Genomic DNA, 144,179 nt, shown 5'->3' with positions numbered 1-144,179 from the left:
TCTGGTAGGATTAGTAATCGTCCTGAGAGATATGGGTTTCTCATGGATGGTTGCTATGTGGTTGATTTGGATGAACCAACAAACTACCAAGATGATTTATCAAGGATTGATAAGGATAAATGGCAGGAAGCCATGAACGCTGAGATGCAATCCATGTATGACAACCAAGTTTGGGAACTTGTTGTACAACCTACTGGCTCAAGGCTAGTTGATTGTAAATGGCTTTTCAAAATGAAAACCGACATACATGGAAACTTGGATACATATAAAGCTAGACTTGTAGCAAAAGGTTTCACTCAAACTCAAGGGGTTGACTATGATGAAACTTTTTCACCTGTGGCAATGCTAAAGTCTGTTAGGATATTACTTGCCATTGCTGCTCATTATGATTATGAAATATGGCAAATGGATGTCAAGACCGCTTTCCTAAATGGACATCTTGAGGAAGATGTTTATATGGTTCAGCCTAAAGGTTTTGTTGATCCGAAATATCCTAAAAAGGTATGCAAGTTAAAGAAGTCAATCTACGGATTGAAACAAGCATTTAGAATGTGGAATCATCGTTTTAATGAGGAAGCCAAGAAATTTGGCTTCATTAAAAATGGTGATGAAGCTTGTGTATACAAGAAAGCTAGTGGGAGCACTATCATGTTCCTTGTATTATATGTGGATGATATATTATTATTTGGGAACGATATTCCGGCAATGCAAGGTGTTAAAACTTGGTTAAGTAAATGCTTCTCCATTAAGGATCTTGGAGAAGCATAATACATTTTGGGGATTGGGATCTACAGGGATAGATCCAAGAAACTGATAGGTTTGAATCAAAGTGCATACATTGAAAAGATCTTAAAAAGGTTCAAGATGGAGAACTCTAAGAGTGGTTTGGTACCTATTCAAAGAGGAACGCTTCTCAGTTCATCTCAGTGCCCTACCACGAAAGATGAACAAGAGAGAATGAAGAGAGTCCCGTACGCATCTGCTATTGGGTCAATCATGTATGCAATGATATGCACTAGACCTGATGTGTCATGCGCTCTAAGCTTGACAAGTAGATACCAGAATAACCTAGGAAACAGTCATTGGATTGCGGTTAAAAGTATATTGAAATACCTTAGGAGGACTAAGGATTTGTTTCTAATATATGGATCTGGTGAGGAGGAACTCGCTGTAAAAGGTTACGTGGACGCGAGTTTCCAAATTGATCGAGATGATTCTCGATCACAATCCAGTTATGTCTTCACGTTAAATGGAGGTGCGGTCTCTCGGAAGAGTTCAAAACAGGATGTTGTTGCCTTATCCACTACAGAGTCAGAGTACATTGCTGCCTCATTGGCAGCTCAGGAAGCTGCATGGATGAAGAAATTCATTGACGACTTAGGAGTAGTCCCTTCCATTCAGGACCCTCTTGAGATCTTTTGTGACAACGAGGGTGCGATTGCTCAAATCAAGGAACCTCGTGCTCACCAAAAGACCCGTCACATTGAGCGAAGATTCAACTACATAAGGGATGAAGTTGAAAAGGGAAAGATATGTATTCGCAAAGTTCACACAGATCTTAATATAGCGGATTCTCTCACGAAGCTCTTACATGGAGCAAAACATACTGGACATGTTTGTGCATTATGGCTTCGATATTCTAGTGATTGGTCATGATCTATTTTAGGTATTATAACGGAACGAAGTTGTTCAAACTCATTAATATAATTATGGTATTAATTTATTTTGAGTCATGTTCCTATTTTGCATATTTTATCCATGAATAAGTAATTATTCTAAATTCCGTAGTCGATTACATTTGTGGGAACAAGTGTAAGGTTTAGACTATTATGAACTTGGATTGGTATACATTCACGGACTGAATGTGGGGCAAGGTTGCTACTAAGGTTCATAGATATTTGTGGGATACAAATATTGGAAGACCCGCTCTCAAGATTTACTGAATGGAGCCTTCGTGGTTGATCACATGTAATCTTGAGTAAAGGCGAATATCAATATATCCTCTGACCTGAGATACATATAGGGTTCAGGTATTTACCAAGTATCATGCCTTGATTCTTTCCTTCGCTATTCTGAAATATGGTAGTTCACAAGAAAGAGCTCAGGCAAAATGCAAAGTATATATCTAGGACGTATGTAGTCAAGATGGAATTTATCCCTCTTATTCGTTGAGAGTCAGATGTCTAAGGCCTGATAAAGTTAAATCTATAAGAGAGTGATCACTCTGTATCTCTTGGATTTAACATGACATCTAGGATGAAAGGATAAAATGAAAATATTCACCTATTCATATTCGAGATGGGAACTCGAAAGGGATGATGTTATTGAATGGCACTAAGTCATAACATATTGGGGGTGATGGATGGTCGTTAGGTGGTATCCGTCACTTGCATTAATTTCTTATGTTTCTCGTACAAGTGGAAGATTGAAGGTATTTCGTATGTCCGAGAGACATATTAAATTAATGTGGCTAGTATGTTATGATCCAAGTTGGGTCATACCCAATAACAAGCTTACTGACACCTTAAACGTATTTAATCTTAATGATTGGATCATTAAATGAATACGCGACACTTGGATTTTAGAAAATCGGTTTTCTAAAATATTATTACTTGAGATAAATTATTTGAATAATTTATATATATATTAAGGATTTAATTATTTATTGGTTTAAATAATTATGTTGTGTTATGTTTTATAAATTGGTTTATAAAAATGCAAGTAACAAAAATACATGACAAATACATGGTCTTTTATTACAAGTTTTTTTTAAAAAACAAATCTTTTTAAAACCATGTGGGGGAGACGGTTTTGGCAGCCCCAAGGCCTCACCCCATGCCTTATTTTGTTACTTTTAAAATCACAACTCCTAATGTATGCATGCTTAACACTTATACCAAGTATTGACTCAAGATACACATGTTACAAGTTTGAAAAACACTCTTACTTCCTTTGTTGTGCTGCTGGCTGAATTATACAAGGGAGAAAGAGAGGTTCTTTACTTGCTAATTAATTCCATCAAGTGTCCTAAAATCCTAACCAAATAATAGAAGGTGTTGGTGATTGAAAGCTTGGGGTATTACTTGCTTGAGACTTCAAGTTAGAAGCTTATTTTCATCATCTTTTTCCATCATCTTGCTCATCAAATTCAGCCCTCAATTTATCATTGAGGAGGTATAATCTTCTTCCTTTGTTGTTATATGTAAGCATTATTTCATAACTTGATAACTATATGGGATTCATCTAAAATGGTTTAACATACGAACTTGTTTTATTAATCATCATGCTTCCGCTTGCTTTACTATCATAAAATGGATTTGTTATTATGTTTACATTATAAACATGTTGTTATGTTGAATTCCATCACAGGTGCCTTCTATTTCAAAAACGAAAAACCATGGAGCATGCAGACTTAACCAAATGTAAGTAGTGAAACAAGGGAAACTACAGTGTTGGGATCCCAACTACAAAGCAGCACACTTGCACACATTTCGCACTAGCCATGGCGTACCGAGGAGAACAAAGATTGCACCATTTCATTCATGTGCATACGGTGATCTCAACCGATTCCTGAGCGATATAACACGTTATATAAAAACGAGATAGGGCATGATATCCATTTATCCCACTCAAGGTTAAGAAACTTGCATCTATTAGATATTCATTCGTAACTTTTAAGCTGAATTTCTTTAAAGATCATATTACTGGTGAGTTTAAGTCTTGAAAAAATAAAAATTTTTCTATTTTTCCAAATCATGTAACCCGTGATCCATTCATTTGCTTGCCAAAATTGTTTGATTTCCGGGAGGGAAAACATATGGCCGGAACCACTATGTCCTAGAAAAATGTCCGCCAAGTTGCTAGAAGGTATCAGGTTAATGCCCCACCAATTTAACACAAGTGCCCAAACATCAAAGGCCACTTTGCAAGAAATGATCGCGTGTTCCACCGTCTCAAGACCATCGTCGCAAATTGGACAACGAATTGTTCCCATATCAAGATCGCGTTTATCTAGTTCCACTTTATTTGGGATTCCCTTATGCCTAGCACGCCACACAAACAATTCAATTTTTAGTGAAACTAGGCGATTACGAATTGTTTCAATAGCATGTGGTGTGTTGACCAATGCAGCCTGCGTGAGAAGATCCGTGAGCTTTTTTACCCAAAAAACACCATTGGGGCTTAGCGACCAGTACGAATATTCGATACCTGAGCTGCAAGGAACAAAACTCGCTGACACGTTAGTAAGATTGGTGACGTCCCCTAGAAATCTCCCCGAGATGCTACGAGACCAACACCAATGAGTATGGGCGTGATTGTCAACCCAATGAACATGATCGCTGATGGTGGCGTTTTGGTTTGAATCGAGTCAAAAAATTCGGTTAAATTTATCTTTAAGCAAAAAATCCCCAAGCCAAGGTTCGTCCCATAATCTAGTTTGTGTACCGTTGATAACACGTTTTTTAAGGGAGAATGCAAATGAGGAATCAAGATTATTTATGTTTCTACCCACATCCAAAATGGATGCCCAAGTAGAGGCATTTCGGCCCACAGGAAGGGAGAATGTAGGACTATGTCCGCCGTCCTCCCCATAGATACGTTTGATTATTTTGACTCATAAAGAATTATGTTCAATTTTGAAACGCCAACACCATTTGCCAAGGAGAGCCCGATTCTTCGTTGCTAAAGAACCAATATTAAGCCCCCCTTTATCATAAAGTAAAAGACACATATCCCATTTTACCCATGACATTTTCGAACCGTCACTAGAACCGCCCCGGAAAAAATGACGTCTCAACCCTTCAAGTTTATTTATGACACAAGATGGGACCTTAAAAAGAGAAAAAAAGTAAAGGGGTAGACCAGATAATATCGATTTTATATGGGTAAGTAGACCGCCAAATGAAAGAGATTTGGTGTTCCAATCCGCTAGCCTTTTGCCAAACTTTTCAAAACTAGATCCCAATCTTTTGACTTTTTCATGGACGAACCAATCGGCAAGCCAAGGTAAGTGATAGGTAGAGATCCTGAGTCACAACCAAGCCATTCGGCCATTTCATCCACCTCCACTTTCGAGACACCAATACCGTATACGCAACTTTTACAATAATTTATTTTAAGGCCCAATGTTGCTTAAAAAAATTTGAGGATTTTTAGTAGGTTCCGTGCATTCCTCCTATTCCATTCATTAAAAAACAAAGTGTCATCCGCGTATTATAAATGAGTTAAACAGACATTTTCCCGTCCGATTTTGATCCCACTAAAATGATTGTCTAGACCCGCGAGTTTGGTGATATGATTTAAACCTTCGGCCACCATGATAAAAAAGATACGGAGATAATGGATCCCCTTGTCGGACACCCCTTCTAAGATTAAATTATTTTGTAGGCGCACCGTTTACTAAGATCGAGATCGAAGCCGAGGTTATACAAGCTTTAATCCAAGTTCTCCATCTTGTACCAAAACCCATTAGGTCCATAATTTCCATCAAAAAATCCCAATTAATACTATCAAAAGTGTTTTCGAAATTGACCTTGAAAAGAAATCCCTTACGTTTTGTTACTTTAATATCGTGGAGAGCCTCATTTGCGACCAAAATCCCATCTAAAGTATATCGGTTTTTAATGAAAACACATTGTTCGTATCCAATAACCGACGAGATAACACGTTGTAGCCGCTTTGTTAATACCTTCGATAAAATTTTGTAGAAGCTACCTATTAGACTTATATGGCGGTAATCGCAAAAACCTTGTGGATCATTCTTCTTAGGTAATAAAGCGATGAATGAGGAGTTACAACCCTTGGAAATTTCACCCACTTCCCAAAAATGAGTGAAAGCCGCAAAGAGATCATCTTTAATAAGGCCTCAATATTTAATAAAGAATTTCATGTTATAGCCATTGGGGCCCGGGACTTTATCACTCCCACAATCTTTCACTGCATTAAATATCTCGTCAACCGAAAAAGTTCCTCAAGATACTCGGACTCAGCATATGAAAATCTCTTATTAAGTGGGCCACGCAATTTGAAGGTTCTCACTCCAGGATCACTGAATCTTGCTTGAAAGTGTTTAAAAGATTCATTCACTACAAGAAAAAGGGACTTATAGGACCAATATTTATTTGGTCAAAAATGCGAAGGTCCTAAAAAACTATATATTAGGACCATTATTTCAGGGTCCTAACATGGTCATGGAAAGGGTCCTAACAGACTACCTTTTAGGACCTTTTAGTAATTGTGTCTTACATGTTGATTGACGGAATTTATTTAGGGTCCTAAAAGGTATAACTAATAGGACACTTTTTCAAAAGTCTTATCATAACCTGTGACCTTTTTAAAAAGGGTCTTATAATGGGATTAAATAGGACCTTTATTAATGGTGTCCTATATGTTGATTGACAAAATTTATTTAGGGTCCTAAAAGGTATAACTAAAAGGACACTTTTTCAAATGTCCTATCATAACTTGTGACATTTTTAAAAAGGGTCCTATAATGGGATTAAATATGACCTTTTATTAATGGTGTCCTATATGTTGATTGACGAAATTAATTTAGGGTCCCAAAAGGTATAACTAATAGGACACTTTTTAAAGGTCCTATCATAACTTGTGACCTTTTTAAAAAGGGTCCTATAATTTAAATAGGACCTTTTAGTAATGGTGTCCTATATGTTGATTGACGAAATTTATTTAGGGTCCTAAAAGGTATAACTGATAGGACACTTTTTAAAAGTCCTATCATAACTTGTGACCTTTTTTAAAAAGGGTCCTATAATGGGATTAAATAGGACCTTTTAGTAATGATGTCCTATATGTTGATTGACGGAATTTATTTAGGGTCCTAAAAGGTATAATTAATAGGACACTTTTTAAAGGACCTATCATAACTTGTGACCTTTTTATAAAGGGTCATATAATGAGATTAAATAGGACCTTTTAGTAATAGTGTCCTATATGTTGATTGACGGAATTTATTTAGGGTCCTAAAAGGTATAACTAATAGGACACCTTTTAAAAGTCCTATCATAACTTGTGGCCTTTTTAAAAAGGGTCTTATAATGGGATTAAATAGGACCTTATAGTAATAGTGTCCTATATGTTGATTGACGAAAATTATTTAGGGTCCTAAAAGGTGTAACTAATAGGACATTTTTTAAAAGGTCCAATAATAACTTATGACCTTTTTAAAAAGGGTCTTATAATGAGATTAAATAGGACCTTTTAGTCCTATTAACTCCAACATCATGAACTAGTAATAAACAATCAAGTGTTTTACAAAAAGTAAAACAATCAAAGTGGAGCAGGGACTCGAACCCACGACATCCCCTTTACATACCAATATGACAACCATTTGACCCATTGTGTTAACCTGAAAGGTTTTTCTCTCTTTTTTTTTATTTTTTTTTTTATTTTTTTTTCATAAAACCGCTAAGGTATAACTAATAGGACACTTTTTTAAAGGTTCTATGATAACTTGTGATCTTTTTAAAAAGGATCCTATAATGAGAAGATTCAATGACTTAATAGAACAATTTTGTAATCTCAAATTCAAACAACCAAAAGCAAATAACATAAATTTGTTCAAAGTTAATATTACAAAGTTGTAACTAGTAATAGATTAATGAAACATGTTTGGTACCAATCAAAAACCATAACCAAAAGGACGATTACATTGTTTCAAGTTGCAAAGATGCACTAACAACTTACAAACATAACATGACTTAAAATGTTTCAACCTGACAGAATTACTTAGTTTTCACCGGCCATAAATACAAAGATGCAATTAAAAACTAGCCAACCATAAATTGTTTCAAACAGCCCAAATATAACAGTTTTATAAAACAAGTTTCTTTGATATCAAAGTTCAATTAAAGTGCTTCAATCTTGATCATTAGCTGCTTGAGGAGTACCATCACTTCTGTCACCATCTGAAACCGTTCGCGGGGGTGAAGGAAATGAATATCCTAGTTGCTTAATCAAAAAGCTGAGTGCATCATTTGACCATTTAACCTGTACAGCTAGTGTGGCATGTGTTGTAGATTCACTATGTGAATTGGTTGCCGTTTTCATAGTAGGATCGACAAAACGCAATGGATCGTCCTTCTCTACTATTTCTAGCTTTCTTAATAGTTGTTCATCAAAAAATTTAGTATTTCCCACAACTTCCATGCCATTCAAAGCCTCCTGAGTGACAACCCCTAACCCAATTGCTAACTGGGTGACATATGCTACTCCACACACGGCACTATTAACACACTTCCCCGAGCCCTTATACAGAAACTTTGCAAGACACCTTGCCACATTACAAGACTTGTTCTCAACAATACGATACATGTAAAATAGGTTATCCTGAGTGACAAGGTTAGTGCAAGTGCCTCGCTGATTAATAGTTTCAGCTACAGCTCGATGGAGGATCCTGTAGGAAGGGATATGGATGTGTGTGGCTGAAGTGTTTTTTTCGTATTCCCCAGTACCAATGGATTTCCAAAATTCTCCAGCCAACACATCAGATGGCCAACCAGTTAAACCATACTTAAAGTCATCACCCGCCACTTCCTCATCAGTATATAGTTTCATATAAAGAGCAAAATCAGAAAATGACAGATTGTAGTTCTTACCACCTAAAGTGAAGGACATGGCTGACTTTGACTTCACATCATCTGTGTGTTGGTTGAATCGGTAGGTGCTTTAGAACTCAAGGACGAGTGGTTTATACACATTTTGGCTTGTGTCAAATAACATTTTCCAGGCCGGAGTACACCATTTTTTGAAAACAGCAGCCACATTAAGTTTTTCAAGAGTTGGCCACCACAAAGTTCGAGGTCCCACAAACCTGACCTTATTTTGTAGTTGTTCCAACGTCGCTGCAGGTTTAATTGAAAGTGGAATTGCAGACGCTTCAATTGTTGATGTAGTCTTCTTTGGTCTTCCTCTTTTCTGTAATTATAATCGAAAATAAATCAACATAAATAAGTAAACACGTGTATAGATTTAGTACATATATACCAAACATTAGGAAGTATATAAGGTAGTTGTAAACATTACCCTTTTAGGAACTTCAAGGTTCTGATCATCTTTTCGACTGGATGGCTCCTTATCAGCATTAAACATAACTTCATTTTCAGAATCAGATGGCGGCATATACTCTCCATCTGGATCAGACCTATCAACCTCCTTCTCTTTACCTTTCCTCGATTTACATCCATTTCCCATATCCCTTAAACATTTGGCAATATGTTTCAGTCCCAAAGATTCCACTTTGTATTTGTTTTCTTTAATCCTTTGTTGTCTCAAAGCTTCATAATTAGTTGAACCACGGGTTTGCCGTTTAGGTTTTTCCTGCATTAAAAATATAATTAAGTAAAATAAATTAGTGTCAACGTTTTGCAATACTAGTGTGCACATTATCAACCTAACTGATTGTAATTAATGAACTGTGAAAATATACATCACCGATCATGCTATGCCTATACATAATAATACATTTTTTTTGTATTTTTTATTATTTTTTATATTTTTTTGTACTCTACTAATATTATTACCATAGTTAGATACAGTACTATTTTACCTAGGGCTCAAGTGGAGCGTCACTGGGTGGTTGTGTCACAGATTGAGTTGTATCCTTTTGTGCATTGGTTTGTGGCTTTTTAGTGTTACCAACAAAACGCAAAGGAGCATCCTTCTCCACTATTTCCAGCTTTCTTAAGTAATCTTCCTCAATCAACTAAGTATAGGCTATCACTTTCAGCCGCTTCAAATCTTCCTCATTCACCACCCGTAAACCAATAGCTAACCGGGTTATAAACGCACCTCCACACATTTTACTACTTTCACTCCTCCACATGTAGTTATACAAGAACTTTCCAAGACACTTAGCCAAATTACAAGGCTTGTTATGAACAATAAAGTATATGTAAAATAGGTCCTCATAATTAACAAGGTTAGTGCAACTGCCTCGCTGATTAATTGTTTCAGCCACAACGCGATGCAGGATCATATAGACGGGGCTAAGGATATGATTGTCTGAAATGTTGTTTGTGAACTTCCCAGAACCAAAACATGACCAAAATTCTCCAGATGACTCATCAGCGGGCCAATCAGTTATTCCAGACTTAAATGATTCACTTTCCACTTCCTCAGCCGTTAGCAACACCAAACTCAGAAAACGAAAGATTGAACTTCTTACCACATAAACTGAAAGACATGGCTGACTTTGACGTCACGTCCTCCGTGTTTAAGTTTAACCGATAAGTGCTAAAGAACTCATAGACGAGTTCTTCATACACATTGTGCGATATATAAAAAATCGATCCCAAGCAGGAGAACACCATTTGCTGAATATAGAACCCACATTAAAACCACCCATAGTAAGACGACACGGAGTTGGCCAATACAATCTACGATGGCCCACAAACTTTTTGATCTTTTTAAGCTATTCCAAAGTCACTGCTGAAATGTCCCGTTCATATTGATTATAAATGTTCCATATTAATTGATTTCGTTGCGAGGTTTTGACCTCTATATGAGACATTTTTCAAAGACTACATTCATTTTTAAAACAATCATAACCTTTATTTTATCAATAAAGGTTTAAAAAAAAACATTACTTAGATTATCAAATAATGATAATCTAAAATATACTGATTACACACGACCATTACATAATGGTTTACAATAGAAATATATTACATCGACATATGTTTCTTGAAAGCAGTTTTTACACAATATCATACAAACATGGACTTCAAATCTTGTCCTTATTTTAGTATGCAACAGCGGAAGCTCTTAATATTTACCTGAGAATAAACATGCTTTAAACGTCAACAAAAATGTTGGTGAGTTATAGGTTTAACCTATATATATCAAATCGTAACAATAGACAACAAGATTTCATATTTCAATACACATCCCATACATAGAGATAAAAATCTTTCATATGGTGAACACCTGGTAACAGACATTAACAAGATGCATATGTAAGAATATCCCCATCATTCCGGGACACCCTTCAGATATGATATAAATTTCGAAGTACTAAAGCATCCGGTACTTTGGATGGGGTTTGTTAGGCTCAATAGATCTATCTTTAGGATTCACGTCAATTAGGGTGTCTGTTCCCTAATTCTTAGATTACCAGACTTAATAAAAAGGGGCATATTCGATTTCGATAATTCAACCATAGAATGTAGTTTCACGTACTTGTGTCTATTTTGTAAATCATTTATAAAACCTGCATGTATTCTCATCCCAAAAATATTAGATTTTAAAAGTAGGACTATAACTCACTTTCACAGATTTTTACTTCGTCGGGAAGTAAGACTTGGCCACTGGTCGATTCACGAACCTATAACAAATATGTACATATATATCGAAGTATGTTCAAAATATATTTACAACACTTTTAATACATTTTGATGTTTTAAGTTTATTAAGTCAGCTATCCTCGTTAGTAACCTACAACTAGTTGTCCACAGTTAGATGTACAGAAATAAATCGATATATATTATCTTGAATCAATCCACGACCCAGTGTATACACGTCTCAGGCTAGATCACAACTCAAAGTATATATATTTTTGGAATCAACCTCAACCCTGTATAGCTAACTCTAACATTACTGCATATAGAGTGTCTATGGTTGTTCCAAATAATATATATACATGGGTCGATATGATATGTCAAAACATTTGCATACGTGTCTATGGTATTCCAAGATTACATAATATATTAGAATACATGTATAATACAATATAAGTTAGCTAGGATATGATTTGTATAGAATTGTTAATATTTCCCGTAGCTACAAAAATCAAAAAATATCCAATCTTGTTTTACCCATAACTTCTTCATTTTAAATCCGTTTTGAGTGAATCAAATTGCTATGGTTTAATATTGAACTCTATTTTATGAATCTAAATAGAAAAAGTATAAGTTTATAGTTGGAAATATAAGTTATAAGTCATTTTTGTAAGAGGTAGTCATTTCAGTCGAAAGAACGACGTCTTGATGACCATTTTGAAAAACATACTTCCACTTTGAGTTTAACCATAATTTTTGGATATAGTTTCATGTTCATAAGAAAAATAATTTTCCCAGAAGAACAACTTTTAAATCAAAATTTATCATAGTTTTTAATTATCAAACCCAAAACAGCCCGCGGTGTTACTACGACGGCGTATGTCCAGTTTTACGGTGTTTTTCGTGTTTCCAGGTTTTAAATCATTAAGTTAGCATATCATATAGATATAGAACATGTGTTTAGTTGATTTTAAAAGTCAAGTTAGAAGGATTAACTTTTGTTTGCGAACAAGTTTAGAATTAACTAAACTATGTTCTAGTGATTTCAAGTTTAAACCTTCGAATAAGATAGTTTTATATGTATGAATCGAATGATGTTATGAACATCATTACTACCTCAATTTTTGTGGATAAACCTACTGGAAAAGAGACAAATAGATCTAGCTTCAAAGGATCTTGGATGGCTTGAAAGTTCTTGAAGTAGAATCATGACACGAAAACAAGTTCAAGTAAAATTTCCACTCGAAATAAGATTGTTATAGTTATAGAAATTGAATCAAAGTTTGAATATGAGTATTACCTTATATTAGAAAAATATCTTACTGTAAATAAGAAAGATTTCTTGAGGTTGGATGATCACTCTACAAGATTGGAAGTAAGCTAGCAAACTTGGAAGTATTCTTGATTTTATGAAACTAGAACTTGTAGAATTTATGAAGAACACTTAGAACTTGAAGATAGAACCTGAGAGAGATCAATTAGATGAAGAAAATTGAAGAATGAAAGTGTTTGTAGGTGTTTTTGGTCGTTGGTGTATGGATTAGATATAAAGGATATGTAATTTTGTTTTCATGTAAATAAGTCATGAATGATTACTCATATTTTTGTAATTTTATGAGATATTTCATGCTAGTTGCCAAATGATGGTTCCCACATGTGTTAGGTGACTCACATGTGTTGCTAAGAGCTGATCATTGGAGTGTATATACCAATAGTACATACATATAAAAGCTTTGTATTGTACGAGTACGAATACGGGTGCATACGAGTAGAATTGTTGATGAAACTGAACGAGGATGTAATTGTAAGCATTTTTATTAAGTAGAAGTATTTTGATAAGTGTCTTGAAGTCTTTAAAAAGTGTATGAATACATATTAAAACACTACATGTATATACATTTTAACTGAGTCGTTAAGTCATCGTTAGTCGTTACATGTAAGTGTTGTTTTGAAACCTTTAGGTTAACGATCTTGTTAAATGTTGTTACCCAATGTTTATAATATCAAATGAGATTTTAAATTATTATATTATCATGATATTATGATGCATGAATATCTCTTAATATGATATATATACATTAAATGTCGTTACAACGATAATCGTTACATATATGTCTCGTTTCAAAATCATTAAGTTAGTAGTCTTGCTTTTACATATGTAGTTCATTGTTAATATACTTCATGATATGTTTACTTATCATAATATCATGTTAACTATATATATATATCCATATATATGTCATCATATAGTTTTTACAAATTTTAACGTTCGTGAATCACCGGTCAATTTGGGTGGTCAATTGTCTATATGAAACCTATTTCAATTAATCAAGTCTTAACAAGTTTGATTGCTTAACATGTTGGAAACACTTAATCATGTAAATAACAATTTCATTTATTATATATATAAACATGGAAAAGTTCGGGTCACTACAGTACCTACCCATTAAATAAATTTCGTCCCGAAATTTTAAGTAGTTGGAGGTGTTGACGTATCTTTTGGAAATAAATGCGGGTATTTCTTCTTCATCTGATCTTCTCGGTCCCAGGTGAACTCGGGTCCTCTACGAGCATTCCATCGAACCTTAACAATTGGTATCTTGTTTTGCTTAAGTCTTTTAACCTCACGATCCATTATTTCGACGGGTTCTTCGATGAATTGAAGTTTTTTGTTGATTTGGATTTCATCTAAAGCAATAGTGAGATCTTCTTTAGCAAAACATTTCTTCAAATTCGATACGTGGAAAGTGTTATGTACAGCCGCGAGTTGTTGAGGTAACTCAGGTCGGCAAGCTACTGGTCCGACACGATCAATAATCTTGAATGGTCCAATATACCTTGGATTTAATTTCCCTCGTTTACCAAATCGAACAACGCCTTTCCAAGGTGCAACTTTAAGCATGATCATCTCTCCAATTTCAAATTCTATATCTTTTCTTTTAATGTCAGCGTAGCTCTTTTGTCGACTTTGGGCGGTTTTCAACCGTTGTTGAATTTGGATGATCTTCTCGGTAGTTTCTTGTATTATCTCCGGACTCGTAATCTGCCTATCCCCCACTTCACTCCAAAAAATAGGAGACCTGCACTTTCTACTATAAAGTGCTTCAAACGGCGCCATCTCAATGCTTGAATGGTAGCCGTTGTTGTAGGAAAATTCTGCTAACGGTAGATGTCGATCCCAACTGTTTCCGAAATCAATAACACATGCTCGTAGCATGTCTTCAAGCGTTTGTATCGTCCTTTCGCTCTTCCCATCAGTTTGTGGATGATAGGCAGTACTCATGTCTAGACGAGTTCCTAATGCTTGCTGTAATGTCTGCCGAAATCTTTAAATAAATCTGCCATCCCTATCAGAGATAACAGAGATTGGTATTCCATGTCTGGAGATGACTTCCTTCAAATACAGTCGTGCTAACTTCTCCATCTTGTCATCTTCCCTTATTGGCAGGAAGTGTGCTGATTTGGTGAGACGATCAACTATTACCCAAATGGTATCAAAACCACTTGCAGTCCTTGACAATTTAGTGATGAAATCCATGGTAATGTTTTCCCATTTCCATTCCGGGATTTCGGGTTGTTGATGTAGACCTGATGGTTTCTGATGCTCCGCTTTGACCTTAGAACACGTCAAACATTCTCCTACGTATTTAGCAATATTGCCTTTCATACCCGGCCACCAAAAATGTTTCTTGAGATCCGTGTACATCTTCCCCGTTCCAGGATGTATTGAGTATCTGGTTTTATGAGCTTCTCTAAGTACCATTTCTCTCATATCTCCAAATTTTGGTACCCAAATCCTTTCAGCCCTATACCGGGTTCCGTCTTCCCGAATATTAAGATGCTTCTCCGATCCTTTGGGTATTTCATCCTTTAAATTTCCTTCTCTTAAAACTCCTTGTTGCGCCTCCTTTATTTGAGTAGTAAGGTTATTGTTAATCATTATATTCATAGATTTTACTCGAATGGGTTCTCTGTCCTTCCTGCTTAAGGCGTCGGCTACCACATTTTCCTTCCCCGGGTGGTAACGAATCTCAAAGTCATAATCATTCAACAATTCAATCCACCTACGCTGCCTCATATTCAGTTGTTTCTGATTAAATATGTGTTGAAGACTTTTGTGGTCGGTATATATAATACTTTTGACCCCATATAAGTAGTGCCTCCAAGTCTTTAATGAAAAAACAATCGCGCCTAATTCCAAATCATGCGTCGTATAATTTTGTTCGTGAATCTTCAATTGTCTAGACGCATAAGCAATTACTTTCGTTTGTTGCATTAATACACAACCGAGACCTTGCTTTGAGGCGTCACAATATATCACAAAATCATCATTCCCTTCAGGTAATGACAATATAGGTGCCGTAGTTAACTTTTTCTTCAATAACTGAAACGCTTTCTCTTGTTCATCCTTCCATTCAAATTTCTTCCCTTTATGCGTTAATGCAGTCAAGGGTTTTGCTATTCTGGAAAAGTCTTGGATGAACCTTCTGTAGTAACTAGCTAGTCCTAAAAACTGGCGTATGTGTTTCGGAGTTTTCGGGGTTTCCCGCTTTTCAACAGTTTCTATCTTTGCCGGATCCACCTTAATACCTTCTTTGTTCACTATGTGACCGAGGAATTGAACTTCTTCCAACCAAAACACACACTTTGAAAACTTAGCGTACAATTCTTCCTTCCTCAATACTTCTAACACCTTTCTCAAATGTTCACTGTGTTCTTGGTCATTCTTTGAGTAAATAAGTATGTCATCAATGAAAACAATGACAAACTTGTCAAGGTATGGTCCACACACTCGGTTCATAAGGTCCATGAACATAGCTGGTGCATTAGTTAAACCAAACGGCATGACCATAAACGCATAATGACCGTAACGTGTTCTAAAAGCAGTCTTTGGAATATCATCTTCTTTCACCCGCATTTGATGATACCCGGAACGTAAGTCAATCTTTCAATAAACAGACGAGCCTTGTAGTTGATCAAATAAGTCATCGATTCTCGGTAGTGGGTAGCGGTTCTTGATGGTAAGTTTGTTCAACTCTCCGTAGTCGATACACAACCTGAATGTACCATCTTTCTTCTTGACAAACAAAACAGGAGCTCCTCACGGTGATGTGCTTGGTCGAATGAAACCACGCTCTGAAAGTTCTTGTAATTGGCTCTGAAGTTCCTTCATTTCGCTAGGCGCGAGTCTGTATGGAGCACGAGCTATTGGTGCAGCTCCCGGTAAAAGGTCTATTTGAAATTCAACGGATCGGTGTGGAGGTAGTCCCTGTAATTCTTTCGAAAATACATCAAGAAATTCTTTTGCGACGGGAATATCATTGATGTTCTTTTCTTCGAAATTCACTTTCTCGACGTGTGCTAGCACAGCATAGCAACCTTTTCTTATTAGTTTTTGTGCCTTCAGGTTACTAATAAGATTTAACTTCGCGTTGTTCTTTTCTCCGTACACCATTAAGGGTTTTCCTTTTTCTCGTATAATGCGAATTGCATTTTTGTAACAAATGATCTCTGCTTTTACTTCTTTCAACCAGTCCATACTGATTATCACATCAAAACTCCCTAACTCTACTGGTATCAAGTCAATCTTAAATGTTTCGCTAACCAGTTTAATTTCTCGATTCCGACATATATTATCTGCTGAAATTAATTTACCATTTGCTAATTCGAGTAAAAATTTACTATCCAAAGGCGTCAATGGGCAACTTAATTTAGCACAAAATTCTCTACTCATATAGCTTCTATCCGCACCCGAATCAAATAAAACATAAGCAGATTTATCGTCAATAAGAAATGTACTCGTAACAAGCTCCGGGTCTTCCTGTGCCTCTGCCGTATTAATATTGAAAACTCTTCCGCGGCCTTGTCCATTCGTGTTCTCCTGGTTCGGGCAATTTCTAATAATGTGGCCCGTTTTTCCACATTTATAACAAACTACATTGGCATAACTTGCTCCGACACTACTTGCTCCACCATTACTCGTTCTGACACCATTTGTTCCTTTCGTTCTGTTAACCCCTGGTCCGTAGACCTCACACTTCGTCGCACTATGACCATTTCTTTTGCACTTGTTGCAAAATTTGGTGCAGAACCCCGAGTGATACTTTTCACACATTTGGCATAGCTGCTTCTGATTGTTGTTGTTGTTGCGGTTGTTATTGTTGTTGGGATGATTGTTGTAGTTGTTGTTGCTGTTGTGCCGTTTGTTGTAGTTGCGATTGATGTTGCGATTGTTGGGATAGTTGTTGTTTTTTTGGTGACTCTTATCACCGTTTTCCTCCCACTTTCTTTTGACTAACTTCACGTTGGCCTCTTCGGCCGCCTGTTCTTTAATTCTTCCCTCAATCTAGTTCACTAGTTTGTGAGCCATTCTACATGCTTTTTGTATGGAGGCAGGCTCGTGTGAACTTAAATCTTCTTTGATTCTCTCCGGTAACCCTTTCACAAACGCGTCGATCTTCTCTTCCTCATCTTCGAACGCTCTCGGACACAATAGGCATAATTTTGTGAATCGTCTTTCGTACGAAGTAATATCGAATCCCTGTGTTCGTAACCCTCTAAGTTCTAACTTGAGCTTATTGACCTCGGTTCTGGGACGGTACTTCTCGTTCATCAAGTGCTTGAATGCTGACCATGGTAGCGCGTAAGCAGCATCTTGTCCCACTTGCTCTAGATAGGTATTTCACCATGTTAACGCACTACCTGTGAAGGTATGCGTAGCGTACTTCACTTTGTCTCCTTCAGCACAATTACTTATGGAAAACACCGATTCAACTTTCTCGGTCCACCGTTTCAATTCGATTGGTCCTTCGGTCCCATCAAATTCTGAAGGTTTGCAGGTAGTGAATTCCTTGTAGGAGCATCCTACACGATTTCTTGCGCCGTTAGCTGTATTGCTAGATTCAGAGTTATTGTTGGTATGTAGCGCGGCCTGTACTGCGGCTATGTTTGAAGCAAGAAAGGCACGAAATTCCTCTTCGCTCATATTCAAGGTGTGTCGAGTAGTCGGTGCCATTTCCTTCAAAATAGTCAAATGAAACAATTTAATCATACAGAATATTAAGAGTAGTCAATAGTATCTCGTAGCATAATATGAACTCATTTATAAAAGCTTTTTCTTCATATTAGCGTTTTATAAGTTTAAATTCGGGTACTACCTACCCGTTAAGTTCATACTTAGTAGCTAATATACAATTCAACTACTACAATTCCATATGAAAAACTGATTATAATAATATATCACATACAAATATTCTTTAAACTTATAACTTCGCTATATTACATATAACATGAAATATAGTACACTATGATACATGATAGTTTTGAAGATAAATCTAGTTAATACGCAAGTTGTTCAGCAAAGGAAATAAAGACACGTAATTCATAAGTCCAGAAACAAGTCATGCATTCTGGTTTTACTAAGACGACTTCCCATTAGCTAGGCAGCATGTTGTAATGTCGTCAAAAGGACGAGGGTTTCGTAATGACCAACAGTCTCGTAATAACCTAAAAACCTCATTTCTTACCCCAATTACCGACTCTGTCACTTGTAGGAATGTTTTATTTAATAGTTGTAGCCCGATGTTCTTGTTCTCACTTTGGTGAGAAGCGAACATTACTAACCCGTAAGCATAACATGCTTCTTTATGTTGCATGTTAGCTGCTTTTTCTAAATCACGAAGTCCTATATTCGGATATATTGAGTCAAAATAATTTCTTAACCCATTGTGTAAAATAGCATTTGGGTTCCCCGCAATATATGCGTCAAAGTAAACACATCGTAACTTATGGATTTCCCAATGTGATATCCCCCATCTTTCGAACGAAAGCCTTTTATAAACCAAGGCATTCTTGGAACGTTCTTCGAATGTCTTACAAACTGATCTCGCCTTAAATAGTTATGCCGAGGAATTCTGACCGACTCTAGACAAGATTTCATCAATCATGTCTCCGGGTAGGTCTCTTAAAATATTGGGTTGTCTATCCATTTTGTGTGTTTATACTGTAAAATAGACAAGAGTTAGATTCATAAAAAAAATACTTATTAATACAAGCAATTTTTACATATATCATAAAGCATAAGCACACTATATTACATATATTACACCACACGAATACAACTATCTTATTCCGACTCGCACGTTTCTTCTTCTTCGGTTTTGGTTCATTTTGCCAAGTTTCTAGGGATATATGATGTTCCCCTAATACGAGCCATCGTTTTCCACATTGGTTTAGAAAAACCTGGTGGTTTAGAGTTTCCCGGGTTTTTGTCACAACTTAAGAAATACGAGTGTTGACGATACATATAAAGTTCATCGGGTTTGGAATCAAATTTCTCTTTTATGCCCTTTCGCTTATTGTTCTCTTTTGCCTTATTAAATTGTGTTGGGGTAATTTCTATAACATCATCGGAATCCTTGTCGGGATCCAATTCATCGGAGAAATGGTAATCCTCCCAATAATTTGCTTCCTTGGCGGAAACACCATTGACCATAATTAACTTTGGTCGGTTGGTTGAGGATTTTCTTCTACTTAACCGTTTTATTATTTCCCCCACTGGTTCTATTTCTTCTTCCGGTTCCGATTCTTCTTCCGGTTCCGATTCTTCTTCCGATTCCTCTTCGGGAACTTATGAATCAGTCCACGAATCATTCCAATTTACATTTAACTCTTCATTATTATTAGGTGAGTCAATGGGACTTGTTCTAGAGGTAGACATCTATCATATAATATCAAACACGTTAAGAGATTAATATATCACATAATATTCACATGTTAAAAATATATAGTTTCCAACAAAATTTGTTAAGCAATCATTTTTCAAGTAAACACAGTCGAAGTCCAGACTCACTAATGCGTCCTAACAAACTCGATAAGACACACTAATGCAAAATTCTGGTTCTCTAAGACCAATGATCGGATACCAACTGAAATGTCCCGTTCATATTGATTATAAACGTTCCATATTAATTGATTTCGTTGCGAGGTTTTGACCTCTATATGAGACATTTTTCAAAGACTGCATTTATTTTTAAAACAACCATAACCTTTATTTTATCAATAAAGGTTTTAAAAAAAACATTACGTAGATTATCAAATAATGATAATCTAAAATATACCGATTACACACGAACATTACATAATGGTTTACAATAGAAATATATTACATCAACATATGTTTCTTGAATGCAGTTTTTACACAATATCATACAAACATGGACTTCAAATCTTGTCCTTATTTTAGTATGCAACAGCTGAAGCTCTTAATATTCACCTGAGAATAAACATGCTTTAAACGTCAACAAAAATGTTGGTGAGTTATAGGTTTAACCTATATATATCAAATCGTAACAATAGACCACAAGATTTCATATTTCAATACACATCCCATACATAGAGATAAAAATCATTCATATGGTGAACACCTGGTAACCGACATTAACAAGATGCATATGTAAGAATATCCCCATCATTCCGGGACACCCTTCGGATATGATATAAATTTCGAAGTACTAAAGCATCCGGTACTTTGGATGGGGTTTGTTAGGCCCAATAGATCTATCTTTAGGATTCGCGTCAATTAGGGTGTCTGTTCCCTAATTCTTAGATTACCAGACTTAATAAAAAGGGGCATATTCGATTTCGATAATTCAACCATAGAATGTAGTTTCACGTACTTGTGTCTATTTTGTAAATCATTTATAAAACCTGCATGTATTCTTATCCCAAAAATATTAGATTTTAAAAGTGGGACTATAACTCACTTTCACAGATTTTTACTTTGTCGGGAAGTAAGACTTGGCCACTGGTCGATTCACGAACCTATAACAAATATTGTAGTGACCCGAACTTTTCCATGTTTATATATATTAATTGAGATTGATATTTACATGATTAAATGTTTCCAACATGTTAAGCAATCAAACTTGTTAAGACTTGATTAATTGAAATATGTTTCATATAGACAATTGACCACCCAAGTTGACCGGTGATTCACGAACGTTAAAACTTGTAAAAACTATATGATGACATATATATGGATATATATATAGTTAACATGATACTATGATAAGTAAACATATCATTAAGTATATTAACAATGAACTACATATGTAAAAACAAGACTACTAACTTAATGATTTTTAAACGAGACATATATGTAACGATTATCGTTGTAACGACATTTAATGTATATATATCATATTAAGAGATATTCGTACATCATAATATCATGATAATATAATAATTTAAAATCTCATTTGATATTATAAACATTGGGTTAACAACATTTAACAAGATCGTTAACCTAAAGGTTTCAAAACAACACTTACATGTAACGGCTAACGATGACTTAACGACTCAGTTAAAATGTATATACATGTAGTGTTTTAATATGTATTCATACACTTTTGAAAGACTTTAAGACACTTATCAAAATACTTCTACTTAACAAAAATGCTTACAATTACATCCTCGTTCAGTTTCATCAACAATTCTACTCGTATGCATCCGTATTCGTACTCGTACAATACACAGCTTTTAGATGTTTGTACTATTGGTATATACACTCCAATGATCAGCTCTTAGCAGCCCATGTGAGTCACCTAACACATGTGGGAACCATCATTTGGCAAATAGCATGAAATATCTCATAAAATTACAAAAATATGAGTAATCATTCATGACTTATTTACATGAAAACAAAATTACATATCCTTTATATCTAATCCATACACCAACGACCAAAAACACCTACAAACACTTTCATTCTTCAATTTTCTTCATCTAATTGATCTCTCTCAAGTTCTATCTTCAAGTTCTAAGTGTTCTTCATAAATTCCAAAAGTTCTAGTTTCATAAAATCAAGAATACTTTCAAGTTTGCTAGCTCACTTCCAATCTTGTAAGGTGATCATCCAACCTCAAGAAATCTTTGTTTCTTACAGTAGGTTATCATTCTAATACAAGGTAATAATCATATTCAAACTTTGGTTCAATTTCTATAACTATAATAATCTTATTTCAAGTGATGATCTTACTTGAACTTGTTTTCGTGTCATGATTCTGCTTCAAGAACTTCGAGCCATCCAAGGATCCGTTGAAGCTAGATCCATTTTTATCTTTTCCAGTAGGTTTATCCAAGGAACTTAAGGTAGTAATGATGTTCATAACATCATTCGATTCATACATATAAAGCTATCTTATTCGAAGGTTTAAACTTGTAATCACTAGAACATAGTTTAGTTAATTCTAAACTTGTTCGCAAACAAAAGTTAATCCTTCTAACTTGACTTTTAAAATCAACTAAACACATGTTCTATATCTATATGATATGCTAACTTAATGATTTAAAACCTGGAAACACGAAAAACACCGTAAAACCGGATTTACGCCGTCGTAGTAACACCGCGGGCTGTTTTGGGTTAGTTAATTAAAAACTATGATAAACTTTGATTTAAAAGTTGTTATTCTGAGAAAATGATTTTTATTATGAACATGAAACTATATCCAAAAATTATGGTTAAACTCAAAGTGGAAGTATGTTTTCTAAAATGGTCATCTAGACGTCGTTCTTTCGACTGAAATGACTACCTTTACAAAAACGACTTGTAACTTATTTTTCCGACTATAAACCTATACTTTTTCTGTTTAGATTCATAAAATAGAGTTTAATATGAAACCATAGCAATTTGATTCACTCAAAACGGATTTAAAATGAAGAAGTTATGGGTAAAACAAGATTGGATAATTTTTCTCATTTTAGCTACGTGAAAATTGGTAACAAATCTATTCCAACCATAACTTAATCAACTTGTATTGTATATTATGTAATCTTGAGATACCATAGACACGTATACAATGTTTCGACCTATCATGTCGACACATCTATATATATTTCGGAACAACCATAGACACTCTATATGTGAATGTTGGAGTTAGCTATACAGGGTTGAGGTTGATTCCAAAATATATATAGTTTGAGTTATGATCAATACTGAGATACGTATACACTGGGTCGTGGATTGATTCAAGATAATATTTATCTATTTATTTCTGTACATCTAACTGTGGACAACTAGTTGTAGGTTACTAACGAGGACAGCTGACTTAATAAACTTAAAACATCAAAATATATTAAAAGTGTTGTAAATATATTTTGAACATACTTTGATATATATGTATATATTGTTATAGGTTCGTGAATCAACCAGTGGCCAAGTCTTACTTCACGACGAAGTAAAAATCTGTGAAAGTGAGTTATAGTCCCACTTTTAAAATCTAATATTTTTGAGATGAGAATACATGCAGGTTTTATAAACGATTTACAAAATAGACACAAGTATGTGAAACTACATTCTATGGTTGAATTATCGAAATCGAATATGCCCCTTTTTATTAAGTCTGGTAATCTAAGAATTAGGGAACAGACACCCTAATTGACGCGAATCCTAAAGATAGATCTATTGGGCCTAACAAACCCCATCCAAAGTACCGGATGCTTTAGTACTTCGAAATTTATATCATATCCGAAGGGTGTCCCAGAATGATGGGGATATTCTTATATATGCATCTTGTTAATGTCGGTTACCAGGTGTTCACCATATGAATGATTTTTATCTCTATGTATGGGATGTGTATTGAAATATGAAATCTTGTGGTCTATTATTATGATTTGATATATATATAGGTTAAACCTATAACTCACCAACATTTTTGTTGACGTTTTAAGCATGTTTATTCTCAGGTAATTATTAAGAGCTTCCGCTGTCGCATACTTAAATAAGGACGAGATTTGGAGTCCATGCTTGTATGATATTGTGTAAAAACTGCATTCAAGAAACTTATTTTGTTGTAACATATTTGTATTGTAAACCATTATGTAATGGTCGTGTGTAAACAGGATATTTTAGATTATCATTATTTGATAATCTACGTAAAGCTTTTTAAACCTTTATTGATGAAATAAAGGTTATGGTTTGTTTTAAAATGAATGCAGTCTTTGAAAAACGTCTCATATAGAGGTCAAAACCTCGCAACGAAATCAATTAATATGGAACGTTTTTAATCAATAAGAACGGGACATTTCAGTTGGTATCCGAGCGTTGGTCTTAGAGAACCAGAATTTTGCATTAGTGTGTCTTATTGAGTTTGTTAGGATGCATTAGTGAGTCTGGACTTCGACCGTGTTTACTTGAAAAATGATTGCTTAACAAATTTTGTTGGAAACTATATATTTTTAACATGTGAATATTATGTGATATATTAATCTCTTAATGCGTTTGATATTATGTGATAGATGTCTACCTCTAGAACAAGTCCCATTGACTCACCTAATAATAATGAAGAGTCAAATGTAAATTGGAATGATTCGTGGACTGATTCACAAGTTCCCGAAGAGGAACCGGAAGAAGAGTCGGAACCGGAAGAAGAATCGGAACCGGAAGAAGAATCGGAACCGGATGAAGAAATAGAACCGGTGGGGGAAATAATAAAACGGTTAAGTAAAAGAAAATCCTCAACCAACCGACCAAGGTTAATTATGGTCAATGGTGTTTCCGCCAAGGAAGCAAAATATTGGGAGGATTACCAATTCTCCGATGAATCGGATTCCGACGAGAATTCCGATGATGTTATAGAAATTACCCCAACTGAATTTAAAAAGGCAAAAGAAAATAATAAGGGAAAGGGCATAAATATAGAGAAATCTAATTCCAACCCCGATGAACTTTATATGTATCGTCAACCCCCGAAGTCCTTAAGTTGTAACAATGACCCGGGAACCTCTAAACCACCAGGTTTTTCTAAACCAATGTGGATAACGACGGCTAGTATTAGGGGAACATCATATATCCCTAGAAACTTGGCAAAACGAACCAAAACCGAAGAAGAAGAAACAAGCGAGTCGGAATAAGATAGTTGTATTCGTGTGGTGTAATATAAGTAATATAGTGTGCTTATGCTTTATGATATATGTAAAAATTGCTTGTATTAATAAGTATTTTTTTTATGAATCTAACTCTTGTCTATTTTACAGTATAAAAACACAAAATGGATAGACAACCCAATATTTTAAGAGACCTACCCGGAGACATGATTGATGAAATCTTGTCTAGAGTCGGTCAGAATTCTTCGGCACAACTATTTAAGGCGAGATCAGTTTGTAAGACATTCGAAGAACGTTCCAAGAATGCCTTGGTTTATAAAAGGCTTTCGTTCGAAAGATGGGGGATATCACATTGGGAAATCCATAAGTTACGATGTGTTTACTTTGACGCATATATTGCGGGAAACCCAAATGCTATTTTACGCAATGGGTTAAGAAATTATTTTGACTCAATATATCCGAATATTGGACTTCGTGATTTAGAAAAAGTGGCTAACCTGCAACATAAAGAAGCATGTTATGTTTACGGATTAGTAATGTTCGCTTCTCACCAAAGTGAGAACAAGAACATCGGCCTACAACTATTAAACAAAACGTTCTCACAAGTGACGGAGTCGGTAATTGGGGTAAGAAATGAGGTTTTTAGATTGTTACGGGACTGTTGGACATTACGTAACCCTCGTCCCTTTGACGACGTTACAACACGCTGTCTTATCAACGGCCATAACGGTTATGTTCCACAAGACCAAGGATGGGAAGTAATCCTAGTAAAACGAGAATGCATGACTTGTTTCTGGACGTATGAATTACGTGTCTTTATTGCCTTTGCTGAACGACTTGTGTACTAGCTAGAATTATCTTCACAACCATCTTGTATCAAATTTATTGTGTGCTATATTTCATGCTATATGTAAAATAAGCGGTATTGTAAGTTTGTAAAATATTGTGTAAAAGTTTGAACGCGAAATATCATTATAATCAGTTTTTCATATAGAATTGTAGTAGTTGAATTGTATATTAGCTATTAAGTATGAACTTAACGGGTAGGTACTACCCGAATTTAAACTTATAAAACGCTAATATGAAGAAAAAGCTTTTATAAATGAGTTCATATTATGCTATGAAATACTATTAACTACTCTTAATATTCTGTATGATTAACTTGTTCCATTTGACTATTTTGAAGGAAATGGCACCGACTACTCGACACACCGTGAATATGAATCAAGAGGAATTCCGTACTTTTCTAGCTTCAAATATAGCCGCAGTACAGGCTGCGCTACATACCAACAATAACCTTGGATCTAGCAGTACAGGAAATCGTGTAGGATGCACCTACAAAGAATTCACTGCCTGCAAATCTTTAGAATTTGATGGAACCGAAGGACCGATCGGATTGAAACGGTGGACCGAGAAGGTCGAATCGGTGTTTGCCATAAGTAAGTGTACTGAAGAGGACAAAGTAAAGTACGCTACGCATACCTTCACAGGTTCTGCGTTAACATGGTGGAATACCTATCTAGAGCAAGTGGGACAAGACGATGCGTACGCACTACCGTGGTCAGCATTCAAGCACTTGATGAACGAGAAGTACCGTCCCAGAACCGAGGTCAATAAGCTCAAGACAGAACTTAGAGGGTTACGAACCCAAGGATTTGATATTACCACGTACGAAAGACGATTCACAGAATTGTGCCTATTGTGTTCAGGAGCATTCGAAGATGAGGAAGAGAAGATCGACGCGTTTGTGAAAGGATTACCGGAAAGAATCCAAGAAGATATAAGTTCACACGAGCCCGCCTCCATATGACAGGCATGTAGAATGGCTCACAAACTAGTGAACCAGATTGAAGAAAGGATTAAAGAACAGACTGCTGAAGAGGCCAATGTGAAGCAAGTCAAAAGAAAGTGGGAGGAAAACGGTGATAAGAATCACCAATACAACAACAACAGCAATTACAACAATAATCGCAACAATTATCCCAACAATCGCAACTACAACAAACGGCCCAACAACAACAACAACAACAACAACAACAGCAGCAACTACAACAACCATCCCAACAACAATAATAACCGCAACAACAACAATAATCAGAAGCAGCTATGCCAAAGGTGTGAAAAGTATCACTCGGGGTTCTGCACCAAATTTTGAAATAAGTGTAAAAGAAATGGTCATAGCGCGGCGAAGTGTGAGGTCTAAGGACCAGGGGTTAATAGAACGAAAGGAACAAATGGTGTCGGAACGAGTAATGGCGGAGCAAGTAGTGTCGGAGCAAGTTATGCCAATGTAGTTTGTTATAAATGTGGAAAACCGGGCCACATTATTAGAAATTGCCCGAACCAGGAGAACACGAATGGACAAGGCCGCGGAAGAGTTTTCAATATTAATGCGGCAGAGGCACAGGAAGACCCGGAGCTTGTTACGGGTACGTTTCTTATTGACAATAAATCTGCTTACGTTTTATTTGATTCGGGTGCGGATAGAAGCTATATGAGTAGAGATTTTTGTGCTAAATTAAGTTGTCCATTGACGCCTTTGGATAGTAAATTTTTACTCGAATTAGCAAATGGTAAATTAATTTCAGCAGATAATATATGTCGGAATCGAGAAATTAAACTGGTTAGCGAAACATTTAAGATTGATTTGATACCAGTAGAGTTAGGGAGTTTTGATGTGATAATCGGTATGGAATGGTTGAAAGAAGTGAAAGCAGAGATCGTTTGTTACAAAAATGCAATTCGCATTATACGAGAAAAAGGAAAACCCTTAATGGTGTACGGAGAAAAGGGCAACACGAAGCTACATCTTATTAGTAATTTGAAGGCACAAAAACTAATAAGAAAAGATTGCTATGCTGTTCTAGCACACGTCGAGAAAGTACAAACTGAAGAAAAGAGCATCAATGATGTTCCCGTCGCAAAAGAATTTCCCGATGTATTTCCGAAAGAATTACCGGGATTACCCCCACATCGATCCGTTGAATTTCAAATAGATCTTGTACCAGGAGCTGCACCAATAGCTCGTGCTCCTTACAGACTCGCACCCAGCGAGATGAAAGAACTGCAAAGCCAATTACAAGAACTTTTAGAGCGTGGTTTCATTCGACCAAGCACATCACCGTGGGGAGCTCCTGTTTTGTTTGTCAAGAAGAAAGATGGTACATTCAGGTTGTGTATCGACTACCGAGAGTTGAACAAACTTACCATCAAGAACCGCTACCCACTACCGAGAATCGACGACTTATTTGATCAACTACAAGGCTCGTCTGTTTATTCAAATATTGACTTACGTTCCGGGTATCATCAAATGCGGGTGAAAGAAGATGATATTCCAAAGACTGCTTTCAGAACACGTTACGGTCATTACGAGTTTATGGTCATGCCGTTTGGTTTAACTAATGCACCAGCTGTGTTCATGGACCTTATGAACCGAGTGTGTGGACCATACCTTGACAAGTTTGTCATTGTTTTCATTGATGACATACTTATTTACTCAAAGAATGACCAAGAACACGGTGAACATTTGAGAAAGGTGTTAGAAGTATTGAGGAAGGAAGAATTGTACGCTAAGTTTTCAAAGTGTGCATTTTGGTTGGAAGAAGTTCAATTCCTCGGTCACATAGTGAACAAAGAAGGTATTAAGGTGGATCCGGCAAAGATAGAAACTGTTGAAAAGTGGGAAACCCCGAAAACTCCGAAACACATACGCCAGTTTTTAGGACTAGCCGGTTACTACAGAAGGTTCATCTAAGACTTTTCCAGAATAGCAAAACCCTTGACTGCATTAACGCATAAAGGGAAGAAATTTGAATGGAATGATGAAAAAGAGAAAGCGTTTCAGTTATTGAAGAAAAAGCTAACTACGGCACCTATATTGTCATTGCCTGAAGGGAATGATGATTTTGTAATTTATTGTGACGCATCAAAGCAAGGTCTCGGTTGTGTATTAATGCAACGAACGAAGGTGATTGCTTATGCGTCTAGACAATTGAAGATTCACGAACAAAATTATATGATGCATGATTTGGAATTAGGCGCGGTTGTTTTTGCATTAAAGACTTGGAGGCACTACTTATATGGGGTCAAAAGTATTATATATACCGACCACAAAAGTCTTCAACACATATTTAATCAGAAACAACTGAATATGAGGCAGCGTAGGTGGATTGAATTGTTGAATGATTATGACTTTGAGATTCGTTACCACCCGGGGAAGGCAAATGTGGTAGCCGATGCCTTGAGCAGGAAGGACAGAGAACCCATTCGAGTAAAATCTATGAATATAATGATTCATAATAACCTTACTACTCAAATAAAGGAGGCGCAACAAGGAGTTTTAAAAGAGGGAAATTTAAAGGATGAAATACCCAAAGGATCGGAGAAGCATCTTAATATTCGGGAAGACGGAACCCGGTATAGGGCTGAAAGGATTTGGGTACCAAAATTTGGAGATATGAGAGAAATGGTACTTAGAGAAGCTCATAAAACCAGATACTCAATACATCCTGGAATGGGGAAGATGTACAAGGATCTCAAGAAACATTTTTGGTGGCCGGGTATGAAAGCCGATGTTGCTAAATACGTAGGAGAATGTTTGACGTGTTCTAAGGTCAAAGCTGAGCATCAGAAACCATCAGGTCTACTTCAACAACCCGAAATCCCGGAATGGAAATGGGAAAACATTACCATGGATTTCATCAATAAATTGCCAAGGACTGCAAGTGGTTTTGATACTATTTGGGTAATAGTTGATCGTCTCACCAAATCAGCACACTTCTTGCCAATAAGAGAAGATGACAAGATGGAGAAGTTAGCACGACTGTATTTGAAGGAAGTCGTCTCTAGACATGGAATACCAATCTCTATTATCTCTGATAGGGATGGCAGATTTATTTCAAGATTCTGGCAGACATTACAGCAAGCATTAGGAACTCGTCTAGACATGAGTACTGCCTATCATCCACAAACTGATGGGCAGAGTGAAAGGACGATACAAACGCTTGAAGACATGCTACGAGCATGTGTTATTGCTTTCGGAAATAGTTGGGATCGACATCTACCGTTAACAGAATTTTCCTACAACAACAGCTACCATTCAAGCATTGAGATGGCGCCATTTGAAGCACTTTATGGTAGAAAGTGCAGGTCTCCGATTTGTTGGAGTGAAGTGGGGGATAGACAGATTACGGGTCCGGAGATTATACAAGAAACTACCGAGAAGATCATCCAAATTCAACAACGATTGAAAACCGCCCAAAGTCGACAAAAGAGCTACGGTGACATTAAAAGAAAAGATATAGAATTTGAAATTGGAGAGATGGTCATGCTTAAAGTTGCACCTTGGAAAGGCGTTGTTCGATTTGGTAAACGAGGGAAATTAAATCCAAGGTATATTGGACCATTCAAGATTATTGATCGTGTCGGACCAGTAGCTTACCGACTTGAGTTACCTCAACAACTCGCGGCTGTACATAACACTTTCCACGTCTCGAATTTGAAGAAATGTTTTGCTAAAGAAGATCTCACTATTCCGTTAGATGAAATCCAAATCAACGAAAAACTTCAATTCATCCAAGAACCCGTCGAAATAATGGATCGTGAGGTTAAAAGACTTAAGCAAAACAAGATACCAATTGTTAAGGTTCGATGGAATGCTCGTAGAGGACCCGAGTTCACCTGGGAGCGTGAAGATCAGATGAAGAAGAAATACCCACATCTATTTCCAGAAGATTCGTCAACACCTTCAAAAGCTTAAAATTTCGGGACGAAATTTATTTAACGGGTAGGTACTGTAGTGACCCGAACTTTTCCATGTTTATATATATTAATTGAGATTGATATTTACATGATTAAATGTTTCCAACATGTTAAGCAATCAAACTTGTTAAGACTTGATTAATTGAAATATGTTTCATATAGACAATTGACCACCCAAGTTGACCGGTGATTCACGAACGTTAAAACTTGTAAAAACTATATGATGACATATATATGGATATATATATAGTTAACATGATACTATGATAAGTAAACATATCATTAAGTATATTAACAATGAACTACATATGTAAAAACAAGACTACTAACTTAATGATTTTTAAACGAGACATATATGTAACGATTATCGTTGTAACGACATTTAATGTATATATATCATATTAAGAGATATTCGTACATCATAATATCATGATAATATAATAATTTAAAATCTCATTTGATATTATAAACATTGGGTTAACAACATTTAACAAGATCGTTAACCTAAAGGTTTCAAAACAACACTTACATGTAACGGCTAACGATGACTTAACGACTCAGTTAAAATGTATATACATGTAGTGTTTTAATATGTATTCATACACTTTTGAAAGACTTCAAGACACTTATCAAAATACTTCTACTTAACAAAAATGCTTACAATTACATCCTCGTTCAGTTTCATCAACAATTCTACTCGTATGCATCCGTATTCGTACTCGTACAATACACAGCTTTTAGATGTATGTACTATTGGTATATACACTCCAATGATCAGCTCTTAGCAGCCCATGTGAGTCACCTAACACATGTGGGAACCATCATTTGGCAAATAGCATGAAATATCTCATAAAATTACAAAAATATGAGTAATCATTCATGACTTATTTACATGAAAACAAAATTACATATCCTTTATATCTAATCCATACACCAACGACCAAAAACACCTACAAACACTTTCATTCTTCAATTTTCTTCATCTAATTGATCTCTCTCAAGTTCTATCTTCAAGTTCTAAGTGTTCTTCATAAATTCCAAAAGTTCTAGTTTCATAAAATCAAGAATACTTTCAAGTTTGCTAGCTCACTTCCAATCTTGTAAGGTGATCATCCAACCTCAAGAAATCTTTGTTTCTAACAGTAGGTTATCATTCTAATACAAGGTAATAATCATATTCAAACTTTGGTTCAATTTCTATAACTATAATAATCTTATTTCAAGTGATGATCTTACTTGAACTTGTTTTCGTGTCATGATTCTGCTTCAAGAACTTCGAGCCATCCAAGGATCCGTTGAAGCTAGATCCATTTTTCTCTTTTCCAGTAGGTTTATCCAAGGAACTTAAGTTAGTAATGATGTTCATAACATCATTCGATTCATACATATAAAGCTATCTTATTCGAAGGTTTAAACTTGTAATCACTAGAACATAGTTTAGTTAATTCTAAACTTGTTCGCAAACAAAAGTTAATCCTTCTAACTAGACTTTTAAAATCAAATAAACACATGTTCTATATCTATATGATATGCTAACTTAATGATTTAAAACCTGGAAACACGAAAAACACCGTAAAACCGGATTTACGCCGTCGTAGTAACACCGCGGGCTGTTTTGGGTTAGTTAATTAAAAACTATGATAAACTTTGATTTAAAAGTTGTTATTCTGAGAAAATGATTTTTATTATGAACATGAAACTATATCCAAAAATTATGGTTAAACTCAAAGTGGAAGTATGTTTTTTAAAATGGTCATCTAGACGTCGTTCTTTCGACTGAAATGACTACCTTTACAAAAACGACTTGTAACTTATTTTTCCGACTATAAATCTATACTTTTTCTGTTTAGATTCATAAAATAGAGTTCAATATGAAACCATAGCAATTTGATTCACTCAAAACGGATTTAAAATGAAGAAGTTATGGGTAAAACAAGATTGGATAATTTTTCTCATTTTAGCTACGTGAAAATTGGTAACAAATCTATTCCAACCATAACTTAATCAACTTGTATTGTATATTATGTAATCTTGAGATACCATAGACACGTATACAATGTTTCGACCTATCATGTCGACACATCTATATATATTTCGGAACAACCATAGACACTCTATATGTGAATGTTGGAGTTAGCTATACAGGGTTGAGGTTGATTCCAAAATATATATAGTTTGAGTTGTGATCAATACTGAGATACGTATACACTGGGTCGTGGATTGATTCAAGATAATATTTATCTATTTATTTCTGTACATCTAACTGTGGACAACTAGTTGTAGGTTACTAACGAGGACAGCTGACTTAATAAACTTAAAACATCAAAATATATTAAAAGTGTTGTAAATATATTTTGAACATACTTTGATATATATGTATATATTGTTATAGGTTCGTGAATCAACCAGTGGCCAAGTCTTACTTCCCGACGAAGTAAAAATCTGTGAAAGTGAGTTATAGTCCCACTTTTAAAATCTAATATTTTTGGGATGAGAATACATGCAGGTTTTATAAACGATTTACAAAATAGACACAAGTATGTGAAACTACATTCTATGGTTGAATTATCGAAATCGAATATGCCCCTTTTTATTAAGTCTGGTAATCTAAGAATTAGGGAACAGACACCCTAATTGACGCGAATCCTAAAGATAGATCTATTGGGCCTAACAAACCCCATCCAAAGTACCGGATGCTTTAGTACTTCGAAATTTATATCATATCCGAAGGGTGTCCCGGAATGATGGGGATATTCTTATATATGTATCTTGTTAATGTCGGTTACTAGGTGTTCACCATATGAATGATTTTTATCTCTATGTATGGGATGTGTATTGAAATATGAAATCTTGTGGTCTATTATTATGATTTGATATATATAGGTTAAACCTATAACTCACCAACATTTTTGTTGACGTTTTAAGCATGTTTATTCTCAGGTAATTATTAAGAGCTTCCGCTGTCGCATACTTAAATAAGGACGAGATTTGGAGTCCATGCTTGTATGATATTGTGTAAAAACTGCATTCAAGAAACTTATTTTGTTGTAACATATTTGTATTGTAAACCATTATGTAATGGTCGTGTGTAAACAGGATATTTTAGATTATCATTATTTGATAATCTACGTAAAGCTTTTAAACCTCTATTGATGAAATAAAGGTTATGGTTTGTTTTAAAATGAATGCAGTCTTTGAAAAACGTCTCATATAGAGGTCAAAACCTCGCAACGAAATCAATTAATATGGAACGTTTTTAATCAATAAGAACGGGACATTTCAAATATGTACATATATATGAAAGTATGTTCAAAATATATTTACAACACTTTTAATTGTAACACCCCGTTTTTCCCGTACGTATCGAAAGGTACATACTTAATCATTTGTACGTTTGAAACTCTCTAGTTTATGCGTAATTGTATAGATATATGTTTATATATATATATATATATATATACTTGATAATGTGTGCGCATACAAGTTTATGCATGGGCCTTGATAGCGTTAAGTCTTATGAGACTATTATTGAAGGTTAGGCGAATGTAGGAGGCGGGATTTAAGTGTACGAATTAAATAAAATCAAATTTTGTTTAAGGTTGTCGAAGTGTCCAGGTGACGGGCAATGCCGTGCTGCGACAAGCTGGGCCGCGCCGCGGCATATAAAGCAAATCCAGATCAGAATGTGGGTTAAGAGAGGTTGTTTTTCCTTCGTAATGTCGCGCCGCGACATATAGCGCCACGCCGCAGCATCTCTGCTTTTCTGACTCCGATGTTTACTCTATTTAAAAGGGTTTTAGGGGTAATTTGGTCTTTTCGCGTGTAGATCAGATTTGAGCATTTAATCACAACCACTTGTTCATTTAATGTAATTTCTTTTCTCTTTTCTTCCCAATTTCTCTCCCAAAACTTAAAACCCATTTGGATTAAAAGTGAGGTTTGGAGTTGGAGAATTGTGAATCAAACCTTGGAGCAAGATTTAATGTTGCTCCTTGTATCTCTAGCTACGCGTTGATAGTCTCGGTAAGTTCTAACTCTAAGTTTTGAGTTTTAATTGATTAATGACTAGGGTTTGGTTACTAGAGACTTGTATGACCCATTTGGGGGTAAAATGTGATGACCCGGGAATTTCCGACCAAATTTAAACTTAATCGTTATATGTTTCCGACACGATAAGCAAAGTCTGTAAAGTTGAGTCTCGAAAATTTTGGAACTATGTTCATATATTTAATTACCCTTCGACTGTTTCCGACGATTCACGAACAAGTTATTTGTAAATAAATATGTAATTAAATATATTATATATATATATATATATATATATATATATATATATATATATATATATAAGTATGTATAATAAAGCAAAAAGATAAAATACAAGAGATCATTAAGATTATGTATGTAAAAATAAGATACAAGATAATAATTGGTTATTAAAACGAAGCTACATATAAATGTGTATGAATCCTATAAATAATTATTATGATTGGATTATATATAAAAAGTATAAATATTGTATGTTATTATATATATAAATATCATATATATAAAATTCGATATGCGTAAATGATTATATTATTAATACAATTAATATTATTATTATCATTAATAATATTAATATAATTATAACTAATAGGATCATTGTTATTTTTATTATAATTATCGCTATTCTTATTATTTTAGTATTATTTTATTTCAATTATTATTATTATTATTTCCATTAATAATTTTATTATTAATATATTAATTAATTATATAAAAAGAAATGATAAATGATATAGGAATCAGATATTTACGCCTGAGATTAAGTCACCAGCATCTTTAATTGATTTATTTCTTTTGTTTCAAACTACTCGTGATCTTTTTTTTTCTTCCTCTGCCTCACTACAAAACACAGACACATATATAATAAAATAGGAAAAGCTTTTCGTTTATATCATATCCGTGTTTACTTTATGAAGGTTTGTTACACATCTTCTTTCAACTTTTAATTTTCCCTTTTACTTTATGAATTATTTCACCAACCGAACCTTCATCTATCTATCACTACCTTCTATCAACTATCATATATATATATATATATATATATATATATATATATATATATATATATATATATATATATATATATATATATATATATATATATATATATATATAACTTATACAAACACTTAGGAAGATCATTACAAACACACCACTTTCTAACACTCACTATTATTTTCTTATTAATGTTTTCTGTTTCTCCTAAAACTACTATACTCGATCGATCACCAAGAACCATGGCTACCATCGAAACCCAACCTACCTTGTGCTTCTTCTTCTTTACCTTCCACCACCGAACACCATCACGATCATGGTCACGACCACCCTTGCTGCATTTTCTGCTTGTTTTTCCCAACCCCGTCACCACAATAAAACTATCAACCATCACTTTAAACCATTAAACACTAACCTTCAAAAACTGACCTGCAACAGTCTCCTCTTCCTTCCTTTCTTTTTCTTCTTTTATCTTGAATCATGACTGCTGTTATTTATCGATATATACACACCACCAAAACATGCAAGCTGTTATTTCTGTTCCTTACGTTTCTGTTCGACAAAGGTAATAACCGAATAAAAATTAAATGCAGTGTTTTTTCTGTTCGTTGATGTTATTATTATCGCTGCTCACCAACGAAGCCATCCACAACTTGTCACTTACGTTTGTTTATGTTTATGCTTCACCGAGCCCATCGCTTGAATTTTTTTTTGTTGTTTGCTACTTTTGGCGAAGACCCACTAGTATATTTTATGATGATCAATTGTCAAAAAGAAAAAGGGGAGACATACTTTCATAAAAAGAAGATGCACCACTTATTGTGTGGGTTTGTCAACTTGATTAATTCATACATCAAATTATCAAATTCCAGGCAATTGATTTTTACATGTGGGACAACTTACAAGCTTAATGGACAACAATTGGTATAGAAAAGAAATATTGAACTTGCAAGATTCCGTCTTCTGTTTTATGCTCAAACCGAAATCCATTTAATTTTTTATTTGGGCCATGTTCTTTATTTTATGTCTGTTGGACCGAAGTATATATGGGTTAAATTATAATGATGGACTACTACAACTGAATTGGATTACTGTTGTTCCAATCTCTGCTGCTGCTCTATTTTTTTTTCTGTTTAATTAACGAGGTCTAAAAAGATGAATAGCATTGATGATAATACATGATACATGGTCATGTTATGATGATGGTAGGATAAATGATGTCGTGATGATGAATGATGATTATGAGGATGATATCGTAAGAAGAAGATGATGACTTATGATTATGATTATGATCGAGTAATGAAGTTGATGATGGTGACATGAAATGATGTAGTAATATTGATGATGGAGATAGTTAAAGATAAAGAATGATGATGATCATCGTGATTTATGGTATTGAGAGTGATGATCGTTATCATCATGGTGAGTGAAGATGATGAATGATCGAGAAGACAGTGAATGATATAATGCTTTGATGATGATGTTGTAGTGATGATATGTCATGATTCGATGACAATAGAGAATGATGATAATAGTATGATGAATAAGATGAACAGTTTCTTCACATATAAAATAATAAATTGTACGAGTTTGAACAAAAACATAATAATGGTGGAATGGTTGAGGTTGTTATTGGATTAGCGGGAGGTTGCGGGTTCGAGTCCGGACAGGGACATTATTTTTTTAAAGACCTTTTCTTGTAAGGTAGTTTTTTTATTATTATTATTATCGTTATTATTGTTGTTGTTATTATTATTATTATTATTATTATTATTATTATTATTATTATTATTATTATTATTATTATTATTATTATTATTATTAGAATTATCATGCTTTTTATCGTAATTAGTATTATTGTTATATAACAAATTATTGGTTTACAAAATAATGCTATATATATATATATATATATATATATATATATATATATATTTGTATATATGGAATAAAATAACTATATGTATATATAAATCTTAATATACAAAATAAATAAATAAATATATATATATATATATATATATATATATATATATATATATATATATATAACCTTTAAAATAACAAATATATTACTAAATTAAATAAATAATATATATATAAACTGGTTTGATTAATATTACATGTTAATTATATGTTTTAACATATATAACTGATATAGGTTCGTGAATCTGAGGCCAAACCTACTTTTGTTCAATACCGTCATATGTATTTTTACTACAAAATACATTAGGTGAGTTTCATTAATCCCTTTTTAAATGCTTTTGCAATATATATTTTTGGGACTGAGAATACATGCGCTGTTTTTATAACTGTTTTACGAAATAGACACAAGTAATCGAAACTACATTATATGGTTGAATTATCGAAATCGAATATGCCCTTCTTATTAAGTCTGGTAATCTAAGAATTAGGGAACATACACCCTAATTAACGCGAACTCTAAAGATAGATCTATCGGGCCCAACAAGCCCCATCCAAAGTACCGAATGCTTTAGTACTTCGAAATTTATATCATGTCCGATGGAGGATCCCGGAATGATGGGGATATTCTTATATATATATTGTGAATGTCGGTTACCAGGTGTTCAATCCATATGAATGATATTTTTGTCTCTATGTATGGGACGTATGTTTATGAGAAATGAAAATCTTGTGGTCTATTAAAATGATGAAAATGATTATTTATGTTAAACTAATGAACTCACCAACCTTTTGGTTGACACTTTAAAGCATGTTTATTCTCAGGTATGAAAGAAATCTTTCGCTGTGCATTTGCTCACTTTAAAGATATTACTTGTAGTCATTCATGACATATTTCAAAAGACGTTGCATTCGAGTCGTCGAGTTCATCAAGAATATTATTAAGATAATTATAATTAGATATATTATGAAATGGTATGCATATCGTCAATTTTCGATGTAAGGAAGTTGGTCTTTTCAAAATGAATTTAATGTTTGTAAAATGTATCATATAGAGGTCAAGTACCTCGCGATGTAACCAACTAATGTGAATCGTTTGTAATCGATGTGGACTTTGTCCGGATGGATTAGGACGGGTCCTTTCATAAAATGGGTGAAATTGGGTTATGTTGTTGTTATGGAACCCTAATAACCATAATCTAGGGTTTGGTTTAATGAAATGGAGTTTGTAGGTGTTAATGGTATTGTCAAGCATTAAACACTTGTTAAAATGTTGTTGAAATGGTAAATAGGTCATGTTTGACAAGTTTGGTAGTGAAAGTGTTAAATGGGTCCAAAATGGGCTAGTTTGGGGGAAATGGGTATAAATTACCCTAAGTTTGTGTTAATTGAAGTTAGTAGACTTTAATGCACTAGCTTTAGTGGTTAAAGTCGGGTCTTGGCCATTTAAGGGCGGTATTGGTGTGATTGGGTCATTAAATGCTCAAGTAAGTGTAATGTGGTTAATTCCACTAGTTGGTGTATTGATTGTGTACTTAATGAATTAGGTACATTGTCTTGAAGTTCGGACGTGCATAATCATCATCCTTGTGTCAAGGTGAGTGGATTAAGTATACATGTATGTATATAATGTATTTATTTGTAGAAATGGATATGTGTTGTCCAAGTTAGTGATATATGCGTTGCACGCTAATGGTTTTAAGAACGGATATATGTTGTCCAATTTAGTGTTATATGTGTTATACACTAATGATTTATGAGTGGATATGTGTTGTCCGAATTAGTGTTATATGTGTTGTACACTAACGATTTTATAAACAGATATGTGTTGTCCAAGAGTTAGTGATATATGTGTTGTGCACTAACGGTTGTTATGAACACCAATGGGAAATTAGAGTACCATTCCTCTTACGATTGGTTAACCATGGTTGTATGAATTGTGCATTAGCATACTTAAATATGAACTATATGCTTTTGTTATTGCTAGCTCAATGTGAATTGCGGTCATTAGTATATGCATAATGTTTTGCATGGTTGTCGAATTACTAGCTTGGGTACGGTATTGTGTAAGTGTTTGCAAGTAGATATATTATATATGTGTATGTATAATTATTGCATTCACTAAGCATTAGCTTACCCCTCTCGTTGTTTTACTTTTTAGATGCAGGTGTGGACAAGGGCAAGGGGGTTTTTGGGCACTAGGTGTCCTTGTTGATGTTATGATGAAGCTTTTGGAAGTTGACCTACGTTTTGGGTAGTTTAGTTCCAAACCATGCTTAAGGGGTCGTTTGGATTATAAACTATCATTTGTAGTTGGTCAAACTTGTATCATATTCGTTAATGGCCTTCGTGCCTTTTTGTAAACATTAAACTCATAGTATGTTTTTAATGAAGCGTGTGAAATGGTTTACATATTTAATTGGCACGTAAATGTGTATCATTTTAAAAAAAAATTTATCGTACGGAGTACGGGTTGGGTTGTTTCAAGTGGTATCAGAGCATGGTCTAAGGGATTTAGGCGACTTGAGATAGGTGCCTACACTTAGACTTTATTGTGTATGCGCTTTTATACGGGACTTGTAGGACTTTGGGTCAATTCGGGAATTGTTAGTACTTTGGTTTATGTGAACTAACCTTGTGCTAATTGAATTATGTTGTGTTTAGCAATCATCAAGCGAGATGGACGTTGTACTAGCGAGTTAATTCGACGTGTTCGTGTAACAATGATTAGCTACCATTGTTACGGGTGCAAATCGTGTCAAACAAGTAATGTACGACGATTGTTGAGTAAGATGGAGTAGTGTGGGGTATACGTATATGCATACGTGTTATGTCCTTTTGTTTCGTTCGTTGTTTAATCTTTTCCATTTTATAGAATGAAGATGAGAAACGGACACGACAATGTAAATGGGGGTACGAGTGAGGACGTTGAGTTTACGGCCAAAGTTGAGGCCATCTTTAAATGTCAAAAGGTGGAGTTCCTCGAGGATGTTAAGAAAATGTTTCTAGATACGATTGACGAGCAATTAGTCAATGTAGTCAAGGAGCAAGTGAAGGCCGTTCATCAAGAGGATAATGTGGGGAGACGGGACTTCTTTTATAAGAATTTTAAGGATTCTCAACCTCCCACCTTTGAAGGTGAACGAGACCCTCTCAAGAGTGCTCGATGGATCTCCGATATGAAGGGGGCTTTCCGTACTTGTGAATGTGCTCTTGATAAGAAGACATGGTATGGTTGTAGCATGTTAAGGGGTGACGCTAAGCTATGGTGGGATGCGAAAATCCAAGTTTATGGTGAAGAACAATGCATGGATTTTACTTGGGATGAATTCAAGGTAGAGTTTTTCAATGAGTACCGAACTTCGGCCGATCTAACTAGGCTTAAGGATAAGTTACGTTCCTTGAGGCAAGGGTCGATGGATTTGAACACACTCAAATCCGTGTTTTTGTCCAAAACCCAATTTTTCCCGGAGTATGTCGGGAATGATAAAATGTTGAAAGAAGATTTCTATCGAATCTTGAATGATAACTATCAAGAGAAAATTAGTGTGAATGTGGTGAAGAGCTTTGATGAATTGTTCAATATGGTGAAGGGTTTTGAGGCCCTTGTGTTGAGAAAGAGTAGTTTTACTTTTAGTAAGAGGAAGTTCGAGAATTCGAATCAATCGAGCTTTTCCAACAAAAAGAACAAGAAGGGCTCCAAAAGTGTAAACAGTGTGAAGAAAGGTGGCTCCGGTGGTTATGTACCCACTTGCTATACTTGTGGGCAAAAAGGTCACATCTCTCGTGATTGCCCCAACTCACCTTCCACACCCAAATTTACTTGTTTCAATTGTGGTAAAGAAGGGCACAAGAGGCTCGAGTGTCCCGAGTTGCGCAATGATAATGTTAAGCGGTTAGAAAAGGCGGCGGGTATGGCTAGGGGTCGAAATTATTTGATGACCAATGATGAAGCCAAACAATCGAACGAAGTTGTCTCAGGTAGTTTCATGGTTAACTCTAATCCGGCAAGGATTCTATTTGATAGTGGTGCCAATTTGTCTTTTGTGTCACCTCGATTTGTACCTAAACTTAATAAGCTACTAGCTAAATTAAGTCGTCCGGTAGAAGTCGAAATAGCGGACGGCAAGACGGTGCTAGTGGTTGATGTGTGTAAAAATTGTGATGTTGTGTTTGGTGCCGAAAACTTTAAAATTGATCTCATCCCTATGACTTTGGGCGATTTTGATATCATTGTTGGTATGGATTGGCTCGATCGAAATAGAGCCGATATCGCATGCCACGAAAAATCTGTTTGAGTGAAGACCCCAAGTAGGGAAGAGTTAGTTATTCACGGTGATAAGCGTAGGAGACTTGTGCCGATATGCACTTTTGTACGGGCACGTCGTTCTCTTGTTAGTGGTGGCATGGCTTTTCTTGCCCATGTTGTTGATACTCGTGATGAGCCACCACCTATACGTGAAATTCCGGTGGTTAGTGAGTTCGAAGATGTTTTTCCGGATGAGTTACCGGGTGTTCCGGCGGAAAGACAAGTAGAATTTCGCATTGAGTTAGTTCCGGGAGCTACTCCCATTGCTAAAACTCCTTATTGTTTAGCGTCGATGGAAATGCAAGAGTTGTTAAATCAAACCCAAGAGTTGCTTGAGAAGGGTTTCATTCGACCGAGCTCCTCGCCATGGGGTGCTCCGGTTTTGTTTGTGAAAAAGAAAGATGGAAGTATGCGGATGTGCATCGATTATAGGGAGTTGAATAAAGTGACGATCAAGAATCGTTATCCATTACCTCAGATTGACGATTTGTTTGACCAACTCCAAGGTGCAACGTATTTTTCTAAGATTGACTTGCGGTCCGGCTATCATCAAGTGCGGGTCCGTGAGGAAGACATAGAGAAAACGGCTTTTCGAACGCGTTACGAGCATTTTGAATTTGTAGTTATGCCTTTTGGTCTTACGAATGCACCGGTGGCATTCATGGATCTTATGAACCAAGTGTGCCAACCTATGTTGGACAAGTCAGTAATTGTGTTCATCGACGACATACTTGTTTATTCTAAGAGTATGAAGGAACATGAGCACCATTTGTGTGAAGTGTTGAAGACATTGCGGAGGGAGACGTTGTATGCAAAATTCTCCAAATGTGAATTTTGGGTAAGGGAAGTTCAATTCCTTGGCCATATTGTGAATCAAGAAGGAATTCAAGTAGACCCGGGGAAGATAGAAACGGTGAAGAGTTGGGGACAACCGACTACGCCTACGAAAATCCGAAGCTTTCTCGGATTGGCCGGTTATTATCGTCGGTTCATCCAAGACTTTTCCAAGATTGCTTCTCCTTTGACTAAATTGACGAGGAAGAACGTAAGATTCAATTGGGAGAACGAGCAAGAAATCGCTTTTCAACTGTTAAAATAGAAGTTGTGTCAAGCTCCGGTGTTAGTTTTGCCAGAAGGGGTGGAAGATATGACGGTTTATTGTGATGCGTCGTTAAATGGGCTCGGGTGTGTTCTAATGCAAAGAGGTAAAGTCATCGCTTATGCCTCTCGACAATTAAAGGAACACGAGACGAGATATCCGACTCATGATCTTGAGTTGGCGGCGGTTGTGCATGCGTTGAAAATTTGGTGCCATTACTTGTATGGTGTCAAGTGTACAATTTATTCGGATCATAAGAGTTTGAAACACCTCTTTAATCAACGAGATTTGAATTATCGTCAACGTAGGTGGATGGATGTGGTGAAAGATTATGATTGTGAAATACTTTATCATCCGGGCAAGGCGAATGTGGTCGCGGATGTGTTAAGTCGAAAGAGTCATCACCCGGCGTTACGATTGGGATTGTTACGTATGATTATTACTAACGATTTTCTTGAAAAACTCGGTGTGATTCAAATAGAGGCTTACGTTCACAACAAGCATGCAGAGCGAATTATGAGACAATCGGAGTTCATTACTATGGGCTCGCGTGGTTTGTTGTCTTTTCAAGGAAGAGTGTGGGTGCCTAAGATGGGTGATTTCCGACAAGTGCTACTCGATGAAGCACATAAGTCAAAGTATTCCATTCATCCGGGCGCGACAAAAATGTATCTTGATTTAAGGAAAGATTATTGGTGGCCGAGCATGAAATGTGATGTTGTGAAGTATGTTGAGCAATGCGTCACGTGTTTGCAAGTTAAAGCCGAGCACCAAAAGCCGTATGGTAAGTTACAACTGTTAGAAATCTCGAAATGGAAATGGGAGTACATTACCATGGACTTCATCACAAAGTTACCTAAAACGGCGAGAACCCAATTTGATTCGATTTGGGTTATAGTTGATTGACTGACGAAGAGTGCTTTGTTTCTTCCCATTAAGGAAGCGATATCGTCGGAGACCTTGGCTAAGTTGTTTATCAAGGAAGTCATCTCTCGACACGGCGTTCCTATATCGATTGTTTCAGATCAAGATACTCGTTTTTCGTCTCGATTTTGGGAAAAGTTTCATGAGGATATGGGTACACAATTGAAATTGAGCACGGCGTATCATCCTCAAACGGACGGTCAAACCGAACGTACGAATGAAACTTTGAAAGATATGTTACGTGCGTGCATTATCGATTTTGGTGGTATTTGGGACGAGCACTTACCTTTGGTGGAATTCTCGTACAATAATAGTTATCATACTAGTATTGGGATGCTATCTTATGAGATGCTTTATGGGCGTAGGTGTTGAACCCCGATTTGTTGGGGTGAAGTGGGACAAAAGGAAATCGGGAGTACCGATTTGGTTTTAGAAACGAATAGCAAGATTGACGTGATTCGAGAGCATTTGAAAAAGGCTCAAGATAGGCAAAAGTCGTATGCCGACAAACGTAGACGAACGATCGAATTTCAATAAGGTGACATGGTGATGCTTAAGGTTTCGCCATGGAAGGGTATTATTCGATTTCGAAAACGAGGAAAGTTAGCTCCTCGGTTTATTGGACCATTTAAAGTTTTAGCTCGTGTTGGTGAAGTCGCGTATCGTTTGGAATTACCTGAAGAGCTTGCGGGGATACATAATATATTTCATGTTTCCCATCTCCGTAAGTGTCTCGCAGATGATTCATCTTGGGTGCCATTAGACGAGATCGAGCTAAACAACAAGTTAGAGTATATTGAGGAGCCGATTGCTATACTCGATGAGAAGGTCAAAAGGTTGAGACATAAAGAGGTAAGGACTTTTAAAGTCCAATGGCGTCGTAGTAAAGGTTCCGAGTTTACTTGGGAGCCCGAAGAATTCGTGTTGGTTTATCTTCCTTCTTGTCATGCGGCTTGGATCGCGAGGATGCGCTCCGATTCAAGTGGGGGAGAGTTGTAACACCCCGTTTTTCCTGTACGTATCGAAAGGTACATACTTAATCATTTGTACGTTTGAAACTCGCTAGTTTATGCATAATTGTATAGATATATGTGTATATATATATATATATATACTTGATAATGTGTGCGCATACAAGTTTATGCATAGGCCTTGATAGCGTTAAGTCTTATGAGACTATTATTGAAGGTTAGGCGAATGTAGGAGGCGGGATTTAAGTGTACGAATTAAATAAAATCAAATTTTGTTTAAGGTTGTCGAAGTGTCCAGGTGACGGCCAATGCCGCGCCGCGACAAACTGGACTGCGCCGCGGCATATAAAGCAAATCCAGATTAGAATGTGGGTTAAGAGAGGTTGTTTTTCCTTCGTAATGTCGCGCCGCAACATATAGCGCCGCGCCGCGGCATCTCTGCTTTTCTGACTCCGATGTTTACTCTATTTAAAAGGGTTTTAGGGGTAATTTGGTCTTTTCGCGTGTAGATCAGATTTGAGCATTTAATCACAACCACTTGTTCATTTAATGTAATTTCTTTTCTCTTTTCTTCCCAATTTCTCTCCCAAAACTTAAAACCCATTTGGATTAAAAGTGAGATTTGGAGTTGGAGAATTGTGAATCAAACCTTGGAGCAAGATTTAACGTTGTTCCTTGTATCTCTAGCTACGCGTTGATAGTCTCGGTAAGTTCTAACTCTAAGTTTTGAGTTTTAATTGATTAATGACTAGGGTTTGGTTACTAGAGACTTGTATGACCCATCTGGGGGTAAAATGGGTGAAATTGGGTTATGTTGTTGTTATGGAACCCTAATAACCATAATCAAGGGTTTGGTTTAATGAAATGGAGTTTGTAGGTGTTAATGGTATTGTCAAGCATTAAACACTTGTTAAAATGTTGTTGAAATGGTAAATAGGTCATGTTTGACAAGTTTGGCAGTGAAAGTGTTAAATGGGTCCAAAATGGGCTAGTTGACCTAGTTTGGGCAAAATGGGTATAAATTACCCTAAGTTTGTGTTAATTGAAGTTAGTAGACTTTAATGCACTAGCTTTAGTGGTTAAAGTCGGGTCTTGGCCATTTAAGGGCGGTATTGGTGTGATTAGGTCATTAAATGCTCAAGTAAGTGTAATGTGGTTAATTCCACTAGTTGGTGTATTGATTGTGTACTTAATGAATTAGGTACATTGTCTTGAAGTTCGGACGTGCATAATCATCATCCTTGTGTCAAAGGGAGTGGAATAAGTATACATGTATGTATATAATGTATTTATTTGTAGAAATGGATATGTGTTGTCCAAGTTAGTGATATATGCGTTGTACGCTAACGGTTTTAAGAACGGATATATGTTGTCCAATTTAGTGTTATATGTGTTGTACATTAATGATTTATGAGTGGATATGTGTTGTCCAATTTAGTATTATATGTGTTGTACACTAACGATTTTATAAACGGATATGTGTTGTCTAAGGGTTAGTGATATATGTGTTGTGCACTAACGGTTGTTATGAACACCAATGGGAAATTAGAGTACCATTCCTCTTACGATTGGTTAACCATGGTTGTATGAATTGTGCATTAGCATACTTAAATATGAACTATATGCTTTTGTTATTGCTAGCTCAATGTGAATTGCGGTCATTGGTATATGCATAATGTTTTGCATGGTTGTCGAATTGCTAGCTTGGGTACGGTATTGTGTAAGTGTTTGCAAGTAGATATATTATATATGTGTATGTATAATTATTGCATTCACTAAGCGTTAGCTTACCCCTCTCGTTGTTTTATCTTTTTAGATGCAGGTGTGGACAAGGGCAAGGGGGTTATTGGGCACTAGGTCTCCTTGTTGATGTTATGATGAAGCTTTTGGAAGTTGACCTACATTTTGGGTAGTTTAGTCCCAAACCATGCTCAAGGGGTCGTTTGGATTATAAACTATCATTTGTAGTTGGTCAAACTTGTATCATATTCGTTAATGGCCTTCGTGCCTTTTTGTAAACATTAAACTCGTAGTATGTTTTTAATGAAGCGTGTGAAATGGTTCACATATTTAATTGGTGCGTAAATGTGTATCATTTTAAAAAAAAAATTATCGTACGGAGTACGGGTTGGGTTGTTTCATTAATACATTTTGATGTTTTAAGTTTATTAAGTCAGCTGTCCTCGTTAGTAACCTACAACTAGTTGTCCACAGTTAGATGTACAGAAATAAATCGATATATATTATCTTGAATCAATCCATGACCCAGTGTATACACGTCTCAGGCTAGATCACAACTCAAAGTATATATATTTTTGGAATCAACCTCAACCCTGTATAGCTAACTCCAACATTACTGCATATAGAGTGTCTATGGTTGTTCCAAATAATATATATACATGGGTCGATAAGATATGTCAAAACATTTGCATACGTGTCTATGGTATCCCAAGATTACATAATATATTAGAATACATGAATAATACAACATAAGTTAGCTAGGATATGATTTGTATAGAATTGTTAATATTTCCCGTAGCTACAAAAATAAAAAAATATCCAATCTTGTTTTACCCATAACTTCTTCATTTTAAATCCGTTTTGAGTGAATCAAATTGCTATGGTTTCATATTGAACTCTATTTTATGAATCTAAACAGAAAAAGTATAGGTTTATAGTCGGAAATATAAGTTACAAGTCGTTTTTGTAAGAGGTAGTCATTTCAGTCGAAAGAACGACGTCTTGATGATCATTTTGAAAAACATACTTCCACTTTGAGTTTAATCATGATTTTTGGATATAGTTTCATGTTCATAATAAAAATCATTTTCCCAGAAGAACAACTTTTAAATCAAAGTTTATCATAGTTTTTAATTATCAAACCCAAAACAGCCCGCAGTGTTACTACGACGGCGTATGTCCAGTTTTAAGGTGTTTTTCGTGTTTTCAGGTTTTAAATCATTAAGTTAGCATATCATATAGATATAGAACATATGTTTAGTTGATTTTAAAATTCAAGTTAGAAGGATTAACTTTTGTTTGCGAACAAGTTTAGAATTAACTAAACTATGTTCTAGTGATTTCAGGTTTAAACCTTCGAATAAGATAGCTTTATATGTATGAATCGAATGATGTTATGAACATCATTACTACCTCAAGTTTTGTGTATAAACCTACTGGAAAATAGACAAATGGATCTAGCTTCAAAGGATCTTGGATGGCTTGAAAGTTCTTGAAGTAGAATCATGACACGAAAACAAGTTCAAGTAAAATTTCCACTCGAAATAAGATTGTTATAGTTATAGAAATTGAATCAAAGTTTGAATATGAGTATTACCTTATATTAGAAAGATATCTTACTGTAAATAAGAAAGATTTCTTGAGATTGGATGATCACTCTACAAGATTGGAAGTAAGCTAGCAAACTTGGAAGTATTCTTGATTTTATGAAACTAGAACTTGTAGAATTTATGAAGAACACTTAGAACCTGAAGATAGAACTTGAGAGAGATCAATTAGATGAAGAAAATTGAGGAATGAAAGTGTTTGTAGGTGTTTTTGGTCGTTGGTGTATGAATTAGATATAAAGGATATGTAATTTTGTTTTCATGTAAATAAGTCATGAATGATTACTCATATTTTTGTAATTTTATGAGATATTTCATGCTAGTTGCCAAATGATGGTTCCCACATGTGTTAGGTGACTCACATGGGCTGCTAAGAGCTGATCATTGGAGTGTATATACCAATAGTACATACATCTAAAAGCTGTGTATTGTACGAGTACGAATACGGGTGCATACGAGTAGAATTGTTGATGAAACTGAACGAGGATGTAATTGTAAGCATTTTTGTTAAGTAGAAGTATTTTGATAAGTGTCTTGAAGTCTTTCAAAAGTGTATGAATACATATTAAAACAATACATGTATATACATTTTAACTGAGTCGTTAAGTCATCGTTAGTCGTTACATGTAAGTGTTGTTTTGAAACCTTTAGGTTAACGATCTTGTTAAATGTTGTTACCCAATGTTTATAATATCAAATGAGATTTTAAATTATTATATTATCATGATATTATGATGTATTAATATCTCTTAATATGATATATATACATTAAATGTCGTTACAACGATAATCGTTACATATATGTCTCGTTTCAAAATCATTAAGTTAGTAGTCTTGCTTTTACATATGTAGTTCATTGTTAATATACTTAATGATATGTTTACTTATCATAATATCATGTTAACTATATATATATATATATCCATATATATGTCATCATATAGTTTTTACAAGTTTTAACGTTCGTGAATCACCGGTCAACTTGGGTGGTCAATTGTCTATATGAAACTTATTTCAATTAATCAAGTCTTAACAAGTTTGATTGCTTAACATGTTGGAAACACTTAATCATGTAAATAACAATTTCATTTATTATATATATAAACATGGAAAAGTTCGGGTCACTACAGCGGCAGGTGGAATTGAAATTGGTACAGCAGGCGTATGGGTTGGTTCTATAGTCTTCTTTGATTTTCCCCTTTGCTGGAACTATAAAAAAAGTTAATAAACATAAATAAGTTAGCATGTGTATAGATTTTGCTCATACCGAACATTATGGAATACATATAATAATTAGTAAATGTCACTTATGTAACCTTAAAAGGTATTATATGATGTATGTAGTATTTAGTTACTCAATTGTATGATACAACAACCATCATGCTATTTTTATTTAAAATATTACGAGACATATAAGCGTTACCTTTTTAGGGTCGTTAGCATCAGCGCTATCATCAGAATCGCTCAGAAATAGAACTTGTGGCTCTTCTTGGCTGATCGTTTTTCCATTATAATCTTTTGTAGGTTTGTCGTTGTTCCAAATTCTCACTGATCTGCGTTTTTTGACTTCGGGTTCTTGTACAGAAGTTGCTTGGTTTGTGTATGTTTGTTTTCTTTTTTGTCCATGTGTTCTTTTTGTCATTGTCTTTTACCTACCCATTTGCTGCAAACAAAAAATTAAATTAGTTAATTAATCATGAAAAAGTAAGTAAATAGTTAATCAAATGTTGACAGAAAGTGAAAAGGTATTATGTATTAGTATGTCACAACAAACCCAACTTATAAACAACATACGCATACACATACACATACACATACACATGAAAATTGACATACCATTGTAACTAATGACAATCTTAATGTACATAAATTATCAGTAACTATAAAAAGGGTAAAGTTGATGTTAATATAATGCATGTAATGTTTTGTGAATAAAACCCAACCGATTCTACATTACATTAACATCACAACTGACCATTAATTACTGGTAGATGTTTTATTTTATACATAATCGACTCACAAATCAGCCCTAATTAAGTCAGAATTATCCATTTAACGGGCTATTAGTGCATATTAGTTGTAATATATTGACTGATTATACATAATCAAGTTAACCCTCATAATTAAAACATGAATGTGATCACAGCCCAGTTGTTAAATCTTCAAAACTGAGAAAAGGAAGTAGAGAATATGGTTCGGAAAGTTAACATACCTGTCGATTTCTTAAACGGTTTGAGATGTCGATGAATGAGGATGGTAGGTCGGATTTGATGGAGATAGTGTTGACGGAAGTTTAGGATAAAAAAACAACCCCAATTCTATAAAGCCCGTTCAATAAACTTGGAACACATGGAAGTTTAATTTTTTAAAATTTTAGAATATTAGATTTTTATACATATATTTTAACATATATTTTTTTATTCTATTTCTGTTCTATTTTATGATAATTGTATGTGATGACGCTGGGCACCCAAACTACAAACAAAAACAATTTTTAGTGTGGTAAAATTACCATCAATGCGATTACGATGGTTATTGACTACACATGTAATGCTAATTTTATGCAATTACGATAGTTATTTAATGGAGATCGTATTAAAATGAAAAAACAATGTATTTTGTAAAAGTTATAGATTGTCGACTATTAATTTTATAACGAACACATTTTCCAATAGAAAACGTATTCAACCAAAAGTACAATAAAGAAACCAGAAGTGGCTCGAACCCTATAAACTTAACATTTAGAAAAGTTCACATACAGAATTTACAATACTTCAAGGCCATGTATGGATAATGATAACAAACAAGAAGGTGGGTCACACGCTTCGCGGCTAAGAAACTTTTGGAAGTGTTTCATTGCGTATTCATTAGGAATTAAGTTGATATTGGCAAAATATCCTACGCTTCAAAAACTAAGACCATAAGCTGCATTGTTAAATATTTCATAACCAACACTGTTGTAGAATTTACAGATCAAATTGTTTAACAAATACAACCCTACATTCCAAAAGACAATATAGCTGCCTATATGCGATATTTTACATGGTAGACGGTTGTTCGATTTAAACTTACAAGTATGTGGTTAGTGCATTACAAAAGAGGAAGCTGCTACATAGATACATAAACTACCACTTGTCCTCAAAAGAAAGGTTAACTTGTAGCATCAAAAAGTTGTTGACCCGAAACTATCTTCTATACTGGGTGCTTTCCGTCTAGAATTAAGAAAAAAGTATTTAGCCTTCGTGAGAAACCGATCAAACACTTATCACCTACAGCAGGTCTATTTTCATTATTTTTTTCCCTTTTTCGCGAATCTCTCATTGGGATACCGAAGAAAGAATTTATCAAGCCAAAAAAATATAAGTCTATAGAAACGTAACAACAACTCAACACACTGAAACACATACTATCGAAGGCAACACCACAACCAGCAATATCTTACATTATTCATAAGCAACACCATAAAACATAGTTCATAATATCTTAAATAATCCATAAGCAACAACATAAAACATAGTAAAACCTAGCATAATAATAGTCACAACGCAAACACTAATCAAAAACTGCTTATTTAGACAAAAAAAATTAGTACCATTGGAACAATAAACATGTTTGTTTGATAACAAAAGTGCAAACAGCCTTAGAAGTTCCTTGAACCGTGCCCTCAATATGTTATTTATGAGCGGATTGAGTAGCGGTACCATAAGTTCTCTAATTAGCAGCAAGCATATGCGGTGGTGGATCAAATGAATATCCTTTTTTTAATCAAAAAGTAAACAGCTTTATTAAGCCATTGTAACTCACCCATAATGGAAGTGTCACGGGTATCTAAAGAAGCTACAATGGGGGGTGCATATGGTTCATTTTGTTTCTCACTGCTGCTGGTGCTGACTTCTTTTTAGGGCCAACCCTTTTCTGTCATTAAAGAAATTTAATGACTACAAATAAATAAGTAGAACATGTAAATATAAAAGAATAAGTTTAGGTTAATTAGGTAACCATATTAGCATATTTGTGAACAATACCTTTGTCGGAACTTCAACAATTGTAGTTTCATCATGAGTAGCCGACTCCTTATCACCATATAACACAGCTTCAGATTCAGACAGAGGAACATATTCGCCATCTGAATCAGACATGTCAATCTCTTTCTCGTTTTCCTTCTTTTTTTCCCCACCATGCATCGTATGCTTGAACGACTTAGCAATCTCTGGGAGTCTTAAAGCATTGTACTTCTTCTTATTCTCGCGAATCCTCTCTAATCTTGAAACTTCAGCACCAACAACCACATCATCAGAATGAGAGTTACAATAAGTATCTGGTACATTTTCTTCGCTGATGTTTTCCCTATTCAATCCTTTAGATGGTGTGGTACGGTCTGTGGGTTTGGGCAAAGATGATGTGATATCATGTGATAGAGGGGTATTTGTTGCTCGTTCGTGCTTATTAGTCGAAGCAGCGTTTTTTGGTGATGGCAAATGCTTTGTTGTATTCTGTGTCTCCAATGTTTTCTTATTTTTTGTTTGTTTGATTTGTGGGGCATCATCAGAATCAGAGTCACTATTGAATATTTCATTAGATTTTTGTTGGCTAATCTTTATACCATCCAACTTATTAGTACGTTTAGCGGCATTAGCAATTCTACAAGATCTTCGATTTTTTACTTCAGGTGCTTCTGCAGAACTTGGTGGTTTAGGAAGGGTGGATGGGGCTCCTTCTAGTGTGTTATGTCGTAATGGGATTGCTGGTTTAAAGAAGTCAACGATATGTGATCTATTTTGTTTTTTGGAATTTGCGGATTTATTTTTTTGATTTTGTGTTTGAGCAATTGATTGGTTACTTTTTCTTTTTGCCATTGTCTTTAATCTTCACAAATTCTGCTAACACAACAATAGTGTATTGATAATGAAAAAATAAGTAAAAAGTTAATCAAAACTTTAAAGCTAATTAAAATGTATTATTATTAGTAAATCCTGTGTAAAAAACGGAACATATTAACAAAATACACAAACAACAGATAATTGACATACCATGGGTAGTGTTATTTATTCATGTCAATCTTAATAATATACATAAAGTACTAGAGTTAAAGGAAAAGAATGAATATACATAAAGTAGCAGCAACTATACAAAGGTTAATTTTTAAGGCTACATCAATGATAATACACTAATTTTAGAGATGTATCTAAAATAGATAATGAATATACCCATTCTTAGTATGAACTCATAAACATAAATAAATTAAGTGCATCCAATGGTTTATGGATTTTACACCAATTGTAAAATCCTAAGTCATCAGATCTCATCAACACACTGAAATAGAAATTTGGCTAAGGATAGTTCGAATAACCCATAAGAAATTGTACTCAGCCATTAAAATGATGCATGCAATGTTTAATAAATGAAACCTAATGTACCTAATCAGATGACTGATTATACCTAATCAATTTAGCCTTCATATTTAAAAACCAAATGTAATCACAAACTCATTGTTAAATAATCATACCTGAAAAAAGATGTGCAAAAGATGGATTCGAAAGCTTTCATACCTTTCGGTTTCTTGAAGACAGTCGTACTTGGAGGAGGTTTAGGTTTGATTTGATGGAGATAATTTGGAAGGATATTGAGGAAATTGTAACCGTGATTCTTGGAGTTAAATTGGCGGGATTGTAGGAGTCATTTTTTAATTTTGGATATTATACTCTGTGTAAATACATCTTTTATTGTTAATTATTAATTGTTTGTTTTAATTATTTTATGTAAAATTATCACGTAACAAAAATAAATTTTAATTAGCTAATATATGTAGTATACAAAAAAAAAGTTGTAAACCATACTCACATGTAATATACTCCGTAATACTAATCTGTATCTTTTTTTCCTTTTAATTATTTTAATGATTAATGATCGATGGTGTTTCCAAGAGATTATTGAGCCAAACAAAACTAAAAAATGGCGGCTTAAATATGATTGCGCTATATACTTACTTGATAAATATAAAAATATAAACACATAATCTCCTCAACTCTTCATCTACTCTCCATTTGTAAAATATTAGTCACTTGCCAGGACACATTTGCTTTCTAATTCTTCTTAACTATATCATCGTCCATGGCGAATTCAGGTTAGTGTTTTTTCAGGAATAAACTTTAATTTAGTTTACATTTAACAAAAATCAACATATTCTAAACAAGGATTTTTGTTGTTTATCTTCATTTGTAATTATGTAGTGTATATGTAAGGTTGATCGAGCAAGGGTTAGTCTAATTTCATCTAATGTTTGTTGTTATTGATATTATAGGCTTGTGATGCTTTGTAATCGTTGAGGTTTAATTTAATAATAATATTGATCTTTCAACAAAAAAAGCAGTGGGAAAACCTGATTAATTTTATTTAGGGGTTATCATCACATATTATAATAAAAAAAATTAAAATCAAACTATGGATCTTTACTTTATATTGAGTTAGGTGCTTTATTTACACATAAATCGGTTTAATCTCAAAAAAGTTATGTTTAATTAAAAGCTGTGTTTTGCTTCACATATACATACATGAATTTTTTGTTATTTGTTTGAATATTAAGCAAAATTGGATTGTCACAGATACACACAATGCTAAAGTATTTTGGATTGTCGATTGTATGAATTGTGTGTAATTTTACAATTATTTGGTTTGTTTATGTTGTTATCAATTGAGTATTCAATTCTGCTTAACTTTACATATTGGGTAATGCTTTAAAGATTATTATGAAGTTTACTTTAAATAACACTTAATAATAAATAGTATTACTGTATGCAAGTGCTAGCAGTTATCTCACTGACTAGCAATTATCTTACTGACAGGGAGAAACGTGAAATTGCCAACCACCAGCTCAATGTGTTGGAAAGCCACAACCATTTGTGCACTGATGATATAGCATATGTCATCGTGACTATACCACGAGGAAATTTTTGGGTGACCTATTTAAATTTTAAATTATAAAATTGATTACCATTTAATTATATTTATTATTAAGAAATCATTAACAAATTTTTGACTGATATATTTCAATTGTTATTTAGGAGCTGCCTGAGGAGTTGAATCAACTAGAAGAGCTGACACCCGATTGTAAGTATGATTGCTTCGATCTGGATGGGTGAACCCATAAATTTGGTTTGAAACAAGCAAGAGGTGTAACAAATAGGAAGCTGGTAGTGTATTCAGGCTGGGTGACTTTTAAAGGGGCGAATCGGTATCTTATTGGTGAAAAATGTTTGATTGGGTTCTCTCGTATGTTAGAAAAGTTTTTTTATTGTCCTTGACGTACATCACCCTTTAGGGTATTAATGTAAAACTTGTTTTATGTTTGAATGGTATAAATTAATCGTTTGTTGTTGTTTAAATCATATAGTTGCAATACTTCTCATTTGACTGCCAATTAAGTATAAATCACTTAAGTTGCACCTGCAGTATTTATTCTATACAATCATGGCCATTACTATATCATGATAACGAATATCTTGCATGTACAAAATTACAACACAAAATTTGTTTTAACAAAGTCTATCAAAATAACAACTAATAGAGAAGTATTTATTCTGGATAATCATGCCCAATACGAATCAGTTAAAATAGCATGTATGAGTAAATACATGTAATATTCTACCATATAGAAAATTACAACATAAAATCTATTTTAACCAACCTACACAATGTGAAAAACAATACAGACGACAGTCCATATCATGAAGCCTCATCAGCAACATCTTCATCAAGTGTTTCACTTTGTAAGGTAGTATTTTCAACAACAGTTCCCTCTAAATCTCTTCTAACCATTTCAATATCCACATCCACATCTTTATCAGGACCCGTAGACGACGCACTTTGTAAAAGCATTTTGACATCAACATTTGTTTGCTCATCCATGTCATATGAATCCCTAGGCGTTGTATTGATAACGACCTTCCATCCCTCGTGAACACGATCTTTGACATAAAACACATGTTGTGCTTGACTTGCTAATATGTAGGGCTCTTTATCAGGCTTCACACCTACAAAATTGAGTAGAGTAAATCCATTCTCATTAACTTTTTCCTTGAACCATTAGAAATCCAATCACAGCGGAACAAAACTATTTTATTCTCAACAGAATACTGCATCTCAATTATCTCTTTTATAACCCCGTAGTATGTTACATCTCCAGTGATATGACGACCCAAAAATTTCTGACCAAATTTAAACTTAATTTTTATATGGTTTCGAAATGATAAGCAAAGTCTATTAAATTGAATTTCAAAATTTTTGAACTATTTTATGAAATCATTTGACCTTCGACCAGTTCCGACGATTCACGAACAATTAATTGTAGCTTGATATGTGTGTGTGTGTGTGTGTGTGTGTATATATATATATATATATATATATATATATATATATATATATATATATATATATATATATATAATTGGAAATATAATTTTAAATATTGTATGTTGTTGTTACTAAAATTTATTTATGTAAAGTAAAATAAAAATAGGATATTATAATAATTATTATTTACAATATATCTATATATATAAATAAGGTATATTAAAAAAATAAATATTAAATGATTGTAATACTAGTTTGATGTTCCGATTGATATTAAGCAAGTTAAATTCAAACTTATGTAATTTTAAAATAAATGGGATACGATATAATACTCCACGAAAACTGTCGGTAATTAGAATCCAAAATCATAGGCTCCTAACTGTTCTTTTAAATTGAATGATTGGCATTTTAAATTGATTGATTAGCACCGTGTTCCTTTTGATTCAATCATCAATCATCAACTACATATTATAATATTATATATAACACCACTTGCACCTTAAATCCAACACACTTAAGTGATCCGTGAATTAAAAAGGTAATGTTACTGTTTAAATGTTGAATTCATTGCATATTACTGTGTTCATTTTTGTACCATTCCAACTTTACGACATATACACATTGCAAATGGTATTTTATTTATGTTCCTTTTGCTTGATCGATATATCATCATCATTATCAAATAACAAACCTGCATACCTTTTTCTATTTTTCTTTTTGAGTAACAATAAACAAATCTCTTGATCATATTAATAATATTCGACTACCAAATATGTTTGTCTACTGCGGTGTTCGTTCCTGCCCAAGATCACCACCCTACAATCTTTAAAAATCCCCAACCATATTACCACCTCCTCCGCCACCTTATAACTTCCGGGCACCATCACCATCCAAAGCTTCATCCTTACTACTGCACCCTCACTTATCTCTCACTCTCTCCTCATCTCTGTCTCTCTCATCATTCAGTACAAACATACGGGAATCATTTAAGCCACCTCCGGCCATCATGAAAACATCAAACGACCATCAAATCCAAACACCCATTTATTTTATTTTTTGCTGCTACGCTGCTAAAATGTTGTCTGCTATTTTTTTTTCAAGCACCCCTAAATCAACACGCCACCCATTTAACCTGCAATATCCTCGTGAACTGCTGCTCCTCTTGTTTCCTGTCCGATTCGATCAACCATAACACGCCACCATCAATAATCACTAACGAACTACTACCTCTCTCACTTTATATCTCTCTCTCCTCTTTTTCCCTTCTTCTTTGATCGTGAACACAAAACCAAACACCGAAGGTTCTTTTTGCATAAGATAACGTGACTGCTTTTGTATATATTTTTCTTGTGCATTTGGCCGACATCTATCTAGTGGGATTACCCCACTTATCAATTCCTTTTCGATAATGGGTGCAATTATAAGTATTAAAGTTAAACTCATTTCGCGATTTAATCATTTCTTTCATTTCTTTAGTACCCCACCGTTTTGATTAAGAAATGAAAGTATATAGAATCGATTGTTTTTTTTTATATAGTGGACTAGCATGAAGAGGGGGGGCAAAATGGTATCCAATGATACATTTTTTCCTATCATTCTATTTGTTTTTAAACTTCCAAATAGTAATAGTATAGCAAAAAGGAACGGATCCTCTATTGTTTAATCAATTTGGGCCGATATGTATGTCATGTGGGGCGTGTACTTGTTAAATGGGTTGAGATTCCTTGCAAGTTTTCTGTTGGACCAATAGATGATTAAGGATGATTATAATGATCATGATGAATGACGTGAGATTAAGAAGAAATAAATAATGATACGATAACAATAATGATACGTGATTTTATGATGATTAGATTTAACGAATGAAGATATGGCGATGCATGATGTTTGATGACTCAGTATAAGATAGTAGTTAGGACGATTGGGTTTTGAGTTTAATAAGGAAATTGAAACTGAATTAAAGTGGGTTAAAAATAATTAGGATACATATAAAATCAGAAAAGTAAGGCAGAAGGAACGGTTAAGGATATTATCGGGTTAGCGGGACGTCGCGGGTTTAAACCCGAACTTGGGCATTTTAAGGACTACTTCTTTGAGGTAGTTTACTTATTACTCAATTTTATTATTATTATTATTATTATTATTATTATTATTATTATTATTATTATTATTATTATTATTATTATTATTATTATTATTATTATTATTATTATTATTATTATTATTATTATTATTATTATTATTATTATTATTATTATTATTATTTTTATTATTATTATTATTATTATTATTATTATTATTATTATTATTATTATTGTTATTATTATTATTAATTATTAATTATTAATTATTATTATTATTATTATTATTATTATTATTATTATTATTATTATTATTATTATTATTATGATTAATGATTAAAATTACAATTAAGTTACAATTTAATGAATTACTAATATTATTATTATCATTACTATATTAATATTATAATAACAAATAAATATTTTTTTTATAAATAACTATATTTATACATATATCATATCTATAATAATACTAAAATACTATTTTTAAATAAAAGGTTATTATTATATAATATTGATTAAGTTATATATAATATATATTTTCATATAATCACATATATATAAGTATAAATTTTAATACATTATATGATAATTTTTGAACATTAATATATAATAATTATCATAAATGACATACATTATATTAAACACTTTAAAATAAATCTAATATATAAATATTATGTAGTTATTTAAAATATATAAAATAAATATAATTAAATTATTTATTAATATAACATGTAAATTAATTGTTTAAATATTATTAAATGTTTTAATATATATAACTGATATAGGTTCGTGAATCTGAGGTCAACCCTGCATTGTTCAGTTCCGTCGTATGCTTATTTTTACTACAAAATATCGTATTATAAGTTTCATTTGCCTCCCTTTTTAAATGCTTTTGCAATATATATTTTTGGGATTGAGAATACATGCGATGCTTTTATAAATGTTTTACGAAATAGACACAAGTAATCGAAACTACATTCTATGGTTGAATTGTTATACCGGATATCGCCCTTGTTGAACTTGGTAGCCTAAGAATTGGTGTTTATTATAATTGCCACCAATTGACACGAATCCTAAAGATAGATCTATGGGCTTTGACACGCCCCAGTCAGAGAATTTGAACTGCTTTAGTACTTCGATGTTTATATGTTTGGGGATATTCTAGATGCATTTTATTAATGTCGGTTACCAGGTGTTCAATCCATATGAATGAACTTTAAACACTTGCGAGTGTATGATTATTGAATAAATGAAATCTTGTGGTCTATTAAAATTATGGAAATGATTGATTACGATAAACTAATGAACTCACCAACCTTTTGGTTGACACTTGAAAGCATGTTTATTCTCAGGTATTAAAGAAATCTTCCGCTGTGCATTAGCTCATTTTAAGGATATTACTTGGAGTCATTTATGGCATATTTCGAAAGATGTTGCATTCGAGTCGTTGAGTTCATCAAGATTATTATTAAGGCAATTATAGTTGGTTGTAATATGAAATGGTATGCATGCCGTCAATTTTTGATGTAAAGAAAGTTTGTTTTCTAAAAACGAATGCAGTGTTTGTAAAATGTATCATATAGAGGTCAAATACCTCGCGATGTAACCATATGTTATTGTATTCGTCCCTATGGATTAGGACTGGTCGCTTCATGTGGTATCAGAGTGGTGGTCTTAGCGAATCAGGTCTTGCATTTGTGTGACTAACTGATAGTTGTTTAGATGCATTAGTGAGTCTGGACTTCGACCATGTCTGCATGTCAAAAGTTTTGCTTATCATTTCGTGTCAAAAATTACCTGCTTATCATTCTTAGGGAATCACTTGCTTATCATTCTTAATCTAGACATATCTTACTGCCTGGATTGCATGAATAGTGTATAGACAAAATTCATATCTTAGCGTATCTGTTACTGTAACTTTGCCTGACATATTCCGTAAACTCCTCCGTAATCTACAAAATCTTTTATTATATATATATATATATATATATATATATATATATATATATATTCTATGTAATTAGAATACCATCCAATAGCCGAAAATCATTTCATATCGAAAAATCCTTTACTCAATCGTACGAAATGGAACTCGTCACTAGTTCAAGTTCTTCAGAACCCGACAGCTATTCCAACATGGATGTTCACCTAAGCTCCAGAAGCAACATCACCAGAATGAATCAGCCAATCAGCCATCCCCAATTCATCTGATGGGTTCGTAGTCTACTTAATCATTGGAGACAAGAAGAAGGCGATCCCTTTCATCCACCACATTTCCCTCTTGGTGAAGAACCTGAAGCACTTACCGGTGAACCTATCCGAAACATTATTTTCTCTCTCATTTCCAGAGTATCTCATCATGATTATAGGCTATCTCAAATCCTAGATCTTATTCATCCGCTCGTCCGAACCGACAATCATCCCGGTGTAATAGAAGAAGTCAACGAGCTTCGCGCTCGGAATTTGGTGCAAAGGTTATGTGATGGCCCCGTCAAAACACTTAACGGCTCCGTCACTTGGTCCCACAGCTTGATCGGACTTAAATGAATTAAATAAACAACATTGCATTCTTTTATTTAAACAGTTTCCCAAAAAGGAAATTTAACAAAATATGTAGTTTAACAAATCCAACATATTAAATATCCAAAGTTGACATAAAACATTGTCAACAAAACACCCACAAGTTTAATTATTCAAAAAGAGAATGCAAGTTTAATGTTTCATGATTGTTTAACAAAAAATCTGCCCAAATGCATGCAGACTATTCTAACACAGCGGAAGCAACCAAATAACTCAAGTATATGTGAAAACATGCGAGTAAACTGTCAACAAAAATGTTGAGTAAATTATAGGTTTAAATAAACGTATAAGCTTAAGACCACAAGATTTAAAATGTTAGAAAATATGAGGACCCCGTCCTAATCCATCCGGACGAAGTCCATATCGATTATAAACGATTCACAACAGTTGATTACATCGCGAGGTACTTGACCTCTATATGATACATTTTACAAACATTGCATTCGTTTTTGAAAAGACAATCTTTCGTAATATCGAAAGTTGGCGACATGCATACCATTTTATAATATATCTAACTATAATTGACTTAATAATAATCTTGATGAACTCAACGACTCGAATGCAACATCTTTTGAAATATGTCATGAATGACTCCAAGTAATATCTTTAAAAATGAGCAATTGCACAGTGGAAGATTTCTTTAACACCTGAGAATAAACATGCTTTAAAGTGTCAACCAAAAGGTTGGTGAGTTCATTAGTTTAACATAAATAATCATTTCCTAATTTTAATAGACCACAAGATTTCATATTTCCATTTCTCATAAACATACGTCCCATGCATAGAGACAAAAATATCATTCATATGGATTGAATACCTGGTAACCGACATTCACAATATGCATATAAGAATATCCCCATCATTCCGGGATCCTCCTTCGGACATGATATAAATTTTGAAGTACTAAAGCATCCGGTACTTTAGATGGGGCTTGTTGGGCCCGATAGATCTATCTTTAGAGTTCGCGTCAATTAGGGTGTCTGTTCCCTAATTCTTAGATTACCAGACTTAATAAAAAGGGGCATATTTGATTTTGATAATTCAACCATAGAATGTAGTTTCACGTACTTGTGTCTATTTCGTAAAACAATTATAAAAGCAGCGCATGTATTCTCAGTCCCAAAAATATATATTGCAAAAGCATTTAAAAAGGGATTAATGAAACTCACCATACTGTATTTTGTAGTAAAAATACATATAACATTATTGAACAAGTGAACAATGCAGGGTTGGCCTCGGATTCACGAACCTATATCATTTGTATATATATTAAAACATATAATGGAAATCACATAATGGAAATCACATAATTTTAGTTTATTAATATATATTATTTATCTATTTGTAGTAATATAGGATTTATACTAAATTCCATTTAAAAAGATATACTTATATTATATTTTATATTACATGTTATATATATATATATTTTATATATATTTATATTTAAAATGATTAATATATATTCATTTAGTTATATTAGTATATATATTCATATAGTGATATGTATGATTAATATTTTTTTTTTTTTTTAAAATCAGTAGTTTGTTATACGAAAGTATTTATAAGAAAAATAATAATACGTTTGATATATGGTTATATGAAATGTTAATATAATTATGGCATATATAATCTGTTTACTTTATGTACATAATAATTATATAAAAAAATAGTTTTGATAATAATGGTTTACTAATAATAACAATAGTAATAGTTTTATTAATAATGATAATACTAATAATAATTATAATTCTAATACCTAATGATAATAATAATAATAATAAAAATCCTAATATTCCTAACATTTAATAATAATAACAATAATGATAATAATAATAATAATAATAAAGAAAAAGGAAACTACCTCACAAGAGTTCTAAAAAAAATATTTGCCCACGCCCGGGCTCAAACCCGTGACCTCTCGCTCAACACCCACACCCTTAATCCACTCGTCCGTCCCATTTTATTTGATAAATATTCAGACACAATTTATTTAACCCGAAATTCGAATTCTATGTCACCATCGGCCCAACTGACAGCTGCCCAATACATCCTTGGCAGCCCAATATTCAGTTTAATCTCGGCCCAAGAGGTATACGGCCCAACAGTAACAAAAGCCCAACAACTTCTCTTGAAAATAAAAATGTATCTGTTAAACACCTTCTGCTCAACCATCTCAAGACCAAACAACTTCTCTTGAATTTTTCCTGGGTTCGATCTCAAGACCTCTTGGTTAAACACCACACGCCCAACCATCCTTCTGCTATCTCTTTTCTGTGTTAAACCTGAGTTATAAATTATATATTTTATGACGTCTGCTCTTCTTCTTCATCCTTAACATCGTTATTATCATTATCATTTCGCATCATCTCGTATCAATCTTGTATCAATCTTGTATCATCGTTATTAACATGATTTTTTTGTAACAATACGCATCATCATCACCTTAATACTTCATTATGCTCGTTTTCGTTAATCACCATCATCTTCCTCCTTCTTCTAACATCATCGACGGGAACATCATCAATATTATTTACCTCGTCATTCTCATCATACTAAATCACCATTAACGTACATGTATCATCTTCATATCTTTTGCAGATGGGAGTTTTCGAAAAAGAAAGAAAGAAAAAAAAATATGGAAACAGGAACAGATGACGAATATAGTAGCAAGGTTAAACAGTATCTGTAACAACACGAGATACTAGTGGCGGTCTGTTTTAGTAGTTGTAGTTGAACAAAGGGGTGGTTTATGGTGGCGTTTGGTGACGGCATAATAAAATAGTATGCAGCAGCTGTAGCGGCACACAGCAGTGCAACAGTCCTCACGGTGGTGGTGGTGGTGGTGGTTATTTACGGTGTTGTGAGGTGGCGGATGATGGTTGCAGGTGTTTTGAGAAACAACACAGGAAAGAGAGAGATAGATGTAAAGACAAGGTGTTTGATGGTGACAACTAGAAACAAAACGGCGATGGTGATCGTTGATGACTAAGGTGGTTTGTGGTGACTGTGGTGGTTGTTATGGCCGTCAGTGGTGGATGTGAGTTGGGTGAAAGTTTTGGTAGTGTGTTTTCTCTTCTTCCCCTTTCATGATACGTAATATAGATAAATATATTATATAATATATATAATATTTAATATTAATAATAATTATAATAATTAATCTTCAATTAGGTGAATGATTGAAAACAGTAACCAATACATGTGATCTTTCTTATGCCGACACTTCTTCACGGACGGGGTATCGTGCACTATTTGGAATTAGTGGCGGATAAAAGTCTTCGTAAAAAACAAATTCCAGATTTTTAAATTAAATATATTTATTTATTTAGGTCATTATGGTATAAAATTCGAGCTTTAACTTGTTAAATAAATAAAAAAAATTACCTCAACTGTCCCTCTCATTTATGGGTGAAAAATAAAAAAAAATGTTAAAGTTTAATAACTAGATCCTAAATATAATTTTAGTAAGCCTAAAATTTATAGAACTCATTTTCGTATCACCGATTATTTTAAAATTACAATAGTTTGAATTTAGCTTGCTTAATATCAATCGAATGACAATTGAGTGTTCTTGTCGTTTTACTAAATAGATTCGAAATCACAAAAATATATATTTAACATACTTTATTTATATAGATGTGTTTTAAATAATAATTATCATAATATCATATTTTTATTTTTATTTTACCTAGTTAATTAAAGCATACAATATTTTAAATTATAATTCAAATACATACAATCTATATAAATAATAAATATATATATATATATATATATATATATATATATATATATATATATATATATATATATATATATATATATATATATATATATATATATATATATATATATATATATATATCTATTACAAATAGTTGTTCGTGAATCGTCGAAAATGGTCGAAGGTCAATTGAATATATAAAACAGTTCAAAATTTTTGAGACTCAACCTAACAGGCTTTTCTTATCGTGTCGGAATCATATAAAGATTAAGTTTAAATTTGGTCGGAAATCTCCGGGTCGTCACAGTACCTACCCGTTAAAGAAATTTCGTCCCGAAATTTGAGTGGGATGATCATAGATGATAATAAGTATGTTTTCTTGACATATATGAGCTGATAAATAGAGTTTTATTACTATTAAGTAATAATGATAAAATATTTCGCTTACTCGAGGAGTACTAGTAATGCTATCATTAAATAGTGAGATGGGAAAGACAAGTTTTATCATAACTTTTGACTAGTCATGGTGAATTCAGAAAATAAGGTGTGTCTTAACTTTTGACGTTGTCTTGGTTGAATTCCGGAATTTAAGGAATTTAAAGAAAATCTTCGAAATCTAAAAGATTTGATTCTTCGGCGAATTAAGATCTCTATAATTAAATACGGTGATCTGCCTCGATTACTCTGTCTGGTATCTCCACTATAAATTCTACCTTTTCCGTTCCATTAGTTTTCACCATTCCAATACTTTCTTTCTTAGTTCATACATCCAAAAGATTATAATAATGCTTAATCCGGTTCTAATTCTTGTTCTTATTCTGACTATCATAATGATCGTTCTTCTTTTCCAACTCCCACCGGAAGAATCTGTTTATTTCTACTATGCTCTAAGGATTATTGTATGTATAATCCTTACGTGTCTTTTTATTGCTATACGCACTGATCTCCACGGTTTGTAATTTCAGTGTTATCATTGGGATTTATATTTTCCCTTATATTTCAATGTCACTGCTTCTGTCTCCTATAATTATTGTCATCCACAGTTAATGCGCTCTCTTATTTATTGCGATTTATACCCCCTTTCTATTTTGGAGCTTCATGCTTTTGTTTACTTTTCGCAAGTAACGGTCCAGAATTCATAGGTATGGAGTTTCGAATTATCATAATATACAAGGTAGAAAGGAAAGATAGTAGCATGATTTGTTTTGTCAAATTACCTAAATCACTGAGAATAGAACTACCAAGAATATATTTTCTTGATATGTTCAGAAGTTAAGCAGAATGAAAGAGTTATGTAACATGACACATGATGACGTTATAATCTGTGAATCATCATGTTCCATTTAGAAACTCAGCATGACTTACTATAATATAATCACGTTGATCAAGTGTCATTATATTATACTAACTCATGCATCAGTTCCCAACATTACTTCGATAACATTCATATTTAAGCTCGAAGGTTTATAGAATATAGAAACTAACAGTTTCTATATGATGTAACACTGATAGCACTAAGAGATCTATGATTTCAGATAAGAATAGTTATGAAAATATCTTCAGAAATATGGAGGATATTTATAATGAAAAATATGATAATATTTTAGAATATCTAAGATCAGAGGATGATGAAGACTATTGTCTACAAGGGTTTAAAGTAAGGAGTAAGATATTCGCTAAAGACTTCAGCGTGCATTGAATCATTTGGATTCTTTGAAGTCAGACTTATTCTTTGTGATTTGTCCACGGCTTCTTTCATAGTTTCGCATAATCCGCTTTTCGGTACTAGATTTTCTATCAAGCGTTCCTAACACTCCATTCTTTATCATCAAACTTCTAACAGTTAAGGTCGTTTACGGTTGTCTACAGTTTCTGCTGCTTCATTCAGCTTTTTCAACAATCAGAGTATTGAGTTGTAGACTGGGTGCTTTTTAGAATTTCAGAATGGAAGATCATAATTCTAAGAGATAAATGTTATATGTTTACATATAGCTGTTGATGTAGACATGCTGCGAGATTTCAAAATACTGATTGCTGATTCTCGGTATTTGGTACGGCAGTTCTTGTCATCAGATGCAGATGAGTAGATGATGAGATTTCAATAGATAAATATAGTGATTTGTCGGAGGGATTTAAACCAAGGAGCGATGAGGTTACTGGTACGTCTACTGGTAATATGATGGAATATAAAAGGTTCCCCGGTAACAATAAAAGAGCACGCATATATATCAAGGTTATAATAAGGTTGATTTTGAATGAAAAGTCGAAGTTGACTTGCTGGAGCTGTGACAAAATTGGCTAATTTAGAAAGAGATTGCAAAGTTATTTTCTGTAATAATAACGCTAAAAGAATTAGCACAGCTACGCGTTAAACGTTTACTCAGTTTCCGAGAGCTTTTCAGATGTAGTACTATATGCATAAATCTTTCCTTTCGTAGATGAAGTGAGGTTAGTTCATCCTCCTGATGGAGGTGTTTTCAAGAATTATGAAAGGTTTGAACGCAGATTGTAATCGTCAAAATACCAATGAGATTTAAGATGAAATCAAGTGGCAAACTTGAAGAATTGTTTAGTTTCATATGTTATAATCAATATTTTAATTCATTTTTAATTGTCCAATCTTGATAGTCCACAGTCGATAGTCCACAGTTAACAGTCCAATAATTCATATATAGTTTAATATATAATATTCAAATTAATTAATACGTATCGTGACCCGTGTACATGTCTCAGACTCGATCACAACTCAAAGTATATATATTATTATAGAATCAACCTCAACCCTGTATAGAGAACTCGATCATTACTGCATATAGAGTGTCTATGGTTATTCCAAATAATATATATATATATATATATATATATATATATATATATATATATATATATATATATATATATATATATATATATATGCGTCTATATGATATGTCAAAACCTTGTATACGTGTCTCGATATTTAAAGTGCGTAAAATAAATACAGAAATTAAATGACGATAAATAAAATTGCGAGAATTAAAATTGCGATAATTAAATTGCGATAATTAAATTGCGATAAATAAATGTAATATGGAATTAACAGTTAGCTAGGAACAGTTAGCTAGGATTTTGTTAGCGTGAATTCTTAACAAAATTTCTCATAGTTAATTTGTCTGTTTCTAACAAATTTTATTTTGTCAAATATTTTCTTCATTATGCCACTTGTTGAATTCTGATAGATCAAAATCCAAATATGAAATTAAATGAAAATGGTTATTTTGCTGTGAATGGATACGTATATCGGTGGTTGTAAATAGGATTGTAATTGACTGTTGAATTAGATTTGAAATAATGTACAGTGTACTTATTAATGTGAAATCTAAATATTCCTCGGGTATTACCTACCCGTTAAAATATTTTCACCATTAACAGTTTGTACAAAAGAATTTTTAATTACAATCTTTATGAAAATATACTTACATATATATTTTCTTCAGATGTAATATAGATTTAATGAGTTAATATGATATTAATCTCATTTGGTTTACTGTCAAAATTAGAATACATAATCTCTATAACATTAAAGATTACATAATCGCCATGAAGAACGAAGATAATTGATGTAGAACGATACGTAGAATGATGATTATACTTGAGGTACAGAATGAGATATTGAGGTGTGTGATGTTGAAACTTGGGTTGTTGGTGGTACTGGTACCGTTGGTGCTGAGTCTGGTGATGTTACTGGCGTTGGTGATACTGCTGGTGCTTGCAAATTGTGTACCGTGCTCTCTAAAGTTAACACTCGAGCTCGGAGTTCTTTAACTTCTCCTACTAACCCTGGTTGGTTATCAATGTGACGTAGAGATCGGATATTTTCTCTAGTTCTGTTAATGGTAGTCTCAAGACGAAAAATTCTAGAAAAAAGGGTATAAACGGTGTTGCGAACAGGTTCGCCGGTAAGCGGGTCAAGTACTCCAAGGTTAGGTGGTAGATTCGGTTCATGATATGGAGTACCTTCTTCCTTTCTCCATAGGGTGAGTATGTCGCGAACCCACCCCCATTTTCTCCAGTAATCACGGTAGTTGATTGGTTGGTGTGCTCCCATCACACTGTCTTCGGAGTCAGAGGAACTTGGTCGATTCGTAGAAGCCATCTTACGCGATTACAGAAAATATGTTTGATATGAAAAGTTTAGTGACATCAATTGCTAGTTGGATGGTATTCCCAATGCATAACATGCATAGATATATATAGTACCAGGATTCCTTAAATTACAGAGGGATTTACCGAAGATATCAGGCAAAGTTTACCGTAATAGATACGCTAAGATATGAATTAGCAGATACGCTAAGATATGAGTTTTGTCTATACACTATTCATGCAATCAATGCAGTAAGATGTGTCTAGACTAAAGATGATAAGCAGATAATTTTTGACACGAATGATAAGCAAAACTTTTGACATGCGGACCAGGTTCAAGTCCAGACTCATTAACATAACCTAAAAACTACTAGGTCGAAGTCCAGACTCATTAATGCATCCTAACAACTCCTAGTTAGACACACTAATGCAAGACCTGGTTCGCTACGACCACCGCTCTGATACCAACTATGAGGACCCCGTCCTAATCCATCCGGACGAAGTCCATATCGATTATAAACGATTCACAACAGTTGATTACATCGCGAGGTACTTGACCTCTATATGATACATTTTACAAACATTGCATTCGTTTTTGAAAAGACAATCTTTCGTTACATCGAAAGTTGGCGACATGCATACCATTTTATAATATATCTAACTATAATTGACTTAATAATAATCTTGATGAACTCAACGACTCGAATGCAACGTCTTTTGAAATATATCATGAATGACTCCAAGTAATATCTTTAAAAATGAGCAATTGCACAGCGGAAGATTTCTTTAACACCTGAGAATAAACATGCTTTAAAGTGTCAACCAAAAGGTTGGTGAGTTCATTAGTTTAACATAAATAATCATTTTCTAATTTTAATAGACCACAAGATTTCATATTTCCATTTCTCATAAACATACGTCCCATGCATAGAGACAAAAATATCATTCATATGGATTGAACACCTGGTAACCGACATTCACAATATGCATATAAGAATATCCCCATCATTCCGGGATCCTCCTTCGGACATGATATAAATTTCGAAGTACTAAAGCATCCGGTACTTTGGATGGGGCTTGTTGGGCCCGATAGATCTATCTTTAGAGTTCGCGTCAATTAGGGTGTCTGTTCCCTAATTCTTAGATTACCAGACTTAATAAAAAGGGGCATATTCGATTTCGATAATTCAACCATAGAATGTAGTTTCACGTACTTGTGTCTATTTCGTAAAACAATTATAAAAGCAGCGCATGTATTCTCAGTCCCAAAAATATATATTGCAAAAGCATTTAAAAAGGGATTAATGAAACTCACCATACTGTATTTTGTAGTAAAAATACACATAACATTATTGAACAAGTGAACAATGCAGGGTTGGCCTCGGATTCACGAACCTATATCATTTGTATATATATTAAAACATATAATGGAAATCACATAATGGAAATCACATAATTTTCATTTATTAATATATATTATTTATCTATTTGTGGTAATATAGGATTTATACTAAATTCCATTTAAAAAGATATACTTATATTATATTTTATATTACATGTTATATATATTTATTTTATATATATTTATATTTAAAATGATTAATATCTATTCATTTAGTTATATTAGTATATATATTCAAATAGTGATATGTATGATTAATATTATTATTTTTTTTTTAAATTAGTAGTTTGTTATACGAAAGTATTTATAAGAAAAATAATACTATGTTTGATATATGGTTATATGAAATGTTAATATAATTATGGCATATAATCTGTTTACTTTTTGTACATAATAATTATATAAAAAAATAGTTTTGATAATAATGGTTTACTAATAATAACAATAGTAATAGTTTTATTAATAATGATAATACTAATAATAATTATAATTCTAATACCTAATGATAATAATAATAATAATAAAAATCCTAATATTCCTAACATTTAATAATAATAACAATAATGATAATAATAATAATAATAATAATAATAATAATAATAATAATAATAATAATAATAATAATAATAATAATAATAAAGAAAAAGGAAACTACGTCGCAAGAGTTCTAAAAAAAATAGTTGCCCACGCCCGGGCACAAACCCGTGACCTCTCGCTCAACACCCACACCCTTAATCCACTCGTCCGTCCCATTTTATTTGATAAATATTTAGACACAATTTATTTAACCCAAAATTCGAATTCTATGTCACCATCGGCCCAGCTGACAGCTGCCCAATACATCCTTGGCAGCCCAATATTCAGTTTAATCTCGACCCAAGAGGTATACGACCCAACAGTAACAAAAGCCCAACAACTTCTCTTGAAAATAAAAATGTATCTGTTAAACACCTTCTGCTCAACCATCTCAAGACCAAACAACTTCTCTTGAATTTTGCCTGGGTTCGATCTCAAGACCTCTTGGTTAAACACCACACGCCCAACCATCCTTCTGCTATCTCTTTTCTGTGTTAAACCCGAGTTATAAATTATATATTTTATGACGTCTGCTCTTCTTCTTCATCCTTAACATCGTTATTATCATTATCATTTCGCATCATCTCGTATCAATCTTGTATCAATCTTGCATCATCGTTATTAACATGATTTTTATGTAACAATACGCATCATCATCACCTTAATACTTCATTATGCTCGTTTTCGTTAATCACCGTCATCTTCCTCCTTCTTCTAACATCATCAATGGGAACATCATCAATATTATTTACCTCGTCATTCTCATCATACTAAATCACCATTAACGTACATGTATCATCTTCATATCTTTTGCAGATGTGAGTTTTCAAAAAAGAAAGAAAGAAAAAAAAATATGGAAACAGGAACAGATGACGAATATAGTAGCAAGGTTAAACAGTATCTGTAGCAACATGAGATACTAGTGGCGGTCTGTTTTATTAGTTGTAGTTGAACAAAGGGGTGGTTTATGGTGGTGTTTGGTGACGGCATAATAAAATAGTATGCAGCAGCTGCAGCGGCACACAGCAGTGCAACAGTCCTCACGGTGGTGGTGGTTGTTTACGGTGTTGTGAGGTGGCGGATGATGGTTGCAGGTGTTTTGAGAAACAACACAGGAAAGAGAGAGATAGATGTAAAGACAAGGTGTTTGATGGTGACAACCAGAAACAAAACGGTGATGGTAATCGTTGATGACTAAGGTGGTTTGTGGTGACTATGGTGGTTGTTATGGCCGTCGGTGGTGGATGTGAGTTGGGTGAAAGTTTTGGTAGTGTGTTTTCTCTTCTTCCCCTTTCATGATACGTAATATAGATAAATATATTATATAATATATATAATATTTAATATTAATAATAATTATAATAATTAATCTTCAATTAGGTGAATGATTGAAAACAGTAACCAGTACATGTGATCTTTCTTATGCCGACACTTCTTCACGGACGGGGTATCGTGCACTATTTGGAATTAGTGGCGGATAAAAGTCTTCGTAAAAAACAAATCCCAGATTTTTAAATTAAATATATATATTTATTTAGGTCATTATGGTATAAAATTCGAGCTTTAACTTGTTAAATAAATAAAAAAAATTACCTCAACTGTCCCTCTCATTTATGGGTGAAAAAAAAAAATATGTTAAAGTTTAGTAACTAGATCCTAAATATAATTTTAGTAAGCCTAAAATTTATAGAACTCATTTTCGTATCACCGATTATTTTAAAATTACAATAGTTTGAATTTAGCTTGCTTAATATCAATCGAATGACAATTGAGTGTTCTTGTCGTTTTACTAAATAGATTCGAAATCACAAAAATATATATTTAACATACTTTATTTATATAGATGTGTTTTAAATAATAATTATCATAATATCATATTTTTATTTTTATTTTACCTAGTTAATTAAAGCATACAATATTTTAAATTATAATTCAAATACATACAATCTATATAAATAATAAATATATATATATATATATATATATATATATATATATATATATATATATATATATATATATATATATATATATATATATATATATATATATATATATATATATATATATATATATATATATATATATATATATATATATAGTTGTTCGTGAATCTTCGGAAATGGTCGAAGGTCAATTGAATATATAAAACAGTTCAAAATTTTTGAGACTCAACCTAACAGGCTTTTCTTATCGTGTCGGAATCATATAAAGATTAAGTTTAAATTTGGTCGGAAATCTCTGGGTCGTCACAGAAAACATAAAACATTATTCCATTATCAATGAGCCACCTGGTAACCACTTAACCCTTTATTTACCCTTGCCAAATACAATAATAATATACACTGAACAAGTGTATCTACAACAAAATACGAAGTACTAAACATTCTGATTATAAATTGTTAGCGCGACTAGCTCGAAATGGGGTTGTCAAACCCGATAGATCTATCCGTAGGATTCGTGTTCACCAGTAGAAACCAGTGATTACAGTTACCATACTAGGGAATATTTTTGTTCAACTCATAACGAATAATTCAATTTAATTGCCACTTGTGTCTAAAAGTAAAATAAAATGCATGTAATCACATCCCAAAAATATACTTTGAAAAGTATGTAAAAACGGGACTATAGCTCACCTTAATTGCAAACGAAGTAACCACACAAATATGCGAACAACAAAAGAAGTAAAGTGATCAGGAATGACCACAACGCCAACCTATAAATAAAGCAGGTCGATATAAATAACTAACTTAGGTCAAGTCTTAGTATGATAGCTATTGTACATGTTGCAAGTAGACATAGAATAATACTCAACATACATCGGTTTGATCGGAACAGCGTACGGACACACACTTTCTATTTTTAGAAAGTTTCTATTTTTAGCAGGTTTCCATTTTTGGAAAGTTTCTATTTTAGGAAAATTTCTATTTTTGGAAAGTTTCTATTTTTGGAAAGTTTCTATTTTTGAAAAGTTTATAAGTTAGGTGAGTTTCCTTAATTAAAAAGTCAACAAAAGTCAACTGAAAGTCAAAGTCAACCGAAAGTCAACTCAAAAGTCAACCTTGGTCAAACATAGTCAACGTTAATTTTAAAAGTATAAGTTATAATAATAATATAGGTTATAACGTTAATTAAAGTCATATATATATAATTATGTCATAACATAAGTTTAATTAAATTAAATTGAATTATTAAAGTTAACATAAGTTTAAATGATATAATTAATGTAACATAAGTATTTAATTTATTAATTAAATATTAATCATAATATAAGTATTATTAATTAATAATAAATTTTAAATCATATCATAAGTATTATTAATTAATAATGAATTATTAATTATATCATAAGTTTCTAATTATAATCATTAAATCATAAGTACTTAATAATTAAATTATAATTAAATAATAACCAAGCCTTATAATAATTAAATAATTAATTAATACTTATTATAAGTCTTATTATAATAATCTCATAATATAAGTTTAATACTTACCATAAGTATTTTTTATTAATAATAAAAGTATTATTAATCATAAGTTTAATTAAATGTTTAATTAAATCATAATTAATTAATAAATGATATAATAAATATATATATCATAAGTCTTAAATTAAATTAATTGCTTTTTATATCATAAGTAATTTATTAATAATGAAATTCATTATTTATATCATAAGTCAAATGTTATAATCATAACTATTAATTAAAAGTTCATCGGGTAATAACTTAAGCCCCGAGAATCAGTTTTCGGCCAGCCTTTTATATATATCTTCGCCTAACCAACCCACCCGATTCCTTAGTGTGCTCAAGAACATCCCAAGAACAGTCACCAAGTCGTGACTTACAGCTCTGAATCAGTTTGGACCTTTAATACGTTCAAATACAAGTTTTAGTCATAATGGGTGATCCGTGGCTCGGATTTCGATGATCCGAACATGAAAGTTCATCCCATCATCAATCCTAACACACTAGTACACCCTAAAGACTCTAAAAATGGTCACAAAGTCAGACCACACCTGGTTCAATTCGTTTTTATATTTTAATCTCAATATAACACCATTTTAATCATAACTAGAGCTCCGGGAATCGAAATGATATGAATCCGGAGTCTAAAATTAATGTTTTGATGAGAGGAACTCATATAAACAATTTAATTTCACTTTTATAACAGTTACATAACCAGAAATGAACGAAAATGCTGCTGTCCCAAATTAATCAAACCGAAAACATATATAATCGAGCAATTCTACGCATACAATCATCAATACAATAACATGTAAGCATCATACTATCAGTATAACATCAAAATACAGAAAATATAAGAAAAATTGAAAATCTAGGGTTAGGGTTTATACCCTAATCGAGAATCAAGAGATGTTATCGCTTAGAGGAGATCGAGAGGAACGCGTTGATGTAGATTATATGATGATCCAAGCAATAATTGTTGAAGATGATGATGTTTGGTGGTGATGGGTGCGACTACCAAAAGAGAAGAAAAGAGGGAGAAGAGAGAAAATATTTAGAATTAGGTTTAGTTATAATTTTGTGAAATGAATAATGAAAATGCAAAATGGAAAAACAAGGGAGTATACTCCCTCCCCTTTGGTGATTCGGCTGAATGGGTCATGGGGTGGGCTCCTCATGGCCCAAATTTGTTAAATGACAATTTCCTTGTGGCCCAAATGCCCGAACGAAACCCGAAAAGCGAAAACACGCTTACGCGATTAAAATTTCGGAGAGATAACAAATACGCGACGAAAAATATATATAAATACTATATATAACTATATGACATTAAAATATCATATTAAAAATAATTAGGACTTAAAAATCCCAAAAGCTCGACCGTTGGTTTGAAAACCGAAAAGATTCGCCGGATAGAAATCCGCGATTCGTATAAACGTACAATTTAAAATATGAATACAAATATTCATTTAACACATAATAATTAATATGTTATTACTAAAATAATAATATAGGTCATAGAAATGATGTGGCATGAATAACAGTTAACAGTCTTTAAATAATTAACGGTAAAAGATAACGAAAAAAGTAGGGTCGTTACAGTACCTTCCCGGTACGGAAATTTCGTCCCGAAATTTAAGCAGGTGCAGAGGTTGATTCAGCATCTGGGAACAAATGCGGGTACTTCTGCTTCATCTGATATTCACGCTCCCAAGTGAACTCGGGACCGCGTCTGGCGTTCCATCTAACCCGAACAATAGGAATTCTACTCTGCTTAAGAGTCTTAACCTCTCGGTCCATAATTTCAACAGGTTCCTCAATAAAATATAGTTGCTTATCAACATGAAGTTCCTCCAGAGGAATAGTCTCATTGGCTTCGGCCAAACACTTCTTTAAATTCGATACATGAAAAACATCATGAACAGCACTGAGTTCTTGTGGCAATTTCAAACGATAAGTGTGACGACCCGGAAATTTCCGACCAAATTTAAACTTAATCTTATTGTGTTTCTACATGATAAGCAAAGTCTGTAATATTGAAATCTCATAAACTTTGAACTATATTCATGTATACAGTTGACCTTTGACTATTCCCGACGATTCACGAAAAATTATGTGTAAATATATATGTAAATATATATATATATATATATATATATATATATATATATATATATATATATATATATATATATATATATATATATATATATATATATATATATATATATATATATATATATATATATATATATATATAAATTCCATACATAAGAAATGTTAAATATATTGTAAATAATAAATATTAAAGATCCAATATATTATAATTACTAAAAATGGTAAAATTTATAAATTTTATTATATTAAATATAATTACAAGTAAAACATAAATATTATATTATTAATGTTATATTTACTTCTATTATATTTATTAACATTAATATTAATATTACTACTTGCTAAATTATTATCTTCAAAATACATTATATAGATATGAAGGTTAATACATGTAAGATGTTATAATTACTAATATTATCATTATCATTATTAATATCATTATTATTAGAATTAATAGTAAGATCTTAATTAACATTATGATTATTATTTTTAAATAACACAAGTAGTGTTATTATCATGGATAAAAATTATTATTATCAATGTTATATAGTTAATATCATTATTATTTATTAATGACATAGATACTATAAAAATAATTATTATTAGTATCATTATTATAATTACCATTAATAATATTATTATTATCAATTACAATAAAAATTATTATTGTTATGATTTTGCTAATTACTAATACTATTATTATTAATATTATTATTATTAATTGTATTTAGATTATTGATGATATAAATAAAATTATTAATTATTAATAATAAAAACATACGCATATATCCAAAATCAGTTATATACATCCATCCATCAAAACTGTATTTGGATGTTGTTTTTGTCACTAAACTAGAATCAAATCTAATCAGATCATAGATGAGGTTAAAATTGGTTAGCAATCAACATCTTCATTTTTATTTTTATTTTTATTATATTTTCTATCTGAGGTTATACAGGTCGATTCAATTTAGTATAAAACAAATGTTTTAGTTCATGCCTTTGTTAATCATTCACTCCTTCCTCAATAATAACTGATATTAACAAATTTTAATTATTGAATTAAATCAATATTTTTTTTTTTGAAACCTCTGTACGTGCTTCTATATTTCTTCATAAGCCAATTCAAATCAATTTAAAAAAAAAAAAAAATTTAAATGTAGTCTTGTTAGGATTGTTACACTCAAATTTTCTGCAAAATACCAAGTCCCAATTCGTATTATCAAGCTTCAATTCTTGAGTCAAAGTTTTATTCTTAAAAAGTCAACTAATGTTCTTGAGCCAAATTCGAATTCGTATAAATGTTTTAAGTTAAATTGACGATTCCAAATGATTCTAAGATTGATTTGCAAAGTATTTCGTTTTATAACCATTGTCAAATACTTACTTAGGAGTGCAAACAATTTTTTTTTTGTTACCTGAACAGCGACGGCAACAGGGGATGATTCCTCCATTTTTTTCTTTAAAAACCGAGCAATATTCAACTTCTTTATCTTTTTCCTGGGTCGATTATCATTTAACCAAGTTATAATTTGATGTTGGGCTTCGGTTTCACTCTTGGGCCGTAATTAAAATGTTGTTTGGGCCGTGAACACACTTTTGTTATTGGGCTTTGTGTTAGTTTTAAAGAAAATGGGGAAAAACTGAAAACGAGTTACATAAAAATAAAAATCCTATTTAGAGTAGAAAAGATTGGACTGCGGAATGGTTAATGAGTGTTGTGTATGAACGAGAGGTCTTGGGTTCGAGACTAGGCGAAGGCAATTTATTTTCTTTTTGGAAGCTTTTTCCTTTAAAGGTAGTTCTATGATCATTAGTTTTATTATTAATATTATTATTATTATTATTATTATTAGTATTATCATTATAATTGTTATTACTAGTATCATCATTATTATTACTAATTATTATTATTATTATTATTATTATCATCATTAGTAATAAGTTGTTATCATTATTATTATTATTACTATTATTATTATCATTTATTATTATTAAAAGTATTAAAAATATCATTTTAATAAGATTTCTTTTTTTGTTACAAACTATCATTATTATTATCATACTTATTCTTATAAGTATTATTACAAATAGATATTTTAAATACTTTACAATACTATTAATATTACATATCACTATATTTTTATTATTAAAATAATATCAATTAAGTTATATATATATATAAAATATATCAAGTATTATATAAATTAAATATATTAAAATAACATATAATATCACTAGTATATTACTAATAATAATATATGACTTGTTCGATTACTATTATATGTTTATAATATTATTTGTTATATATAAATGATATAGGTTCATGAATCTGAGGTCAAATCCTATACTTGTTCAAATGTCGTCATATGTATTTTTACTACAAAATACAGTATGGTGAGTTTCATTTGCTCCCTTTTTAATTGCTTTTGCAATATATATTTTTGGGCTGAGAATACATGCGCTGCTTTTATAAATGTTTACGATATAGACGCAAGTATTTAAAATATATTCTACGTTGAGTTGTACCACCCTGCATATCTTCCCTATAGACGCGAATCCTGTTGATAGATCTATCGGGCCTGACAACCCCAACCGGACTGGACGACCAGTATTCAATGGTTGCACAGTACTTCGTTTTGTAGGCTACACTTGGTACAGTGTAGTGAGATTTCATAATAAAGAGAATATGCGACGTTGATTAAATGTTAAGTATGGTTACCAAGTGCTCAACCACCAAGAATACTTTTTCATACACTTGCGAGTGTATTATGTTTATGATAACGGAAATCTTGTGGTCTATTAATATATTGAGATGATTGTTATGATAAATCTATGAACTCACCAACCTTTTGGTTGACACTTTTAAGCATGTTTATTCTCAGGTATGAATTAAGACTTCCGCTGTGCATTTGCTCATTTTAAGGACATTACTTGGAGTCGATCATCGTAATGGAACCAAATGTTGATGACTTCATCCAGGAGGATTAGGACGGGTCATCACAGGTAGTATCAGAGCGTTGGTCCTAGCGAACCAGGTCTTGCATTAGTGTGTCTAACTGATAGTTGTTAGGATGCATTAGCGAGTCTGGACTTCGACCTTAGCTGCATATTATAAGTATTGTTTATCATTTCTAGTGGAAAACTACCTGCTTATCATTCCTAAGTCTAGACACGACTTCATGCACTTATTTGATAGATAGTGTATAGATAAATTCATATCTTAGCATATCTGCTAATTCATATCTTAGCGTATCTGTTACAGTAGACTTTATCTGACACATTTCCTTAAATCCCTTCATAATCTACGGGATCTTCTGTACTATGTATAGGTATTCTATATAATTAAAATACCATCTGATATCCGAAAATCATTTCATATCGAAAAATCCTTTATTCAATCGTACGCAATGGAACTCACCATTAGATCAAGTCTCTCGGATTCCGATATGGAGTCCCACTCCAGCTCCAGAAGCAGCGTCACCAGAATGAATCAATCAATCAGCCATCCCCAATTTAGCTGATGGGTTCGTAGTCAACTTAACCAATGAAGACAAGAAGAAGGCGATCTTTTCCAACCACCAACCTGCACCCTCGGCGAAGAACCTGAAGCACTTACCGGTGAACCTATCCGAAACACCATTTTTAGCCTCATCTCCAGGGTAGCTCGTCACGATTATCTTCTATCAAAAATTCTAAACTTTATTCATCCGTTCGTTCCAACCGTCAACCATCCCGCGGTAATGGAAGAAGTCAACGAACTTCGCGCTCGAGTTGTAGTTTTGGAAAATATATTGCAAAACTTACGAGCACCAGCAGCATCACCGTCAATAACAATACCACCGACACCAACAACCCAAGTTTCAACGTCACACGCCTCAATATCTCATTCTGTACCTCGAGCATAATCATCGTTCTACGCATCGTTCTATCTACTTTATCTTCATTCTACATATCATTCTACATCGATTATCTTCGCTCGACATGGCGATTATGTAATTTCTAAAGTTTTAGAGATTATGTAATCTAGTATTAACGATAAATCAAATGAGTTTAATATCTTATTGACTCATTAAATCCATGATTACATCTGAAGAAAATATATATGTAAGTATATTTTCATAAAGATTGTAATTAAAAATTCTTTTGTACTAATTGTTAATGGTGAAAATATTTTAACGGGTAGGTAATACCCGAGGAATATTTAGATCTCACATTAATAAGTTACACTGTACATTCTTCAAATCTGATTCAACGATTATTTACTATCCTGTTTACATCCACAGATATACGAATCCGTTTACCACAGAATAACCATTTTTATTCAATTATATATCTGGATTTTGATATTTCAGAATTTAACAAGTGGCATAATGAAGAAAACATTGAATAAAATAAAATTTGTTAGAAACAAACGAATTAACTAATTGAAATATTGTTAAGAATCCAGCTAACTGTTCCTAGCCAACTGTTCCTAGCTAATTGATTACATTTTATTTATTCCAATTTATTTATCGCAATTTACATTCTCGCAATTTTATTTATCGTCATTTAATTTCTGTTATTTACTTTACGCACTTTATTTATCATCATTTAATTTTTGTTATTTATTTTTACGCACTTTAAATATCGGGACGCGTATACAAGGTTTTGACATATCATATCGACGCATCTATATATATTATTTGGAATAACCATAGACACTCTATATGCAGTAATGCGGGAGTTAGCTATACAGGGTTGAGGTTGATTCTACAATAATATATATAGTTTGAGTTGTGATCGAGTCTGAGACGTATACGGGTCACGAAACGTATTAATTAATTCAAATATTATATATTAAACTATATATGATTTATTGGACTGTTAACTGTGGACTATCGACTGTGGACTAATAATATTGGACAATTAAAATGAATTAAAATATTGATTATAACATATGAAACTAAACATTTCTTCAAGTTTGCCACTTGATTTCATCTTAAACCTCATATGTACCTTGACGATTGCATTCTGCGTTCAAACCTTTCATGATTCTTGAAAACACCTCAATTGAGAGGATGAACCAACCACACTTCATCTACGAAAGGAAAAGATTGATGCATATAGTTATGCACCTGAAAATACTTGGAACCGAGTAAACATTTAACACGTAGCTGTGCTAATTCCTTTAGTGTTATTATTACCCAAAATAACTTTCCAGTTCTTTTTCAAAATAGCCAATTTTGTCACAGCTCCATCAAGACAACTTCAACTTTTCGTTCGAAACAACCTTATTATAATCTTGATATATCTGCGTGCTCTTTTATTGTTACAGGGGAACCTTTTACCATCAGCGTTTAATCATCTAAAAACACAATTCTCCTGAAAACACCTCGATTTGATAACCAATGATCCAGATCCGTTAACTTTGAAAATGCTGACGAAACAGCATGTAGTAAATGGTCTTAATGGCCAAAGGTGATGATAAAAGAATGGAGTGTTGGAAACGCTCGATAGAAAATATTTGGTACTGAAAAACAGATTGAGCTAACCCTAAAGGAAATCAAGGAGAAATACAAGTAACATACCCTAAATTCATAGAACCCAGATAAATCTGGATCCGATGAAATCTTTAGAGAATATCTTGTTCCAAAGTCATATTAAAATCTTGCGGAAAATTTTTCTTCATCAACCTTCGAACTTAGAAATTCTAAAATATCATCATAAATATCTTCAATATTTCTGAGGATATTTTCATAAATACTCTTGTCCGAAAATATCTACCTCTTCGTGTTTTCAGTATTCCATTATATTGGAAACTTCTATAAAATCTAAATATAAATTATGAATGTATTGTAGAGAAGTGTTGGGAATTGAAGCATGAGTTAGTATAATATAATGACGCTTGGCCAACGCGATTATATTACAGTAAGTCATGCTGAGTTTCTAATGAAACGTGATGATTCACAGAACATAACGTCATCATGTGCCATGTTACGTAACTCTGTCATTCTGCTTAACTTCTGAACATATCAAGAAAGCATATTCTTGATAGTTCTATCCGCAGTGATTTTGATAAATTTGAAAATCAAATTGTGCTATCACGTTCCTTCCTGCTTAGAACATTATAATCATTCGAAACTCTATATCTACAAATTCTGGACCATTATTAGCTTGACTTGAAGTCGGGAAAAGAAAACACAAGCATAGAGCTTCGAAATATAAGGGAAAATATAAAGCCCGATAACAACACATAAATTACAAACCGTGTATGTCAATGTTTATCGTAACATACAGACACGGGAGGATTAAAAATACTATAACCCCAAGGGCGAAGTAGAAGAAAGCAGATTCCTCTGGTGGAAGTTAGAAAAGGAGAATGAATGTTGCGATAGTAAGGATGAGGACAAGGATCAGAAATGGATTAAGCATTTTCACAATCGTTTGAAAGAATGGATCGAGAAAGAAAGAATTGGAGTGGTGAAAATAATGGAACAGAAGAAGTTCATTTATAGTAAAACTACCAGACAAATCAATCGAGACAGATAATCGCATTTAATTATAGAGATCTTAAATTTCCTTACTCGCCGAAGAATCAAATCTTTTAGATTTCGAAGATTTTCTTTAAATCCCTTGAATTCCAGAATTCAACCATGACTAGTCAAAAGTTATGATAAAACATGTCTTTCCCATATCACTATTTAGTGATAGCTTCACTCGTACTTTTCGAGTAATTGAATTGTTTTATTCACATTGCTCAATGATGATAAAACTCTATTTATCAATTTATATTCATCAGGAAAACATTCTTATTGTTAGTTATGACGACCCCACTCAAATTTCTGGACGAAATTTCTCTAACGGGTAGGTACTGTGACGACCCGGAAATTTCCGACCAAATTTAAACTTAATCTTATTGTGTTTCTACACGATAAGCAAAGTCTGTAATATTGAAATCTCATAAACTTTGACCTATATTCATGTATACAGTTGACCTTTGACTATTCCCGACGATTCACGAAAAATTATGTGTAAATATATATGTAAATATATATATATATATATATATATATATATATATATATATATATATATATATATATATATATATATATATATATATATAAATTCCATACATAAGAAATGTTAAATATATTGTAAATAATAAATATTAAAGATCCAATACATTATAATTACTAAAAATGGTAAAATTTATAAATTTTATTATATTAAATATAATTACAAGTAAAACATAAATATTATATTATTAATGTTATATTTACTTCTATTATATTTATTAACATTAATATTAATATTACTACTTGCTAAATTATTATCTTCAAAATACATTATATAGATATGAAGGTTAATACATGTAAGATGTTATAATTACTAATATTATCATTATCATTATTAATATCATTATTATTAGAATTAATAGTAAGATCTTAATTAACATTATGATTATTATTTTTAAATAACACAAGTAGTGTTATTATCATGGATAAAAATTATTATTATCAATGTTATATAGTTAATATCATTATTATTTATTAATGACATAGATACTATAAAAATAATTATTATTAGTATCATTATAATAATTACCATTAATAATATTATTATTATCAATTACAATAAAAATTATTATTATTATGATTTTGCTAATTACTAATACTATTATTATTAATATTATTATTATTAATTGTATTTAGATTATTGATGATATAAATAAAATTATTAATTATTAATAATTAAAACATACGCATATATCCAAAATCAGTTATATATATCCATCCATCAAAACTGTATTTGGATGTTGTTTTTGTCACTAAACTAGAATCAAATCTAATCAGATCATAGATGAGGTTAAAATTGGTTAGCAATCAACATCTTCATTTTTATTTTTATTTTTATTATATTTTCTATCTGAGGTTATACAGGTCGATTCAATTCAGTATAAAACAAATGTTTTAGTTCATGCCTTTGTTAATCATTCACTCCTTCCTCAATAATAACTGATATTAACAAATTTTAATTATTGAATTAAATCAATATTTGTTTTTGAAACCTTTGTACGTGCTTCTATATTTCTTCATAAGCCAATTCAAATCAATTTCAAAAAAAAAAAAAAATTTAAATGTAGTCTTGTTAGGATTGTTACACTCAAATTTTCTGCAAAATACCAAGTCCCAATTCGTATTATCAAGCTTCAATTCTTGAGTCAAAGTTTTATTCTTAAAAAGTCAACTAATGTTCTTGAGCCAAATTCGAATTCGTATAAATGTTTTAAGTTAAATTGACGATTCCAAATGATTCTAAGATTGATTTGCAAAGTATTTCGTTTTATAACCATTGTTAAATACTTACTTAGGAGTGTAAACAATTTTTTTTGTTACCTGAACAGCGACGGCAACAGGGGAGGATTCCTCCATTTTTTTTCTTTAAAAACCGAGCAATATTCAACTTCTTTATCTTTTTCCTGGGTCGATTATCATTTAATCAAGTTATAATTTGATGTTGGGCTTCGGTTTCACTCTTGGGCCGTAATTAAAATGTTGTTTGGGCCGTGAACACACTTTTGTTATTGGGCTTTGTGTTAGTTTTAAAGAAAATGGGGAAAAACTGAAAACGAGTTACATAAAAATAAAAATCCTATTTAGAGTAGAAAAGATTGGACAGCGGAATGGTTAATGAGTGTTGTGTATGAACGGGAGGTCTTTGGTTCTAGACTAGGCGAAGGCAATTTATTTTCTTTTTGGAAGCTTTTTCCTTTAAAGGTAGTTCTAGGATCATTAGTTTTATTATTAATATTATTATTATTATTAGTATTATCATTATAATTGTTATTACTAGTATCATCATTATTATTACTAATTATTATTAAAAATTATTATTATTATTATCATCATTAGTAATAAGTTGTTATCATTATTATTATTATTACTATTATTATTATCATTTATTATTATTAAAAGTATTAAAAATATCATTTTAATAAGATTTCTTTTTTTGTTACAAACTATCATTATTATTATCATACTTATCCTTATAAGTATTATTACAAATAGATATTTTAAATACATTACAATACTATTAATATTACATATCACTATATTTTTATTATTAAAATAATATCAATTAAGTTATATATATATATAAAATATATCAAGTATTATATAAATTAAATATATTAAAATAACATATAATATCACCAGTATATTACTAATAATAATATATAACTTGTTCGATTACAATTATATGTTTATAATATTATTTGTTATATATAAATGATATAGGTTCATGAATCTGAGGTCAAATCCTATACTTGTTCAAATGTCGTCATATGTATTTTTACTACAAAATACAGTATGGTGAGTTTCATTTGCTCCATTTTTAATTGCTTTTGCAATATATATTTTTGGGCTGAGAATACATGCGCTGCTTTTATAAATGTTTACGATATAGACACAAGTATTTAAAATATATTCTACGTTGAGTTGTACCACCCTGCATATCTTCCCTAATAGCTTGGTAACTAATATTTACGTGTGGTATTGTAAACGCGAATCCTGTTGATAGATCTATCGGGCCTGACAACCTCAACCGGACTGGACGACCAGTATTCAACAGTTGCACAGTACTTCGTTTTGTAGGCTACACTTGGTACAGTGTAGTGAGATTTCATAATAAAGGGAATATGCGACGTTGATTAAATGTTAAGTATGGTTACCAAGTGCTCAACCACTTAGAATACTTTTTCATACACTTGCGAGTGTATTATGTTTATGATAACGGAAATCTTGTGGTCTATTAATATATTGAGATGATTGTTATGATAAATCTATGAACTCACCAACATTTTGGTTGACACTTTTAAGCATGTTTATTCTCAGGTATGAATTAAGACTTCCGCTGTGCATTTGCTCATTTTAAGGACATTACTTGGAGTCGATCATCGTAATGGAACCAAATGTTGATGACTTCGTCCAGGAGGATTAGGACGGGTCATCACAATAAGCCACGGGTCCGACTCTCTCAATAATCTCAAAAGGTCCATCAAAACGAGGACTCAACTTTCCCCTTTTACCAAAACGTATCACACCTTTCTAAGGTGATACCTTCAACATAACACAATCACCGGCCTGAAATTCAATATCGTTCCTTCTCTTATTAGCATAACTCTTTTTCCTACTTCTGGCGGTTCTCAATCTTTCCTTAATATGTACGATCTTCTCGGTAGTCTCATGAATAATTTCTGGACCTGTGGGTTGAGCATCCCCAACCTCATTCCAACAGACAGGAGACCTACACTTCCTACCATACAGCGCTTCAAATGGTGCGGCTTTAATACTTGCATGATAACTGTTGTTATAAGAAAATTCAGCTAGCGGCAAATATCTATCCCACCCATTACCAAAATCAATAACACACGCTCGTAACATATCTTCTAATGTTTGAATGGTCCTTTCACTCTGACCATCCGTCTGAGGATGATAAGCAGTGCTCATATTCAACTTAGTTCTTAAAGCTTCCTGTAAGGATCGCTAAAACCTCGATATAAATCGACTGTCTCGGTCTGAAATGATTGACACAGGAACACCATGTCTAGAAACAATCTCCTTCAAATACAAACGAGTAAGCTTCTCCATCGAATCTGTTTCCTTAATCGGCAAAAAGTGAGCTGACTTAGTGAGTCTATCTACAATTACCCAAATGGTATCATAGCCACCCGCAACTCTCGGTAATTTCATAATAAAATCCATCGTATTACCTTCCCACTTCCACTCGGGAATCTCAGGTTGCACCAAAAGTCCTGACGGTTTTTGATGATCAGCTTTAACCTTAGCACATGTCAAACACTTAGCCATATAAGTAGCCACATCAGCTTTCAAATTAGGCCACCAATATAGCTCCTTAAGATCATGATATATCTTTCCTGAACCAGGATGAATAGAGTATCTCGACTTATGAGCTTCTTCTAAAACAAGTTGTCGCAGGTCACCAAACTTCGGAACCCAAAGACATCCCGCAAAATATCTAGTTCCATCTGCTCGTACCTCAAACTTCTTAGCCATGCCTCTGACATTCTCGTTCACAAAATTCTCCTCCTTTAAGGCTTCTTGTTGTGCCTCAAGAATCTGCCTTGCGAGGTTAGTCCGAATCGTCATATTTAAAGCTCTAAATCTGCGGAGTTCCACCCTTTCTTTACGACTTAACGCATCAGCCACAACATTGGCTTTTCCCGGATGATATAAAAGTTCACAATCGTAATCATTCAACATCTCAACCCATCTACGCTGCCTCATATTCAACTGTTTTTGGTCAAGGATATGTTGAAGACTTTTGTGATCCGTGTACACTGTACTCTTGACCCCATAAAGATAATGTCTCCAATTCTTAAGCGCAAACACAACAGCTCCCAACTCTAAATCATGGGTTGTATAATTCTGTTCGTGGATCTTCAATTGACGTGACGCGTACGCAATAATGTTCTTTTATTGCATCAAAACATAACCAAAGCCCTGACGTGAAGTATCACAATAAACAGCAAAATCGTCATTACCCTCAGGCAGTGACAATATCGGAGCGGTAGTCAACTTCTTCTTCAAAGTTTGAAAAGCAGTCTCTTGTTCATCCTTCCACTCATACTTCTTCCCCTTGTGCGTTAAAGTAGTCAGAGGTTTCGCTATACGAGAGAAATCTTGAATGAACCTTCGATAATAACCTGCCAACCCTAGAAACTGACGAGCCTGAGTAGGAGTCTTCGGGATTTCCCACTTCTCAATTGCCTCAATCTTGGCAGGATCAACTTGTATTCCCTGTTTACTAACAATATGTCCAAGGAATTGAACTTCTCTTAACCAGAAAGCACACTTATAGAACTTAGCGTACAACTCTTCTTTTCTCAACAAATCAAGTACCAACTTCAAATGTTCTTCGTGCTCTTCATCACTCTTAGAATAAATAAGGATGTCGTCGATGAATACAATAACAAATTTATCCAGATAGGGTCTGCACACACGATTCATAAGGTCCATGAACATAGCAGGTGCATTTGTCAAACCGAACGGCATAACAAGGAATTCGTAGTGACCGTAATGGGTGCGAAAAGCAGTTTTCAGAACATCAGATTCTTTAACACGCAGTTGATGATAACAGGAACGAAGATCGATTTTAGAATAAACAGACGAACCTTGAAGCTGATCGAACAGATCATCAATTCTTGGAAGAGGATAACGGTTTTTAATTGTAAGCTTGTTCAATTCACGATAATCAATGCACAAATGAAACGAACCATCTTTCTTCTTAACAAACAGAACAGGAGCTCCCCAAGGGGACGAACTGGGATGAATAAAACCTTTGTCAAACAACTCACGGAGTTGACTCGGCAATTCTTGAAGTTCGGAAGGCGCAAGTCGATAAGGAGCACGTGCTACAGGAGCAGCACCGGGAACAAGATTGATTTGAAATTCTACCGCGCGTTGCGGTGGAAGGCCAGGTAAATCTTCGGGAAATACCTCGGGAAAATCTCTAACCATATGAACATCGCCAACACTCTTCTCTTCTCTATCAGAATCAATAACATGGGCTAGAATAGCATGACAGCCTTTGCGAAGATGTTTATGAACTTTCAAATAGCTAATAAGGTTCAAATGTCTGCATTTCTTATCCCCAAAAACCATCAGCGGCTCTTCAACCACATTAATAATACGAATAGCTTTCTCATAACACACAATCTCAGCACGATTCGCAGACAACCAATCCATACCAATAACAATGTCGAAACTGCCTAGGTCAATTGGTATCAAATCTATCTCAAAATCTTTACCAGCTAAATTAATGTTACATTTACGATACACAGTCTTAGCAGTAAGCACTTTACCATTAGCTATCTCTACAACATAAGTATTGTCTAGAGGAGTTAACGGTGTTTTGATTTTTGGACTTAATTTAATTGACACAAAACTCAAATCAGCCCCTGAATCAAATAGTACATAAACCGATAAATCGTTGACCGAGAACGTACCCGTAACAAGTTTAGGATCTTCCTCAGCATCCCTGGCATTAATGTTGAATGCTCTCCCACGTGCATTCTCAGTAGTCTTCTTGTTAGGGCAGTCATCACGGAAATGCCCAGGCTTACCGCATTCATAACAAACCCTCTGATTACCACCATTTCTTGGCTTCCCATTACCATTACCACCATTATTACCAGCATTATTACTGCCACCTGCAGCAAGAGTAGCATAACCCAGCATACGCACCGTACAATCTTTAGCAATGTGTCCCTGCTTGGAACACCTCTTACAAGAAACCGTACAGTAACCATCATGAGCCTTATAGCATCGAGGACACACACGCTGATTACGGTTATTCGAACCAGAAGTATCTTGTTTCTTCTGCTGAGCTTGGTTTTGGTTGCGGTTATTATCACACTTCCTCTTCCCACTATCAGCCTTCTTAACAACTTTCTCACTAGCATCAGTCACAGCAGCCTTACTTCTCCTCAAAATCTTATCATTAAGCTTGTGCGCCATAGACATAGCAGATTCAATAGTCTGGGCTCACTAGACTCAACCTCATGCTCAATTTTCTCAGATAACCCATCAATATAAGCTTCAATCTTAAGATTCTCATCAGCATAAACATTAGGAAACAACAAAGTCAACTCGAAGAACCTTTGCTCATAAGCATCTAATTCAGTGCCCTTCATTTTCAAGTTCTTAAGTTCAGCTTCTAACTTCTTAAGTTCACCCCTAGGATGGTAATGGGTGATCATTCTCTCTTTAAAGTTGTTCCAAGTTAAACCATACACCACATCATTACCCAAACTACTAACCAAGTTGTTCCACCAAGTTAATGCACTATCCTTAAGAGTGCAGCTTGTAAAACTAACCTTGTCCTCATCACGGACTCGGCTAACCCTAAAAATAGACTCAATCTTCTCAAACCAAAGAGTAAGTCCGATAGGTCCTTCAGTGCCACTAAATTCATGTGGTCGACTGGCCATGAAATTTTTGTGGGAGCATCTCACCTGATTGTTGTTATTATCATTAGCATTAGCATTAGCTGCCATAGCAGCTGCTATTCCTTCGAAGATTAATCGTTGCATACGAGCTTCGTTGGACTCACGGGGAGGGATGATCTTCAAAACAGAATAACACAACCGTTAGTATTAAGAGTAATACTAGTGTTATAAAGGAATAGATCGAACAAAAAAATATTAACCATTAAAATAATAGTCAATAAACACTATGAGTAATAACATGACAGTTATGATAGTTATAGAAATAGCCACCACATGCATACATACTTTATGATAGAAATCATACAACATACATAGCACCTAACATACATGAACTATATTACGCATAATATAACATGCCAAGTGTCACAACATCAGAAATAAAATATGATAATGATAATAGATGTTATAAGGAAATAACCATCCATACATAATGAAAAATATCCCATAACAAAATCCTTAATAAAATCCTCGGCAAAACGCCGTATATAACCCAAAAATGTATGTATAAAGGACATTAAGTCTTATGAAATAACTAATCAATCATGAATCATCATATTACATCTGCTTGGAGCGGGTGTGATAAGCTGGGCCCGTATGAGGCTCGGCAGGAGTCTCATACTTCTTCAACTTTCCTTTCACCTTCTCCAACTCTGCCTTCAGACCACGAACAATGCTCTCAAGAGCCTCGAACTTAGGGTCCACCTCACGGTTACGCTTCCTATTCTCGAACTCAACATTATGCTTGAAACTGATAAACGAATCCATCCTAGCTCTAATGTCATTCATCACCTCGTTATGCTGCAAGGCACGCATACAGTCGCTAAGAGCATCAATACGAGTCTCATTCGTATATGCCCTGGTCATGTGACCGATGGTGGCTATGTAAAAGTCAACTGGGTCATCGATTAACGGCTGACGTGCACGGTGTCTATCCTCCGATGTCGGAGCAGGAACAGGAACATAATTGGTGCTCGAAGTCGACATCTACAAACACTAAAACCACATACCACATACAACATAGAAGCAACATAAGTAATAACTTATAATTATTCCTCATATGAAATTGAAATGCATAATAATGCTATATCAAGAAAGGTCGGGCTGTAGACTAGACTCTAATGCACTCTAAGAACCACGGGTTGACCACATTAAGATCGTCTAGTTCCCTACAACCAGAGCTCTGATACCAACTGTGATGGCCCCGTCAAAACACTTAACAGCTCCGTCACTTGGTCCCACAGCTTGATCGGACTTAAATGAATTAAATAAACCACATTGCATTCTTTTATTTAAAAAGTTTCCCAAAAAGAAAATTTATCAAAATATGTAGTTTAACAAACCTAACATATTAAATATCCAAAGTTGACATAAAACATTGTCAACAAAACACCCACAAGTTTAATTATTCAAAAAGAGAATGCAAGTTTAATTTTTCATGATTTTTTAACAAAAATCTGTCCAAATGCATGCAGACTCTTCTAACACAGCGGAAGCAACCAAATAACTCAAGTACCTGTGAAAACATGCGAGTAAACTGTCAATAAAAATGTTGAGTGAATTATAGATTTAAATAAAAGTATAAGCTTTAGACCACAAGATTTAAAATGTTAGAAAACATAAAACATTATTCCATTATCAATGAGCCACCTGGTAACCACTTAACCCTTTATTTACCCTTGCCAAACATAATAATAATATACACTGAACAAGTATATCTACAACAAAATACGAAGTACTAAACATTTCGATTATAAATTGCTAGCGCGACTAGCTCGAAATGGGGTTGTCAAACCCGATAGATTTATCCGTAGGATTCGCGTTCACCAGTAGAAACCAGTGATTACAGTTACCAGACTAGGGAATATTTTTGTTCAACTCATAACGAATAATTCAATTTAATTGCCACTTGTGTCTAAACGTAAAATAAAATGCATGTAATCACATCCTAAAAATATACTTTGAAAAGTATGTAAAAACGGGACTATAACTCACCTTAATAGCAAACGAAGTAACCACACAAATATGCGAATAGCAAATGAAGAAAAGTGATCAGGAATGACCACAATGCCGACCTATAAATAAAGCAGGTCGATATAAATAACTAACTTAGGTCAATTCTTAGTATGATAGGTATTGTACATGTTGCAAGTAGACATAGAATAATACTCAACATGCACCGGTTTGATCGAAACAGCGTACGGACACACACTTTCTATTTTTAGAAAGTTTCTATTTTTAGCAGGTTTCTATTTTTGGAAAGTTTCTATTTTAGGAAAGTTTCTATTTTTGGAAAGTTTCTATTTTTGGAAAGTTTCTATTTTTGGAAAGTTTATAAGTTAGGAAAGTTTCCTTAATTAGAAAGTCAACAAAAGTCAACTGAAAGTCAAAGTCAATAAAAAGTCAACTCAAAAGTCAACCTTGGTCAAACATAGTCAACGTTAATTTTAAAAGTATAAGTTATAATAATAATATAGGTGATGTGCGCAGAGGTGTATATGAAATAGCTTATATTTTACTAGAAAAAACTATTAAATACGATACAATTTTACACAAGATATTTATTTATTTATAGAATGAATATACTTAAACCTTGCTACAACACTTATAGGCAGTGTACCTAATCGTATAGTAGTGTAATTTTTAGTAAGTCCGGTTCGTTCCACAGGGAATCTTTAAACAAAGCTTAACGCTATATTAGTTTTAATTTATAAAAATACAAATATATATATATAAGTAATATTATTATTATAAAGGGGGTTTTTTACCGTTTAATGACCGGTTTGTCGATTTTAAAACTTTAGTCGCAGTTAAAACCTAATGTAAAATATTAAAAATAAATATAACTTAATTTAAAGCGTAAAGTAAATAACGATAATGAAATTGCGATAAATAAAAGTGCGATAAAATAAAATTGCGATAATTAAAAATACGATAATTAAAAGTGCAATTAAATACAATAACAATAAATAAAAGTACGATAATTAGAAGTGCAATTAAATAAAATAAAAGAAATTAAATATGAAATAAAAGAATTATGCTTATTTAAACTTCCATAATCATGATGTTTGACGTGTTGATTTTAGTTTTCTGCCCATGGGTTAATTGTCCTTTGTCCTGGATTATTTAATATGTCCATCTGGTTTTTGTCCATAACAGTCCATCAGTCATAAATATAAAGTGCGAGTGTCCTCGTCAAATTATCCTTATACCCGAAGTTAAATATTCCAACTAATTGGGGACTTAAACTGTAACAAGGTTTTATTACTTTGTTTAATAATTACACCAGGATATCGACTGTGTGTAACCCAAGGTTTTAATACTTTGTTATCAATTATGCCAAGTGTCCTTGTACATAATTTCACCCCTGTTTTAATAATTCTAGTGATTATTAATCCATTCCCGTGTCCGGTTAAATGAACGATTATTCGTACATATAAATACCCCGCCCATCGTGTCCGATCGAGTGTATATGGTTATTTATATGGACGTCCAATTGTAAATCTTTATATTAAAATTAACAAACTATCATTTAGTTAAACAAATATAAAGCCCATTAATAGCCCATAGTCTAATTTCCACAAGTGTCGTTCTTTTGTCCAAACCCCAATTATGGTACAAAGCCCAATTACCCAATTTTAATATTTTTAGCCCAGCATCATGATTACTTCGGATTAAATAAGCAAAATAATAACTTAGCTACGAGACATTAATGTAAAAAGGTTGAACATAACTTACAATGGTTAAAAATAGCGTAGCGTTACACGGACAGAATTTCGACTTACATCCTTACAACATTCGCTAACATACCCTTATTATTAGGATTTAAAATTAAAATTAAAATTAAAATATATATATATATATATATATATATATATATATATATATATATATATATATATATATATATATATATATATATATATATATATATATATATATATATATATATATAATTTACGTATGATGAAGAAGGAAAAAGATGATTAAAAACGATCAAAATGCGTTGGCTTTTATAGGCAGTTTTGTCCAGGGTCTCTCCGCGACTCGCGGTCCTTTTGCATTACAAACTCCGCAACTCGCGGAGTTCGTAAACCCAGCTCACACAAATTTGGATCCTAGTCTGCCGACGGTTTTAATATAAATATAATATATATATATAATTTATATAATTAATTATATATTATATTATATTTATATACATAGTTAACTTGTAATTTTTAGTCCGTTGCGTCGAGCACTGAGAGTTGACTCTGGTCCCGGTTCTGAATTTTCGAACGTCCTTGCGTACAATTTAATATCTTGTACTTTGCGTTTTGAATCTTGTACTCTTGTAATTTCGAGACGTTTCTTATCAATAATTGGAACCTCTTTGATTATATTTTGTACTTTTGAGCTTTTTGGTCATTTGCGTCTTCAATTCGTCGAATCTATCTTTTGTCTTCACCTTTTATTATTTAAACGAATATCACTTGTAAATAGAACAATTGCAACTAAAAGCTTGTCTTTCTTGAGGAATAATGCTATGAAATATATGTTCGTTTTTAACAGTATCAAATATTCCCACACTTGAGTGTTGCTTGTCCTCAAGCAATATAGTCTTGAAATACTAGAATCACTTCTTTATTCTTCACACTTTGTATATCAGTGATTTCTTTACGGCGGTATAAACAATGGTAGTAACGATGTGGTTTACAGTACCACATGACTATAAAAATTTAGATCCATTAAGAAAATTGGATCTTTATGAAAATATTTGATCTTTTGAAAATCTAATCTAGTTTTTACCCTAGATAAGTTTTCCGGAATAACCCTTCACCGGTGTTTGCAAATTGTTTTTGTGGGTTTGGTGGGTTTTAGATTTGAAAATTTTAGCTCAAAACTTGCGGTTTTATGTCACCCACTTTCTAACCTTGTAGTGGGAAAGCAACACGTCCAGTATACTTGCTCCGTATATTACCTTTCGGTAAACTACTGTCCGGTTGTAAAGGAAAGCGTTGAACAAGCAACTGCTAAGGCAATGTCCCATGACATGCTTTTTTTCATGGTCTAAAACGTGTCGGATGCTATTACTATCCTTTATAGGAGCAATAGTAAAGCTCACCCTTATAATTTTTCGGTCTGGCACAAGGTCCTGTCTTTGACCATGCTATGCAACCACCGTTCTTACGGTTGACACCCGATTTGGTTCAGGTGACCTAATGAATTCTAGGTGAATTCCTAGGATTTTACGTTCAATGGTAATGAACGCATTGAAAATGGGTTTTCAGAAAACAAATCGGTTTTAATTTGATCAAAATATTTTCTCGTTCAAGCTCGAGTTTAGATATCATTGAATTCCATGAGTTTGAATTCTCAATCTTTAAGGTCAATCTCAAGGATTGAGTAATATCAGTCTTAAAAGCTGATTTTTGATCTTTTAAGGAGATTATCCTTTCTGGAGATCTGATTCATTAGTCTTATCCAGCTAATTTGCACGGAGTCCTCCCCATTTTACAAGATAAATCCTTCTCATGGTTAGGATAAATCTGACCACTTGGCGACCCTGTTTGATGCCGAGGTCCGTGGATTTCCTGCTGATTTTTCGAGATGACTTTTCTAGATTTTTCATCAACCTACAGCTGGTCTGGACGACAACTTCATGACTTAAATCAAGAAGCATGTTTCTTTTTCGGAAGACTTTACTTCCTTTTAATGATGGAATTGATTCATTGTGTAGATCCATCATTCTTTCAAAAGTATTACCATAAACCGGGTAAAACTGATTATTTTAGTCCAAAACAAAAGTATTTTCAATTATTTGTATAAAAATATGTGATATATGTTTTGAATAACTTGGTAAAAATTTCCCACACTTGGTTTTTATTTTCCTTTCTCTGCCTTTTTATTCTCCTCTATTCCATTTTAAATGAATTCTAATATTTTGGGTTGTTTCTCAATTTATGTTCTTTCCGAGGTAACGACAATTTCAGTGTTAACACCTAGTTTTCATCGTTCATAAATATGTATAAACATGATTTTGAATTCATTTAGTTGAAAATTTTGAAAAATTTTACTAGAAGTGGGTAGTCAGTATATAAGACTAGGGCTGTTCTTTGTTATCAGAGAGCACTAGATTCTAATACAACTACTGCTTTACTAGTATTTTTAATGGTAAATAAGTGTTTAAGATAAAAATTTTAAAAATTCGAAAGAATTTAACCCCTCCCCACACTTAAGATCTTGCAATGCCCTCATTTGCAAGAAATTGGTAACAATTTAAATTATTGAGGGTGATTAGCGTAGAAAAATGATTAAATTTTACCAAATTTTCCAAACATATTGGCGTTTGTTTGTTGAATGATAAATGGTGCACATCATTTGTTCATTCCGTCTTGTTGTTATTTCACATATATTTTGCATCTTGTCATCAAAATTAGTTGCTTTTGCTGAACTTAATGCCAGTCTTTGAAAATGCGTTGTTTTACCCTGTTGTGTACATAAGATAAACTGCAAACATATATACATATTTTTGAAGTTTGGTATATTACCCCACATTCAAAAATTATTAAAATCTAATAATAAAAGTTAGAAAATTATAAAAACTATTACAATATCAACATAAGTGCTAAATGTAGTAACATTACAAAAATAAAATAAATAAAACTAAATAAACTAGGGTTGTTACTGATACCAGTAGGGGTTCCATGCATAACCGTATGTGTTATAAAATGCTTCAGCTGGGTTATAAGTAGGATACGGTGGTTGGATCTCTATAGACCACAGAGGGAATACGGGCTTTGGAGTAGGAATATAGTGTCTACCTATATGTTGGCAATGAGCTATGATATGGTTTTGATGAACTTGCCAATCTTCAAATGCTCGATGTCTAGCATTTTCATACTCTTGTGAAGCTATAAACCTTTGCATTTCTGTCATTTCATTTCCCCCTCCCACATTACCTGGCTGTTGATTTCTCTCAACCTGTGGATGTCTTCCATTATATTGTACTGTGGCGTTATTTCGCCTCTTTAAAACCTTAGCACCATGATATACATTTAAACCAATTGTATCATGGGGTTCTGGTTCTTCGATTAATAATCCCCCCCGACTTATATCCACATCGAGATACTCAGCAATTAATGTAATAAATATACCACCTCCTATTATACTGTGTGGTCTCATCCCCCTAACCATAGCTGATAAATAATAACCCACACAATAAGGTATACTTACAGCGCTTTGTGGGTCTCAAATACACATGTGGTAAAATAAATCTTGCTCATTTACCTTTTCCTTATTTTTACCTCGCTGTGTAATCGAGTTCACTAGAAACATGTGAATTACTCTTAACTCAGCTCTATCTATATCCAAATAAGAGTAATTTTCCCCTTTAAATCGGTGATGGCTAGTCATTTGACTCCATACACCATGCGTATCAAAATTTTCATCAATCTTCCTACCATTTAATATCAACCCTCGACAATCGGCAAATGCTAGCTCCTCAGGCGTATATATACGTAAGGCCTGAGCCATGTCTAGTAGAGACATGTGACGCATCGAACCTCCTAACAAAAATCTAATAAAAGTTCGATCGGTTAAACTAGCTACCCGATCATTTATTTCTATACTACACAATAATTCTTCACACCATACTTTATATACAGGTCTACGCATGTTGAATAATTGTACCCAATCGTTAAAAGTAGAATTACCATACCTCTGTGTAAGTAATTCTCTAATCCGTTCGCCTAATCCTACAGCTTCTAACGGTTCCCATTCTATTATCCTAGGTACTTCAACAGCTTTAGAATGAAGAGTGTGCAAGCTCCTTTGGTATTTTGGATAATCTATCCAACGTCTGTCTAATCTCAAGTTCGGGTGCAAATCTTCCACGTGCATATATGAAAATGTCATAACTAGATGAGGTATATCTTGTTTGTAATAGTTATCAACATCCTGTTGTTCCGCATTCTCAGGAGGAGCAATGCGAGCTTGGGATGAAGATTCACCCCTTTCAGTCTGCAAAACATATCAAACACAATTTTTGTGCATCCAAATATGCATTAGTGTCAGCAAAATCATCAATCAAAATAATTACAATGACATGTTCAATTTATATCAAACTTATGCTCATTTTCATATTTTTATCAAATCTACACTTTTTCAAATAAGCATATACGAAAATGTTTTCCAAGTTCATAAGCATTCAACTCAAATAACATGTCAAAATAATCATTATTAGCAATTAAACAAGTTTCAAATGGCATTATCTCTCAAAAATCAAGTTCATGAATTTTAGACTTGAAAAAGTCCACTTTAATTCTCAAAAATCATGTTTAGGCTCAAAGTTTGGATCATTTAACTACCTAAACATGTTACACTACTTAATTTAGCAATAATTCATGACAAAAATCGGTCATAACCTGTTTATATCAAAAAGTCTCAATTTTGCTCAAGAACACAAACCCTAGATTACTCAAAATTTGAAGTTTAAGGCTTCTAATCATGTTAAATAGCATCAATCTAGGTTATACAAGCATAATACATAAACAATTTAAGCATAATTACTAAAAAGTATCAAAATCGAATTGAGTATAAAATTGCTCAAGAACACTAATTTTCGGATTAAATGGTGTTTAGGTGTAGAAATTTACCGTTTTCCTTGAGTATTTCCTTGATAGCATCCTTCTCAACATGATTTTAGTAAAAAATGTGATGATTTTTGGTGAAAAATTTCGATTTTTGGGAGTGTTTTTTCGGGTATTTTTTTGTAGTAAATTGAGTTGTGTGTGTTGTGGACTGTTCGGCCTTTTTATTTTTTTTTTCTGGATTTTGCATCCTCCGCCAGTCGCGGTGGATTTCCCCTTCAAACTCCGCGAGTCGCGGTGTTTATTTTTTTTTAATTTTTTTTAAATCTTTAACTTATAAAACAAATATTAATTAATTTTAAAATTTTGTTTCCCTTGTTATTTAGAACGAGGTCGTTTCGGATCGATGTCCTTGTCCGTCCCTCGACAAAATTTTAAAATTTGTCAATTTAAAGTGCGGTTTTAAAAGCAAAGATTTTTGGGTTTTTTAATGTTTTTGGCATACTTTAAATCAATAAGATTAAAAATAATGATAATAAAAGTTCTCGTCCTTCCCTCGGGTAAAGCAATTTCGGCTCAACGACCTAGTCTTCAACTTACGACGAATTTTAAAAATCATATTTTTAACTTAGCGAAATAAAGTAAATTTTTGTTTTTAAATTCACACCAAACTTAAATTTAAAATGCATAAAATTAAAAAAATTCACACCAAACTTAATTAAAAATTCATATTATAAATTCACACCAAACTTAAATTATATTTTTGTTTTTATACATACAAACTTATATTAAAAATATTAATTTTCCAAATATTTACAATTTTAAAAGTTTACAATATTTATTTAATATTAATTTATTAATTTTTTAAAAACATGGTAAAAATAAAATTAAAAATCTTTTTGGCTTTTATCCCACTTTAATCAATCAAATATTATCAAAAATATGCGCCCCTCTTTTCGGTAAAGTAATTTCGGTTCTATGACCTAATTTAACTCATGACGAATTTTTGAAATATTTTGAGTTGATTGATTAAAGATATTTATACCTTAAGAATAAACGTTAAATTTCGCAGTGATGTAATAAATTTTTGTATGATATCAATAATTTCGGTCGCAAGACCTAATTTCATCGAATACCAATTTAATACTTTATAGCGAACAAATTAGCGTTTATTATCAAAAGGTTAAAAATAAAAATAAAAATAAAAACTGTACAAACTTACCTGTGAAAGAGATTTCTTAGTGATATGCTCTAGCCCACTCATAAGATAGTCAGACTAATTGATTTTCCATGGCTACATAGGCGTAACCTCGAGCATTTAATGTTTTTTCTTCTAAACATATGAACGGTCCATCTCTGCATAAAGTAACAAATTCGGTGTTTGAATAAGTTTGATTATTTGAACATTTACCTTCGTGTGACCATTTTCCGCATTTGTGACATCTTTCAAGGTGTCGTGCTCTTCTTTTCGCTGCGGATTTTGATTTTCCTTTACCAAATTGTAACTTATTATCTTCGCATCTGGATTCTTTTCTTACTCCGTCCAATTTACCTCTGATTAATGATACTATTTCACTCGGAAGTGTGTCATTATTACGTTTAGTGATCAAAGCGTGTAGCATTAGACCATGGTTTAGTTCACAGGAAGTCTTTATTTCGAAAAACCTAAAAAAAAAAAAAAAAATTCAGAATGGGGGGAGAAGACTAGTTCTTTAGGGTCTGCTAGGGAAAGACCATTCGGGTTCCATTTTTGAGAACTACACGAAAACAGAAAATCTAACTCTAACAGAAATACATATTATCCTTTAAAGACTTGATTCTCCCCACACTTAGTTAGCTGTGGTGTCGAAATTGTGATTAACTTCGTTGTCAACTTCCATTGGACTATCTATGTAATGTTTAACTCTGTGACCATTAACCTTAAATTCAATCCCATTTGAATTTATTAATTCTACTGTTCCGTATGGGAAAACTCTTTTGACTATGAATGGTCCAGACCATCTTGATTTCAATTTTCCAGGAAATAGCTTGAATCGTGAATTGAAAAGAAGAACTCTGTCTCCTTCTTTAAATTCTTTTGAACTTCTGATTCTTTTATCATGCCATTTCTTCGTTCTTTCTTTATAGATTAACGAATTTTCGTATGCTTTATGTCTTAATTCTTCTAATTCATTTAATTGACTTAACCGTAGACGTCCAGCTTCATGTAAATCAAGATTACATGTCTTCAAAGCCCAAAATGCTTTGTGTTCAATTTCTACTGGAAGATGACATGCTTTTCCGTAAACGAGTTTGAAAGGTGTGGTTCCAATTGGAGTTTTGTAGGCTATTCTAAAAGCCCAGAGTGCATCCTCCAATTTAATGGACCATTCCTTCGGATTTGATCCTACGGTTTTCTCTAGAATACGTTTTAAAGCTCGGTTGGTATTTTCAACTTGTCCACTTGTTTGTGGATGATATGCGGTGGAGATTTTATGAGTTACTCCATATCTTTTAAGAACTTTCTCAAATTGATTATTACAAAAATGAGTTCCCCGATCACTTATTAAAGCTTTCGGTGTTCCAAACCTTGCAAAAAGATATTTTAAAAAGTTGACTACAACTCGTGCATCGTTAGTTGGGAGAGCTTGTGCTTCCGCCCATTTAGATACATAATCAATGGCTACGAGAATGTATAAATTATTATGAGATTTTGGAAATGGACCCATAAAGTCAATACCCCAAATGTCAAATACTTCACATACTTGAATGACATTTTGTGGCATTTGATCACGTTGACTTATTTTTCCGACCCTTTGACATGCATCACAGGATTTGCAAAGAAGGTGTGCGTCTTTGTAAATTGTAGGCCAATAGAATCCAGCATCATAAACTTTTCTTGCTGTTAGTTGAGGCCCATAATGCCCTCCTGTTGGTCCTGTGTGACAATGGTTTAAAATTTTACTAGCTTCATCTCCGAATACACATCGGCGTATTATTCCATCTGGACAACTTTTAAACAAATGTGGATCTTCCCAGAAATAGTGTTTTATATCACTGAAGAATTTCTTTCGTTTTTGGTACGACAATCCTTTTTCAAGGAATCCACATACTAAGTAGTTTGCATAGTCTGCAAACCATGGAATTTCATTATAATCTATCTTCAATAGATATTCATCAGGAAAATTGTCTTGTATGGCCGATTCATTTAGAACTTCTAATTCGAGATTTTCATGACGAGAAAGATGATCAGCAGCGAGATTTTCTGCTCCTCTTTTATCTCGGATTTCAATATCGAACTCTTGTAAGAGTAAGATCCAACGGATTAATCTTGGTTTAGCATCTTGTTTCGAAAATAGGTATCTAAGAGCAGAATGGTCGGTATAGACCACCGTTTTAGCTAGAACGAGATATGAACGAAATTTATCAAAAGAAAGGACAATAGCAAGGAGTTCTTTTTCAGTAGTTGTGTAATTTGTTTGTGCTCCTTGTAACGTCTTACTAGCATAATATATAGGTTGAAATCGTGTTTCAATCCTTTCACCTAAAACGGCTCCCATTGCAAAATCACTTGCATCGCACATTAGTTCAAACGGTAGATTCCAATTTGGTGTTATCATGATCGGCGCATTAGTGAGTTTTTCTTTAAGAATATTAAAAGATTTGATACATTCATCTGAAAAGATGAATGGAGCATCTTTTTCTAGGAGTTTATTCAACGGAGTGGCAATTTTATAAAAATCTTTTATAAAACGTCGGTAAAAACCGGCATGCCCTAGAAAACTCCTAACTCCTCTAACATTGGTGGGATGTGGAAGTTTAGCAATTACATCTACTTTAGCTCTATCCACTTCAATTCCTTCCTTTGAAATTTTATGACCAAGAACGATGCCTTCTTTAACCATGAAATGGCATTTCTCCCAATTAAGTACTAGATTTGATTGTTCGCATCTAATAAGCATTCGGTCAAGATTAACTAAACATGATTCAAATGTATCACCGAAGACTGAAAAGTCATCCATGAAAACTTCCATGCATTCTTCTATCATGTCGTGAAAAATCGCCATCATGCACCTTTGAAAGGTTGCAGGGGCGTTGCAAAGTCCAAATGGCATGCGTTTGTAAGCAAAAGTACCATAAGGGCACATGAATGTGGTTTTTTCTTGGTCCTTGGGTGCTATTGGAATTTGAAAGTATCCGAAAAAACCATCAAGAAAACAATAGTAACTGTTTCCGGCTAACCTTTCCAACATTTGATCAATAAAAGGTAAGGGAAAGTGATCTTTTCTGGTGGCGTCATTTAATTTTCTATAATCAATACATACACGCCATCCTGTTACAGTCCTAGTAGGAATAAGCTCATTTTTCTCATTTGTAATGACAGTCATGCCACCCTTCTTAGGCACGCATTGAACTGGGCTTACCCATGGACAATCAGAAATTGGATAAATTAAACCTGCATCTAGCAGTTTAATAATTTCTTTCTTAACAACATCTTGCATATTAGGATTTAGTCTCCGTTGGCGTTGCACATACGTTTTATGACCTTCTTCCATAAGGATTTTATGTGTGCAATACGAAGGACTTATTCCTTTAATATCATGAATCTTCCATGCAATGGCTGGTTTATGAGCTTTCAATACAGAAATGAGTTGAGATTTTTTATTTTCAGTAAGAGAAGATGATATTATTACAGGTAATTCAGATTCACCATGTAAATAAGCGTATTCCAAATGGTTTGGAAGTGGCTTTAACTCTAATGTCGGTGGTTCTTCTATCGATGATTTGTATCGATATCTGTCTTCTTCTTTTAGCATTTGAATTTCTTCTGTTGTTGGTTCATATCCATTAGCTATTAGTGTAGCTAACATTTCAGCTTCATTAATTGGTTCAGTTCCTTCTCCTAAAGAACATTCTCATGTTCCTTGTAATTCTGGAAATTCTTCTAACAATTCTGCATGTGAATCTATAGTTTGAATATAATAACATGTATCATCTGCAGATTGTGGTTGTTGCATTGCACTATCAACTGAAAATGTAACACTCTCGTCCTCTATACTTAGGGTCAATTTCTTACCAAACACCTCTATCATTGCTTTAGCCGTGTTTAAGAATGGTCTTCCTAATATGAGAGGAACTTGAGAATCTTCTTCCATGTCCAGAACAACAAAATCTACTGGAAATACTAAAGTACCAACTTTAACTAGCATGTTCTCCATTATCCCTCTAGGATATTTTATTGATCGATCGGCTAGTTGTATACTTATTCTTGTTGGTTTCAATTCTCCAAGGTCTAGTTTAGCGTATAGTGAATACGGCATTAAATTTATACTAGCACCTAAGTCTGCCAATGCTTCTATTGAACTAAGACTACCCAGAAAACATGGAATTGTGAAACTTCCTGGTCAGATAGTTTTTCTGGTATCTTATTCAACAGCACTGATGAACAATTAGCATTCATAGTAACAGCCGAGAGTACTTCCATTTTCTTTCTATTCGTGATCAGATCTTTCAAGAATTTAGCATATCTAGGCATTCCTGAAATCACATCAATGAAAGGAAGATTTACATTTATCTGTTTAAACATATCCAAGAATTTGGATTGCTCGGCTTCAAGTTTCTCTTTTCTCATTTTACTCGGGTAAGGAAGTGGTGGTTGGTATGGTTTAACATAAGGTTTAGCTTTAACTGTGTTATCTTCATTAACCTTTTCAACTACCGGTTCTTTTTCCTTATCTTGTTCAGGTTGTGGTTCTTGTGGAGTAAGAATATCTTCATTAAGATTTACAGGTATTTCAGGTGGTTTAAGTGTAATACCACTTCTTGTGGTAATGGCTTTAGCTGTTTCATTCCGGGAGTTAGCATTTGTATCAATAGGTAAACTTCCCGATTTTCTTTCACCTATTAACCTTGCTAGGTTACTTACTTCTTGTTCCAAATTTTGAATAGAAGCTTGTTGATTTCTAAATGCTTGAGCATTTTGTTCATTAGTTTGTTTCTGAGATGTGAAAAATTGCGTTTGAGTTTCAACTAGCTTCGTCATCATATCTTCTAAATTCGGCTTTTTATCATCGGTTTGTTGTGGTTTGTTTTGAAAATTAGGTCTTTGCTGATTGTAAGTATTATTGGATACTTGTTGATTGCTAGGACCTTGTTGGTTGTTGTATGGAACATTTCGATTATAATTCTGGTTTTGATTGTAAATCGGTCTTGGCGGTTGATAATTATTCTGATAATTATTTCCAGGCCTTTGGTTTATGTATGAAATATTCTCTCTTTGTTCCATTGTTAGTTCAATACTGAGATAATCTTTTATCAAATGTGATCCTCCACACCGCTCACAACTAATTCGTATTGAGTGTATATCTTTAGTCATCTTTTCCATTCGTCTCTCGACATCATCTATCTTTACGGAAATGGAATCTAAGTCATGGCTAGAATCGGCTCTAGCTGCTTTAGATGATCTAACGATATCTTTTTCTTGGTGCCACTCATGTGAATAGGAAGCAGTGTTATCAATAATTTTGTAAGCATCAGTTTCAGTTTTCTTCATAATGGAACCACCAGCTGCTATATCTATGTCTTTCCTTGTAGTGATGTCGCATCCTTGGTAGAATATTTGTACTATTTGACAGGTGTCTAAACCATGTTGCGGACATCCTCTCAATAACTTTCCAAATCTTGTCCACGCCTCATATAGAGTTTCATTTGGTTTCTGTGTGAACGTAACAATTTCTCCTAGAAGTCTTACGGCTTTAGATGCTGGAAAGAATTGTTTAAGAAATTTTTCAACTAAAACATCCCATGTATCAATCGCCTCTTCAGGTAACGATTCCAACCAATCTTTGGCTTCTCCCTTTAAAGTCCAGGGAAATAACATGAGATATATCTGTTCATCCTCAACTTCTCGGATTTTAAATTGTGTGCAGATCCTATTAAAGGTACGAAGATGTTCATTTGGATCTTCCTTCGGCGCACCACTAAATTGGCATTGATTAGTCACCATATGTAGAATTTGTCCTTTGATTTCATAATCTGGCGCATTAATGTCTGGATGAGTAATTGCGTGACCTTGGCCAGTGCTTTTAGCTCTCATTCGGTCTTCCATACTTAAAGGTTCCAGATTCTCCATAATTGAATTTGTTGAATCTGAATCACTAGAGGATTCTGATTTAGTGGTTCGTTCCTTAACAATCTTTGTTTGAATGATTGGTGGTTCCGGAGGAAAAATTAATGGTTCAGGATCTATGAATCGTCCCTGAATATTCTCCGGATTCTCAATTGTGAGGTGGGTTCAAAAAATGGATTATCGGAAATTTGAATTGGAGTACTTGATCGACTGGATGACGATTCTAAAGAAAAATCAACGGCGACAATATTTGCTAGATGTCTTGATCTGGTTACAGGTGGTGAACGTACAAAAGGTGGTGAACGTCTTGCTCGGTGCATTCACTGAATATCCTATTAGTTTTTAAAAGGAAAGAAAATTTATATAAGTTATCCAATTAATAGACTCTTCTGATTTTGCCCACGTTTCAAATAGCCAAAAGATGCAGCAGAGGGGCAGGATTCGTTTAGTCTCAATATAATTGAGTACTGTTTGGCTCCAATAACCCGGTTCACGTACAAATCCAACTATTACTACGAACCAGAAAATTTTGATGTCTATCAATTTAACCACTTAAAATAAATTTTTGTAATTTTAAGAAATTTAGATAAGAAGTAGAATAAAATTCTAAGTCCTAAAAACTAGAATGGCGAGAAATAAGAAAGAAAAAGAGTGCGTCGAAAAAGGTCGAAAAAGAAAAGGGTTAAAAAATAAAAAATAAAAGGCGTCAAAAAATAAGAAAGAAAAAAAATGACTTATGAAACTTTAAAACACTCGAATAACCCAACCTTATTACTATCACTAACTTAAAATTAAAATTGCAAATTGAGATTACTAATTGGAGTGATAATTGATACATAGGTAAAAGGCATCGAAAAATAAAAATAAGAAAATAGTGCGTTGAAACTTAAAAAGGAACTAAAAACTAAAAACTAAAAGTTACGTCTAAAAATATTAAGGCTTACAAGTAAAACTATATCGCAAATGGCAATATCTTAAAAAGGTACTAAAACTTAAAAAGGCGTCGCAAAATTCTAAAGCACCTAGATCTTAGTTTAAAGAAAAAACACTTAAGGGGTTTACGGCAAAGACTAAAAATCTAGAAATAAAAATAACTATGGCAAAAACTATGGATTAAAACTAAATATGAGCGAAAAACACAAATATTACTCTAAAACAAATAAAAAGGAACAAAATATAAAAATATACTAAAAGTTGTAAAAATTACAATTTTTATAAAAATATTATTTTTATATTATTTTTTATAAAACTATTAATTTTAAAATTTAATTAAACTAATTAAACTAAATATATAAAATAATTAAAACTAAACTAAATTAATTAAATAACAAAACCTAATTAGGGTTTTTAATTAAATAATAATAATAATTACTCCGTATTTAATGCAGTTTAGGGTTTCTGTGTGGTGTGTCAGGGTGGCTCCGCGAGTTGCGGTGCCACGTACCAGAAAACTCCACGAGTCGCGGTGGATTAAAATTCAAATCAGGTGTGGGTTTTGTTCGACAGGTTTTTGTTTTTTTTTTTTATATATTTTTTTATTTTTCTGTTTTTAATTTAATTAATATATTTATATAATTTAAATAAAACTTATATTTAAAAAAAAACTAAGATAGAAATAAAATACTTTATAATTTTATAAATAAAAATCTAAAAAAATAGATTTATATATATTTTTTTCGGTTTTTTTTAATTTTTTGATATTAATTTTTTTATATTTAAAAAGTATATATTTTACAAAAACTAATTAAAACTTAATAAGAATTTTTTTTTATGTGGCGTTTCGCTTCGGCGTTCCCCGGCAGCGGCGCCAAAAATATACTTGATGTGCGCAGAGGTGTATATGAAATAGCTTATATTTTACTAGGAAAAACTATTAAATACGATACAATTTTACACAAGATATTTATTTATTTATAGAATGGATATACTTAAACATTGCTACAATACTTATAGGCAGTGTACCTAATCATACAGTAGTGTAGTTTTTAGTAAGTCCGGTTCATTCCACAGGGAATCTTTAAACAAAGCTTAACGCTATATTAGTTTTAATTTATAAAAATACAAATATATATATATATATATATATATATATATATATATATATATATATATATATATATATATATATATATATATATATATATATATATATATATATATATATAAGTAATATTATTATTATAAAGGGGGTTTTTTACCGTTTAATGACCGGTTTGTCAATTTTAAAACTTTAGTCGCAGTTAAAACCTAATGTAAAATATTAAAAATAAATATAACTTAATTTAAAGCGTAAAGTAAATAACGATAATGAAATTGCGATAAATAAAATTGCGATAAAATAAAATTGCGATAATTAAAAATACGATAATTAAAAGTGCAATTAAATACAATAACAATAAATAAAAGTACGATAATTAGAAGTGCAATTAAATAAAATAAAAGAAATTAAATATGAAATAAAAGAATTATGCTTATTTAAACTTCCGTAATCATGATGTTTGACGTGTTGATTTTAGGTTTATGCCCATGGGTTAATTGTTCTTTGTCCTGGATTATTTAATATGTCCATCTGGATTTTGTCCATAACAGTCCATCAGTCATAAATATAAAGTGCGAGTGTCCTCGTCAAATTATCCTTATACCCGAAGTTAAATATTCCAACTAATTGGGGACTTAAACTATAACAAGGTTTTATTACTTTGTTTAATAATTACACCAGGATTTCGACTGTGTGTAACCCAAGGTTTTAATACTTTGTTATCAATTATGCCAAGTGTCCTTGTACATAATTTCACCCCTGTTTTAATAATTCTAGTGACTATTAATCCATTCCCGTGTCCGGTTAAATGAACGATTATTCGTACATATAAATACCCCGCCCATCGTGTCCGATCGAGTGTATATGGTTATTTATATGGACGTCCAATTGTAAATCTTTATATTAAAATTAACAAACTATCATTTAGTTAAACAAATATAAAGCCCATTAATAGCCCATAGTCAAATTTCCACAAGTGTCGTTCTTTTGTTCAAACCCCAATTATGGTACAAAGCCCAATTACTCAATTTTAATATTTTTAGCCCAACATCATGATTACTTCGGATTAAATAAGCATAATAATAACTTAGCTACGAGACATTAATGTAAAAAGGTTGAACATAACTTACAATGATTAAAAATAGCGTAGCGTTACACGGACAGAATTTCGACTTACACCCTTACAACATTCGCTAACATACCCTTATTATTAGGATTTAAAATTAAAATTAAAATTAAAATATAAATATATATATATATATATAATTTACGTATGATGAAGAAGGAAAAAGATGATTAAAACCGATGTCCAGGGTCTCTCCGCGACTCGCGGTCCTTTTGCATTACAAACTCCGCAACTCGCGGAGTTCGTAAACCCAGCTCACACAAATTTGGATCCTAGTCTGCCGACGGTTTTAATATAAATATAATATATATAATTTATATAATTAATTATATATTATATTATATTTATATACATAGTTAACTTGTAATTTTTAGTCCGTTGCGTCGAGCGTTGAGAGTTGACTCTGGTCCCGGTTCCGGATTTTCAAACGTCCTTGCGTACAATTTAATATCTTGTACTTTGCGTTTTGAATCTTGTACACTTGTAATTTCGAGACGTTTCTTATCAATAATTGGAACCTCTTTGATTGTATTTTGTACTTTCGAGCTTTTTGGTCGTTTGCGTCTTCAATTCGTCGAATCTATCTTTTGTCTTCACCTTTTATTATTTAAACGAATATCACTTGTAAATAGAACAATTGCAACTAAAAGCTTGTCTTTCTTAAGGAATAATGCTCTGAAATATATGTTCGTTTTTAACATTATCAATAGGTTATAACGTTAATTAAAGTCATATATCTATAATTATGTCATAACATAAGTTTAATTAAATTAAATTGAATTATTAAAGTTAACATAAGTTTAAATGATATAATTAATATAACATAAGTATTTAATTTATTAATTAAATATTAATCATAATATAAGTATTATTAATTAATAATAAATTTTAAATCATATCATAAGTATTATTAATTAATAATGAATTATTAATCATATCATAAGTTTCTAATTATAATCATTAAATCATAAGTACTTAATAATTAAATTATAATTAAATAATAACTAAGCCTTATAATAATTAAATAATTAATTAATCCTTATTTTAAGTCTTATTATAATAATCTCATAATATAAGTTTAATGCTTACCATAAGTATTTTTCATTAATAATAAAAGTATTATTAGTCATAAGTTTAATTAAATGTTTAATTAAATCACAATTAATTAAAAAATGATATAATAAATATATATCATAAGTCTTAAATTAAATTAATTACTTTTTATATCATAAGTAATTTATTAATAATGAAATTCATTATTTATATCATAAGTCAAATGTTATAATCATAAGTTTTAATTAAAAGTTCATCGGGTCATAACTTGAGCCCCGGGAATCAGTTTTCGGCGAGCCTTATATATATCTTCGCCTAACCAACCCACCCGACACCTTAGGGTGCTCAAGAAAATCCCAAGAATAGTCACCAAGTCGTGACTTACAGCTCTTAATCAGTTTGGACCTTTAATCCGTTCAAATACGTGTTTTAGTCATAACGGGTGATCCGTGGCTCGGATTTCGATGACCCGAACATGAAAGTTCATCCCATCATCAATCCTAACACACTAGTACACCCTAAAGACTCTAAAAATGGTCACAAAGTCAGACCACGCCTGGTTCAATTCATTTTTATATTTTAATCTCAATATAACACCATTTTAATCATAACTAGAGCTCTGGGAATTGAAATGACATGAATCCGGAGTCTCTTGATGAGAGCAACTCATATAAACACTTTAATTTCACTTTTATAACAGTTACATAACCAGAAATGAACGAAAATGCTGTTGTCCCAAATTAATCAAACCGAAAACATATATAATCGAGCAATTCTACGCATACAATCATCAATACAATAACATGTAAGCATCATACTATCAATATAACATCAAAATACAGAAAATATAAGAAAAATTGAAAATCTAGGGTTAGGGTTTATACCCTAATCGAGAATCAAGAGATGTTATCGCGTAGAGGAGATCGAGAGGAACGCGTTGATGTAGATTATATGATGATCCAAGCAATAATTGTTGAAGATGATGATGTTTGGTGGTGATGGGTGCGACGGCCAAAAGGGAAGAAAAGAGGGAGAAGAGAGAAAATATTTAGAATTAGGTTTAGTGATAGTTTTGTGAAATGAATAATGAAAATGCAAAATGGAAAAACAAGGGAGTATACTCCCTCCCCTTTGGTGATTTGGCCGAATGGGTAATGGGGTGGGCTCCTCATGGCCCAAATTTGTTAAATGACAAATTCCTTGTGGCCCGAATGCCCGAACGAAACCCGAAACGCGAAAACACGCTTACGCGATTAAAATTTCGGAGAGATAACAAATACGCGTCGAAAAATATATATAAATACTATATATAACTATATGACATTAAAATCTCATAAGCTCGACCGTTGGTTTGAAAACCGAAAAGATTCGCCAGATAGAAATCCGCAATTCGTATAAACGTACAATTTAAATATGAATACAAATATTCATTTAACACATAATAATTAATGTGTTATTACTAAAATAATAATATAGGTCATAAAAATGACGTGGCACGAATAACAGTTAACGATTGTTAAATAATTAATGGTAAAAGATAACGAAAAAAGTAGGGTCGTTACAGGTTACAAGCACCAGCAGCAACACCGACATCAACAGTACCATCATCAACACCAACAGTATCATTACCACCACCAACAACAACATCCGCATTCCACACCTCAACATCACAACATGTACCTTGAGCATCAACGTTAAACGCATCATAGATACCAAGGAGTACCAACAACAAATAACCGATGAAGTATTGATTCATAACTTCATTGGAGAAACATCCTGCGGTGATTATGTAATCTCTAAAGTCTTAGAGATTATTTATTCTAGCTCAAACTAAAAAGCAAATGAGATTAATATCATATTAACTCATTAAATCTATATTACATCTGAAGAAAATATATATATGTAAGTATATTTTCATAAAGATTGTAATTAAAAATTCTTTTGTACAAACTGTTAATGGTGAAAATATTTTAACGGGTAGGTAATACCCGAGGAATATTTAGATTTCACAATAATAAGTTACATTGTACATTCTTCGAGCCTGATTCAACAGTCATTTACTATCCCACTTACATCCACAAGATATACGAATCCGTTCACCACAGAATAACCATTTTCATTCAATTTCATATTTAGATTTTGACTTATCAGAATCCAACAAGTGGCATAATGAAGAAAACATTGGACAAAAATAAAATTTGTTAAAAACAAACAAATTAACTATGAGAAATTTTGTTAAGAAACCACGCTAACAAACTACTAGCTAAATGTTCCTGGCTAACTGTTAATTCCATATTACATTTATTTATCACAATTTTAATTCTCGCAATTTTATTTATCGTCATTTAATTTCTGTTATTTATTATACGCACTTTAAATATCGGGACACGTATACAATGTTTTGACATATCATATTGATGTCATCTATATATATTATTTGGAATAACCATAGACACTCTATATGCAGTAATGCTCGAGTTAGCTATACAGGGTTGAGGTTGATTCTCAAATAATATATATACTTTGAGTTGTGATCGAGTCTGAGACATGTATACAATGGGTCACAACATGTATTAATTCGAATATTATATATTAAACTATATACGAATTGTTGAACTACTAATTGTGGACTACTAACTGTGGACTAATAACATTGGATAATTAAAATGAATTAAAATATTGATTATACCATATGAAACTAAACATTTCTTCAAGTTTGCTACTTGATTTCATTTTAAATCTCATTTATCTTGGCGATTACAATCCGCGTTCAAACCTTTCATGATTCTTGAAAACACCTCAATCGAGAGGATGAACCAACGGCACTTCAGCTACGGAAGGAAGGATTTATACATATAGTTATGCACCTGAAAAACTCTCGGAACCTGAGTAAACGTTAAACACGTATCTGTGCTAGCTCTTTTAGCATTATTATTACCCAAAATAACTTTACATTTCCTATTCAAAGTAGCAAATTTTGTCACAGCTCCAGTAAGTCAACTTCGACTTTTCAATTGTACTAGTCTTATTATAACCTTGATGTATACGATTGCCCTTTCGTCATCGTTATCGGGAAACCGTTTATATCTCACCACATTAGCAGTAAACTTACCAACAACTTCGTTGATCTTTGACTTTTCAAAAAATCATTATATTTATTGAAACCGTATCCGCATCTTGTAACAATAATTGCCATACCAATTACCGAGAATCAGCAATCAGTATTTCGAATCTCGCAGCATTTCTACATCAATAGTTATATGTATACATATAACATTTATCTCTTAGAATTATGATCTCCCATTCTGACATTCTGAAAAGCACTCTAATCTACGAATCAGTTCTTTGAATTTTGAAAAAAGAAAAAAAACTGATGAATCAGCGAAAAACTGAAGACAGTTTTAATAGTCAAAAATTTGATAATTGAAAAATGGATTGAGTAAACCATGAAGGAGACTCTGAACAAATTACAAGTACTAAACTTGTACATAAAGAATCCTGATGATTCTGTTTCTGATAAAATCTTTAGGGAATACCTTGCTCCTTAATCACTTTAACTCATCGTGAATGAATTTCTTCATCACAATTTGATTCTAAAATTCTGAGATATTATCGTATCTTTCATTATTAATAGCCTCAATATTTCTGAAGATATCTTCATAAATATTCTTGTCCAATATTATTTATCTCTCCGCTTTATCTGTATTACAATCATAAAGGAAATTTTTTAGTTTCTATATTCTGTAAACCTTCGAGTTTAAAATACGAATGTTTTTGAAGTAGTGTTGGGAACTGAAGCATGAGTTAGTATAATAGAATGACACTTGATCAAAGTGATTTTATTACAGTAAGTCATGCTGAGTTTATAATGAAACGTGATGATTCACAGACCCTAACATCATCAGGTGCCATGTTACACGACTCTTACATTCTATCTAATATATGAACATATCCAGAACATAATTCCTTGATAGTTCTATCTTTTCTCTTGAATTCTAGTAATTTAACCAATCAAGATCGTGCTATTACAATTTCTCTCTTAGAACATTAGGCATGTTCATTCGAAATTCCATACCTACGAATTCTGGACCATTACCTACTGTACTTAAAGGTAAGAGGAAGAAAGTATAGAGGATGGGAGTTGTTGAAATAATGAAACCAAGGGAGTGGATTTATAGTAAAATATCCGACAGAGAAATCGAAACAGATTATTGCATCTAACCAAAGAAGATCCTAACTTCCTTATTTACCGAAGAACCAAATATTATTACGAAGATTTCCTTTAAATTCCTTGAATTTCGAAAATCAACAGTGACAACGTAACCGGTTAAAGACGAACCTACAATTACTCATTTCACTCTTTTATGATAGCTTCACTCGTACTCTTCACATAAACGAATTGTTTTATCCATATTACTCAATGATGATAGAGCTCTATTTATCAAATCATATTCTTCATGAAAACATTCTTATTGTTATCCATGATGACCTCGATCAAATTTCGGGGAAGAAATTTCTTTAACGGGTAGGTACTGTGATGACCCGAAAATTTCCGACCAAATTTAAACTTAATTTTTATATGGTTTCGACATGATAAGCAAAGTGTATTAAATTGAATTTCAAAAGTTTTGAACTATTTTATGAAATCATTTGACATTCGACCAGTTTCGACGATTCACGAACAATTAATTGTAACTTGATATGTGTATATGTATATATATATATATATGTATATATATATATATGTATATATATATATATATATATATATATATATATATATATATATATATATATATATATATATATATATAATTGGAAATATAATTTTAAATATTGTATGTTGTTGTTACTAAAATTTATTTATGTTAAGTAAAATAAAAATAGGATATTATATTAATTATTATTATTTACAATATATCTATATATATAAATAAGGTAAATTAAAAAAAAATTATATTAAATGATTGTAATACTTGTTTGATGTTCCGATTGATATTAAGCAAGTTAAATTCAAACTTATGTAATTTTAAAATAAACGTGATACGATATAATACTCCGCGAAAACTGTCGGTAATTAGAATCTAAAATCATAGGCTCCTAACTGTTCTTTTAAATTGAATGATTGGCATTTTAAATTGATTGATTAGCACCGTGTTCCTTTTGATTCAATCATCAATCATTAACTACGTATTATAATATTATATATAACACCACTTGCACCTTAAATCCAACATACTTAAGTGATCCGTGAATTAAAAAGGTAATGTTACTGTTTAAATGTTGAATTCATTGCATATTACTGTGTTCATTTTTGTACCATTCCAACTTTACGACATATACACATTGCAAATGGTATTTTATTTATGTTCCTTTTGCTTGATCGATATATCATCATCATTATCAAACAACAAACCTGCATACCTTTTTCTATTTTTCTTTTTGAGTAACATTAAACAAATCTCTTGATCATATTAATAATATTCGACTACCAAATATGTTTGTCTACTGCGGTGTTCGTTCCTGCCCAAGATCACCACCCTACAATCTTTAAAAATCCCCAACCATATTACCACCTTCTCCGCCACCTTATAACTTCCAGCCACCATCACCATCCAAAGCTTCATCCTTACTACGGTACCCTCACTTATCTCTCACTCTCTCCTCATCTCTCTCTCTCATCATTCTGTGCAAACGTACGGGAATCATTTAAGCCACCTCCGACCATCATGAAAACATCAAACGACCATCAAATCCAAACACCCATTTATTTTATTTTTTGCTGCTACGCTGCTAAAATGTTGTCTGCTATTTTTTTTTTGTCAAGCACCCCTAAATCAACACGCCACCCATTTAACCTGCAATATCCTCGTGAACTGCTGCTCCTCTTGTTTCCTATCCGGTTTGATCAACCATAACACACCACCATCAATAATCACTAATGAACCACCACCTCTCTCACTTTATATCTCTCTCTCCTCTTTTTCCCTTCTTCTTTGATCGTAAACACAAAACCAAACACCGAAGGTTCTTTTTGCATAAGATAACGTGACTGCTTTTGTATATATTTTTCTTGTGCATTTGGCCGACATCTATCTAGTGGGATTACCCCACTTATCAATTGCTTTTCGATAATAGGTGAAATTATAAGTATTAAAGTTAAACTCATTTAGCAATTTAATCGTTTCTTTCATTTCTTTAGTACCCCACTGTTTTGATTAAGAAATGAAAGTATATAGAATCGAATGTTTTTTTTATATATATAGTAGACTAGCATGAAGATGGGGGGCCAAAATGGTATCCAATGATACGTTTGTTCCTATCATTCTATTTGTTTTTAAACTTCCAAATAGTAATAGTATTGCAAAAAGGAGCGGATCCTCTATTGTTTAATCAATTTGGGCCGATATGTATATCATGTGGGGTGTGTACTCGTTGAATGGGTCGAGATTCCTTGCAAGTTTTCTGTTGGACTAATAGATGATTAAGGATGATTATAATGATCATGATGAATGAAGTGAGATTAAGAAGAAATAAATAATGATACAATAACAATAATGATACGTGATTTTATGATGATTAGATCTAACGAATGAAGATATGGCGATGCATGATGTTTGATGACTCAGTATAAGATAATAGTTAGGACGATTGGGTTTTGAGTTTAAGAAGGAAATTGAAACTGAATTAAAGTGGGTTAATAATAATTAGGATACATATAAAATCAGAAAAGTAAGACAGAAGGAACGGTTAAGGATATTATCGGGTTAGCGGGACGTCGCGGGTTCAAACCCGGACTTGGGCATTTTAAGGACTACGTCTTTGAGGTAGTTTACTTATTACTCAATTTTATTATTATTATTATTATTATTATTATTATTATTATTATTATTATTATTATTATTATTATTATTATTATTATTATTATTATTATTATTATTATTATTATTATTATTATTATTATTATTATTATTATTATTATTATTATTAATGATTAAAATTACAATTAAGTTACAATTTAATGAATTACTAATATTATTATTATCATTACTATATTAATATTATAATAAAAAATAAAATTTTTTTATAAATAACTATATTTATACATATATCATATCTATAATAATACTAAAATACTATTTTTAAATAAAAGGGTATTATTATATAATATTGATTAAGTTATATATAATATATATTTTCATATATTCACATATATATAAGTATAAATTTTAATACATTATATGATAATTGTTGAACATTAATATATAATAATTATCATAAATGACATACATTATATTAAACACTTTAAAATAAATCTAATATATAAATATTATGTAGTTATTTAAAATATATAAAATAAATATATTTAAATTATTTATTAATATAACATGTAAATTAATTGTTTAAATATTATTACATGATTTAATATATATAACTGATATAGGTTCGTGAATCCGAGGTCAACCCTGCATTGTTTAGTTCCATCGTATGCATATTTTTACTACAAAATATCGTATTGTGAGTTTCATTTGCTCCCTTTTTAAATGCTTTTGCAATATATATTTTTGGGACTGAGAATACATGCGCTGCTTTTATAACTGTTTTACGAAATAGACACAAGTAATCGAAACTACATTCTATGGTTGAATTGTTATACCAGATATCGCCCTTGTTGAACTTGGTAGCCTAAGAATTGGTGTTTATTATAATTGCCACCAATTGACGTGAATCCTAAAGATAGATCTATGGGCTTTGACACGCCCCAGTCAGAGAATTTGAACTGCTTTAGTACTTCGATGTTTATATGTTTGGGGATATTCTAGATGCATTTTGTTAATGTCGGTTACCAGGTGTCCAATCCATATGAATGAATTTTAAACACTTGCGAGTGTATGATTATTGAATAAATGAAATCTTGTGGTCTATTAAAATTATAGAAATGATTGATTACGATAAACTAATGAACTCACCAACCTTTTGGTTGACATTTGAAAGCATGTTTATTCTCAGGTATTAAAGAAATCTTCCGCTGTGCATTAGCTCATTTTAAGGATATTACTTGGAGTCATTTATGGCATATTTCGAAAGACGTTGCATTCGAGTCGTTGAGTTCATCAAGATTATTATTAAGGCAATTATAGTTGATTGTACTATGAAATAGTATGCATGCCGTCAATTTTCAATATAAAGAAAGTTTGTTTTTTAAAAACGAATGCAATGTTTGTAAAATGTATCATATAGAGGTCAAATACCTCGCGATGTAACCATATGTTATTGTATTTGTCCTTATGGATTAGGACGGGTCGCTTCAAGTGACAGGATTGTTATCTCTAGTGCTTAAGAAGCTTTTTGTCAGGGCCTCAAGAATAACACCACTATTCTGGGTTTTTCTTTTCCTTTCAACATCTTTTATGTGAAAACGGTAATCATTTATGATAAATCCTTTATATGTTTTGACAAATTCACATGGGCCATTTGCCAAGTGCCTTAGGTCATCTGTAATGATATTATCCCCTATCTTATCCAGATGTGTAACCTGAAATTGTGCAACATATTTTTAAAAGATCTTCTACTTACCAATTGTTAGAGGGTTTGAAAAGATTAGTCCTTACACATTTGGCAAACCACGAGCGAAAAGTCTGACTGTGCAAGCGCTCCAGCTGCTGCTTACGCAATTTTCTATTCTGATCACGTAAAATTTACAGATGTTCTCTGCATTATATAAATATAATGATGACAGCGTGTAAGGTCAATTGAGAAAATAATATAAATGTGAATTAAACAATATTTAATAATGTTACTCACATTCTAAAAGAATCTAATTCGCTACAATTGAACAACACATAGGAATGTGCTTTATCCAAGGTCTTAAGGTCTAGCCGTGTTGCCACTGTAGCACCAATGTGTCTACCAAGCATTGAAAATATAGGTAAGACATCCTCCTTACCACCGTCATCGTAGTTTCTACTTTTCTTATTATGTATCGTCTCGACATCACTGGATAAGTACAGTGAACAAAATGCCAAACACTCCTCAGCTAAATATCTTTTGGCAATTGATCCTTCGGGTTTATCCTTGTTTCGTACATATGATTTTAAGGTACCTAAATACCTGGGTAATCAGCAAGTATGTATGATCATGTTAGCAATAAAATATTCAAAAAAAAATTTAAAAATTACATCAATATAGTAATCACCAATTTATAAATGCACACCTTTCAATTGGATACATCCAACGGTAATGGACTGGTCCCCCTTATTTAGCTTCAGTAGCAAGATGAACTGAAAGATGAATCATGATGTCAAAGAATGATGGAGGAAAAATCATTTCTAGCTCGCAAAGTATTTTTCCAAATTTGAACTACATCATAAGGATTTGGAACCTTTGAGCATAGTTATCTGTAGTACCGACATAGGATCATCACAACAGAACGCACTTTCTTAGGTAATACATTTCGTACAGCAACTGGAAGCAGATGCTGCATCAAAATATGATTATCGTCCTGACAGTTTCGGGGGTTTTTGTTGAACGCACCTTGAGATATTAGCTGAATATCCATCTGGTACTTTCACCCCCATAAGAACCTCACAAAATAGTTCTTTCTCTTTTCTATCCATTGTGAAACATGCAGCCGGCAGATAAACTTTTCCATTTGGAAGAAGTGTAGGGTGAAGCTCATATCTGATTTTCATTTCTTCTAAATCACGACATGATTTTAAATGATCTTTGGTTTTTCCATCAAGATTCAGTCGCGTTCTAAGGACACTGTCACAAACATTTTTTTCTGTATGCATGGCATCTAAATTGTGACGTATTAAGTTATCTTTCCAATATGGTAAATCAAAAAAAAAAAAAAAATTACTTATTTTCTTCCAGTTATATGGTAGGGTTGGGTTAGTCTTCACAAATTTTCCAAACTTAAATTCTCGAATACCCTGGAGCTGACCTAGAACTTGTTCCCCTGTTAAGCCACGGGGTTGAATTTCAAATTCTTCCGTGTCATCAAAAGATTTTTTTTTTACGAAAAGGATACAAAATTTCCAACCATCGACAATGTGCCATGTATATATGTTTCGAGCAGTGCTTTAATCGTGTTGATTTGGTATGCTTATGACATACGGGACAAGCATATTTACCTTTGGTGCTCCAACCTGATAAATTTGCATATGCAGGAAAGTCGTTTATTGTCCATAACAAACTAGCCCGCATATTAAAGGTGTTCTTTGTTGATGCGTCATAAGTCTATACTCCAGTTTCCCACAACTACTTTAACTCCTAAATTAAAGGTTGTAGATAGACATCTATATTATTATCTGGAGCCAATGGGCCAGGTATAAGTAAAGTTAAAAATAAATAAGGTTTTTTCATGCACATCCATGGAGGCAGATTATATGGCATCAAAACAACAGGCCATATACTATGTGAAACATTCATGTTTCCAAAAGGGTTAAACCCATCACTCGCTAACCCAAGCCTGACATTCTGAAGTTCCCTAGAAAAATCGGGATAGGTATGATCGATTGTTTTCCAAGCTGCTGAATCTGCCGGATGTCTCATAAAACCATCTTTAGTGCGACTATCTGCATGCCATCTCATGGCCGCAACAGATTCAGGTGACATATACAACCTTTGCAACCGTGGTATGAGCGGAAAATAACGCAAAATATTTGCTCCTTTCTTCTTTTCTTTATCATTCGTGGTTGACTCATCATCTGAATCACTTTCATTTTTTTTATACCTTGACATTTTACATACATCACATTCTGTTTTGTCCTTTTTATCTTTCCAGTACAACATACAATCGTTAGGACAAGCATCAATTTCTTGATAACCAAGTCCAAAGTCACTTATTATCTTCTTTAATTCACATGTTGACTTTGGTATGGATGCTTCCGGGAAGGCCATTCTTAAAAGATCAAGCATCATGTCAAAAGCCTTGTCACTACATTTACCAATACACTTGATATGATATAGCCTAACAATAAAGGAAAGAGCTGAGAACTTTTTAGACCCAGGGTATAGTTCTTTCACAATATCTTTCAATCTATCATAAAACCTTTTCTCATGTATGTGTGGTATAGTATCAGTTTCCTTTTCGTGGCTGTTATCATCAAATTCAGTTTCTTGGCTGTTATCATCAAATTCATGAAAGTAGTCATTCAGTATTCCTTGCATGTTATCTTATAAATCAGTTTCTTCGTTATCTAACATAGGATCATAAATTCTTTTAGACGCATAAGGTTCAAACTTATAACCTTTATAAAAACCGTCAATAATCAAATGATTTTTAGCAGCTGCACGACCCACCCACATCTGATTACCACATTTTACACACGGACATAGTATATCACCATTTTTACCTTTAGTAGAAAACATGTGATCAAGATAATTAACAAGACCTTCTTGGTATGTTTTTGATGCTCTTGAGCAACTCATCCAACTCGTTGCCATGCTACACCTGAATTAAAAAAAAGTCACAAATTTTTAACAAAATATTCATTGAACACTAGACTAGTTGATCAGATATTCATTAAACAACATTCACAAATATTAATTGATATATATATGTAATATCACATAATATTGATTAAACATTCATTCATATATTCATACATACAAAAAAACTACATGAACATATTCATTAATCATTATTCTATACATAATACATAATACAAATAAATATACATATACATGTGTAATCTATTTGACATTAAACGAAATAAGTTAAACAGAGACACAAAGTAACCCTGTAAATTGGATTTATAGATAGAATAATTCCGTAAGTGATAGCTTCTCTTGGTTTCTTTCCAACTCACGTAGAAACAGAATATAGATCTGTAACGCCCTGTAAAAGATAATGAATATCGATAAAAAAAAATTTATATATCGGTTCCAACTCACGTACCAATAAGTCACGTAACTTCTTAATATAAGTTGGTTTGTTTCCTTTTTATTAGCAGATAATATTGGTGACAATCTAATTTGATTATATTATCCTATAATTTCCATTTGTATGTTTGAAAAATATAATTAGTAAAAAATACATACTATTAACTTATCATTCATATTAATCATATATTAATATTTAATATACATATCATATCATCATATTATAATTATACATATACAGATCAATTTAATTATAACTTTGCTTAGTTATCATTATGAACATTTATATATTCATCAATTATGAATGAGCTATACAATTGGTAATTATGAGGTGATCAAATTGAAATCTAAGATTAAAATAGGTATTATGAGGTGAAATTATCATAAAAGGGTAAAATTGTCATTAAAAGGCAAAATTATCATCAAATGGTAAATGGGTAACTCCAATATCGAAATTGCATGAGATATCTCATGTATATATTAGCTCAATTGAGGTTGGTTCTTCAGATTTTCCTATAAGCCACCAGAGGTTACCTTCTATGGGCTCCATGATCCGATGAGAACGACAATGCACAATCATTTTATAATTCAATAATAACCGACATTTACCCTTTCATATACTATTGCACGATCGGGTACACTGCCCGTAAGTGTAATGTGTGGTTTTATGGTTTAAGGTGAAATCATCACTATATGGTGAAATCATAATCAAAGGGTAATTTGGTAATTAGTTATTAAATTTATAATCAAGTATTAAATAGTATAATCAAGTATTATGCTATGTATATTTGGTCATATTTGTAGTTAATTCCTTTTAGAGACGTATATGAACTTCATATTTATCCCGCTAGCTAAACAAGGATCTTTATAACAGGATCTTTTTCTCGATAAGATAAATAAGAAGAAACAAAATACAATAGGCAATCCCGGACATCGCTTGAAACCAGTAAACTAAAACTAACAATTTTATACGTTAAATTATCATCTAAGAGTATGTTGTTAATTGAGGTTATTAGATTATCAAGAAATTGTAATTATTTAGTTACTATGAGGTTTTTTAAATTTTTGGCATATAAGGGTAAATTAGTCATTATGAGTTCAAAATGTCATCAAACCGGTAAAATTATCATTTAATGGTAAAATTATCCTCAAAGGTTAAATTGGTCATTATAGTACTTTAACAATTTTGGTTGAGTGGTGCCTGAAATATGGTATGTTTTACATTGTTTAACATGCAATAAAGGATAGCCAGTTGTTATCAATAGACGGTAGTTTGTAATAAAGTTCGATATTTAATTACATAAATGTTAAGCAACGATTAATTACATATACGGTAGTTTAATCAAGTAATCTTAACAACATTGCCAATTGTATCAAAACACAAATACACAATATAGCTAGCACAACATTCTACATCTAGCGTAGATTGAACAGGTTACATCCAAATATGTTTTCTAACACCAACCAGTCGGAACTCACTGATGTGTAAAATCGCGTCTATAATTTATAATTGGAAATACCGGTTTAGAGATTACTACACACTAACGGGAAGTGTACCCGATCGTGCAATAGTATAAATTTGGTAAATCCGTGATCGTTCCAAGGACAGTTTAAACGTGAGAATTAAGATTGTAACTAACGAAAATAAACTAAAGTTAATCTAAGAAAATTAACGTACGAGATAGTTTGGTTTATGGCTATTTAACGATTAGCTGAATCAAGAGTAACTTTAAAAGTAAAGACAGTATTTTTGGTGTTTTATATTAATAAAACATTTTTAAATAGATGTGATATCGATAAGATGAAAATATGTTCACCTAGACTTTCTTCACAAATATTGGATGTTTCTAGATTACGCCCTGATCAATTGCCAAATGCTTGCAAATTAACTAATCGGTTTACCAAGAATTCCCTTGAGTTAACACTTCAAACTAGATTACACGACACAGAATTCCCTGTAGCCTAAGACCTCTAATCTGTGATTAATCAAATTGACTGACTGAAAGACCCAAACCGTGACCTAGGGTTCCCTAAGATCAATAATCGTGCCAACTCTCGTTGTACACAATCTATCCCTGCTTCAACTAATTATTTCCTATGATTCAATACCGTCTCCGGTTAAATGCAAAAGTATCTAAAAGAGTTTAATCAATTTACTTAATATGATAGACTCCAACAAACATCACTAAATTGGACAACCAAATCAATCAATTAACTAAAAGCTTAGAACTTAATGAACAATTGCAATAGACTCCAATGAAATCTCTTTCTATTAGACAACCACAATTATCAATCAATTCAGGAATATGTATCAACAAGAATAATCAAGTGTTCAAGCTATCAATCATCAAAAATATAATAATCAATCATAAAAATTACATCCAACAATGTATTTAGTCTAGATGAACATAAATAAATTAGCCAACAACCATGATAAACGATAAAATCAAAATCAATTGGGAATTCATAATTTTGAGGAAAGAATCAACCAAAGATGATGATGAATCTTCAATGTTTGTAGGATTGCAATGCGTTAATGGATCGATTGGATGGGATTGGTGACCTTGGAATTCCCCAAAAATCACCTTTTTCTTCCTTTTTGCTGCCCCTAATCGTCCAAAGTGAAAGATAAAAGATTAGGGTTAAAAACTTCCTTTTATATCGCGTGAAAACCACCTGGCCGACCCAAAATGCGCGGTGCACACAAAAATGCGCGGTGCGCGTTTGTGAACGATTTTAGCTGCATGAATTAAAAAGATGACTGGTTCGGTTTCATGCTTTAGTGCGCGGTGCGCACTCCTATGCACGGTGTGCACATCTTATCTCATCAAACAACCAAACATTCAATGGTATGTGAACTCTGAGATACGGACGTCTGGGCTCTGAACTCACCTCAATCGGAGTTACAAGCAATGAGATATGGCCGTTTCTGTGAAGGCGCACAGATTTTGCAATACCATCAACCTTCCACACAACTTCTCCATTTTTAGATGATACTACCCGAATGCAAGATCGATCAAACGTACCATGTAAACGAAGTTTAAAACTCTCTAACTTTATGATTTGAAGCTTCAATATGAACCAGAATAAATTGTGCTGATAAATGAGCTCCAAAACACACTGAAAACCAATAAAACTTATACCGAAGTACCTCTGAATGTCAAAACACAAATCTTCAAAAATACCACCAAACATTAACCAAACCGCATCTAAACGGATCAAAATGCGACTGATATTGCTAAGATAAACGTATGCAAAATATGCAATATCAAATCACCCCACACTAGAGTTTTGCTTGTCCTCAAGCAAATTCGACTCGAAAATAAATCTTCTACCATGGAATAACATCTTCAAACGTGTATGTAGAATCAAACGAACATTAACCAATCAAGTAACTAGCGTGGGTACAGTTTTGGAGGCAAATATCAACCATGGCTCTTGCTTGCATTCCCAAACCGATATCTTCCCAAACCTCAAGCAATATGTAATGCATAATGTAACCAAAGGCAGTCTCGATAACGTACCATAATGATGTAGTAGAAAATCTCGAACCATAATATAAGGTTTCAAAGAAATCAGGAATTAAGTGAGAGCCGAGCACCAAAGATATGATGATCGAACATGTGTGCCAAAAGAACGCACGGACTACCCCGCGACTGGTCAAGCCAATGCCTCCCACAGTGTAGTGACCCGAACTTTTCCAAGTTTATATATATTAAATGGAATTTTTATTTACATGATTAAATGTTTCCAACATGTTAAGCAATCAAACTTGTTAAGACTTGATTAATTGAAATAGGTTTTATACAGACAATTGACCACCCAAGTTGACTGGTGATTCACGAACGTTAAAACTTGTAAAAACTATATGATGACATATATATATAGTTAACATGATATTATGATAAGTAAGTATCTCATTAGGTATTTTAACACTGAGTTATATAAATAAAATTGAGTTTATCGAATTAAGAAACTCGAAACGATATATATAACGATTATCGTTATAACAACGTTTTACTAAATACATATGAATCATATTAAGATATTGATACACTATGTTTAATCATGATAAATGATAAGTAAACATGTCATTAAGTGTATTAACAATGAACTACATATGTAAAAACAAGACTACTAACTTAATGATTTCGAAACGAGACATATATGTAACGATTATCATTGTAACGACATTTAACTGTATATATATCATACTAAGATATATTATATATAATAATATCATGATAATGTAACAATTTAACATGTCTTTAGATATAATAAACAATGGGTTAATAACATTTAACAAGACCGTTAACCTAAAGGTTTCAAAACAACATATACATGTAACGACTAACGATGACTTAACGACTCAGTTAAAATGTATTTACATGTAGTATTTTAATATGTATTCATACACTTTTGAAAGACTTCAAGACACTTATCAAAATACTTCTACTTAAAAAATGCTTACAATTACATCCTCGTTCAGTTTCATCAACAATTCTACTCGTATACACCCGTATTCGTACTTGTACAATACACAGCTTTTAGATGTATGTACTATTGGTATATACACTCCAATGATCAGCTCTTAGCAGCCCATGTGAGTCACCTAACACATGTGGGAACCATCATTTGGCAACTTGCATGAAATATCTCATAAAATTACAAAAATATGAGTAATCATTCATGACTTATTTACATGAAAACAAAATTACACATCCTTTATATCTAATCCATATACCAACGACCAAAAACACCTACAAACACTTTCATTCTTCAATTTTCTTCATCTAAGTGATCTCTCTCAAGTTCTATCTTCAAGTTCTAAGTGTTCTTCATAAATTCTATAAGTTATAGTTTTATAAAATCAAGAACGCTTCCAAGTTTGCAAGTCTACTTCCAAGCTTTCTAATCCATTCCAAGTAATCATCTAAGATTAAGGAACCTTTGTTATTTACAGTAGGTTATCTTTCTAATTCAAGGTAATATTCATATTCAAACTTTGATTCAATTTCTATAACTATAACAATCTTATTTCGAGTGGAAATCTTACTTGAACTTGTTTTTGTGTCATGATTCGGCTTCAAGAACTTTCAAGCCATCCAAGGATCCTTTGAAGCTAGATCCATTTTTCTCATTTTCAGTAGCTTTATCCATAAAACTTGAGGTAGTAATGATGTTCATAACATCATTCGATTCATACATATAAAGCTATCTTATTCGAAGGTTTAAACTTGTAATCACTAGAACATAGTTTAGTTAATTCTAAACTTGTTCACAAATAAAAGTTAATCCCTCTAAATTGACTTTTAAAATCAACTAAACACATGTTCTATATCTATATAATATGCTAACTTAATGATTTAAAACCGGAAAAACACGAAAAACACCGTAAAACCGAATATACGCCGTTGTAGTAACACCGCGGGCTGTTTTGAGTTAGTTAATTAAACTATGATAAACTTTGATTTAAAAGTTGTTCTTCTGGGAAAATGATTTTTCTTATGAACATGAAACTATATCCAAAAATCATGGTTAAACTCAAAGTGGAAGTATGTTTTCCAAAATGGTCATCTAGACGTCGTTCTTTCGACTGAAATGACTACCTTTACAAAAATGACTTGTAACATTTAATTCCGACTATAAACTTTTACTTTTTCTGTCTAGATTCATAAACTTAAGTTCAATATAAAACCATAGCAATTGGATTCACTCAAAACGGATTTAAAATGAAGAAGTTATGGGTAAAACAAGATTGGATATTTTTTGATTATTTTAGCTACGGGAAATGTTTAACAAATCTATATTAATCATATCCTAGCTAACTTATATTGTATTACATGTATTCTAATATATTATATAATCTTGGAATACCATAGACACATATGCAAATGTTTTGACATATCATATCGACCCATATATATATATTATTTGGAACAACCATAGACACTCTATATGCAGTAATGTTGGAGTTAGCTATACAGGGTTGAGGTTGATTCCAAAAATATATATACTTTGAGTTGTGATCTAGCCTTAGACGTGTATACACTGGGTCGTGGATTGATTCAAGATAATATATATCGATTTATTTTCTGTACATCTAATTGTGGACAACTACTTGTAGGTTACTAACGAGGACATCTGACTTAATAAACTTAAACATTAAAACGTATTAAAAATGTTGTAAATATATTTTGAACATACTTTGATATATATGTACATATTTGTTATAGGTTCGTGAATCGATCCGTGGCCAAGTCTTATTTTCGAGGAAGGAAATATCTGTGAAAGTGAGTTATAGTCCCACTTTTAAAATCTAATATTTTGGGATGAGAATACATGCAGTTTTATAAGTGTTTTATGAAATAGACATAAGTAAATGAAACTACATTATATGGGTGAATGATCGAAGCCGAATATGCCCCTTTTGCTTGGTAGCCTAAGAATTAGTAAACCGATCTACTAATTGACGCGAATCCTAAAGATAGATCAATTGGGCCTAACGAACCCCATCCAAAGTACCGGATGCTTTAGTACTTCAAAATTTATATCATATCCGAAGGGTGTCCCGGAATGATGGGGATATTCTTATATATGCATCTTGTTAATGTCGGTTACCAGGTGTTCACCATATGAATGATTTTTATCTCTATGTATGTGATGTGTATTGAAATATGAAATCTTGTGGTCTATTGTTACGATTTGATATATATAGGTTAAACCTATAACTCACCAACATTTTTGTTAACGTTTAAAGCATGTTTATTCTCAGGTGAATACTAAGAGCTTCCGCTGTTGCATACTAAAATAAGGACAAGATTTGGAGTCCATGTTTGTATGATATTGTGTAAAAACTGCATTCAAGAAACATATGTCGATGTAATATATTTCTATTGTAAACCATTATGTAATGGTCGTGTGTAAACAGTATATTTTAGATTATCATTATTTGATAATCTACGTAATGTTTTTAAAACCTTTATTGATAAAATAAAGGTTATGGTTGTTTTAAAAATGAATGCGGTCTTTGAAAAACGTCTCATATAGAGGTCAAAATCTCGCAACGAAATCAATTAATATGGAACGTTTATATTCAATATGAACGAGACATTTCAGTTGGTATCCGAGCGTTGGTCTTAGAGAACCAGAAAATTTGCATTAGTGTGTCTTATCGAGTTTGTTAGAATGCATTAGTGAGTCTGGACTTCGACCGTGTTCTCTTTAAAAAAATGATTGCTTAACATTTTTGTTGGAAACTATATATTATTAACATGTAAATATTATGTGATATATTAATCTCTTAACATGTTTGATATTGTGTGTTAGATGTCTACCTCTAGCACAAATCCCATTGACTCACCTAATAATAACGAAGAGTCGAATATATATTGGCAAGATTCACAAGTTCCCGAAGAATCGGAAGAAGAGGAAACGGAACCGGAAGAAGAGGAACCGGAAGAAGAGGAACCAGAAGAAGAGGAACCGGAAGAAGAAGAGGTTTCGGAGGGGGGAATAGTAGGAAACACAGAAAACCGGTCAAATAAAAGAAAATCCTCAACCAACGGACCAAAGTTAATAATGGTCAATGATGTTTCCGCCGAAGAAGCAAAATATTGGGAAGATTACTAATTTTTTGATGAATCGGATCCCGATGAGGATTCCGATGATGTTATAGAAATTAGCCCGACCCAATTTAATGAGGCAAAAGAAAGTAATAAGGGATAGGGCATCAAAATAGAGAAATCTGATTCCGACCACGATGAACTTTATATGTACCGTCAACACCCGTATTTTCAATATCGTGACAATAACCCGGGAACCTCTAAACCACCAGGTTTTTCTAAAATAATGTGGAAAATGACGGCTCGTATTAGAGGAACATCATATATCCCTAGAAAATTAGGGAAAAGAACCAAGTCCGAAGAAGAAGAAACCAGTGATTCAGAATAGAGGGTTGTAATCATGTTGTGTATTATATGTATTGTAGTGTGCTTGTACTTTTATGTTCTATGTAAAAATTGATTGTATTGTTTGTTAATTATCTTTTACGAATCCAATCCTTGTCTATTTTACAGTATAAAAACAAAATGGATGTTAAGGGTAGACAACCGAATATTTTAGAAGACCTACCAGAGGATATGATTGAGGAAATGTTGTCTAGAGTCGGTCAGAATTCATCAGCACATTTACTTATGGAGAAATTAACTTGTCAAACATTTGAAAGACTTTCCAGAAATGCCTTAGTTTATAAAAGGCTTTCATTTGATAGGTGGGGTATATCACATTGGGGAGACCGTAAGTTACGCCGTGTTTTCTTTAAAGCGTTAAATGCGGGGAACCCAAATGAAATTTTTCGCTACGGGTTAAGAACCTATTTTGACTCAACATATCCCAACATAGGATTTCGTGAATTAGAAAGAGCTTCTAACATGCAACATAAAGAAGCATGTTATGCTTACGGGTTAGTGATGTTCGCTTCTTACCAAAGTGAGAAAAAGAACATCGGACTGCAGCTTTTAAATAAGACCTTCCCACAAGTGACGGATTCAGTAGTTGGGGTGAGAAACATGGTTTTTAGATTATTACGGGGATGTTGGACATTACGAAACCCTCGTCCTTTTGACGACATTACAATATGCTGCCTAGCCAATGGTCATAACGGTTATTTTCCACAAGACCAAGGATGGGAAGTCGTCTTAGTAAAACCAGAATGCATGACTTGTTTATGGACTTATGAATTACGTGTCTTTATTTCCTTTGCTGAACAACTTGCGTATTAACTAGGTTTATCTTCAAAACTGTCCTGTATCAAAGTGTACTATATTTCATGTTATATGTAATATAGCGATGTTGTAAGTTTGAAGAATATTTATATGTGATATATTATTATAATCAGATTTTCATATGGAATTGTAGTAGTTGAATTGTATATTAGCTACTAAGTATGAACTTAACGGGTAGGTAGTACCCGAATTTAAACTTATAAAACGCTAATATGAAGAAAAAGCTTTTATAAATGAGTTCATATTATGCTACGAAATACTCTTGACTACTCTTAATATTCTTTATGATTAACTCGATCCAGTTGCCTATTTTGAAGGAAATGGCACCGACTACTCGACAAACCATGAATATGAGCGAAGAGGAATTTCGTACCTTTCTTGCTGCAAACATAGCCGCAGTACAGGCTGCGCTACATACCAACAATAACTCTGAATCTAGCAATGCAGCTAACGGCGCAAAAAATCGTGTAGGATGCTCCTACAAAGAATTCACTGCCTGCAAACCTTGGAATTTGATGGAACCGAAGGACCAATTGGATTGAAACGGTGGACCGAGAAAGTCGAATCGGTGTTTGCCATAAGTAAGTGTACTAAAGAGGACAAAGTTAAGTACGCTACGCATACCTTCATAGGTACTGCGTTAACATGGTGGAACACCTATCTTGAACAGGTAGGACAAAATGCTGCTTACGCACTACCGTGGTCGGCATTCAAGCAATTGATGAACGAGCAGTACCGTCCTAGAAACGAAGTCAATAAACTCAAGGCAGAACTTAGAGATTTACGAACACAAGGGTTCAACGTTACCACATATGAACGACGATTCACAGAGTTGTGCCTATTGTGTCCGGGAGCGTTCGAAGATGAGGAAGAGTAGATCGACGCATTTGTGAAAGGGTTACCGGAGAGAATCCAAGAAGATATAAGTTTACACGAGCTTGCCTCCATACAAAAGGCATGTAGAATGGCTCACAAACTAGTGAACCAGATTGAGGGAAGAATTAAAGAACAGGAGGCCGAAGAGGCCAACGTGAAGCTAGTCAAAAGAAAGTGGGAGGAAAATGGTGATAAGAGTCACCAATACAACAACAACTATCCCAACAATCGCAACATCAATCGCAACAACAACAAACGGCACAACAACAACAACAACTACAACAATCATCCTAAGAACAATAACAACCGCAACAACAACAACAATCAGAAGCAGCTATGCCAAAGGTGTGAAAAGTATCACTCGGGGTTCTGCACCAAATTTTGAAACAAGTGTAAAAGAAATGGTCATAGCGCGGCGAAGTGTGAGGTCTACGGACCAGGGGTTAATAGAACGAAAGGAACAAATGGTGTCAGAACGAGTAATGGCAGAGCAAGTATTGTCGGAGCAAGTTATGCCAATGTAGTTTGTTATAAATGTGGAAAACCGGGCCACATTATTAGAAATTGCCCGAACCATGAGAACACAAATGGACAAGGCCGCGGAAGAGTTTTCAAAATTAATGCGGCAGAGGCACAGGAAGACCTGGAGCTTGTTACGGGTACGTTTCTTATTGACAATAAATCTGCTTACGTTTTATTTGATTCGGGTGTAGATAGAAGCTATATGAGTAGAGATTGTTGTGCTAAATTAAGTTGTCCATTGATGCCGTTGGATAGTAAATTTTTACTCGAATTAGCAAACGGTAAATTAATTTCAGCAGATTATATATGCCGGAATTGAGAAATTAAACTGGGTAGCGAAATATTTAAGATTGATTTGATACCAGTAGAGTTAGGGAGTTTTGAGGTAATAGTTGGCATGGACTGGCTGAAGGAGATGAAAGCAGAGATCGTATTGTACGAGAAGAAGGAGAACCCTTAATGGTGTACGAAGAAAAGGGCAACACGAAGCTACATCTTATTAGTAATTTGAAGGCACAAAAAATAATAAGAAAAGGTTTCTATGCTGTTGTGAGGACCCGTCCTTATCCACCTGGACGAAGTCATTAACATTTGGTCCCATTGCGATGATCGACTCCAAGTAATGTCCTTAAAATGAGCTAATGCACAGCGGAAGACTTAATTCGTACCTGAGAATAAACATGCTTAAAAGTGTCAACCAAAAGGTTGGTGAGTTCATAGGCTTATCATAACAATCATTTCAATATTTTAATAGACCACAAGATTTCATAATCATAAACATAATACATTCGCAAGTGTATGTAAAGCATTCTAAGTGGTTGAGCACTTGGTAACCATACTTAACATTTAATCAACGTCGCATATTCCCTTTATTATGAAATCTCACTACACCGTACCAAGTGTAGTCACGAAACGAAGTACTGTGCAACCGTTGAATACTGGTCGTCCAGTCCGGTTGGGGTTGTCAGGCCCGATAGATCTATCAACAGGATTCGCGTTTACAATACCCATGTAAATAGTAGTTACCAAGCTACAGGGAAGTATGCCAGCAGTACAACTCAACGTAGAATATATTTTTAAGTACTTGTGTCTATTTCGTAAACATTTATAAAAGCAGCGCATGTATTCTCAGCCCAAAAATATATATTGCAAAAGCAATTAAAAAGGGAGCAAACGAAGCTCACCATAATGTATTTCGTAGTAAAAATACATATAACATCATTGAACAAATGTAAGGTTGGCCTCGGATTCACAAACCTATATCAAGTATATATATTAATACATTATAATATTAATTATCTTAGTTTATATCGTATTAAGACTAATATCCATATATATATATATATATATATATATATATATATATATATATATATATATATATATATATATATATATATATATATATATATTCATATTAATACTTATAATATGTTATAATATGTATATGATATATAATTTAATTAATGTTATCTTATTATAGATGATATTATATTAAAAACATGATATTTATGTGATATTAGTATATTTATGATATAGGTTTTAAATATATTTTGCATAAATAATATTTGTTGTAATAATAATAATAATATTAATAGTAATACTAATAATAATAATGATAATGATAATAATAATAACAATGTTTAAAATATTAATAATATTAATAATAGTTTTATTAATAATATTTATAATAATCCTCAATAATGAAAATAATTAGATTTTAATAATGATAATGATAATAATAATAGTTTTGGAAATAATAATTGTAGTAGTAATAACAATAATAATGATACTTAATAATAATATCCATTTTTACTATTAATGATAATAATAATAATAATAATAATAATAATAATAATAATAATAATAATAATAATAATAATAATAATAATAATAATAATAATAATAATAATAATAATAATAATAATAATAATAATAATGATAAAATTACTACCTCACAAGATTAGGCCCCAAAAATAAATAAATGCCCTAGCCAAGACTTGAACTCGTGACTTCTCACTCACCTAACAAACAATCAAACCATCCAAGCTAATCTATACTTCCTGATTACCATCAAACTTGTTTTTATTTAACCTGTTAGAAATCTGTTTCTCTTTCCTCTTCTTTTCTTTTTTTTTTTAACCGAAACAAACAATAGAAAAGTGGGCTTCGGCCCATGTTTCATCATAAACCTAAGACTAGCTCGATCCAACAGCACCATTTACTTAATTCAAGTTGCATTTAATTAACAACACAAAAAAAATTCGGTGGCCTCCTATCCTTTTGATATTCGACAGCCGCCACTAACATCAACAAAAGGTAACTCAAGTTTCTTGTTAAGTCACCCCATCATTATTTTATGTGCTTTCTTCATCTTCTTCGTTGTTGTAACCGACGACAGGAATAGAAAAGAAATATGGGAATCGAGCATACAATATCAATAACATGACAGTAGCAGTGAAAAATGAAGAAGAAAAATAAAAATAAAAGGGTGTTCGATAATGGTTGTTTATAGTGGTGGTTCAAAGTTTTAATAGTGAGATGGTTGCAGGTGATTCGAATTTAAACAGGAGTGCAGCGGCATGTTTTAGAGGGTGTAGGTTTCGAATGGGTGAAGGTGGGGTGAAAGTTCACTATGGTGGTTTGTTGCTTTCATGATCAAGGGAGGGAAAAGAGAAAAATAAGGAGCAAGAGATAAATTGGTGATCCGGTTGCTCGATGGTAAATGGAAACAGTAAGCAGAAAAACAGATACATGTTTGGTCTTGAACAAGACGATGAATAGTAGCAGCAATTATGTAGTTGCAGGTTTGTGGTTTTCGACAGTTTGAATATAAATAGGTGGTTGTTTCACGAAGATGAAAAAGATAAACAGAAATATGAAAGTGGTGTTTGTTCGTGGTGTCAGAAGGTGGTGATCTCGGTGGTAGTGGTTTGTGGTTATAGATGATGGTGGCACCGGTGGTTGGGTGATTAAAGATGGTGACAAGGTGGCGGTTTGGTTCTACACACAGAAACATATAGTAGGTGGTGGTGGCGGATGTAGAGATGGTGAAGTGGTGGTGATTAGTGGTGGTTTGTGGAGGTTTAGGGTAGTCGTGGAGGATAATAGCCCGATGGTGGTTTAAGGGGTTAGGAGGTGGTGATGTTTAAAGGTTGATGGTGGTGGCCGGCGGTGGTGCAAGGTGGCGTGTGAGGTGGTCTTGGTGGTGACTTTTGGAAGGAGTAAGAAGGTGAATATGCACATGTGAGATGCAATGTATAAGTAAACGTAATTATATAGAGATATTGATATTGATAAAGGAAAAGTATGGAAAGTAATTCCATCAAATAATTAGTATGAAACAGTAATTCCATCAAAATAATTCACAAGATATTTGAGAGTTGTCTGCCGACACTTTTACACGGCTTATTATATTGTGTCCATTGCTAAATAGTTACGGATAAATTTAATTGAGAAGAAAAAATCCTAAATTTTTATGTTAAATATATTTAATTATTTCACTCATTACCTGTTTGAAACCTGCTCAAAAAGGTTTGAAAATTATTTATTTTCTATTCCGATTTTTATGTACGGAGTACTAATATTTAAACTTAAAAAGGTAAAAATACATTTAACAATATAAAATCTTCGTAATTGATTTACAGTTCAACTTTTATTTTACTCCTTCATAAACTTATATTAGATCTATATGAACGCTAACGAAATGTCAACCGAATTTTACTGACGTTTACTAATTAAGCATCGAAATCATTTATATTCCCTTTCTATATATAAACAGTTTTAGAATAGCAAATTTAATTACTAAAACAATTATATTATTAAACAAATAGATTTAATACAAATTTTATATACTTACGAGTAATATTTATATATATCTATTTATTCTTAAATACAGTTTCCATTACATCGCATTTTATTCATGTTACAATATAAATCCTAATAATCATATTATATAATATTCTAAATTATATTTCAAATTATAAATACCTATTTAAATATATATGTTATCTATTTACGAATAGTTGTTCGTGAATCGTCGGGAATGGTCGAAAATTAACTAAATGTATGAAATAGTTCAAAATTTTTGAGATTCAACCTAACAGACTTTGCTTATCGTGTCAAAGATATAAGATCGTATCAAGAATTTGGTTTAAAATTAGTCGAAATTTTTTGGGTCGTGACAGTACCTACCCGTTAAAGAAATTTCGTCCCGAAATTTGATCAAGGTCGTCATAGCTAACAATAAAAATGTTTTCATGAAGAATATGAGTAGTGTTTTATCATTTTCGATTAATATGGATAAAACTATTCGATCATGCGAAGCGTACGAGTGAAGCTATCACAAAAGAGTGAAATGAAGTGATTAGAGGTTCGTCTTAACTTCTGACATAGTCAAGGTTGATTTTCAGAATTCAAGGAATTTAAAGAAATCTTCTAATCAGAAAGAAAATGTAATCGCAAGATTTATTAGCAGATTGTCGGAGTTACGGAAGAACAGAAATATTAAAGATATATTTCTGTGATATGCTTAGAAATTAAGTAGAATAAAAGAGTCGTGTAACATGACACATGATGGGGATAAGGTCTGTGAATCATCATCACGTTACATTAGAAATTTAGCATGACTTACTGTAATATAACTACGTTGGCCTGACGTCATTATATTATACTAACTCATGCTTCACTTTCCTACACTTCTCCACAATTCATTCATAATTTATACTTAGATTTTACAGAAGTTTCCAATATAATGGAATACAGAATACACGAAGAGGTAGATAGTTTCGGACAAGAATATTTATGAAAATATCCTCAGAAATATCGAAGATATTTATGATGATATTTTGGAGTTTCTAAGTTCGAAGGTTGATGAAGAAAGATTTTCCGCAAGATTTTAACATGACTTCGGAACATGATATTCTCTAAAGATTTCGGTGGATTCAGAATTACCTGGATTCTTTGAATATAGGGTTTGGTCCTTGTATTTGTCCTTAGTCTCCTTCATGGTTAGCTCAATCCGTTTTTCAATATCAAACTTTCTATCAAGCGTTCCCAACACTCCATTCTTTATCATCAAACTCTTGGCCATTAAGACCATCTACAACATGCTGCTTCCTCAGCATTTTCAACGTTAACGGATCTGGGTCATCGGTTATCAAACTGAGGTGGTTTAAGGAGAATTGTATTTTTTGATGATTAAACGATGATGGTAATATGGTGGAATATAAAAGATTCTCCAGTAACAATAAAGAGTACACATATATATCAAGGTTATAATAAGGTTGTTTCGAATGAAAAGTCGGAGTTGACTTGCTGGAGCTGTGACAAAATTTGCTACTTTGAAAGGGATTACCAAATTATTTTGGGTAATAATAACACTAAAGGAATTAGCATAGCTACATTTTAAACGTTTACTCAGTTTCCGAGGGTTTTTCAGGTGCGTAACTATATGCATCAATCTTTTCTTCCGTAGATGAAGTACTGCTGGTTCATCCTCTCGATCAAGGTGTTTTCAAGAATTTATGAAAGATTTGAACGCAGATTGTAATCATCAAGATACAAATGAGGTTTAAGATGAAATCAAGTGGCAAACTTGAAGAATTGTTTAGTTTCATATGTTATAATCAATATTTTAATTCATTTTAATTGTCCAATATTATTAGTCCACAGTCGATAGTCCACAGTTAACAATCCAATGATTCATATATAGTTTTATATATAATATTTGAATTAATTAATACGTATCGTGCCCCGTGTACCGGTCTCAGTATTGATCACAACTCAAACTATATATATATATTTTGAAATCAACCTCAACCCTGTATAGCTAACTCCGTCATTTGCATATAGAGTGTCTATGGTTGTTCCAAGATAAATATATAGATGGGTCAATATGATATGTCGAAACCTTGTATACGTGTCCCGTTATTTAAAGTGCGTAAAATAAATACAGAAATTAAATAACAATAAATTAAATTGCGATAAATAAAATATAATACGGAATTAACAGTTAGCTGGGAACAGTTAGCTAGAATTTTGTCAGCGTGGATTCTTAACAAATTCATCGTAGTTAATTTGTTTGTTTCTAACAAATTTTATTTTGTCCAATGTTTTCTTCATTATGCCACTTGTTGAATTCTGATATGTCAAAATCCAAATATGAAATTTGAATGAAAATGGTTATTCTGCGGTGAACGGATTCGTACCTTTGTGGATGTAAGTAGGATAGTAAATAGCTGTTGAATCAGATTCAAAGAATGTACAATGTAACTTATTAATGTGAAATCTAAATATTTCTCGGGTATTACCCACCCGTTAAAATATTTTCACCATTAACAGTTTGTACAAAAGAATTTATAATTACAATCTTTATGAAAATATACTTGCATATATATTTTCTTCAGATGTAATCATGGATTTAACGAGTCAATAAGATATTAAACTCATTTGATTTATCGTTAGTACTAGATTAGATGATCTCTAAAACATTAGAGATTACATAATCGTCATGTCGAACGAAGATTAATGAGGTAGAACGATACGTAAAGCGAAGATAATCGATGTAGAACGATATGTAGAACGAAGATCATATTCGAAGTACAGATGGTGATATTGAGGCGTGTGATGTTGAGGCTTGTGTTATTGGTGGTACCGGTGCCGATGCTAGTGGTACTGTTGGTGTCGGTGATATTACTGAAACGGTTATGTTTTGCACCATATTCTCCAAATTGATTTCTCGATCGCGAAGTTCGTTATCTTATTCTATTATTCCAGGATGATTGTCGGTAGGAACGAGCGAGTGAATAAGGTTCTGAATTTGAGATGGTATATAATCATGGCGAGATATTCGTGAAATGAGGGTGAAAATGGTGTTTCCAATAGGTTCGCCGGTAAGTGCATCAGGTTCTTCGCCAAGAGGAAAATGTAGTGGATGGAAGGGATCACCTTCTTCGCGTCTCCATTGGTTAAGTCGACTACGAACCCATAAGATGAATTGGGGATGGATGATTGGTTGATTCATTCTGGTAACGCTGCTTTCGGAGTTGGAGTGGGACTCCATATCGGAATCCGAGAGGCTTGGACTAGTGGTGAGTTCCATTTTGCTCTGTTAGATAAAGAGTTTTTGGTATGAAATGAATTTCGGATATCGGATGATATTCTAATTACATAGAATATCTATGTATAGTATGGAAGATCTCGTAGATTACGGAAAGAATTAAGGAAACGTGTCAGATAAAGTCTACAGTAACAGATACGCTAAGATATGAATTTATCTATAGACTATCTATCAAATAAGTGCAGGAAGTCGTGTCTAGACCTAGGAATGATAGGCAGGTAATTTTCCACTAGAAAAGATAAACAATACTTATAATATGCCGCTAAGGTTGAAGTCCAGACTCGCTAATGCATCCTAACAACTATAAGTTAGACACACTAATGCAAGACCTGGTTCGCTAAGACCACCGCTCTGATACCACCTGTGAGGACCCGTCCTTATCCACCTGAACGAAGTCATCAACATTTGGTCCCATTGCGATGATCGACTCCAAGTAATGTCCTTAAAATGAGCTAATGCACAACGGAAGACTTAATTCGTACCTGAGAATAAACATGCTTCAAAGTGTCAAACAAAAGGTTGGTGAGTTCATAGGTTTATCATAACAATCATTTCAATATTTTAATAGACCACAAGATTTCATAATCATAAACATAATACACTCGCAAGTGTATGTAAAGCATTCTAAGTGGTTGAGCACTTGGTAACCATACTTAACATTTAATCAACGTCGCATATTCCCTTTATTATGAAATCTCACTACACCGTACCAAGTGTAGTCACGAAACGAAGTACTGTGCAACCGTTGAATACTAGTCGTCCAGTCCGGTTGGGGTTGTCAGGCCCGATAGATCTATCAACAGGATTCGCGTTTACAATACCCATGTAAATAGTAGTTACCAAGCTACAGGGAAGTATGCCAGCGGTACAACTCAACGTAGAATATATTTTTAAGTACTTGTGTCTATTTCGTAAACATTTATAAAAGCAGCGCATGTATTCTCAGCCCAAAAATATATATTGCAAAAGCAATTAAAAAGGGAGCAAATGAAACTCACCATAATGTATTTCGTAATAAAAATACATATAACATCATTGAACAAATGTAAGGTTGGCCTCGGATTCACAAACCTATATCAAGTATATATATTAATACATTATAATATTAATCATCTAAGTTTATATCGTATTAAGACTAATATATATATATATATATATATATATATATATATATATATATATATATATATATATATATATATATATATATATATATATATATATATATATATATATATATATATATGTATATATATATATTCATATTATTACTTATAATATGTTATAATATGTATATGATATATAATTTAATTAATGTTATCTTATTATAGATGATATTATATTAAAAACATGATATTTATGTGATATTAGTATATTTATGATATAGGTTTTAAATATATTTTGCATAAATAATATTTGTTGTAATAATAATAATAATATTAATAGTAATACTAATAATAATAATGATAATGATAATAATAATAACAATGTTTAAAATGTTAATAATATTAATAATAGTTTTATTAATAATATTTATAATAATCCTCAATAATGAAAATAATTAGATTTTAATAATGATAATGATAATAATAATAGTTTTGGAAATAGTAATTGTAGTAGTAATAACAATAATAATGATACTTAATAATAATATCCATTTTTACTACTAATGGTAATAATGATAATAATAATAATAATAATAATAATAATAATAATAATAATAATAATAATAATAATAATAATAATAATAATAATAATAATAATAATGATAATAATAATAATAATAATAATAATAATAATAATAATAATAATGATAAAAATACTACCTCACAAGATTAGGCTCCAAAAATAAATAAATGCCCTAGCCAAGACTTGAACTCGTGACTTCTCACTCACCCAACAAACACTCAAACCATCCAAGCTAATCTATACTTCATGATTACCATCAAACTTGTATTTATTTAACCTGTTAGAAATCTGTTTCTCTTTCCTCTTCTTTTCTCTTTTTTTTTTAACCGAAATAAACAATAGAAAAGTGGGCTTCGGCCCATGTTTCATCATAAACCCAAGACTAGCTCGATCCAACAGCACCATTTACTTAATTCAAGTTGCATTTAATTAACAACACAAAAAAAATTCGGTGGCCTCCTATCCTTTTGATATTCGACAGCCGCCACTAACATCAACAAAAGGTAACTCAAGTTTCTTGTTAAGTCACCCCATCATTCATTATCATTATTTTATGTGCTTTCTTCATCTTCTTCGTTGTTGTAACCAACGACAGGAATAGAAAAGAAATATGGGAATCGAGTATACAATATCAATAACACGACAGTAGCAGTGAAAAATGAAGAGGAAAAATAAAAATAAAAGGGTGTTTGATAATGGTTGTTTATAGTGGTGGTTCAAAGTTTTAATAGTGAGATGGTTGCAGGTGATCCGAATTTAAACAGGAGTGCAGCGGCATGTTTTAGAGGGTTTGGGTTTCGAATGGGTGAAGGTGGGGTGAAAGTTCACTATGGTGGTTTGTTGCTTTCATGATCAAGGGAGGGAAAAGAGAAAAATAAGGAGCAAGAGATAAATTGGTGATCCGGTTGCTCGATGGTAAATGGAAACAGTAAGCAGAAAAATAGATACAGGTTTGGTCTTGAACAAGACGATGAATAGTAGCAGCAATTATGTAGTTGCAGGTTTGTGGTCTTCGACAGTTTGAATATAAATAGGTGGTTGTTTCACGAAGATGAAAAAGATAAACAGAAAGATGAAAGTGGTGTTGGTTCATGGTGTCAGAAGGTGGTGATCTCGGTGGTAGTGGTTCGTGGTTATAGATGATGGTGGCACCGGTGGTTGGGTGATTAAAGATGGTGACAAGGTGGCGGTTTGGTTCTACACACAGAAACATATAGTAGGTGGTGGTGGCGGATGTAGAGATGGTGAAGTAGTGGTGATTAGTGGTGGTTTGTGGAGGTTTAGGGTAGTCGTGGAGGATAATAGCCCGATGGTGGTTTAAGGGGTTAGGAGGTGGTGATGTTTAAAGGTTGATGGTGGTGGCCGGTGGTGGTGCAAGGTGGCATGTGAGGTGGTCTTGGTGGTGACTTTTGGAAGGAGTAAGAAGGTGAATATGCACATGTGAGATGCAATGTATAAGTAAACGTAATTATATAGAGATATTGATATAGATAAAGGAAAAGTATGGAAAGTAATTCCATCAAATAATTAGTATGAAACAGTAATTCCATCAAAATAATTCACAAGATATTTGAGAGTTGTCTGCCGACACTTTTACACGGCTTATTATATTGTGTCCATTGCTAAACAGTTACGGATAAATTTAATTCAGAAGAAAAAATCCTAAATTTTTATGTTAAATATATTTAATTATTTCACTCATTACCTGTTTGAAACCTGCTCAAAAAGGTTTGAAAATTATTTATTTTCTATTCCGATTTTTATGTACGCAGTACTAATATTTAAACTTAAAAAGGTAAAAATACATTTAACAATATAAAATCTTCGTAATTGATTTACAATTCAACTTTTATTTTACTCCTTCATAAACTTATATTAAATCTATATGAACGCTAACGAAATGTCAACCGAATTTTACTGACGTTTACTAATTAAGCATCGAAATCATTTATATTCCCTTTCTATATATAAACAGTTTTAGAATAGAAAATTTAATTACTAAAACAATTATATTATTAAACAAATAGATTTAATACAAATTTTATATACTTACGAGTAATATTTATATATATCTATTTATTCTTAAATACAGTTTCCATTACATCTCATTTTATTCATGTTACAATATAAATCCTAATAATCATATTATATAATATTCTAAATTATATTTCAAATTATAAATACCTATTTAAATATATATGTTATCTATTTACTAATAGTTGTTCGTGAATCGTCGGGAATGGTTGAAAATTAACTGAATGTATGAAATAGTTCAAAATTTTTGAGATTCAACCTAATAGACTTTGCTTATCGTGTCAAAGATATAAGATCGTATCAAGAATTTGGTTTAAAATTAGTCGAAATTTTCCGGGTCGTGACAGCTGTTCTAGCACATGTCGAGAAAGT

The sequence above is a fragment of the Rutidosis leptorrhynchoides genome, chromosome 8 (genome assembly GCF_046630445.1).
Source record: "Rutidosis leptorrhynchoides isolate AG116_Rl617_1_P2 chromosome 8, CSIRO_AGI_Rlap_v1, whole genome shotgun sequence".
Classification (NCBI taxonomy): domain Eukaryota; kingdom Viridiplantae; phylum Streptophyta; class Magnoliopsida; order Asterales; family Asteraceae; genus Rutidosis; species Rutidosis leptorrhynchoides.
The sequence above is the reverse complement of the archived record's forward strand: the minus strand, read 5'-3'. Positions refer to the sequence as shown.